The sequence below is a fragment of the Carcharhinus amblyrhynchos genome, chromosome 5 (genome assembly GCF_965287045.1).
Source record: "Carcharhinus amblyrhynchos chromosome 5, sCarAmb.v2.hapA, whole genome shotgun sequence".
NCBI lineage: Eukaryota > Metazoa > Chordata > Chondrichthyes > Carcharhiniformes > Carcharhinidae > Carcharhinus > Carcharhinus amblyrhynchos.
The window spans coordinates 57,591,260-57,735,438 of NC_137328.1; positions in this window are offsets into that span (position 1 = coordinate 57,591,260).

Here is a 144,179-nt window from a genome sequence, read left to right on the forward strand (position 1 = left end):
GTGAGATCTGCTGCCTAAAATGTCCTCTGAGTTATTACGTTGCCCCTTGTAGATGGTCCTTAGTCCACTAGTGGTGGAGAGAGTGAATGTTTAAGGTGCTGAATGGGATGCCAAGCAAGTAGGCTCTTCTGTCCTGAATGGTGTTGGTGTTCCTGAATATTGTTGGAGCTGCACTCATTCCTGCAAGAGGAAGGTAATTCCATTAGAGACCTAATTTTGTGTCATGTAGGCAGAGGAAAGGCTTTGGGGAGTGAGGAAGTCAGCAAATTACAATAGAATTCCTAGCTTCTGACCTGGTCTTGTGGCCAAGGTATTTGTGGCTTGTTTCTGGACAATGCCTAAGATGTTGATAGTCGGGGATGTGATAATAGTAATACTATGGTATGTCAAGGGGTGATGTTTTGACACTCTTTTTGGAGATGACCATTGTTTAGTATTTATGTGGCATGAATATCACATGCCACACTTCATCCCAAATTCTTGCTGTATGGAGCACAAATTGCTTCATTATCTGAGGAGTTGTAAAACCATCAGTGTGCATACACACTGCTTATGATGGAGGGGAGATCATTGATGAAGCTAGTGAAGCTGGTTGGGGCCTTGGACATGACCCTGAGGAACTCTTGCATCCATGTCTTAGGGTGGAGGTGATTGACATCCCACAGGTACAGCCATCTTCTTTTGTATTGGTTATAACTTCAACCCTAGGAGAGGTATTGCCTTGATTTCCATTGAAGTAATTTTAGAACATAGAACAGTACAGCACAGTACAGTCCTTCAGCCCTTGATGTTGTGCTGAGCTATGTCTGAATCCAAGATCAAACTATCCCACTCCCTATCATTCTGGTATACTCCATGTGCCTATCCAATAACCGTTTGAAAGTTAGGCTTTTTGATATCATACTTATACAAATGTCACCTTGATTTCCAAGTTTGCTGTGTTACAACAGCGGCTATGCTTCATTGACTGTGAAGTGCTATGGACTACTTAGTGGTTGTGAAAAGCACAATATAAATTCAAGTCTTTTTGTTTGCTTTTTTTGAGGTCAGTCCAGACGCACTCACCTCACCAATTAAGTCTAGTTCTTTTTTTCATGTTTGCATCAAGGCTGTATGTGCTCTGGAGCTAAGTGGTCTTGACAGAACCCAAACTTGGCATAGTTATTTTTGAGTAAATTTCTTGATAGCAGTATTGATGGCTCTCTTCATCATTTTGCTGATGATTGAGAGTAATAGTTTGCTGCATTGAATTTGTCCTACCTTTTGTGAACAGGATTTAACTCGGCAAATTTTCCATGTTGTCATTGGTGAAGGCAGCATGCACTCAGTGGACTGTTACACCTGATGCTCCACGTCAGTGACCAGTCTTTCCATGGATGTAAATACCGTTAGGTCTGCAATGTCATGGTACTCATATCTGAGACAGGCTACTCAAATGTCTCACTAAGCATGCGCAGTAAGTCACACATTCTTTGCTGCTGCTCCAGGACTGTTCTCTTCATCGATAACCAGGCAGGCAGAGATCTGAGCATTCTGCACACTCCATCAGTGTCTCTACATTCCTGTTCCTGTCTCCATCTCCTGCTCTTCATCAGTTCTGATGTGAAACACCACGTGACAGCCCAGCAAATGTGTGTATTTGAACTGGTGGGTAATTTGCATGACTGGTGCATCTCTGAGTAAGTGTCCTCCTTCTGCAGGATGGGGCTTTGAGAAATGAATTGGAACTGTCAAAGTAAAAAGGTGATACGTCATTATTGTGCACACGATCATATTTCACTGTTTGCTGATACCATGCCATTGTGAGTGAGTGCTGTTTGCCTTGTGTGATATATAATTCTATCACCAGAGTGTTGGGAGGCCTCCAACTCTCCATCTTCAATGGTCAGGTGTGCTGAGATTCAGTTTACCTTCAGTGTCTTCTCTCTAGCTGTCAGTATGGAGATGCTTAAGGGGGACACCTCTTGTCCTCTGTCTTCCTCTGTTCTCTTCTGCAAGGAGAGAAGGAAGAACTAACAAATTAATGTAACAGGATGTGTTGAATGGATGGATGGACAACATTTGGTGGGAGATCACTAACATTTCAGAGGTATGATATTCCATGAAGCACGAGTTGAGTGTCAGTGGTTGATGGTTAAATGAGAACGTGAGGAGGCGTCCAGACAGAGAAAAATGAGTGTACCTGCAAGGTAAGCTGGTATAAGCAGTGATGTGCAGGAGTAGGCTTGGGAAAGCAGAGTGAGGGTGTTTGAGGGAAGCACTCATAAGGATATAGTTGAATATGTCACATCCACACCTTCCCTGATCCTGAGTTAAAAAACCTCTTCTGGCACTGTATCCAGGAGCAGGGTGTCGCAATCATACTGCTGACCTCTTGAGCAATTTCCAGCCATGCTTTGCTGTTCTCTTTGGCAGGCTTCTTCCTTTCCTTGGCAGGGAAAGAATCTTAGTTTTGCATATGCTCATTAATATTAACAGTGATTGGTATAACTTTCTCTAAAAGCAATATCACTGTATGAAAGCTGCATTCAAATAAAAAGGTGTAGTTTCCTTTGTGGCGGAATTAGCTGTGTGCTTCCAGCTTCATGGAGAATTGATCCATTATCTAATCGTACCTTAGAGCATTGTGCAATCCTATTGTGATGTTACTGCATTTACTAGTTATCCAGGATTCCAAATCAAATGAAAATGCTGGAAACACTCACTAACTCAGGCACCATCTGTGGGGAGAATTAGTGGTGGCAAGTTTTTAACAGTAGAAGACACATGGTTTTGAGTTTGTTCAAATCAGTAAAAATGTTAGCCAATTCCAACAAGCTGATGTCTGGGTCAATTTGGATGTGTGTAAAACTTCCTCTCGAGAGGCAAGTCCTTGCTGATGCTAGTTATAAGAACCACTTTTGATAAGATTTTGACCAGCATTTAAATTCCAAATCATAGCATTGTTTTGTCAACTTCCTGAAATTCCTCACTGAAATGAAGTGAGAAGATTGTATAACAATTCCTGGGCTAATTAAAACACCCAATTAACTACTCTGTACTCAAAGTTTTTTTTAACCCTCCCTGAGAAAGGGTTTGTTATTGGTATATTATTTTGAAAGGCTAATTTGTGGATTTTGGATGAATTGAGATTCACGGGTCAGAAAGGTAGTGTCACAGCTTAGATTGGACATCAGACGAGGAACAGGATCAATTGCATCACTGATGGTCACTAGGGAAGGGAACAGCAGCTGAGTGCTGTAAGTCAAAGATCCACATAACACTGTAGAGCGAAAGTCTAGGTTTCCTTTATTTCTCAGATGAACTTTCAGGGGCAGAATTTGTCATTTCAGAGGTGGCAGATATCTGTAACATTGTAGAAGAATACCTGTTCTCTGATGGACTTGACTAAGTGTTACCCACATTTGCAACCACAGCTCCTCGTCTCCTTTACCTTTGGATCCATCCAAGACACTACTGGAGATGTGGCCAGGAATTCCCAGCTGATTGCACATGGATGCCTACATTGATAGCTTGTTTGTCAAGGCTGGCAATAGTGTCAACTTTATCTCTGGTGGCATAAGTTGGAATGTATGAGTGTTTATGTTTGTGCTTCTGACTAGTTCCGTTTAGGTACAGGACATTAGAAAATGCACACACATGGCAATTGGTGCTATCCAGGTTAACCAGCATATTCATCAACCCACAAGGAATTCCATTCTGTCATTGTTCCTGGTGAATCAATAGAATCACACCTGGAGTGTAACACCCTATCCTCACATTAATGTCAAAGTAGAAAGACTGTTGGGGTCTCATCAGGTTTTCCAACAGGTTTTGGGGTTTGAGCACCACAATAAGAAAAGATTCCTGGAGGTATGTGCCAGATTCCTGGAGACCTACCATAATAATAATTTCACTCTGTGACAGTTCCCTGACATTTTTTGGACCTATGAGCAGACTTAACTGGTAATTGCTAGCAGACAAAAGATTCTAAATTCAAACCTATATTAAAAAGAGGAAAATATTGTGAATGCTGGAAATCTGAAATAAAAACAAAATGCTGGAAAAAGGCCAACAGATCTGGCAGCATCTGTGGAGAAAGAAACTGAGGTAATGTATAAGTCCATATGAATCTTGTTCGGTCTTTTCTTCCAGCCGCTTCAAACCTGCCTGATTATACGCCTGAGGAAACCAACCAATGACAAAGCTCAATAGGTTTCCAACAACATTCATATTGTTAAGGTACCAGATCAGAAACCCCAAAACATGTTGGAAAACCTGACGAGACCCCAACAGTCTTTCTACTTTGACATTAATGTGAGGATAAGGTGTTACACTCCAGGTGTGATTCTATTGATTCACTAGGAAGCTTTAATCAAAACAAACTTTATTTAATAATACAGTTCAACAACAATGAAGCTTAACTTCTACCAATTCAAATACTTAAACATGACACAATTCTTAGCTGTTAATCTATCTCTGTTAGTTCCAATTCAAGCAATATTTCTCTTATAGACTTAAACTCCTCTTCAAAACCAGTTTGCGACACATAGGCTTATGTGCTGGTACTTGGGCTACCGGTCCTTGAGCCTTCAGAACACCTCTGGAGAGAGAGAGACTATTTCTCCTTGAAAGTCCCAAACAGTAGCCTCCAGACAAGGAAAGAGAGAAACACCTCTTGCTTCTTTTAGATCCCAGCAGAAACTATTTCCCTGTAAGCCTAGCTTCTCCCCAATCAATCTGTCAATCAATCTAATCTAAACCCTACTCTGAAACCCAAGGGGGAAAAAACAAATAAACAAAAATGCATTTACTCAGATTAAAACAAACACATCACTCACTAAAATCAATCATAAACCTGCATTCTCAATATGGGACCTATCTGGTGCAGATAGTTGACACTATGTAAAACAGAACTGAATTTTAAACATATCCCACTCGAGAAACATAATACGAATAGATTTCTTGAAGGCACAGTATCATCACAACATGACCACTAGATGTACCATTGAGCAAATGATCAGCATGCTTAAGAAGTGTTTCAAGTGCCTGGATAGATCTAAATGTGGCATTCAGTATTTCAATGTGTGCAGCCGGCCAGAATCTGAGAATAAATTGTGGTTTTCTGCACACACTGTGTAGCAGTGAGGAGCTACAGGAGGAACAAGCCGCTGGGCACCTTTGTGGATTATTCCAGTGAAGAGGTAAAGGAAGAAGATAGTTTCCCCGATACAACACCAGCCACTTACTTATTGCTCAGGATGTTAGTGATTCCATTATAGCTGTAAGTAGTGTTAGCCACCATATAACTTGACAGCTACACACTCATCCAAATGTAAGAATTGGGAGCAAGAATGCTCGCTCTGCCTTTGAGGCTTCTCTGCCATTCCATAAGATCATGGCTGATCTGATTGTAAGCTTAATTCTGTATTTCTGCCTCCCCTTGTTAACCTTCCACCCCCTTGCTTATCAAGAATCTATCTAGCTCTATCTTTAAAATAGTCAAAGCTTCCACTGCCTTTTGAGGAAGATATTTCCAAAGACTCACAACCCTCTGGAAAAATGATTCTCCTCATCTGTCTTAAATGGGTGACACTTTATTTTAAAATAGTGGCCCTTGTTTCAAGATTTTCCCACGAGAGGAAATATCCATTCCACATCCACCCTTTCAAGTCCACTCAAATCCTGAAGGGTCTCGCTAGGGTGGATGTGGGGAGGACATTTCCCCTTGTGGGAGAATTAGAGTGAGATACCATTTTTATGTTCCCTTTCGCTATCATCTCTCTCCTAGACCAGTCACATTTCATTCCTGTCAATCTGATTGATCTGCATCAAACTGCTGTCTGTGAGGTTAAGTTATCAGGCATGCTACTTAAGATGCCAGAGTTATTAGGATCCAGAGTGTGCATGGTTGTGATCAAGACCTATATTGACTCATTTGAAGACATGATTAATGTTCCATAGAGTCAGTCACTCTCTCCATGGGAGAAAAGAGTACTGCTCGCCCTGTGACATCAATTCATTCATGCTTATGTTGCCCTCTGCCATATATTCTGCAATTTGGACAATGCACGTGCAAGGCCTGATAGGAGTTTGCAGAATTTCTGCACCACTTAATAATCTTCACTGATGCCCACAGGGAGAACAATCAGTGTTCAGACAAACAGAACTGGGAAGTGGCTGTAATCTCTGTTACTGACATCACTGTCTACTTCTGCTGACTTGCGAACAGTGAATCATCAGATGGAAACACAACTAACTGCCTGACTGGATCTGCCAAAGTGCGAGTATCTGTGCTGGTCCATGTTAGTGATGAGTCCTGTAATAGTGCGTCCTCGGAAAGAATCAGCTCCTCTGAGGATTCATTGTCAGATAGGTTCACTCACTGCTTTGATACGTGTGTCAGCTTTGGTGGAGAGAAATGGTTTGAATTACGACTAATGGCAAGGTAAGAATGTTGCAATTTAGGACTATGAAAATATCATATTTCACTTGTTGCTGCAATCAAGGCAACATGACTGAGTGTTGTATGATGTGTGGGGAACTGCTAGTTGATTCTGTCACCAGGTGGCGGGGTGGGCCCAATCTCATTATACTTGATGGTGAAAGCACCAAAATGCAACTGATCTCCAGCCCTATTCCTTTTCTGCTGTTCTCAATTGAGAAATCTGTTGGGGGCCAATTCTGGCTCTCTCCCTTTTCTCAGTGCTATATGTTCTCTTCTGTAACAGGGGAAATAGCAGATCCATATGTGACTGTAATGGTCTACATTCCCCTGAAACAAACAGTACATTTGGCTAACAGGGAGGAGTGTCAAATTGCACAAGCATCAAGATAAATGGCAGTGGTGGCGATGTGAGGATGTGCATGGAAAGAGAATGATGGGTGGGCTTGCTAGATTAGCGACTTTGAAGAGTAATGTGAAGGAGTACACTCCACAAGGCAGAGGGAGTAAAGTGAATGATGTGCGCCATTGGATATAAGTGAATCTGCGACTATACTTACCTTTCTTGGCCTAGTTTCTTCACCCAATCCAGGAGCATGGGAGGCTGACCTTACCAATGTCCTCCACAGCTACCTCTGCATCACCAGGCTTCTTTTTCCCATTGCTGGAGAAGGGCACTTCCCTCCCACTCCTCACTGCACACAGCAGTGCATCAAACGATGTGCTGTTAAAGCTTGGTACAGCCGTGACTGTCCTGATCGTATCACAACAATTCTCTTTCAGTTTTTTAACATCATCAAATTTCATCCTGGGATTGACGTTTTAAATGTCACTAGTGCAATTGTCATATTCGTCTGTACCACAAATGCTGCCATCTATTCAATAACAAACCTGAAAGTATAATGGCAGTGAAGTGACCATGTTGAATTTGAACAAATTGAATTGGTGTGAAATTGAATGTTGTTGAATTTGCTCCTATTTTTGTGTTCATGTTACTAGTTTTCCTTTGAAATCCTCATTTGTTACAGTAGGTAAATAATATGTACAATACAACTTGTACACATTTAAGTAATTTTGTGAGACCCCTTTTCAGATTGGAAATAGAGCAATGCAACAATAGATAAAATGATAGCGTGCAATCTACACTGGTGTGCACTGCTTCACCCTTAGAGTGGAGCCATATAAAATTCAAATGTGTGAATGCCCATCAAGGTGAAGCCAGGCCACCCAGCTTCAATAATGTAGCATTACCTGGGTGTATGGACAATCTTAGTGTGTCTGTAAAGAGGAAACGTGAGGCCAATCAGCACAGTGACACCCAAATCTATTTGACAGTTTATCTTGACAGTGATTTGTTCTTACAATAGCATTTTTCTGCAGCTGTAACCTAATGTTACTCTGTACGGTAACTGAAACCATGCCCAGAAGGCTGCATCTTCTGTTCACATGTATGATGCTTCAATGACAAGCGTGCACTTAAAGTTACTGAGGTATGACTGAAGGTTCATTTGATATCCAGTAGTGTCTAGCAGCACCTCGGAGGACATGAGCCACAGCATGAGTGCTGTTCCTCACCTCCTGTGTGAAGAAACAACAATGCGTTTCATTAAAGCATTCTTATGTGAAGCGTCCTTTAGCATTATGAAGGTATTAATGGCATTGTGTTTGAAACTGCCATGTGGAGTATGACAGGAACTGCAAGGTCTAGTGAGGACAGATGACAAGATAAGTAAATATTTGAATGGTTTTGTTTTCCTGCAGGTCGTCTGAGGGGCTAGATTTCAAACTAGGAAAACTAAAACCTGGGAGGAGACCTTCAAATCAGCTCTTGGGATGAGCCATTTTAAAACTGAATTCAAGTCAGTGGGAAGATAGCCTTGTGTCAGTAAAATGAGCAACCCTAGACTACCCATTCCAAAATATTAAATTATTTCGGTGCAAAATAATTAAAGGCAGGGAAAAAATTTGCCCATTTAGGCCCTGATTTTACCGGTATGGCCGCCCAAAGTAAGAATGCACTCAAGGCCAATGGGGAATGCTGTTCTGTGAGCTTTGTCTGCCCTGATTACAGAGTGACTGTGCCAGTAAATTCAAGGCCTTAGTCTCTCAGGAGAGGCAGTGGCATAATGGTAATGTCACTGGTTTAGAAATCCAGAGGCTCAGGATAATACTCTGGCGATTCGTGTTTGAATCCCGCCATAGCAGATTGTGAAATTTGAATTCAATAAAAGTCTAGGATTAAAAGTAGAATGATGACCAGAAAACTATCGTCAATTGTCGTAAAAACCCATCTAATTCACCAATGTCCTTTTCAGGGAAGGAAATCTGCCGTCCTTACCTGGTCTGGTCTACCTGTGACTCTAGATCCACAGAAATGTGGTTAGTTCTCAAATACCCTCAGGCCACTCAGATGAAGGGCAGTTAGGAATGTGCAATAAATGTTTGCCTAGCCAGCAATGATCACATCCCATGTATGGGGAAAAAAAATTAATGTCTGAAAACAATTAAATCAGTGCAACGTTCTTTAAAAAACTTAATTTCCACAGATTAAACCAAGGAAGATTTTGTGTAATGATCAAGTGAAATTTCCCTTCTGGTTTCACATTCTGAATTTTCTTTCTTTAAAATATCTGCCACAAATATCCTTAAAGGGGTTCTTAACAGATCTCAATAATTCAGAATATAATGAAATGTTCGGAATGAGAATAAGAATATGACATATTAGCTCAGATATTGCTGTTCCCCTTACACTTTCTACTGATTACTGATCTGCAGTAGCAGCTGGCTACGCTGAAAATGTAGCACTTGCTTAGGACTGCTGCAAAGTTTCCACAGTGGAACATTAGGTTGCAGTCCCAATGCACACGGTTTGTATGACAGGGCAATCATCCTGGCACTGTGGGCACTTGAGAATGAAGCAACCCATTGACGTGCTAACCTAGTCACTTATTTGACCTGTTCAACTCTTCAAACCGAGCAACATTATTGAAAGACTGCAGTTTGAATGCAGGAGTGAATTTAAAAGTGAGTTGATTCAAATTTTTCCTGCCTTGGTTTTGGATTTTTGTGCACAATTGGAAGATCATTCAGAGCACTGCCAACTCTATGGCTGAACAGACACAAGCCACAAAGAGCGGGAGAGGGTTGTTTATGATGTTGGATCATTCACATGGCATACAGTCCAAGTTCCATCAGGCAGACATAGTGACCTAGTAATGGCAGTAGAAATGTAATAAAGGAACTGAAGTTTAACAGTGTGTACAGTGTAGTGCCATTTTCTTCAGAAAGAAAGACTAGTGACATCTGTATGGTTTTGTTAATATAATCAAGGTCAGGGTGGCCTTCATTTATCATTCATCAGCTCTTTCTAAACTAACTTCTATGCTGGCAATTTTCAATCCATGCTCATGTCAAAGAGATTACTTTTAATTGATCAGCAACCTAAGAAGGCAACATATTTTTTGAGAGCTGCTGACTTCTCCACAAGGTCATTTACATAGGATTACATGGGATATACATCATACAGACCATTTGGTCCAGTCAGTCCATGCTAGTACTAATGCTCCACTTGAGCCTCCTCCCATTTTTTTCTCTTTTAAATCTATCATTGTAACCCTGATATTCCCTCCTCCCTCGTATGCTTGTCTCATGCCAATAAATGCATCCGTATTATTCACTTCAACCTTACTAAGGCCCCATTAGCATTCAGACTTCTATGCACAAATTCTGCCTTGTATGATCCAAAAAGGATTAAGGATATTGTATGCGAATTGCAGAATGGAATCTATTCAGGGTTGCTTGTGCTGCCTTCAGTATGAGAATACCATCTGCATCAGCCTCATTTTAAAGAGTCTATTGTGGTCAGCTGTAACTCAGGATATTAATGCACCAATCATATTCAGAACAAAACGCAGTTAAAGTTTAACGTTTTTTAGTTTATTTATTAGTATCACAAGTAGGCTTACATTAACACTGCAATGAATTTACAGTGAAAATCCCCTAGTCGCCACACTCTGGACCCTGTTTGGGTACACGGAGGAAGACTTTAATATGGCCAAAGCACATAACCAGCATACATTTTGGATTGTGGGAGGAAACAGGAGAAAACCCAAGCAGACATGAGGAGAATGTGCAGACTCCACACAGAACCTGGCTGACTGGCAGCAGTGCAAGTTTTTTTTTGCGCAGCGCATCACCATTTTAAAGTGCCAAGTGCAGCAGCAGTTAGGTTGACATAATTAACCTCTGCATCTGTGGCAAAGCAAAAAAACATTAGCTGGAGCCCATTCCTGGCTGTTACCTTGTGAGCCCTGTCTTTGTTGCCCATTATGAATTCACATGATTCTAACTGTAAGGGGCCTATATTTGTGTTCACCAGTCCTTTTCTCTTCACATATTTACAGAAGCTTTTGCAGTCAGTTTTTACGTTTTCTGCGTACCTACACTCATTCTATTTTCCCCTTCCGAATCAAACCCTTTGAGCTCCTCTGCTGGATTATAAATTTCTTCTAGTCCTCAGGTTTGCTGCTTTTTTGGGCCAATTTATATGACTCCTCTTTGGCTTTAACACTATCCCTGATTTCCCTTGTGAGCCCCCTTCCCCGTTTTACTCTGATGCCAGTTGTTGAAGTTCATCCATGTGTTCTTTAAATGTCTGCCATCGCCTATCCACTGTCAACTCCTCAAGCATCCTTTGCCAGTTTATCCTAACCAATGCACGTTTTATATCATTAAAGTTAGCTTTCCTTAAGTTCAGGACCCTAGTCTCAGACATAACTGTGTCATTCTCCATCCTACCATATGGTCATTCTTCCACGAAGGATCTTGCACCACAAGGTTGCTGATCAATCCTCTTTCAGTACACAATACCCAGTCTAGGATGGCCTGCTCTCTCATTGGTTCGTTAACATATTGATTGAGAAAACCATCCCTTAGATTCCAAAAAATCCTCCTCCATCACATTGCTACCAGTTTGTCAGCCCAATCAACGTGCAGATTGAAATCACCCATGTAAGCTTACTGCACGAATTTCTAATTTTCTGCTTGATTCCATCGTCAACTTCACTACTACTATTGGTGCTCTGAACATAACTCCCGTTAACGGTTTTTGTCCTTTGGTATTCCGCAGCTCTCCCCTTATAGATTCCACATTGTACAGCCTAATCTCCTTCCTTACTATTTCATTAATTTCCTCTTTAACCAGCAATGCTACTCCACCCCCCTTTCCTTTCCGTACATCCTTCCTGAATGTTGGATACTCCTAGATGTTGGGTTCCCATCCCTGGTCACCCTGGAGCCAAATCTCCACAAGTCCAATTACATTATATCCTGAATTAACTGCGCAGACATCCAGCTTATTACAAATGCTCCTTACATTGAGACACGGGGCCTTCAGGCTTGTTCTTTTTTGGTATTTATTGTCCTCTTAGAATGATGTTGTAATGTGGCCCTTTTTGATTTTTGTTTTCGGTTTCTTTGGCTTCCATTTTTACTCCTTACTGCCTTTTGTTTCAGTCCCCACTTTATTTCTCTCTGATTTCCTGCATCAGTTCCCATTCCCCCCGTCATATTAAATCCTTCACAATAGCATTAGTAAACACTCCTGCTTGGTCATTGGTTCTAGTCCTGCCCTAGTGCAGACCATCTAATTTGTACTGGTCCCACCTCCCCTGGAGCCAATTCCAATGTCCCAGGAATTTGAATCCCACCATCCCTCAAGCCACATATTCATATTAGCTACCTGACATTCCCACTCTGACTAGCACGTGGCACTGGTAGCCATCCTGAGGTTACTACCTTTTGAGGTCCTACTTTTTAGTTTCACTCCTTACTCCCTAAATTCAGTTTGTAGCACCTTATCCCATTTTCTACCTTCATTGTTGGTGCCTATATGCACCACGACAATTGGAAGGAAAATGTGAAAGACAACAGCTTATGTCTGCTCCTCTATTCTGCACCCCAGCGAAATTCCTCTCACTAGTTTCTTACACATCCCCATGTGACTGTTATTCTATATTGGTGTCCTGTATTAGAAAACGCTGATGAATGTCGATGATCTTTTCCACCCCTGTAGGTATCTATGCAAAGACAGTTTTTCCATCATACATCCTTTTTTAAACACCTTTTAATTAAAGTAATTAGTCAAAACATTACTGTTGGCAACATAAGCAAAACAACATTTCACATAATCACAGGAGATTGCTACCTTAATGGAGCCATTGATTCATTTGAGAAATGAATTAAAGCCTCAATTAAAACAATAGATAGAGGGATGTCACACAAACACAGTGAGTATTTGCTACTAGTATCACAACATTTTATAAGATGAAAGGGGAAAAGGCAAATGAATGGCACCAAGCCAAGATGCTCATTTGGAGAGCCAGTGCAGATATGATGGGCCAAATGTCCTCCTCCTCTGATATAATATTTCATTTACAAATTCAACAGAACGTTAGCTTTATATATTACCTGTTCTGTAAAGAGCGCAGTGTTTTTTTAATTATGCTTGCTATACCAGCTGAGAATAATATTTTCAGCCTTCCTGCTCTTGGTGTTGTGCATTATCTGCTGCCTTCCATGTGGGAACACTAATTCACCTTGTGTCAACAGTTATAGGTTTTTATGCACTATGCACCTTTTGTGCTCATTTGAAAGTCCTTTCAAGATTGAAGCTGAATATTCACATCTACGAAAATAAATTACCAGGGATGCACAAACAGGAAAGAACACTAAGAAATGTGCGATGAATTATCCTATGAGTCAGTGTTCATTCATCCTTAGAGAACTACATCAGGTCTCCACATTCAAGGTCAAACATTTATTGTTCCCATTTCAGCTGAATAGGCCCAGATAATTATTAGCTCAATGCAACATCATCCAGTATGTGGGAAGGGAAACATTTTGGAAGATCAATTTGTATGCAAAAGAGAGTGAAAATGGAAAGAGAAAATAAAATGCAGTATGAGTTCAAATTAACTCTAATTAATTTGGCTAAATATTGAATTCTAGTACGGGGGGTTTTGCTTCCAGCTACAGATTATTCCTTATGCAAAGGGTGAGGCAAATTTCAGACCTACGGTAATAGTATTTTTCACCATCCTAATTTTCATTAGCTGCAGTGGAAAGTGATGCTGAGGGCAAGGAAAGGGAGAAATGTGTGTTCGTTGACCTTGTCAGGAGAGGACAGATCAGCATTTATAACACTGGAATTTTTGATCCCGTTCCAAAAATTGGAATTTATATTGTGATTTTTACCTATGCTTCGCAAGATATTACCAAATGAGATTTGACTCTGAGCCATATATGGAGTTATTGGGATAGGAGATAAAAAACTTGGTCAAAAGAATCTTAAAAGAGAGAGAGAGTTGCGGCAAAGTGGAAAAGTTTGGAGTGGGGCCGATGGGAATTTCAATGCTTGGTGGGCACCAGTGTTGGGGAAAGGAAATTGTGGATACACAAAAGGCCAAAATTGATGTGGTGCAGAGATGTTGGAGGGCTGTAGGACTGGAGGAGGATACAGAAAAGAAAAGGGCAGGGCCATGGAGGAATTGAAATCAATGAGGACTTTAAAAGCTGGCCATTCCCAGACTGTGAAACAATGAAGGTGGGTAAGTGAGGGATGAATGGTGATCAGGGACTTGCTGTGAGTAAGGATATAGGCAACAGAGCTTTGAATGAACAAGAAAAATTGATAAATAAAGTTCAGAAAGTCCAGAGTGAACAGTTAGTTTAACCTATGAAGCTGCCTCAAAAAAATATAAAAACAATTTAAACAAAGTAATGAGATTCCTCACTGCATCACTCTACAGCAACCCTGCATCAGGGGAGTCCAAGTATATCTTTGGCCTATATTCAAAATAATTTTGGCTGTCTAGTAAGGAATCAAGTCTGCAAGAATATAGGGGAAATTAGAAAGTTGGTGAAGAAATAAATGTTCTGCAGCATTCATTTTAAAATATTTTTCATGAGATGCAGTGTGACTAGCGATCTAACATTTGTTTCTCATTCCTAATTGCCCTTGAGAAGGTGGCGGTGAGTCCCCTCCTTGAACTGTTGCAGTCCGTTAGTGTAGGTACACTCAATGCTGAAGGGCGTTCCCGATTTTCAACCCACCACAGTGAAGGAAAGGTAATGTAGTTCCAATTCAGGATGGTAATATGGCTTGAAGGGGAATGGTGTTCCCATATGTCTGCTGTCCTTGTCCTTCTAGATCCTAGAGGTCATGGACTTGGAAGATGCTGTTGAAAGAGCCGTGGTGAGGTGCTTTAATGCATCTTGTATATAGTGCAACACAGTTGTCACTGTGTGGGATGGTGGAGGGAATGAATTTTTGTTTTGGTGGATGGAGTGCCAATCATGATTGTTGTCTCAGGTATTATCCACTTAATTTTATCCTATAAGCCTTTGCATAGTTTAAAATTATTTCCCTTTTCATTCAGTAGCCATCCTTGGGTGGTCTTGCTCAAATAATATAAACACATAAATTATGGAAAACAAAGGAACCTTGAGCCAATCTAGTAAATACAGTCGTGGTAAACATTGTTAAATTCCAAACATTTGCCTACCTATATGTTGATGTCAAGGAATCTCTTACACATGCAGGTGATAAGTTTTTCCAAAGGTCGCCTGTATGTTGATCTGTATATCAGCATTCGTATGGCTATGAGGAATTTCTGCTACCTTGATAGTATTTAATCATCGTCTCTGGGAAAAGTGGATGTAGCATTAATAATATACGGTGAAAGCTTCAGTCAGCTCTTGTATCAATGATGTTTTGCTCTGAGCAATGCCAGTAAAATCTCTACCAGTAACATGGAAATGCCCAATGGCAACATTTTCAAAGAAGCTGTGGCTTTTACACGCAGTAGAGTTCCCAGACACAGAATACAATTCATACCTCAGTTTTATAGATTTCTATGAAAGTTGGTCCAGTATTGTGTTTTGTAATGTTCAGATATCTGAGAGATACAAGTTGAGCTTTCTAGGAGAGAACACCAATAGGAGTGTGACTTATGCTTGAGTCTGTGCCAGGCATAATTTTGGAATGGCAACCTACCAGAGGCTGGATTGATCTGAAGATTAATATCAGCTGTATTTCTTTTATTTCTTTGTCATAATGATGAAGCTACTTTGTAACACTTACTGATCCCTCTGGGATCAATTACCATTTGATTATTTAACTGTTATTGCTCTCATTTGGTCCCAAAAAGCAATCAGCCTTCTTGGGAGTTTTTCATTCCCTTCAACAAGAAACCCAAGAGCAGCTGCAAGAGATCTAGTTTACACAGCATTAAACATGAATTTCAAAATATTACTGTTAAAGAATGAAGAAAACATGTACAACATGCTAAGCCAAAAGACATCAATGTCAAAGCAATAACTTGATAATTTTAAAAAGGAGTAATTAATAAAAAATGACCATTAAGAGGTACCAAGCAGCATTCGTGCCAATGAAACTCTTTTTGCCTTTTTATTTAAGAAACAGATCTAGAGTGAGATGGACTGGACCCCAAGTCTTGGTCACAGGGAAGGAGAGGGGACAGGAGCCGAGTTAAGTTTAACTAACACTGATCTGATGTTTGCAGCTGGACACAATGTCAGTTGGCCATGATGGAATCAGATGAGAGTGGGGATTTGTGTCTGTGTGTGTGAATGAGTGTAAGCATGTGTGTCCAGAACTTCAAGTTCTTAGGTGTCCAGATCACCAACAACCTGTCTTGGCCCACCCAATGCTGATCCCAAGAAAGCCCACCAGCACCTCTACTTTCTCAGAAGACTAAGGAAATTTAGCATGTGAGCTACGACTCTCACCAACTTTTACAGATCCATCATTGAAAGCATTCTTTCTGATTGGTACGGCTCCTGCTCTGCCCAAGACCACAAGGAACTACAAAAGGTTGTGAATGTTGCCCAATCCATCATGCAAACCAGCATCCCGTCCATTGACTCTGTCTATACTTCCAGCTGTCTTGGCTAAACAGCCAGTATAATCAAGGACCCCATGCACTCCGGTCATTCTCTCTTCCACCTTCTTCCGTCAAGAAAAAGATACAAAAGTCTAAGGTCACATACCAACCAACTCAAGAACAGCTTCTTCCCTGCTGCTGTCAGACTTTTGAATGGACTTACCTTGCATTAAGTTGATCTTTCTCTACATCCTATCCATGACAGTAACACTACATTCTGCACTCTCTTATTTCCTTCTCCATGAATGTATGCTTTGCCTGTATAGCATGCAAGAAACAATACGTTTCACAGTATGCAGTGAATGTAATTAATGTGACAATAATAAATCAAATAAGTTCAGTTCACTCCCAGTCCTGGAGTTCTCACACATTCTTATTCACCAATTCGCTCTTGTCAGTCTTTCACTCTGTCATTCTCTTGCTCTATCACTCTCAATCTCATTCTCCATTTCACTCTCCATCTCACCCTCTCTCTGTCACTTTCTCACACTCATACACATGTGCACACTTGCACTCACCATCAAAGAACCTGAACCACCAGTGGAGGAGATAAAGTAGGAACTAGTATTGGTTGTGAAAGTTGCTAAGGACCCTGTGGTAAAATCTCTATTCCCGCTCCCTCATTGTGTAGCATCTGTTGATGCTGAGGGTTACAGATGTTCTTCTGGGCTTTAGAAACAAGTTGGATTATGCCCACCTGTGGCATTATCTCCACCACTGGAATTCCACCTCATTTTGTTAAAACCCTAACATCATATCCCAGACCAGAGACAGAACAAGAAAGTTAGATTCTAACCCCAAGACCCCATGATTAGCAGATTCGGGAATGGCAGATTGTGCTACCACAAGGCCCCAGGCAGGGTCACACTGAAAATGAACCAGGGATTCTAAAAAAAATCCAATAATCAGACGGTCAGTTATTGATCAGGGACCTACCTCGGGATATGAATGAGATGGAGCTATGATGTGGAGATGCCAGCTGTGGACTGGGGTAGGTACAGTAAGAAGTTTCACAACATTAACACAAAGTCTAACAGGTTTATTTGGTAGCACAAGCTTTCGGAGTGCTGTCCCTACATCAGGCGTGTGGAGGATTGGGTTCACAAACAGGGCATATATAGACTCGACTCAATTTACAAGCTAATGGTTGGGATGTGAGTCTTAACAGGTAATCAAGTCTTTACAGATGCAGACGATGTGAGTGGAGAGAGTGAGTACAGGTTGAAGAGATGTGAGTTGTTGTAGACAATGCGAGTGGAGAGAGGGTTATGAATAATGGAGCCGAAAGAGTTTTTCACCTGATGTGAGGTGATGAAAGGAACTTTGTGCTGACAAAGGGGTTAGCTGGACCAGAGAGGTGAGACACTAGGCACTTTACTTCTCACTTTGTACCCTGGCAGCCTCCTGTCAGCCCTGTTGGACAAGGTGTAAAGGTTACGGAAGCAACATTCAACAATGCTAAGTTACAAATAAAAGTCCATGAGGTTAGCAGGGAGGGACTAGGGAATCTGACATGTCCTATTACTCTACTAATGACAAATGTTGGTCAGAAGAAGAGCGGTTGTTGGTCGATTAGTTCACCAATCAGGATGTGCCCACATGCCAGATTGGCTGCTTTGGACACTGACCATTCAGATTAACAGGCTACTTACCCAAAAAGCCTGGACCCCTGGTCTGTTAACTCCTTCTCCTGGGTTTTGGTGATGTCCACACTTTGTGAAATAATAAACTAAAAAGCACCAATTTAAGGTGATTGGCAACACAAGGAAAAACTTCTTAACATAGCAAGTGGTTAGGATTTAGACTGCTCTGCCTGAGAATTTTGTGGAGGCAAATTTAATCATGAGTTTCGAAAGGGAATTAGATAAGCCACTGACTAAAAAAGTTGAAGGGCTACACGGAAACCAAAATTGGTCTTTTCAAGTGGTCTCTCACACTGTAACCATTTTATAATTTAGATTTGCAGTTCATGTCGGCCTAAAGAGGCTTGAGATGATCAGATGTGATGTTCTAGGATAGGTAGTAAGTTGAATGATTCATAATTTGTATGAAAGCCGGGGGCTAATGAGCAAAGGTGGTGGTGATGAAGGGTGATTATTAAACAGATGTAAAAACCTCACTGATCAGTTGAATTGTGATGCCCTTTGCAACCATGAGTGAAAAGTAGCTCTCCGAGTGATGGTTTCCCTGGTGATCCTCCCTGTGCTCTTCCATCATTAAAACAGATAGCCCGCCTGCCTAGGATTCTCCTTATCCAGATCCTTTTTGGATGTTAAAGTTAAGTTGGGGACATAAAGTTATGCAGATATACATTCTAGAGTGCATTGGTTGCCCAAGACAACCAAAATGTCTCTGTGGTACTCTCATTCATAAAACTGATGGAGGCATTTCACTCTTTATTAGCATCATTGTTGTCCAGGCAACTCTTGATAGGAAATTATTCCTGACTGAGAATTCATCCCTGATCCCTTGAAACATAGAAAATAAGGGCAGGAAGAGACCATTTGGCCCTTCAAACCTGTTCGGTCATTCATTATGACCATGACTGACCATCCAACTCAGTAGCTTGATCCTGTCTTCCAGCCCCGTATCCTTTGATTCTATTTGCTTCAAATGCTATATCTAACTCGTCCTTGAAAACATACAATGCTTAGCCTCAACCTACTTTCCGTGATAGCAAATTCCACAGACTGACTGCTCTCTGGGTCAAGAAATTTCTCCTCACCTCTGTCCTAAACCATCCACCCTATATCCTCAGACTGTGACCCCTGGTTCTGGACACTCCAGTCATTGGGAAACATTCTTCTTGCACCTGTTGGTAAGTTCATTTCAAGCCACAACTTTGCGAGAAATGGTGAGTAAATTCTAAGATTTATTCTTTACTTCCAGCATCTTTCGTTTTGTCTTTCTGATCTCCGGAATTTTTTTTTTACCTGCATTGTTTCTTGGGTCTGTTGATACCTTTCACATGAATAAGCAAATCTGTATCCCCAAAACTGTTCCATTGAAAGTAATGTAACTGTAGAGAATAGAAATCTTGCATAGTGTTGAAGGAAACACTTTTTTTCTTGTGTGTGAAAGCCTGATGACATAACTGTTGATTTCTGATCAATGCTTGGAGTGGGCATGCTGGAAAATATTTCACCAAACACTTGTGTAAAGGATTTATTGATGGTGTTTTCTGATACTTCTAGTCCTCATGAGGATTAGCCCTTCTCCAGTTAATTGCACTCACTGCTCATGGTTGTAAGCTTTGATGGGTGAACAAAATCAAGTATTTGTAATAAGTGTAGTGGGACCTGCTTATTATCTGAACACTTGTATTGTAATACTGCTCATTACCCAACCTTTCAGACCTTCATACCATTTTTGTTTATTTCTATATACTTCAGGCAATTTCATCACATTTGAGAGAATTCGCCATTGTCTTTAGGTTCTGGGTTATAGCAGCACAATGGAGATGATTCTCCCAGTCCACTGCACTGCTCTAGCCTCCGTGCATCTTTGGGGCCAGGATTTCTGGTGTTATCAGCTCCACGCCAAAAATCAGTGCAGAGCTGATTTAAATATTAAAATTCTGATTTTAATATCATTAGTGGGCCCGGGACTGAAGTCTCCGGGCAAGCTAGCCTCAACTATCCCCCTCTTCCCCACTTCTCTGCCAGGAGTGGTTCACTGCAGCAGGGTTTACAACAGCTCCCCACTAATGAAGTGAAGGGAGGCCACGGAAGTCCTCCCAGGAGGTTGGGTGTAAGAGGGGGTGCTCTCGGGCATTACCAGTCTAGCCTAGACCCCTGGTACTGCCCAACAGGCAAAGTGCTAATGCCCATGAGGCACCTTGGCACTATCTGCCGGGCAGTGCCAAGGGGCCAAAGGGGGCAGTGCCTACTGGGGAGCGGGGGGGAGGTTGGGGCTGGCTCCACCATTAGATGAGATCATGGCAGATCTAATATAATCCTCAATTTCACTTTCCTGCCTTCTCCTATGATTCTTGTTTCCTTTACTGTTGAAAAATTTGTCTATCTCAGCCTTGAACATACTTAGTGAACAAGACCCTGCTGGAAAGAATCCCATAGATTCACTACCATCCGAGAGACAAATGCCTTCTCATCTCTGCTGTAAGTGGGTGAGTCCTTACTCTGAGATCATGGGCAGAATTTTACTGCCGCTTTACGCCCGTTTTGCAGTGGGAAATGCTGTAAAATTGGGCAAAAGCGACTTGCATGAGTGGCGCCGGTTTTCTTGACCTGCACGATTTTAAGACCAGTTTCTGGCACGGTCAGTCTCTCTGGAAATGGGTGAAAGGCTGATTAATTTATTTAAATTTATTAAATAGGGCTTTGAATGTGATTGACTGCCAGGCTTGCTAATCATCCAGACTCGCTTGCCGTTATGACCTCGCTGGAAGAGGTTCTGTCCGGTGACGAAAATGCCTTCTCTCTACGAATAGGAAACCGTTGTGTTGGCCTCATCAGTGGAACCAGCAGTGCCACCGTGGCAACTGTATAATGCTCACTGGGCAGTGCCAGAGTGGGGCCATTGGGGACAGGACCTGTGGAGGGGTCAGCGTTAGTGGGCAAGTTAAGCCCCACCCAATGCTTTCTGTAGCGAGAAACATTTTAAAGACAGAGTGCATGAGATTAGGTCTGAAAACATGCTCAAAAAATGGATTGTTTCACGCCTACCCGATACTTAGAAAATAATTTTGTAAAATTCTACCCTGTGCCTTCTGATCCTAAGCTCTCCCACAAGAGGAAACAATCTCTTAGTATCTACACTATTAAGTCCCCTGAGAATCCTATCTGTTTCATTAAGATTGCCTGTCTTTCTTCTAAACACCAATGAATGAAGGCCCAATTTACTTAACCTCTCCTCCATACCCAGGATTAACCTGGTGAACCTTCTCAGGGCTGCCTCCAATGCCAAAATATCTTTCCTTTGATAAGAGGACCAAAATGTTCACTGTTTTCCAGGTGCAGTCTAACTAGTGCCTTGTATAGTATTAGTAAGACTTCCCTACTTTTATATTCCATTCCCTTTGAAATAAAGACCAACATTTCATTTGTCTTCCTAATTATCTGCTGAACTTGCATGCTAGATTTTCATCAGTTACGAACAAAGACCCCCAAATCCCTCTGTGCTGCTGTTTTCTGCAGTCTTTCTCAATTTAAATAATACTCGGCTCCTTCATTCTTCCTACCAAAATGCATAATTTCACATTTTCCTCTTTATGTACCATTTTGCTCTCTCACCTACCCTGCCTATATCCCTCTGTAGATTCTTTGGCTGGGATTTTACGACCTTGCTTGGATGAGGCTGGTAAAAATCCCACCCGAGGTGGGATTCCATTCTGTGAGCCTTTGTGATTCTGGTGTGGGCGTGCCGATAAAATTCTGGCCTTTGTGTCATCCTCATCATTTGCCTTCCCCCCCTATTTTTGCGTCATTCACAAACTTGGCAATAGTACATTCATTTCCCTCATTTAAGTCATTAATATATTGTAAATAATTGTGACTCCGGCATAGATCCCGAAAGCACTGCACTAGTCACAGGTTGCCACTCTGAAAATGCATCTCTTGTTCTGACTCTCAGCCTTCTATCAGTTAGCCAATCCTTAGCTCATTATGTGACCAGAGCAAGTTTGAGAGGGAGAGACTCGTGCTGAGGGTAAGGCAGCTAGTGTTTGCTTATTTATTTATTTATCCATTAAGTTTAAGTTTTTTCGCAGTCTTTTTTCCGTTCAAAAGTTTTTTTTTACTGGGAAAACTGTGGAGGTGCCTGATGCCAACTAGTGGTGAATGGGAACTATAAAGAGCAGGCCATTCTATACAACGGGCAGCGTTGAGAGCAGGCACGGAGTGAGAGGGAGCAGAGTGAAGGCTGAAGGGCTTTGGCTCAACCGGCTTCGGCATAAACAGGCAGAGGCAGGGTAGGTTCTGTTCTTTGTTCTTCCAATAATTTGAAGAAAGGGGTAAATGAGGATCCCCACGTTCATTGTTGTTGGTGGGTGACAGGGGCAGTCCAGCTTCAACACTCTTATCCTAGGGGAGAGTGGTGAGGTCAACACCTTGCACCCAGCCCAAGCCTACCCAACACCAGGCCAGGGTGTCAGTGCCAGTGGGCCGGGGACAGTGCACCAGGTGATGTGGCCTGAAGTATGCCTAAGCCGGGGGAGGCCGGGTGTGGGTCTGAAGAGGGAGTGAATCTGAGTGGGTTTTTGGGGAGAAAGGTGGCTGAGTGGAGAATCTGAGATGCTAGGGGGCTGAGGGGTACCCCTGACTGTGTTGTGTCAGGTCACACGTACCTGTGTGGTGCGGGGGATGGGCGGGATACCTGTTATATGTGGGTGGGGGGAGGATTCCCCTCTTTGGTGAGGCGTTGGTGGTCTCCCCTTGTCGGTGGGGTTGGGGAGTCAGTCTCTGAGCGCGGTTAGCAACGTGCCCTTTAAAAATGGTGGTTTGGCCTCTGGAGAGTGGGTCTGGCTGGCAGGTTGCTCAAAATGATCTTACTGGCATCTTTCAGCGAGGTGAATCCCACCTGACAGACGCTTCCGGGGCAGTGGAAACACTCCTATTTTCCCGCTAGTGTGGGCACTTAGCCTCAAAATGGGAGAATAGGACTCCTGATGGGAGGCTTATGTCCTAACCCAATAATATGGAGTTGTCTTTTATTTTGCAAGATTGCAGCCAATCACCGTGAATTACAGTTTATAAGGTGTTCAGGTGTAATCTCCACGTCTGTCCAGATAGGAAGCACATGGCAACCTCGGACCATCTGCTGCTGTGTTCTCTTAGCCGTCTAATATCCCTCCTGAGAAACTTCACATTCTGGTCACAGAGCAGGATGGCAGGGGCTTACTAACACAAGCAGTGTTCATCGAGCATTAGGCGATGGTCTGAGTTCAGAAGAGGCAATATGTTTTCTTCTGTGCAGATGGAAAACCCTCAATGCTGGAGAGAAAGCCACAGAATTCCACAGTGTGCTCTCTTTGATTCAATAATTAATTTATCACACGTTTTTGTGCCATTTATGGTATTCAAAAAAATCTATTAATTTATAATTATTCCCAACATGTCAGTTGATGCTAATTTTTCCCACGTTGCAGGAAGAAAAATTAATAAAGTGCTTCTTTTCACATGCATGCCATAAGGTTAATCAACTGTTTCTATTGGGTTAGATTGAATTGCATAAGCTAAATGCAATGTGACCAGTTGAGAAGGAGGAATGAATGCCACCTTCTTCTGCAATAGCATGGTTAGCAAATTCTGTGATAAAATTCCCCAAATTGTATCTTAATTACTTCGACAGCTGGGTACTTTACATAACAAGGTAACGTTGCCAAGTTTCAAGTTTTTTTAAACCATGCTGTACATTTATATGCATGAAAGACATTTTTTTTTCTCTCTCCTTTGCTCCTTCATCACTTGATTGCAAATCATTATTCATTGCTGCCCAAATTTATGGAAGGACATTGCTCCCTGAGGTGTCATATCCTTTCAGGTCTGTAACCAAACATGACTGATGGTTCCAGTATAACAGTTGCTTATTATGGCGTTCACTGAGCTATGATTGCTTCAATACTTTATGTTGGCAGATGTGGTTTTCTCAGAACAACATGTCTGAGACACAGGTCATTGATCAAAACCCTCAGGCTGTTTCATTATTTGCAAATTATTGCTTAATTGCTAAAAGCCAGGGGCCAGCAGAATGTATATTTCCCTATGACTGGGAGAGGACCAACCAGTGGATCTTATAAATCTGAAAAGACAGAAAAAGGTTCTGTACAAAAACACGGGATAAAATGTTTTTACAGAACCTGTGTTAGATGAATTGTAACTGCCAGCAAGGTTATGACTAAACAGCTGGCGGATCACCTCTTGGGCTTTAGTTCAAGGTTAAAGGAAAGGGTGCTAGGACTCAGGTCCAAAACCTCATGGTAGATTGCAAGTAGATTATGATATAGTTATCCTCATGATGCCACACCTTCCATCCAAACAGCACCTGTCATATAATGAAGCATCCCATTTCTTAGACTAGAGAATATTGCAAAGAGGTAAAACCAAAAGTGAAATGAAATTTTGAAGCTAATGCAGTGAGAGGCAGAGAGTCAGGATAACTCCATTATGACAGGGTGCATCCTTCTGCTTAAATGAATATGGGCCACAGAGTTCCTGATCAACTGGAGCCTGTGCAGCATTGGGGAGGATAACACTGGAGAAATCGAGTTTGGCTATAATGGAAATGTATTATTGAGAGAGGTGTTAAGAGTGGCTGAATATATTGAAGGGCAAGAAATATCAAAGAGAAATAGCATAGCACAGTGATATTATAAGACATAAAAGGACAAGTGCTGGAAATACCCAGCAGGTCAGGCAGCATCTGCAGGGAGTAATAGAATTAACATTTCAGGTCAATGATCTTTCACCAGAGCCTAGTTCTGATGAAAGAGTCATAACCTGAAAGATTAACTTTGTTTTTCACAGATATTCCCTGACCTGCTGAGCATTTTTGCCTGGGATAGAAACTGCTCAGAAACATCTTGAATATAGAGTGCTAGGCAAGGTTGAAATAGGGTACTGATGAGAGAGAAGGTTGAAATCACCAAGGATGAGGACATGTTAAATGCAGAGCCTAACTGAAGACAGAAAGGACCATATTTTGGTGTGCAAGTGACTGGGAGACGAGACGGGCACCAATGTTTGTGTTTGGAAGATGGCAAACAATGAGGACTCTAATAGATTAGTGTTATGGAACAGAACCCAATATGTATTTGTTTTTTAAAAAAACGTATCCTTATTGCTATTTCTTGTTTTAAACTGGACTTTTCTGGTTTTGGGGCGAGCGCAGCCAGAAAATCCCACCTATTATGTCTGAGGAACTACTAACAGCCCATCTGGAACTGCACAGAGCAACTTCAAAGAGAGCTACACGAATGTCATTTGCTTTTGATACGCCAAGCTTCTTAGTGGAGCTGATGAGTCTACGGAGACTATGGCCAGATTTTTTTCCCCATTAATAGCCGGTGTGAATAGTGACAGGAGCACAAAATATTGCAATGCCCAAAGTGTGAATTATGTCGGTGGGCTTTCCCATTGCGATTGTCTCCACCCTACCACTGATGTAACAGGAACCCCAGTGAACAATAGTGAGCCACCTCCATTGTTGGAGAACATTCAGTGGGGGAGGGAGAAGCAGAAAATCTCACCCATTGTCGATTGTTTGTGTACTTATCCAAAAAGGTCAAACTCCAATCCCTGAGTGACACTTAACAAAGATAACTGCAGAGGAACCAGTTAATTATAAGTCGGTGTGAACACCAACCATCCTGATTCTGTAGCATGTCTTCTAACTTTGAATCATTTATGTGGGCAATGTGACTATTGATCGGATAGGCATATGATTGAAACTGACTTCAGATAGCACATATTGTTAACTTTGAGAACCAGGGAGACAAGCTAATCTGGAAGTGATTGGCCCTGTGTGGGCCTCTCCCTCTACCACACCTATTTTTCCAAGCTCGAGCGCAGTCTGCTTTTTGACTATCCACATGCCCCAAGCAGAGAATTTTAAAGAATTTGACCAGCACATGTTATTTCCAGCAGAACAGATAAGTCACCCATCTACATCTTTCTTTAATCAGGCTAAGTACAATAAATGCAATCCTTTTTCTTCCTTTTAAAAAAAAGTCAAGGACCTTTGTCTGTGCTATTTACAGTCACAGCACATAAACAGTTTAATATTCACTCAATTAACAAGAATATCCTTGCACAACTAAACAGTTGTGGTCAAATGAGGAGAGTTGAAGTGAGGGGAGCCATTCCACCTCAGTTTATCCGATTGTAACAATTTAAGTTGTTGTTTCTCAATTTTTCTTTTACATTGGAGAATGGACAGCCATCTGATATCACCAAAATTTAAATGATGCCCGCTTCTGTGAACCAACTGACTAATAGAAAACAGATCTGAAAGACCTGATTATCTTGATGCTTCAAATGTGGGACAGAATTCTCCCATTTAGGAGCGCCTGGAGTGAATATTTTCTGCTGAGAGGTTGATGGGAAACCACGTTCTTTTTCCTGCCCCAAAATTGCAATTATACACCCAGAGATTTAATGCTATATTCCGTAGTAGGGTGGGCATGATACAGTGTGTTGCACCATCAGATCTGGGTGCCATATTTAATAGGTGCCCAACATCACTGAAAGAAGGAATGACTGTTTTCACTGTGTAATATTGTGTGTATATTATAAATATATGCATGAAGAGTTCCTCCAGTCAGTATTTCTAGTGAAATTCTAAACATTTTCAAGAAAAATATATTTGTAATTTCTCCAGAACGAGAAATCAGAGGAAATCACCCTGACCGTATTTCTTAATTTATTAATTTATCTCCTCTGTAACTAAGTTGTTGAAATCTAGTTATGCCAACAATACAAAACTGGTTAAACCTTCTCCATATTCAATATAGGCTCAAACCTTATTCTGCCAAATATACACAAACCTTACTGAACAATGAGAGGTTGCTTACTCTGAGTAGCTGGACTCCAATGGGATTGTATAAGTCCTCTGGGTCCCTGATCCACAACACTTGCTGACTCAGTGCCTGCATGTGATTGCAGTGTAAAATACAGATCAGTTCGACTGAAGGGGTTGTGTATGCAATGGAATTCCATCTGAATAAACCCATTCCAAATTGAAGTCTGTCCCCGATGCAGGAACTAAGTCACTTGTGAACATTTGTGTGGATCAGTGAGTAGCCTTGCATCAATATCAGGGCAAACTGAAAAGCTGTGCTACCCTTGCTGGCTCAGCGGCATGTAAAAGATTTAAGTTGCTCTTGGAGAAAATAGTAATGAGAAAAAGACTTGCATATTAGAACCCAAAATCAATTTGATCTGTTGAAATATAAGTCCCAAAAAACTCCTAGCCATATTGGGGCTAAATACATGTATTATATCCCTTTGTTATTTTAACGTAACCACTTCATTTTAAATAGATTTATGCCTGCAGTTCCAAAAAACCTTTCCAAACTACATTTGACCTGGGAAGTTGAGTTTTCCAGATTAGGTTGATACACACTGCCTTCTAAAAAAAAAATCACAGGCGTCACACTATCATTGGATCGAAAACCATAGAACCCTGCAGTGCAGAAGGAAGCCATTTGGCCCATTGAGTCTGCATTGACCACAATCCAACCCAGACCCTATGCTCATGTATTAACCCTATCTAGTCCTCCTGACACTAAGGGGCAATTTAGCATAGCCAATCAACCTAACTTGCGTATCTTTGGACCATGGGAGGAAACTGGAGCACCCAGAGGAGAGCCACGTAAAGCACAGGGAGGACATGCAAATTCTACACAGGCAGTCACCCAAGGTTGGAATTGAACCCGGGTCCCTGGCACTGTGAGGTAGCAGTGCTAACCATTGTGCCACTGTACTGATCATTGGTAGATAATTCAGAAATCTGATCGCTGTTAAAAGATGTTACTTCCTAGCTTCTTCTATTATTCATTGAACAGGTAGTTTATATACTCTGATCCTTGATTTTCACCCTTGACTGATAAGAGGTTCATGCGTTCATCTCCAGAATCCTGAGCAGAATCTGAGGTCAACATTTCAGTGCAGTACTGAGGGAATGCTATTCTGTTGGAGGCCCTAGTTTTAGACGAGATGCTAGACATCCCCGTACTTTCAGAGAAGTGGGAAAGATCCAGTGCGCCATTCAAAGAAAAACAGTTGTGATTCCGCGCCTGTGAATTTCCTTGGAGTTGCTTCCAATCTGTCACTAAGTTCTTTGTGCTGAGGCATATAAATAATATGCCTCTGTTCTTTATCATTGCCACTGCATTTCCAGTGAAGTTGCAGTGTAGAATCATTTCTGAGAAGATTCCTGGACCTAATGGGCTAACTTTATCCCTCATCCAAAATCATTTTTAAAAATTATTTGTTTTGCATACTGGTCCTGGTTTAGTGGCTGCTATTTTGTTGTAATTACAATAGTGACTACAATACAAACATGATCATAGAACCCTACAGAACCGTACAGTGCAGTAGGAGGCCATTTGGCCCATTGAGTCTGCACCGACCACAGTCCCACCCAATCCCTGTTCCTATAACCCCACACGTTTATTCTGCTAATCCCCCTGACACTAAGGTCAATTTAGCATGGCCAGTCAACCTATCCTGTGCATCTTTGGACTGTGGGAGGAAACCAGAGCACCCAGAAGAAACCCATGCAGACACAGAGAGAATGTGCAAATTCCACACTGACAGTGATCCAAGCTGGGAATTGAACCCAGATCCCTGGCACTGTGAGGCAGCAGTGCTAGCTACTGTGTCACCCCCTAATTCATGGCTATGGAATGCTTTGCGATTCTGAGACTGAGAAGTTCTGCATGTCTGAAACATTTGCTTTTACTGTAACCAGATTTTATTTTAAAATCAAATCCAGCAGCATGGGTCAGTGGGATAATTCCACAATGGCTCAGTATCAAAGCTAATTTGCACTTTGGAAGCCTGACAGTCTCTCTGATGGATACTGCTGAGAAGTTACTTTTTAAACAGATTAGCCACTTGAAACCTCACTCGTGACACAGTGCATTTTCATGTGTTGTCTCACACCTATGTAATATAATCCATATCTCATAAAACCCTCTTGAGAGAGCTCAGTACAATGAATGTGAAATTATTTTAGATACTACAATCGGAATTTCAATCTTTTTCCTTTTAACCAGGAAGACGTAAGTCCTATATTGATATATCAGGTCTGACACCTTTTAGGAACCCCTGTTGTGTATTAATTGAAGGTAGATGGAAGTAAATGTGATTTGGTAATTTAGCTTAGAGAGGAAATAATTAAATGTAGTGGCCCGTAATGACTGCTTGAACATTCATTTAAAGGGTTGCTGACCCATATGCTCGAGTAATCACGGCATGCCAAGACAACACTGACAAGCCACCCCAGAAATGAATAACAATATAGAACATTAAAAATAACCTGAGCTGTTACTGTTCTTTCAGTGGTTGTATTGGTAGATTGGTTATTTATTGTGTGTGAGCTATTTATCAAACCCACAAATAATGTCAATGTAATTGAAGGAGGTACACTGCCTGTAAACGCGGACAGAACTTTGTGCGATGTGGGCATCTAAGAAAAGATGACCTTTGTTCTTCCAAGCTGTCAGATCCTTTCTCCAGTAAATGAACACTTGATCGGTAAAGAGTCAGGTGATTTCTAAAGCTCAGCTTGATATTACTTTGTGATTCCTGACACTCTGAACTCCTGATCTCAGCCACGCTGCTATGGGAAACTGCAGAGTGCAGGCCCAGCACAATCTCATATGGTGAAAATAAACATGATGTGGCCACCCACACTGTACCTTCTAATGACTTGACAGGATGGATACTGAGAGAATGTTTCCTCTTCTGAGACAGACTAAAGCTAGAGGATACAGTTAGGGTCATAGAGGTTTACAGCATGGGAACAGGCCCTGTGGCCCAACTTGTCCATGCCGCCATTTTTTTAACGACTAAGCTAGTCCCAATTGCCCGCGTTTGGTCCATATCCTTCTATACCTATCTTACCCATGTAACTGTCTAAGTGCTTTTTAAAAGACAAAATTGCACCTGCTTCTACTACTACCTCTGGCAACTTGTTCCAGACATTCATCACCCTCTGTGAAAAAATTTCCCCCCTGGACCCTTTTGTATCTCTCCCCTCTCACCTTAAATTTATGCCCTTTAGTTTTAGACTCCTCTACCTTTGGGACTATTTAGCTGATTTATGCCCCTCATTATTTTATAGATCTCCATAAGATCACTTTTAAGCCCCCTACGCTCCAAAGAAAAGTCCCAGTCTGTCCAGTTTCTCCTTGTAACTCAAACCATCAAGTCCTGGTAACATCCTAGTAAATCTTTTCTGCATTCTTTCTAATTTAATAATATCCTTTCTATAATAGGGTGACCAGAATTGTACACAGTATTCCAAGATGTCCCAACTCTTGTATTCAATGTTCTGACCAATGAAACCAAGGATGCCAAATGCCTTCTTCACACCCTCTCCACCTGTGACTCTACTTTCAATGTGCTATGAACTTGTGCCCCTAGATCTCTTTATTCTGTTACTCTCCCCAATGTCCTGCCATTAACTGAATAAGTCCTGCCGTAGTTTGATCTACCAAAATGCATCACTTTGCATTTATCTGAATTAAACTCCATCTGCCATTCGTCAGCCCACCTGCCCAATTGATCAACATCCTGTTACAATCCAAGATAACCTTCTTCACTGTCCACTATGCTACCAATCTTGTTGTGATCTGCAAACTTACTAACAATACCTACTAAATTCTCATCCAAATCATTAATATACGTGACAAATAACAGTGGACCCAGCACCTATCCCTGAGGCACACTGCTGGCCACAGACCTTCAATTTGAGAAAAAACCTCTACAACCACCTTCTGTTTTCTGTCATCAAGCCAATTTTGTATCCATTAGACTACGTCACCCTGGATTCCATGAGATTTTATCTTATGCAACAACCTACCATATGGTACCTTGTCAAAGGCCTTGCTAAAGTCCATGTAGACAACATCAACTGCACTCCCCTCTTGGTTACCCCTTCAAAAAAACTTAATCAAATTTGTGAGACTTGATTTCCACTCACAAAGCCATGTTGACTGTTCCTGATCAGTCCTTGCCTCTCTAAATGCTTGTAGATCCTGTCTCTCAAAATACCTTATAACAACTTACCCACTACAGATGTGAGACTCAATGGCCTATAGTTCCCAGGCTTTTCCCTGCAGTCCTTTTTGAACAAAGGCACAACAGTTTCCACCCTCCAATCTTCAGGCACCTCACCTGTGGCTATCCATGATTCAAATATTTCTGCTAGGGGACCCACAATTTCCTCCCTAGCTTCCCACAATATCCTAGGATACACTTCATCAGATCCCAGGGATCTATCTACCTTGATGCGCTTCAAGACTTCCAGCACTGCTTTCTCTGTAATACGTACACTCCTCAAGACATCATTATTTATTTCCCCAAGTTCCCCAATATCCATGCCCTTAGGTAATTGTCACTGATGAGGATAGCTGGGGAATTCACTCAGTTTGGCAACAACAGGATAGCAGCATGATGGGCTCATTCAGATTTAACAGACACAATACAATAAATGGTATGCACCTAACATTACAAGTTTCTACTATTAACCCCTTCATTGGCCCCTATTAAAAGTTGCAATAAAAGCAGATATGGGGAGCTCTCTATGCCATATCCAGCATTGTCACTTGAGAAGGCTATCAGGGTGTTATGAGGCTACTTTTGCAGCATTCATGAATCAGAAGGGGCTTTCAGGTGTCTTCTAGGGCCTGAATCTTCTGCAATTGTAGCTTGATGTGTCCTGCACAACCTTGTTACCCAAAGAGTTCTGGACGTAGAAATTCCCAGCAGTGAAAACTGATGAAAAATATTCATTTAGGATCTCGCCCATCTCTTGTGGATCCACACATAGATGACTTTGTTGATCCTTCGAGGCCCTACTCTCTCCCTTGTTACTCTTTTGCCTGTTATGCAGTTATAGTAAAATAAGACATCACCCATTTAAGATGGAGATAAGGAGATTTATTTCCTCTGAGTGTCATTAATCTGTTGGAATTCTCTTCCATGGAGAGCAGCAGAGGGACGGTCATTGAATATTTTTACGACCGAGATAGATTCCAAAATAAAAACAGGAAGTGCTGAAAAAGCTCAGCTTTGGAACTGTTCCAAAAAAGAATCACATTGGACTTGAAAGGTTAACTCTCTCCACAGATGCTGCTTGAACAGTTGAGCATTTGCAGTACTTTCTGGTTTATTTCAGATCTCCGACATCTACAGTATGTTACTTTTATTTCAGATAGATCTTTGATTGACAAGGAAGACAAAAAGTATAGGGGGTAGAGAAGAAACTAGAGTTGAGGCACATTCAGATTAGTCATGATCTTATCAAGTGACAGAGCAGGCTTGAGGGGCCGAATGCCTACTCCTGCTCCTAATTTGTCTGTTTATATGTACCAACCGAGTGACCTGAGTGGATGCTTGCGGACAGGTATCTAGCCTGTCCCAAGTCTCAGAATTTGTGCCAACATCACCATTGTACTTGCCGTGAACATGAGTGCAAAAAACACGACAAGAGATATTTACATCCCCACTCGCGTTAAGAAGGTCTGAGAACAAGTAACAGGTTTGGAATTCCCAGGAAGAATTCCCTTGTTTAAAATGTTAAAGGAGGTGGAGTACAGGGTGGAAAAGGAATACTGGAGGGAGAGGGGGTAGAAGAATAAAGAACCTCTTGAGGAAGTTGCCCCGACAACATATTTCATCCTTGCCCAGACTATCCCATAAAGAGCAATACTGATTGTGTGTGTGAAGGTCTCACAGAAGACCTGTTTCAAGAAAAACACAATAGGTGAGGACCGAGCTTAATTTTTATACTCAACGTAAGCAGCCTTGGAGGAGCCGGTGTAATATTGACCAAGTTATCATTGGCTGTGCATTCCTTAGGTAATTGTCACTGATGAGGATAGCTGGGGAATTCGCTCAGTTTGGCAACAACAGGATAGCAGCATGATGGGCTCATTCAGATTTAACAGACACAATACAATAAATGGTATGCACCTAACGTTACAAGTTTCTACTATTAACCCCTTCATTGGCCCCTATTAAAAATTGCAATAAAAGCAGATATGGGGAGCTCTCTATGCCATATCCAGCATTGTCACTGAGAAGGCTATCAGGGTGTTATGAGGCTACTTTTGCAGCATTCATGAATCAGAAGGGACGTTTAGGTTTCTTCTAGGGCTTGAATCTTCTACAATTGTAGCTTGATGTGTCCTGCACAGCTTTGTTACCCAAAGAGTTCTGGACATAGAAATTCCCTGCAAGATGACCCCACGTGCTTTAGAGGCAGAGCAACATGAAATGAATTATCAGGACAGTAACTTGGATCAGCATTTGAAAGAGAAATAAAGCTTACTTTCATCAGGAACAACAATACCAATTTGGAAATGCATATTTTATAGAACAGTAACAAATTGGGACATGATTAAGAAGGGCAGAAAGGAGAGAAGAGTTGATGTCAGAGGGTTAAGCTTATGGGATGGTTTTCCCTGGGTACATTAACACTAACAAGCCTGAAATGACCGAGACAGGATCTTAAGCTGTTGGTTTAGCCTGTGTTTCATGGACGAGGAAATCTTTGGAAAGGAGTTGAAACTTATGCAAAAATTGGCCACCCTGAGGATCATTAAAGGCTGATTGTGACTTAAATTGCCTGCTAGCCTTCATTAAGGAGATTGCAAAGTGTTTTTGATGGGAAGTGCTCCTAACAGCAACTAGCTGATTGGGAGTAAACATGTAATTGCAGAAGATTTCAAACATTACTTAAGATGTATCAGCTTTCCCTGTTCATTCAGGCTGGGTGTTTGAATATGTTTGAAACATACTGAAAGACTTCCTGGGACAATTAGTCATGACTTCACTAACTTCCTAGTAACATCAGTTTGAAAATTCTCTGGGAATTTCACCTCGAAAAGAGTGCTCTGTCTTGTTTTACACTTCCTAGAAGTTCCCAGAAGAATGGAGGACTTGGGCATTGGAATCTAGCTGTCGACTCTCCTTGGTCTGTAGGAAACATGGGGATGTGACGGGAGACCAGGCAGAATCTCATTGTAGGAGAGAGGAATAGGAGGCCAAAGTGGACTCTTTATCTCCTTGTAATTAGAGTAGATTCCTCCTGTCCTGAATCTGCTCCATCAGCCTCTCCAATGTCACATCGGGGATCCTGGTCATCCCCTTACTTGGTCTCTTAGTCATCCTTTTGCACTGTCTCCAGACCCTCCACTTCCTTTCTAAGGCATTGTGCCCACAATGGGAGACAATACCCCAGCTGAGGCTGAACAAGAAATTTGAATGCTTGAATACTAAATCTGCAAAAGCCCCTATTTCAGTACTTCAAGGAGAGTTCAAATTATGGTAATCTGCAATTATGACCAAAACACTTTAAACAAGTATTGTCTTATTAACACCTGAGTTAGCATCTATTTTCACCCTTCCACCAAAAGGCTCCTCACGGTTAGGATTTAATGTTGAGGTGGTGGCTGTGCCCACTAGCTAACAAGTTGGGGGTGAACATATCTCCGCCAGCTCAGGAAGTCACACTTGATCTGGAAATTATTTGCTGAATCAAAAGGCTGACAGTTCTTCAGCCCCAGCAGCAACCAGGAGCATTGGCCACTGATCGGCCTTCAGCAGCAGTGGAGGCCAGGAATAAAGGTACGAAGGAGGGCTTGGTGAGGCCAGTCAGGCAGGCCCAAAGATGAAGGGATTGAGAATCCAAGGAGATTCTTCAAACAGCCTTTCTACTGGTGGCATCTTTTGTCAGACACACATTTCCTGAATAAGCGGACCCCCAGCCCTCACTACCAAAGCTGCAGTCTGATAAAACACTAATGATGGTGCAAAGAGGTTTTTAATTGACTAGTCATATTAGCTTGTCAACTGGCCCAAGAGTGGGCGGGCTTCCTCCTCCATGTTACTGGTAGAATACGAGTGAAGGCGGGTAGGCCACAGGGACAACACCATTTCCATTGCACCTGATTTTACACCCTCACCTGCCAGCCTGTTGCTGAAGGTGTGTGTGTGGGGATGGTTGATAGTGGTGTAAAATTCTGGGCTATGTATCAGTCCGATTGGCAGCAGGTCAGAAACTTGGACTATGTTATCCTACATATTGTAGTCATTTGTTGGAAAACTGCATGCAGCAGACACTCAAATTTCTGATATGTGCTGCTATGAGCAAAACATTTTCCCTTACAATGTGGACTCTGAAAATTATCTCTCAAGGGTTCAGTCTAATAACTACTTTCACAGAGAAGTGTCATAGAGGATACTGAGAGAAGCTGTTCCCATGATTTGAACTGAACTATTTTAGTTTAACTGTTTTAGAGGTAATTGGGAGAGTGCTTATTTAATGGATGAAGGTGTTTTCAGCACTGAGTTCCAATCTATGAGATGTGCTTTTAATGCACAGATAGATAAAAGGCCATTTCAATCATAGCTGGTGCTTAAATGCGAGCATGATTATCCAGAAAAAATAGTCTCATCTTTAGCTATGACTGGCCAGAAGTATAATTATAAAATAATTTGCACTTTTTATTCATATCACTAGGAAGTGGTGCCTGATCAGTGCTGTTCTAGTGAAAGTATATTACACTCAGATTTTCTATTAGTGCAACTGGATACCTCTCGCATCAGATTGATTTTCTTGGTGGTTTGGCTAATCTTGTCAGCTTGGATCTTGTTTGTCTCCCTTGTGGGGACCATGAATTGGATCCAATTGGATTTTGAATTTGGTTTTTGGAGCCAGAGAGGACTGGATTTGGGTTTGCCTGGTCCATTCTAAGCATTGACTTTGTAGCTTTAAAAATGGAATAAAACATTTAAAAAGAGATTGATTTCCTCTGAAGCGGGCACTGAGAAACTCTTTTGAAGAATTTGAAATTTTGAAAGGTGATTTAGTACACTTTTTGGTTTTGGGAAATTGGCCCTCCATCGGGTTATGATATTGTGAGGTTTCTGAGAGTTTGTCTTGCTCCACCACAGTTACCATGCTGGAAGTCCTGTGGAAATCCCATTTATGTTTGTAGATGAAGTTCCTGCCCAACATTTCCTGAAACTATATTGTTTAGCGAGGGAAGTTCAACTCCTTCATGTCAGTTTGAAATATAATCATCAAAACTCCAGAGCATAGGAAACTGCATCAGTAAAAACACTGGCGGCAATTCTCTCAGGCCACTGCGCTGCTCTAGCAGTGGGCCGGGAGATATACGTGGAGCTGTGTAGCCAGCTTCCTGCTGGGCACCATGGCCGCTGGATTGCCGGTGTTGTCAGCTCCATGCCAGAAATCAGCAAGGAGCTGATTTGAATATTGTAATTCTGATTTAAATATCATTGGTGGGCCTGGGACTAAAGTTTTGAGGCCAGCTGGCGACCCCCTCCCTGCCGCCCCACCCCCCAGCTAGGAGTGCTTCACTTCAAAGGAGTTTACAACAGCTCCCCATTAACAGGGAGTTGGTGGCCTAACCCCATTGGAGTGAAGGGAGGCCATGGGGGCCCCCACCAGGACCCAGGAGGCCTGGGATTGGGGGAGGGGGGGTGCCACCAGGGCACTGCCAGCTTGGCTCACTGGCACTGCCCAAGGGGCAAAATAGCAATGTCTAGGCACTTGGCATTGGGCAGTACCAAGGGGACAGGACAAGAGGGGGGCAGGGCCCATTGAAGATGGGGCTATGGAGGGCAATTGGTAGGGGTGGTGGTGCCACTCTGCAGTCAGGATCAGTGACAGAGGGAGGGTGGATAGCGATTGGGGCTGGCCATTGGTGCAGGGAGGGGTGATGGTCGGCACTGCGGAGAGGGCAGTAGGGGGGAAATCGAGGTGGTCCAGTGGGGGAAGTGTCAGGGCTGGCATGGAACCTGCTAGACACCAATGATCAGGTTGTGTGGGAGCAGTAGGGGGCTGCTGTGCTGGCCAGCATGCACCGATCTTGGTGCTGACAGATCAGTGCGTACACAGTGGCCCGCTCAGCATTATGCTGCCAGCCTCTCCAGTGGGAATATGCCCCCCTCCCTGATTTTTAATGAGATTCATGCTGGGGCACTCTGTGATGCACAAAGTCTGGGAGATGCATTTTGAAAATCCTGCTTGTAAAAAACCAGGGAGATTTATTCCAGTTTTTAATGTTTAAATGCCTACCATGCCTTTTGCCAGTGCATGGAGGGATTCCCTTAATGGGCTGCTTCACGCTTTCCACTACTGTGTCCTCGCCCGTCATCTGGACACGCCTTGGTATACCTTGTTGTCATTTGGTGAGAGAGGTCCTCAGTGGAGATCTCTCTTTGGAGCAATTCTCCCCCACCACATTGCAAACCTGGGCTGGAAGGTAGTGTACACTGCAGTACTATACAACCGAAAATTGCACTGGTTCACAAGCTCCCAAGAAACCCACCCATTTTGCGGTCTTCTGGAGTTCACTTGACCATGTCTGTGTTAATTATCTTAGGCTGCACTCCCTTTTTGTTATCTGAAAAACCTTTTATTATTGTTTTGTTTTCATTTCATCCCCACATTCCTGATCTACGAGCACCAGGTGCAGAGTGAGGTGGGGCAAGAGGAGGACCTCCTCATGAACCTGCCCCTGGGCCTGGTCAAACTTCCCATAAACAAGTCCAAGCAGCAGGTGACCATGAGGGTCGTCTGACCTGACTGTTTGTCCCTCCACCGTGACTACATTCATGGCTGGGTGTCCCTGGAGAGGGAGCATGTGGCATCCTTGGGTGCCATTGAGGCATTCCATCCCCATTGGGCCCTGCAGGAGCTGGGGTGTATTATCAAGCCTTTTAATCACATTTGGGCTTGATGTTTTAAATTTCCTTTACGCTTTGTTTTTTGTTTTGGACAGTTCCCTACCCCCTTCTCCTTTAAGGGGCTGCCCCTTTTACTTTATCCCTCAGGTCAGTTGGTTTAGTTGATTTACCAAAAAGATTGGCAGGGCTAGTGTCTGTATACATGGCAGTAATTTTACTTTGTATTTTTGAATAAACTATATTCCTTTCCGGTTGGGATTCCTTGGTCATTCCAAAGTCTCACTTGGTTTGGGATTGGGGCCATAAAATGTCAAATGGGAGCCCAATGTGTTTTTGACATACTCGTGAATGGAGTGTCTCTTATGCAGGCTCTGTCCACTGGTACCTGTTGATTATTAGCTGCAGTCCTCAGAGGCACTGATCTCACACATTTCAACCTCCATGGTGCATCACTATCTGTACCTATTCCTTGAAGTCATCTCCTCCTCCCTAACTAGACTGGATTGGTTGGGTTCTGCAGTGGAACCATTGAATCTGCCCTTAGATTGCCTGTTGCTTACACAATCTAAGGGGGTGATTCTCCCACAAAATGGTGTAAGTCACAATTGTTTCCTTCAGTGGGAGTTCAGATGTGAATCTCCCACACTCTGTGCAATGTAGAGGTCACAATCGTGAATATCATTAAAAGCTCCGAGATGGGGCCTATTCATGCTGGAGTCTGACTGTTCTGAGCCCCTGTGCGTGTGCAGTGACCTCAAACTATCAGTCTCCCGTTTGCTGCCCAGACCGATTGCTGGCATATTGGTCGCCAGCTCACGACCCTCACTGTGCTTCCCCTCCAGCCCTCCCACCCCTTGGACCGATTGTGGCACCCACGACCATTCCTGGGCCAGCCCTGACCCCCTTCCATTCTGGAGCACCTCAATCTCCAGCCCCCTTCTCCCCCCTCCCCCCATGGGTGGCAGAACCCTCAGCCTGCCCTGATCACTGGCCTCCCTGCAGTCCTGACCAACCCTGTCTGCAGATTAGCAGCGGGATTTCTACCCCCACTGATTGCCCTGTAGGCATCATCCCCTTGGCCCTGCTCTATGACCGGTGGGCAGTGCCAAATTTGACACTGTCAGAGTGCCTATGCTCAGGGGCACCACCCCCTCGCTGCCTTACCCCATGGGGGCCTCAATTGCCCTCCCTTCACTCCAGCGGGATCTCCTGCTAGTTCCCCGAAAGTAGGGAGCTAGTCTAAACCCCGCCGGAGTAAAATTGTACTGGTAGGGTGGGAGCATTCAGTCCCATGCGCGACGATAATTACATTCAAATCACATTACAAATAGATTAAAATTACCTATGTGGTGTTCCCGTCGGTTTCTTGCGTGGTCTCAACTGTGCCAGATATCCGGTGGTGGGAGATGCGAGCGCATCAGGAACACATGCGCAAATCCCGCAAATTGGTGCACGTGCAAATCTCCTGGCTTGACCCGCCAAAAAATTAATGTGTCGGAATGGGAGAATCGCCCCCTACATCTTTTGACCCATTCTACACATGGAATCTCCTACCACATTGCAAACTAAGTGAAGGAGAAGCTCAATGTTGTTGTGGCAGGAATGTTGTCAAGTCCCCTTTAAAGAGCAGAGGTGCTCTAAATCTGCACCATGAAACATCGGATGAAGAACACAGGACTTGGGAGTAGGAATAGGCCATGCAGCCCTTTGATCCTTGTCTTCAATTCCACAAGATTATTGTTGATCTGGTTGTGATCTGAACTCCATTTTGCCATCTGCTATTACCCTCATGAAAGCAATTATTTTAAAGTTTTCTTAGTTTTAGATAGTACACACAAGACACTGACAGAGCTAACAGTAAAGAGTTAAATGATTCGTAAAACAAGAAAATAGCTTACACATATGTTAATGCAGTGAGAGAATTAAACAAGTAACTATGATTTTAAAACATATATGATGATACTTTAAATGCATTTTAAGTACTGTGTGAATCATTGTTCGTTTTGGCCAAAGCAAGCTATCGAAAGGCATAATGGGAAAGGTGGATAGTTTGGAGCCAAAGGCCTGGGATCCCTTTAATTAGCAGAATTCATATCAGAATGTTTCTGGAGAGGGAACACACATTGCAATAATAATGAATAGTTTCAGTCACTGTCCAGACACAGATTAGATATGCTCCTGGCTGCAGGAACACATGTCTATTCAGCTTGGCAGAGAGCTTGTGAGAATATCCACCTTGACCTTTACAATAAGATCTAGCGTAACCTGGCAACAGGGAAGTCGCTTCAGCAAGAAGGGAGTTAACATCCAGTTTGAATGGATGGATGAGATACCATTATGCTGGAAGGTACAATGCCGTTGGCTGAGATACTTGTCAGAGATTTGTATTGATATGAGTACACTAAATGAAATTAATTTTAAACTAATGAAGGATGGGAAATCTGATTACAAAAAAAGCATAACTGTTCTGGGTCTGGGTATTCTGTATCTGTGACCATCGAGATAATTTCTCCCATTGATCACTGGTGCTTGATAATTTTTTATCTATTGTACTGTGACATTGATTTCTTGAGTCTAATTGCCACCTCATCAAAAACCCCGCTAACATCTTGATTACCCATGTCTATCAAAAATCTGACTCATTCTTCCTTGAATAATTCAATGACACAGCTTCCAATGCTTTCTAGGGAAGAAAATTCCACATACTAGCGACCCTTGAGTGAAAGAAACTTCTCCCACATTTCCATCTTAATGGCAGCCTTTTTATTCTTAAAATGTGTCCCCTAGTTCTAGTGTTTCCCACAAGTGGAAACAGCCTCCATGTATCAGTCCTATCAAATCCCCTCAGGAATGTGTATGTATCAATAAGATCACCTCTCGTTCTTCCAAATTGCAATGGGTATAGGCCCAATTACCTTAATCAGATGAGTCCCTGGTCCCAGGAAACAGCTGGGTGAACCTTCTCTCATGGCATCTTACACAATTATATACTTTCACTAATAAGAAAACTGAACACAGTATTCCAGATGTGGACTAACCAAGGTTCCGTATGGTGGCAGTAAAACTTCCCTACTTTTATATTCTATTCCCTTTGCACTATGTGCCAACATTCTATTAATATTCTGGACAGACCAGGCAAGATCTGGGGACCTGGGTTCAAATGCCACCATAACGGATGGTGATGCTTGAATTTAATAGCAAAAATCTGGAATGAAATGTCTAAATAACCATGAAACCATTGTCGATTGTCATAAAAACACAACTTGTTCACTAATGTCCTTAAGAGAAGGAAATCTGCCATCCTTATCTGGCCTGACCCACATGTGACTCAAATGGTAATAATTTTATCTCTGAATCAGAGGTTCTGGGTTCAAAACCCACACCAGAAATTCAAGCACAGTATATGGCTGACACGTCAGTGTAGCTGACACATCAGTGTAGTACTGAGGCTGCTGTTTGTGGGAGCTTGCTGTGTGCAAATTGGCTGTCATGTATATTGTATAATGATGATGACAACATTTGAATGGCATTCTTTTGAGTGGGATATGCTTTGTGAAGTCCTGAGGCTGCAAAAAAGCACTTTAGGAATACAAGCCTTGCTTTTTTAAAGGTATTATAGGAATGCAAGTCGCTGCTTTTAGTTACAGGGGCTCTGCCTCTATTTCAGCTCAGATCAGTTGTCTCAGCAGAGGCAAAACACCCTACCTGAGAAATTGCTGACCTGTGGCTCAAGCCAAAGTAGGAAAAGCTTATGCCAGCTGAGTCACTGTGAAACTATTAACTCGGCACTCATCGACAAATGCCAAAACGTCTTTGATGCCACAATACTCATTGACAAAGCAGCAACTGTGTGGCAGTAATATTGATTTTCTACATTATTGGCAGACAAGTTGAACCACTGACAACCACTGAGAGAAATGAGCACTAATACAACACATTATTCAGAAGAGTTTTTTGCAACAAATGCCATGGTGTAATTCCAGTTTATCTAATATCCTGCAATGCTCTTGTTTATCTCAAATAATTCTACACGCCGTAGTCATTTCAGCAAAAGGTTACTTTCCTTGTTTTCCATTGTGGTGAGCTTGACTGTGATCAGTCTGAACAGGCAATAGTTGGGAGTTCTGTTTATTTGCTCTGTGCACCTGAGACACTTTCCTTTCCCCCATCATGTTCCTGCCAATTCTCGGAAGTCACCCATGCACGCGGCCCAGATCCTATCGTACTGTAATGAATTTTCCTGTCTGCTGATGTTTCATGGGTTGTTGAGTTGATGAATTTCACAGGAATAAAATGGCACCTGCTGACATGGAGTTTCTGATTTGATTGGTTCAGACAGAATCTGTGTTAAGAGCCAACTGTCTATGGTGACAGATGCAGGGAGGACACCAGTTTGTTATGTTTCAGGAAATCATTTTTTCCTGCAAGTCCACGTTGTTGGTGCTCAGCCTTTTGTTTAGCAGGACATAATCCTCTTTCACCTTGTTGAAGACCAGTTTGACAATGTATTTTGCTCACTCAAGTTGCAAAGCCCAGAATAATGGCTTACTAGAAGTGCTGTTTGGCTGGAGTGTCACAGGGATGGCATTTTGTGACTTCTTACTTTTTTAAGTTTGATAACCCATTACTTCAAAAATAATTGCAGTTCACTTGTAAATTATACATTAATATGAGCATATTTTTGTTTTCATAAATGGCTATTTGATTATCGTCCTGGGGAAATAAACAACAATCTAATTCTTTTACAAAGTATATTTTAACGAGCTTTGTGCTTACGATTTAGAAAATCTGTTACTTTTTAAAAAACATCTATTATTTCCCTTCCATTAGAGTTCCAACAGCTGCAGACTGGCAGATTCTGGGATTGTTCTGTGCCTTCTGTCACTGCTGCTCTGGGATCAGCTGACAGGAGGAGTGGGATAAGCCTGCCAGCTTTTTCCTCTCCCTGAAGATGAAACTGCATGTCCGCCGCAAAGTATTCCATCTAGCAACCAGCTGAATGCCAGTGATAATCATACAATGACTCATTAAGGAGAATTGAGTCTGAATGCCAACTGGGACTGGCAGTCAGACTTCCAAACTCTGCCAATTATAGGGCGCCAGTGTCAGCTTCCTCTCCCAATTACTATCTCTGGGCATCCATTGCCTATCGACTTTTTCCAGTTCTTAATATTCCTTTAATTGCATACAAATGAGGCTTGTTACCTAATTCTGTGCTTGTAATTGACAAGGTTTATTACGTACAAAGTAGTGATTGACAATTTGGGCAAATGTTCCTGGAATGTTTTGTATGTTTTTTCTCTTTAGAAACAGAAGTGAGTTTATCCAATATATCATGGTTAGAAATAGGAATGGGAAAACGCCAGTCAACTGTTGGAATACCCCGGTTACTTTTGGGCGGTAGGTTAGCACTGCTCCCTCACAACACCAGGGACCTGGGTTTGATTCTGGCCTTCTGACTGTGTGGAGTTTGCATATTCTCCTCATGTCTGCGTGGGTTTCCTCCAGGTGCTCTGCTTCCTCCCACAGTCCAAATCTGTGTAGGTTAGATGGATTGGTCATGGCAAATGTGCAGGGTTATGGGGATAGGGTGGGAGAGTGGGCCTGGGTAACATGCTCTTTCGGAGAGTCAGTGCAGGCTTAATAACATAAGAAATAGGAGCAGGAGTAGGCCAACTAGCCCTTCGAGCCTGCCCCGCCATTCAATAAGATCATGGCTGATCTGTTGTGGCTCAGTTCCACCTTCCCGCCCTCTCCCCATAACCCTTAATCCCCTCTCTTATCAAAAACCCATCAACCCACGTCTTAAAAATATTTAGCGAGGTAGCCTCCACCACTTCAACGGGCAGAGAATTCCAGAGATTCACCACCCTTTGAGTGAAGAAGTTCCTCCTCAACTCCGTTCTAAACCGCCCCCCCTTTATCTTGAGGCTGTGCCCCCTAGTCCTACTATCCTTTCTGAGCGGGAAGAGTCTCTCCACCTCTATCCTATCCATCCCATTCATCATCTTATACGTCTCAATGAGATCTCCCCTCATTCTTCTAAACTCTAACGAGTACAAGCCTAATTTATTCAGCCTCTCCTCTTAGCTCAACCCCCTCAACTCCGGCATCAGCCTAGTAAACCTCCTCTGCACTCCCTCCAAGGCCAAAACATCCTTGCGTAAGTACGGCGCCCAAAACTGCACACAGTACTCCAGCTGCGGCCTCACCAATGCCCTATACAGCCGCAGCAAGACCTCCCTACTTTTATATTCAATCCCCCTCGCTATGAAGGCCAGCATCCCATTAGCCTTCCTGACCACCTGCTGCACCTGCAAGCTGGGTTTTTGCGACTCATGCACAAGGACCCCGAGGTCCCTCTGCGCCGTCGCCTGCTGCAGTTTTTCTCCACGTAAGTAATAATCCTTCCTACCATTATTCCTACCAAAGTGGACCACCTCACACTTGCCAACATTAAATTCCATTTGCCATTGGTCCCCTTCTGCACTGTAGGGATTCTATGATTCTATTCAGCATCCCAGCCAATAAGCGCTGGAAGAAATTAGGAATAGATTAATGAATGATGTTAATTAATTTAATAATTGTGGCTTAATAATGGTGAAGCATGTGGTCTTTGCAGGGGAACATATGTAGTACAGATGTGGTATTCTACTAGAAAATGTACTTTGTGGGAGTGGAGGTAGGGTGGCGTTTACAGTGAACTGTCAGCAGTTGCTACCATTACTCTTCTGAAATAGGTCACAACTTCAAGATAACCAGGCATGCATAGATTAGCATGGAAATGCTGAATTGCCGTCTCTTACCTGCATGCTGTGCTGTGACTCAAATGTGGCTTAAAGATTTAATTCACTAAAGTCATTCCTTAAAATATTAAACAGTTGTCAGGGTTCATTGGCCTTTGGGATGTTCCATGAACTATGCTTTCATGTTCTGTAGAAGGGTCATTTAGATCTAAAACATTAATTCTGTTTCTCTCCACAGATGCTGCCAGACCTGCTGAGTTTATCCAGCATTTTCTGTTTTCATGTCATGCTTTCGCTCGCTGCTGTCTTTAATTCTTTGTCTTCCCTGGCTGCAATATGGCCCGATACACTAGCTCTGCTTTTTCTTGGTATAGGTGTCATTGTACTTTTGCCATGGGACACTCTGAGACCTAGCACTCTCCATCATGCTGGTGAGACTGCTTGAGATCCAGCCTGTTGTGCCTATCTGCCACTACCACTATATTCAGTATCATCTGTAAGGTTCTCCTCTATTACGCACTCAGGCAAGGTAGGATTGGGGAGAAGAAGAATGAAAATGAAGAATGGAGGGTGAGAATAGAGTGATACAGCACAGAATGGAGCCATTTAGCCAATTGAGCCTGTGATGGCTCTTTGAAAGCACTATCCAAATAAATCCACTCCTCTCCCCTTTGCTCATAATCCTGCAGCTGTTTGCTCAAGTGTTTATGCAATTCTCTTTGAAAATTATTATTAAATCTGCTTCTAATTTTAAATGGAAATTAGCTATTGTTTATTATCCAAATACTGAATATTAGAACAATTGACTGGAAAAATTCTTTTGTCAAAGTTGGACAATTATATAATGTTCTTCTGGAGTCCTCCACTGGGGGTCCTCAGAGACATGTGACATGATATTCTTTTAAGATTTTGTGCCTAAAAGATGCATTGTTTAAACATTATAATGTGGTGCGCATGCAATCTGAATTTTGGATGATGCACTGTTAATGAGTTAGGTTAAATTGACTGGTATGATGCATTTCAGCTGAGCATTTTGAATGTTATGTTATAAAGAATATCCACACACTGGATAACAGAAACAAACTGATTCATTGATATGGCATTCTGCTGATATCCCTCTAACCTAAATGAACAAAAGTGCATTTATCTCATTGTTAAACAACCGACCGTTATAACAAGTATTATATAATGTACATATTTTTAGCTTGACAATTTGAATTATGAAAGTGCATTTCATCAGCACTACTCAGCATTATACATGTTCCTGAAATTTGTCTTTATGGTGCTAGGTTTCGCGCATTGCAATTTATCTATTACATATTAAAAATCCTACATCTGCTCACATTTCCTGACTGCATCATTTGATTTCCTGTTTTCACATTTTTGTCACACATTCCGTGCCAGCGTTTTCCATTATAAATGCCGACATCCACATTTATAATGGAAACTGCTTATATAAACATGTAACACTGATTGCATAATGGCAAGTGACAGCCACCATGGCTGTTCAGCCATTCTTCGCTAACTTAGCTGCTAACAGGGGATATTTAGTTGAACTTCCAGAAGGCCAGCATTAACCTGCCATTAAAGTTGTTAACCTTTTCAATTTTTTATGTCTCTGTTTAGATTTTAGTCAAACATAGTTCGTAATAACTTACTCTGTAACTCAGCTTTTAAGAAAAGAACATTAAACAATTGTCGCGTTTCATTGGCCTTCAGCTTATTCCACTCTGTGCTTTCACTCTCCACTGTCTTTAATTCCTTGCCTCCCTGAACATGGCTGCAATAGGACCCAAGACGTTAGTTCTGCTCTTTTCTTGGCAACAGGCGTCATTGTATTTTTGCCATGAGATGCTCTGAGACTTACCACTTTCCATCAAGCTGGTCAAGCTGCTTAGAGCTAGCCAGTTTGTCTATCTACCACTACTGTTATACTTACTGTCGTCTGTAAGGTTCTCCCCCACTGAGCACTCAGAGAAGGAAGGTTTGAGCAAGGGGCGAAGAAGATTGGGGAGGAGAGGAGGTGGGAGAGTGAGGATGGGGAAGAGGAAGACATGTTTCGGACTGAAGGAAGGAAAAAGAGAAGAAGGAAGAGGTATGACAGTAAAGTGAAAAGGGAAGGGGATGAGGAAAGGAATGAAAGAAAGGGAGTAAAGAAAAAGAAGTGGAGAGGAAGAATTGGAGGGAGGGAACGATTGAAGAGAGCAAGGAAGATGATGAAGAGCAGAAGGCAGGAGGATAATGGGACAGAAAGTTTGTCATGATGTGGATATGCCGGTGTTGGACTGGGGTAAACACAATAAAAAGTCTGACAACACCAGGTTTAAGTCCAACCGATTTATTTGCTAGTGCACTCACTCTGAGTGTACTATCAAATAAATCAGTTGGACTTAAACCTGGTGTTGTCAGACTTTTTACAGAAAGTTAGTCAGAGGATGGGGATGTTAAATTGACAAAAGACGAATGAGAGGAGGAAGGATAGGGAGGTGGGGGTTGGGGGGTGGGGGTGGTGAAATTAGCAATGAAAAGAAGAGGAAGCTACAGTGTGGAAAGGCCGTTTACATTGTAAACCTGGACATAGGAATTTATGAGGCGAGGTTACAACCCAAACAGTGCCAGTGAAATTGGTCCCCACCCCTCTTGTGGGTATTAAATATTTCTTATTTTGTTATTATCATTTTGTGAACCTCAATAATGACAGCGGATATTTTAAAATATTTTTTATTAATAATTGATAGGACAGAGATCAGAAGAATGTTGTTAAATATACCTGAATGATAACTATATATATTTTTGGTACATACCATTAGTTTGTTGGAAAGCTCATGCCTGAGGAAGCTGAGAGTGGTGATTACTTTATGCAAATTGGCTCCAAATTCTTGTTTTGCTCCAGAGGATTGCTGTCCCTCAGTTACCATTTGTCTAAAATCGAGCTGTTCGGGAGACAAACAGTAATTAAAGCTGTCATTCCCTGAAATAGTGCTAACGTTTCCAGATCTTATTACAAATGTACACGGGTTGTCTTTAATTTTCAAGTTTTTACCATTTAATAAATGCTTATCATTTGTGATGTGTTCTGATGAATCGAAAACAGTTTAGATTTCTCTCAGTAGGCTGCCTCCAATTACCTTCATTACTGCCACTGTCCTTTTCATTACCTTAATTACAAATAATTGAACATATTCGGAATAATGAGGAGACAGGCAAAGGATGGTTTAATAGGAGATTACAAGACATCTTTCTCAGTTTCTAAATCAGGTAGGCAAGTAGAAAAATGGCCTGCTTAATATGTAACTGCAGCTGCTGAAAGCACAGCTCATTTATGCTCATCATTTTTAAGTACAAATGAAAGCCTAATACTGTGACCCATAGATATAATTAGCATATCATTTTCTAAACAGTCTAAAAACTACTCATAATCTGACCTCATTAGCTTTTGTGCCAAAATGTTCTGTCATGCTGCTATTACTTGCCATTATTAAAATATTGTAGTAACTGACAGGGACAGAGTTACACTCAGTTCCACAAAGTGATAGGGCAAGGGCCTATTTTCACTCTACCTGTCTGCTAAAGAGAGAGATTTTGGATTCTGCTCAAAAAACCCTAAGTGTCCAACGGGCGGCAGGATGGGAGATTTCACAGAGTGCCTCTGGGGGATTCACACCAGTAAATAGGAGGAGTGGGGGGGAGAGGGGCCTCATCCCATTGGAGAGGCTGGCAGCATAGTGCTCAGCGAGCCGTGGTAGGGAGATTGGCACATGGGCACTGACCACCCCACACCACCGCCACCCACCCCCCATCACTGGCCTCCAAATGGTTGACCTTCTGAAATCTTCCCAGACTGACACTGCCCAAGGGGCACTCTCTCTTGCCCCTGATCACGCCTCGGAAGAGGCTCAGCAGCCAGTGTCCTCACCGGCGGGGTGAGCATGCCGGTTCCCCGTTGGTGGGAAGCAGTTGTAAACCCCAGTGAGGGGAACTTTCCCGATCAGGGTGAGGATGGGGTCGGGGTAGAGAAATTTCAAAATGCTAATCAGCTATGCACCGATTTCCAGCACGGCACTGATTATGTGGAGAAAAAAAGCCTGGGAGACTTGTGATTGGCCAGACACCAGTCGCATGTCCTGCTAAAGGCCCCCAGTTGATGCCTCTGGCCTATTGTGCTATTCGAGTAGCGCAGTAGGCTGGGAGAATCCCGGCCACGGTGAGTGCGCAAAATAAAAGTGAAAAGGTTGAAAGGGTCTCCAGCTAACCTGTTCATTTTGCCTTTGTTTGTGGGAAAGCAGGAAAAATAGTATGATGGCACAGTGGCACTGTTGCCTTGTAGCACCAGAGACCTAGTTTTGAATCTGGCCTTGGGTGACTCTGTGGAATTTGTATGTTCTCCCCATTGTCTGCATGTGTTTCTTGGTGCTCTGGTTTCATCCCACAGTCCAAAGATGTGCAGATTAGTTGGATTGGTAATGCTAAATTCCCTTTAGTATCAAAAGATATGTAGGTCAGGGGGATTCAAGGGGTAAATAAGTGGAGTTATGGGGATAGGGCTTGAGTAAGATTCTCTGTTAGAGAGTTAGTGCAGATTCAATGTGTCGAGTGGCCTCCTTCTGCACTGTAGGGATTCGATGATTGGCATATGAGGAGGTAAATCCCATTACTACATGTAACATACCAATGCTTACATAACATGGTAAAACTGAACATAATTCTAAAAATGAGTAAGTTAGGAGCAAGAAAAGTAAGTTATTAAAACAAGGTACCAATGGATACAAACATCTGGTGTTTGGTTTGTTACTAATTTGATATTTAGGATTATATATTGGGCTATATTGGAAACAGTCAAAGGAAAATATTCAAAATGCGATTGCTATTTATAATTATATATAATTGCTTTTTTTTTGGTGAATTGAAAATTTTCAGATTTAAGATAGGGACCACGATTTTTCCAGCCCACTGGTTGAGTAGTGTAGTGGGCCAGGAAATGTCAGCGGATGGCAAAAATGTGAATTGAGACTGGTCAGATGCCAATCTTTCTCCTTTTCCTGGGCTATATTTTTCAACATATTCAGTCTCGCGCTGGGGGACAGCGCAAGGCTGATTACAATATGCAAATTGTAATTTGCATCTATTTAGTGAGCCCAGGACACAATCGTCAGGCTCACCAATGTTTCTGACCCCACCGGTGAGGATCACTTATAAGTCCCAGCAATGGGACCAGGCATGATGATCTTGTTGGTGGGACTGGAGGCCATTGAGGCCAGCAGGGGAGGTTGGGGGCACAGGGTTGCCCTTTGGGCAGCACCAGCCTGGTATTGCCAGCCAGGGGCACAGCCAGACAAGGCAGAGGAGGGGAGAGAAGAGTGGTGATCTCTGCATGGGGGTGGGGGGGCTAGTGGTGGGGCCAAGCTTGGAGGCCAGGCTTGCCATCAGAAGGCAGGCAATCAAGGGATAGGTGGGGGCCAGTGATTGGGGGCAAGTAGGGGGTTGGGGTCAGCGATCATGAGGCCAGCGACGTAGGCACATGCGCACTGGCCTCCTCAGCAGTCTGATGCCGACCTCTTGGGCAGTATTACCCCCCTGCACTGCACTCCCCTTTCCCAGTGTAAATTTCCTGATGGCCTCAAAGTGTCGGAACTTCATTAAGCTAAGCTTCACCCAAGAATTGGGCTGGAAAATCTCCATTTAGCCATTTAAAAAGTGTTGCATCCCAATGGGGCTGAGACCATGCCACTTTACCATGATGTATACATATTTTTATAAATTCAGAACTTCAAGGCAGAATATCATTATTCATTCTTCCTTAGTTAAGTTCTGATAATTCAGTAAGGTGGCGCATTACGTATTTTGCGATAGTATCTGATTATTAGTAGTGTAACAAAACTGTATGAATCTGATCTTTGGCACTTGTTTCAAGGGAGGTAGAGGCACATGCCCGATCTAGTCTATGTATCCTATTAAGCTTCTCTAATTTTACTGGTGACAATAGTGTGGACTGTGACATTGAGGAGAAATTAATGGAATGCCTAAATGGACTTAACGTATGAACTTGTACACTGTTGGCCATGTTTAATGAATGGCAGGAACATTTTATATTGATTGTGTGAGTTATGGTGAAATAAATGGAGAGTTTTAATTGGGTTCTTGACGCATTAATCTGTTGCTTTTCTGCTAATACCAGTGTCAGGATTAAAGGGCTTTATGCAATGATAAATTATTGGGCTGAATTTATAGACTTTAGCAACATCAGGAATGGAGACGGACAAAGCATGAAAATGATGAGGACAGCCAATGTGCCAGCTTCCAAACTGTTTCCAACGTTACCCATTTTTGGGTTCCATCTGGGAAGATAGCATACTCCCTCAAGGCAAGCATGTAATTAGGCTCATTAGGAGCCTTGTTGAATAGGAATTAAGGAAGCAGTCTGGAATTACCAGGCAAGCCTCTAATTTCCTGACATGACACAGGCAAAAGGCAGCATGGTAGCACAGTGGTTAGCACTGCTGCCTCACAGCACCCGGGACCTGGGTTCGATTTCGGCCTTAGGTGACTGTGTGGAGTTTGCACATCCTCCTTATGACAGCGTGAGTTTCCTTTGGGTGCTCCAGTTTCCTCCCACAGTTCAAAGATTTGCAGGTTAGGTGGATTGACCATGATAAATTGGCCCTTGGTGTTTCAGGATGTGTAGGTTAGAGGGAATGAGCAGGGTAAATATGTGGGGTTATGGGGATCAGGCGGGGGGGGGGGTGGTAGGCCTGGATAATATGCCCTGTCAAAGAATAGGTGCATATCTGATGGGCTGAATGGCCTCCTTCCACACTGAAGGGATTCCTATGATTCTATAAAAACAACTGCTTATCATTGGGCACCCAGCAGCAGGAGGTGATGTAATTGTATTGTCACTGCACTAGTAATCTGGGGACCTAGATTCGGATAATAGTGAAATTTGAATTCAAGAAAAATCTGGAATTAAAAATCTAATGATGACCATGAAACAATCATCTATTGTCATAAAAACCCATCTGGTTCAGTAATGCCCTTCAGAAAAGGAAATCTGCCGTACCTATCTGGTATGGCCTACCGGAAGATTGGAAAACGGCTAATGTTACGCCGTTGTTTAAGAAGGGTGCCAGGCAAAAGGCGGGGAATTATAGGCCGGTTAGTTTAACGTCTGTGGTAGGTAAAATGTTAGAATCCGTCATTAAGGAGGAAATTGCGAGGCATCTTGAAGGGAATTGCTTGATAGGGCGGACGCAACACGGTTTCATTAAAGGGAAGTCGTGTCTGACAAATTTACTGGAGTTCTATGAGGATGTGTCTAGGGCAGTGGATAGAGGAGAGCTGGTGGATGTGGTCTTTCTGGATTTTCAGAAGGCGTTTGACAAGGTACCTCACAAGAGGTTATTGCAGAAGGTCAGGGGACATGGAGTTGGGGGTAGGGTGTTAGCGTGGATAGAGGATTGGTTGTCAAATAGGAGGCAGAGAGTGGGGGTCAATGGGTGCTATTCGGATTGGCGGTTGGTGACTAGTGGGGTGCCCCAGGGGTCGGTGCTGGGGCCTCAGCTATTTACCATTTATATAGATGATCTGGAGGAGGGAACTGAGTGCAGGGTGTCGAAATTTGCTGATGACACCAAGATTGGGGGAAAGGCAAATTGTGCGGAGGGTGTGGAGAGTCTGCAGAAGGATCTAGATAGGCTGGGCGAATGGGCCAGGAAATGGCAAATGGAATTTAATGTTGGCAAGTGTGAGGTGGTCCACTTTGGTAGGAAGAATGGTAGGAAGGACTATTACTTACGTGGCGAAAAACTGCAGCAGGCGACGGTGCAGAGGGACCTCGGGGTCCTTGTGCATGAGTCGCAAAAACCCAGCTTACAGGTGCAGCAGGTGGTCAGGAAGGCGAATGGGATGCTGGCCTTCATAGCGAGGGGGATTGAATATAAAAGTAGGGAGGTCTTGCTGCAGCTGTATAGGGCATTGGTGAGGCCGCAGCTGGAGTACTGTGTGCAGTTTTGGGCGCCGCACCTGCGCAAGGATATTTTGGCCCTGGAGGGAGTGCAGAGGAGGTTTACTAGGCTGATGCCGGAGTTGAGGGGATTGAGCTATGAGGAGAGGCTGAATAAACTAGGCTTGTACTCGTTAGAGTTTAGAAGAATGAGGGGAGATCTCATTGAGACGTATAAGATGATGAATGGGATGGATAGGATAGAGGTGGAGAGACTCTTCCCGCTCAAAAAAGACAGTAGGACTAGGGGGCACAGCCTCAAGATAAAGGGGAGGCGGTTTAGAACGGAGTTGAGGAGGAACTTCTTCACTCAAAGGGTGGTGAATCTCTGGAATTCTCTGCCCATTGAAGTGGTGGAGGCTGCCTCGCTAAATATTTTTAAGAAGCGGGTTGATGGGTTCTTGATAAGAGAGGGGATTAAGGGTTATGGGGAGAGGGCGGGAAGGTGGAACTGAGCCACAACAGATCAGCCATGATCTTATTGAATGGCAGGGCAGGCTCGAAGGGCTAGTTGGCCTACTCCTGCTCCTATTTCTTATGTTCTTATGTTCTTACATGTGACTCCTGGAATTCCCTTCCTAACAGCATTTGGACTGCAGTGATTCAAAAGGGCAGCTCACCACCACCCTCTCAAAGGCAACTAGGGATGGGCAATAAATGTTGGCCAGCCAGCGATGCCCATGTCCCATGAATGGATTAAAACATAAGACCCATAGCAATGTTTTTGACTCTTAAATACCCTCTGAACTGGCTCAGCAAACCAGTCACTTCAAGGGCAATTAGAAATGGCAATAAATGCTAGCCCAGGCAATAAATGCTGACCCAGCAAACAAAGCCCAGATCCTCTGAATGAATGAACAAAATACAAGCTGGGATGGCAGTGCTCCCAGCAGGCCTTCAGACCCTCTCTCTCTGCCTAAAAGGGAATGAAGCCAAAGGCCAGCCTGTAGAGTGGTAGACTGAATGCTTTTCAATTTAATTTTTACTAAAGTGGCTGAGGTCATTTTCTAGTTGCAGCTTCCTCTCTAGTTGTTTATATTGCACTGTAACTGGGTCTTCTCTGGGAGGCCTCTGGCCCTCCAACTTCAGGAGCCTGAATGTCACCCTTAATTGGCAGGCAGGCTCCTGGTAGCACAGTGGTTAGCACTGCTGCCCCATCGTGCTAGGGACCCAGGTTCAATTCTGGCCTCTGGTGACTGTCAGTGTGAACTTTGTATGTTCTCCCTTGTCTGCGTGGGTTTCCTCTGGATATTCCAGTTTCTTCCCACAAAGATGTGCGGGTTAGGCTGGCCATGTTAGATGGACCTTTAATGTCTGGGGGATTAGTGGGGTGAATGTGCGCAGTTACAGGGATAGGGCCTGGGTGAGATTATTGTTGGTGCAGCTTCGATAGCTGAATGGCCTTCTGCACTATAGGGATTCTATGATTCTAATTGGACAGGGAACTGTCTTTCTGTCAATTAAGAACCCACCCAAGTGAATCAGTGTCCCATTGGAGGTGATTTAAAGAGGCAGAAGTAGTCCTGACTTCCACCTGTGTGGGAAGAATTCAGGCCGTTGTATGTAACTGCTGATTTTTAAGCAATTTATTGGTCAACTGCCTCATACTATTTACGGCAAAAATAAACGCTATCCCTCCTGAATTGAATGAGGCAATATTCCCTGCTAATGACAATTTTATTCTTCTGCTGCTTTTAGCAGTCTCTGCATGCAGCTAATTGCAGGAGCTAATGTTAAGAAGCTATGCTGTGTGGGGGCATCCTTTCTGTATTGATGATAGAAATGGAACAAATCACTGACAATGAAGATGAGACATCTGAAAGTAGCACATCTAACCAAGTGGTCAAACTTCACTTACATGGGATGTCGAGGTTGTTCTCCTCACCTCAGCAAAAGAAATAAAAAGTTCATCCATAACATCAAACATTTATCTGTTTCTTCCGGAGCCTTTGTACTTTGCAGTAAACAAGACTAGCAAAAGGTGTAAAAGAAAATTGATTTTTGCTTCTGAATATATTAGCATTGTTAATAATGAACGACTGCAGGGTAAATTTGAAATGTGAACATTTCACTTTGGGTCAGGTTCAAAGCTGGTGAGCTCAATGACATACATTGGTAGAGGAGTTTCAGCCTAGGTATGGAGGCCTTTACTGGATATATTGCAATGACACAGGGAGAGAGGGCAGCCTAGGTGTCCATAGGAGAGACACAACTCAATATGTAATGCCTCATGTAGTGAGATTATTCCAGTGGAATCTGTTCCTTGTTGATAATGGTGAGGCAGTGCATGATGGGGCTCAAGTTGCAATGCTTTATGACCTGCAGGGGTAGTTAATGATGTGTTATGTATGACTGATGATACTGAAAGGAATCACTCTTGTCCATGTATACACCATATGGACCGTCTTGGCTCTTGGGAGTCAGCAATTTTTGTTTGTTTAACTTTTGGATAGCTGGAGGGGGAGATTTTCTTCAGGCACTATATCTGACAAAGTCATAATTCATTTCCTTAGTCACAGTTTTATAATTTTGTAAAATGGTTTGCAGGAAATTCCTCCCAAATGCTTTGCTATAGAAGGAAAGGAGGCCAATGCTGGTTCAATGCAAGACACCAAAGGGTCTTCAGCAGCACTTTGCATTGTCGAGAATGAGAAACTGCTGTGGACAGCAACCTGTAAATTAACCTTTAGATTAAAACAAAGATCTGTAGCCCTACCGAATTTAGTCAATATTGTTGGTGGACAATCAGGCAATTAACAGAAGAGGAAAGTTCCATATACATCTCTTTCCCCAATAATAGTGGGGCCCAGCACATGGCTGAGAGAGAGGCTAAAGTGTTTGCAAAAATGCTGGGTGGAAATTCCTACTTGATCATTGTTACCTTCACAGATAACAATGTGTAGCCAGTTGGGTTCACTCCACATGATTTAAGAAAAAGCTGGCTGCAACACTGATGTTCTGTACACTAGAGCTAGTCACTTCTTAGACAAGTTGCCCAAATATGGTCCATAGACAGAGAGCAGAATATATCTATCCCAGTCAATTATTATCTATTGGCCTTCCTCTAATCATCAGTAAAGGGAAAGAAGGAGTCATTAACAGTGAATTCTTCACAAGACAGCTATTCATTAATAAGCCGTTCACTGACATCGATTTCAGCTTCTACCAGGACCACTCCAGATTGCATCATAGTCTTGATCTAGATAATGATATAAACGTGAATGCTTGAGGAAAGATGAGATTAGCGCATCTCAGAATGGTTGCAATGCTAAACAGAGCAAGTTCCATGCAGTCCTAACACAACTGATGTCAATGTGTGTAAGGACTACTTGGAGTAGAAATAATCATTGATAGGGAAATGATATCATCACATGGTAGAAAGGAACAAATTTAAGGGAGCACTAGCTGATAAGGCTAGAGGTTACAAAAATATTAAAGAAAATGCATGATGAATTAGCAGTACAAAAAGAAGTAAGATATGCATGAATTGGTAGTTATTGCTGAGATATGGCTACAGGATGATATAGATTGGGATCTGAATATTCAAGAATACATGGCATTTAGATAGGAAAAGGTGAAGGGGTAGCTCTGTTAACTAAGAGTGACATTGATACAATAGAGAGTGATTATCTTCATTCTAGAGATCAATATATAGAATTAGACTTGAAATATGAGAAATAGTAAAGGCAAGTTGTCACTTGTGGAAGTGGTTTATGGGCACCTAGCATCAAACACATTGTAGGGCAGGCTTTACACAATAAATAAGGGAGGTTGTGAGGAAACTGTGGGGATAATCATTAGTGATTTAAATCTACATATAGATTGGATAAAACAGATGAGCAAAGTTAGCCAGGATGATGCATTTATAGGGTGTTTTCAATACAGTTTCTCAGTGCAGCAAATAATCACCAGAATTGCATTTTCGCATCAATGAGAGACCAGGCTGAATTATCTCTGATAGTTTATAGAATCCCTACGGTGCAGAAGGAGGCTATTCAGCCCACCGAGTCTGAACTGACTCATGTCCAGGCTTGCCCCGTAACCCCATTTAATTATCCCACTAACCTATATATCTTGGGACACTTAAGGGGCAATTTAGCATGGTCAATCCACCTAATGGGCACATCTTTGGAGTGTGGGAGGAAATCAGAGCATCCTGATGAAACCCACTCCGACACATAGAAAGAGTTCCATACAGACAGTCACCCAAGGCCAGAACTGAACTTGGGTCCCTAGCATTCTGAAGCAGCAGTGCTGGTAATGTACAATGAGATGGGATTAATTCATGACCTCATAGAGCAGGCACTCGTAGGTAGCAGTGATTAGTAACATGATTAAATTTCACATTAATTTGTGGGAGAGAACAGGGATCTAAGACAAGCATTTTAAATTTAAATAAGGGCAAATACGAAGGCATGAAGACAGGTCTGGGGAAGGTGAATAGGGAATTTAGGTTAAGGGATAGGTCAGTCAAGATGCAGTGACACACATTGAAGGAAATATTTCAGAATACTTAGAAAAATGCATTCCAGTGAGAGCGACTGTAAGGAGAGGATGCACCATCTGTGCCTAATTAAGGAAGTTAAAGATAGCATCAAATTGAAAGAAAAAATATATAATTTCCAAAAGATGAGTGGCAGGTCAGAAGATTGGACAGAATATAAAGAACGTAAAAAATGACTGAAAGATTAAAAGGGAGGGAGAAATTAGAATATGAAAGAAAGCTAGCTAGAAATATAAAAAAACAAATAGTAAGAGTTTCTACAGGTGTTTTAAAAGGAAACGAGTAAATAAATTGAGCATTGTTTCTCTAAGGAATGAGTCTGGGGAATTAATAATGCAAAATACGGGAATAGCAGATGAATTGAACAGATATTTTGCATCTGTCTTCAAAATAGAGGATATAAATCACATCCCAGAAGTAATTGTGAATCAGGAGGTGAAGCAGGGGTTGGGGGGGCGGGGCGGGGAGTGGAATCTTAAAATACAATCAGCAGAGAAAATGTACTTGAAAATGATTCAAACTAAAATCTGATAAGTCCCTAGGTCCTGATGGACATCATTCTGTGTATGAAAGGATGTGACTGTTGAGATTGTGGATGTATTGATCTTAATTTTCCAAAACTTCCTCAGATTCTTGAAAGGCCCCATCAGATTGAAAAATAGTGGAAGTGATTGCTCTGTTCAAGAAAGGAGGAAGATAGGAAGCAGGAAACTACAGGACACTTAGCTTAACATCTGTCAGAGGGAAAATGCTGGAATCCATTGTTAAGGAGGGCACTTGGAAAATCTAAATGTAATTAGGCAGAAGCAATGTGAAAGGAGAATTATGTTTGACTAATTTTTGGAGTTAATTGAGCAAGTAACAAATATGAAGGGGGACCTGTGGACATGCTGTATTTAGGTTTCCAGAAGGCATTTGTCAAGATGCCACATTGAACGTTACTATGCAACATAAGAGCAAATGGTGTAGGGAGTAACATATTAGCATGTATAGAGGTTGATTAGCGAATAGGAAATGGAGATTAGGTATAAACGGATTACTTTTGAGTTGAACTCCTCTGCTCACTGCTCTGAACATTGGGAAAATGGAGGCTCTGTCAGAGAGGAGAACCTTAGAAAAGACCTTCAATCACAGTCAAAGAGTTGCACAGAGTTAAGCCAATTACATGTCATCTCTCCTCATTGTCAACAAGGGCATTTTTGGAGGATGTTTTAGGTGGGGCTCTGTGTACGCTGGTCCCTCTGTTTACGCATATCACAGGTTCATGATGGGGTGGGTTGTGTGGGTTCAAGAGAATTGCACATTCCATTCAAAAAGGAGCAAGAACATAAGAAGACGTGGGATTAAACAGTCCAAGATGTAATTGATTGGCAACAAGGAACTGCCTTTCCAGTAGGTGCAAATCTTGGGCAACATGGATGCAGGAATCAGAAATGTAGGTAGGAAGCAAGATAAAGGGATAACTTCAGCAGGGGGGCTGCTGTCATCACAGAAGCTACTTGGACTGTCAGTGTAATGCGGCAAAAGGTTGTGCTTGATCAGACAGATGTGTGCATTTGTGCTCTTGTAAAGGGTCATCCGAGTGTTTGGGGCAGCTGTCGCCATGATGAAATGAAGGCAGTGTGAATCTACATTACTGCAACAACATTCACGCTGCTTAATTGAAAGCAAGTGTAATAATATTTGCATCAGAGACACCCAAGTAACCCACAAAGTGACACTACCAATGATAACATGTACTCCCAGCCATCTTTAGGAGGTGTTTGTCCTGTGGCTGAAGGTGAGCTGGAGGCAGACTGCTAACTAATGCCTCTCTGGGACTGAGATAATCATGACAGTCTGCCTTTCTGTGAATGTGCCAAGGGGTTCTGGTATGATGTGTGACTCTACAGATGTTTCACTGGTTGAAGAGGTCATGGAAGCAGATGACGATGACAGACACCGTAAGCGCTACCTCCATTATCACCACCTGTCATCATCTCAGCCATTGAATGAAATCCTCACTGGAGGGAACCACCAGTTGGGCCACAGCTGGAATCCACACCTCCCTCACCGGTTAATCCTTTGGGACATGCCCTCCATGCAGAGCTCTGCACTTTTCCTATATCCATTCTGAGTGGTGCTGCTTAAGGCTATTCATGAGGTACTGAGCACTGAGACATTGTGGAGCACATGGGATGAATAGACTCCTCTATTCTCATTCTAAACTCTGTAGAGCCTCAAATATTTTGACAAGTGGGCATATATCTGATACTGGTTTTCCAGTTAGAGCAGCCTGTTTCGTAGTTCTCTTGTCTGTGTCTCCACCCTGCCCACACAGCTGTGCCATCCTCCTTCCTGTAGTCTTCTGCTCCAATGTGGCATATACTATATCGTCTGAGCTATAATGTCTAATAGTATGCAAGGCCCCACCGATATGGAAGTATTCCCACTGGTGAAGGGTGCGCAAGGAAGACGCTAAGGTGTCTTCCTCCTCTGATTTGTTGGTGTTGTAAGGGCACCTGCACCTCTGTGGCTTGCCCTCTGGGAGGCAGAAGAGAAGATGAGAGTTTGGAACTGTCATAGATGCCAAATCTATTAAAAAGAGTGAAATGGCATAAAAGACTGATCTGCAAGGTGAGATCGCAGGGAATTGGGGGTAGCCTACTGGATTGGATTGAGGATTGGCTAACTGACAGAAAGCAGAGGTTCTTTTCTGGTTGATGAACTGTAACTAGTAGGGTGCTGCATGAGTCAGCCTTCGGATCTCAACTGTTTGCAATCTATATAAATGATCAGCAAGCAGGGACAGAGTGTAACAAAGCAAAATTTGTGGATGATATTAACACAGGTGGGAAAGCAGGCAGTGAAGAGGATCTAAAGATTTTACAGATGGATATAGGTAGGCTAGCAGAATGGGCCAAAATTTGGCAGATGGAGCTTAATGTGGATAAGTGTGAGGTCTTCCATTTTGGCAGAAAAAATAGAAAGGCAAATTATTAGTTAAATGGAAAGCAGATTCAAAATGCATCCGGGTAGGGGGTTCTGGGTGTCTATGTTCATGAAAGTCGGTATGTAGGTATGGTATATAACTAAAAAAAACAAATGGGATGTTGGCATTTATTGCAAAGGGACTGGAGTATATAAGTAGAGAAGTATTGTTGCAATTCGCATGTTTCTATGACAGCTCATTCAACAGGCTGATATATGGAGAGCATTGCCATAGTCCCACAAACTTGAAAATTAATGTGTTTTCACTTGGTCTATGGTGGATGCCCATTTCTCCATCCCTTGTGGCATGTCATTTTGACCACATCAAGGGCCAGCTCCTCAAAATATGTTAACAATATGAGCTGGGGCACCCTATTGTTCAGGCAGCTCCTCTTGTTCTCATCGGGTGTTCCAACTCCTGCTGGGCCTGCACTGTGAATAAAGGTGCCGTTTGGACAATTTCTCTCTCCCTCACACTTGTAGCTTTTTGTTCATCGACATTACTGCAGTTTGGACTCCAGCCTCTTGTCCAGCAGCATTAGATTTCTGAATTTTGCTTATGGATCACCAATGCTCCAGAGCACCCATCTCTCCCATGGTCAAGAGAATTTTATGCTCCCTTAGGACCCTCCTCTCTGGTGACAAGACATTAGTAAGGCCACACTTAGAATACTGTGTACAGATCTGGTCACCCTAATATAGAAAGGATATTATTAAACTAGAAAGAATGCAAAGAAGACTTACTAGGATGCTACTGGGACTTGATGGTTTGAGTTATAAGGAGAGGCTGAATAGACTGGGACTTTTTTCTCTGGAGCATAGGAGGCTTAGGGATGATCTTATAGAGGTCTGTAAAATAATGAGGTGCATAGATCAACTAGATAGTCAAATATCTTTTCCCAAAGGTAGGGGAGTCTAAAACTAGAGGGCATAGGTTTAAGGTGAGAGGGGAGAAATACAAAAGTGTCCAGAGGGGCAATTTTTTCACACAGAGGGTGGTGAGTGTCTGGGACAAGCTGCCAGAGGTAGTAATCAAGATGGGTACAATTTCGTCTTTTGAAAAGCATTTAGGCAGTTAAACGGATAAGATGGGTATAGAGGGATATGGGCCAAATGCTGGCAATTGGGACTAGCTTCGGGGTTAAAGAGAGGGGCGGCATGGACAAATTGAGCTGAAGGGCCTGTTCCCATGCCGTAAACCTCCATGACTCTATGACTGGAAAACATTGTTGCGACAGGAGAAAAATGGGGAGCCATCCTGACTTGGCTTCCTGCTATTTTACAAATACAGCCTACCCAACACCCCCACTCCGTTTTTTTCCTATGCGGTCAGTAAAACCCAGCCCACAAGTTCAAATTCTACCACAGCAGCTGTGGAATTTAAATTCACCGAATTAACCACATTTGAAATAAAAGGTGCTATGAACATTGATGATTATGAAACTACCATATTGTCATAAAAATCCATCTGGTTCACAAGCATCCTTTAGGCGGGCAAATCTGTTCTCCTAATTCCTAACCCTGTCTGACCAGACTTTGTGACACCAGACCCACAGTAATTGAGTCACTCTTAACTGCACTCTGAAATGGACTAACAAGCCATTCAATTTCTGATTAGAATAAAACAGGATTGACAACCTGCCATTGACCTAGACACCGGATGTGGATGTGACAAAGACACATTCAACCTAGTCAACCATGCTAAATCCCCAACTAAAATCCAAAGATTAGTGGCAAAATTGGAAAGGTTGTCCCACAGAGCAGTCAGGTAATGGCCTGATGTAGTCATACTTTTCAACTAAGGTCTCTGACACTTCCGTTACTATTTTTGGGTATTTCTTGTACCACTGCAAGACAGACCAACCTGAGGTGGAGACTGATTGGTACACAGTCAAGAGGGAGTGAATCTAGGAATCCTTAACATTGCCTCTGGACCCCATGAAATCTCATGGCATCAGCTCACAGGCTAGTAAGACTATTGATTTACCATCTACTACCTTCCCTTAGCTGATGATTCAACACTCCTCAATGTTAAACCCCATTTGGAAAAAACAGTGATTAGCAAGGGCACAGAATGTAGGGGACTTCAATGTCAAACATCATTACTGTTCCAGCTAATTGAGACCTGAAAGACAAAACTGCCAGATGAGAACAAACCTGAGTGAAAAATGTCTTTGACTTCACCTTTATATCTGCTGCAGATGCATCTACCCGAGATAGTATAGACAGAAGTGATCACCACACAGTCTTTGTCGAGACGAAGTTCTTCACACTGAGGATACCATCCATTCTGTTATGTGGTAAAAGCATTGTGCTAATTGGGTTTGATTCAGAACAAATCCAGCAGTTCAAAACTGGACAACTGTGAGATGCTGTATATCTTAAGATCTTAGCCTGACATATCTCCGTGCTACTGTTAAGCTAGGGAAATAACCCTGGTTCAATAATGATTGTAGAAGTACTACATATAACGAGAAACCAACCATGTGAAGCTGCAACACAGGCCTAATGCATACTAAGTAGCAAAAGTAGCATGCAATAGACAGAACAAAGCAATGATACAATCAACAGATCCGATCAAAGTTTTGCACATCAAAAACTGTATGATGATGGATAATTAAACAACCAATGGAAGGTGACTCCATGAACATCCCCATCCTCAATGACTATGGAGCACAGCATTTGAAAGTAAAAGGGAAGGCTAAAATGTTCACAAACATCTTTGGCTGAAAGTGTCATGCAAATGAATGATCCTTCTCAGCTTTCTCCTGAGATCCCCAGCATCACAGATACTAATCTTGATCCAATTTGATTCACTCCAGATGATGTCAAGGAATGACTGAATGAGTTAGATAGGGCAAATTATATGGGCAATGACAATATCCCAGTTGTACTGAAGATGTGAGCTTCACAACTGGCCACACTTCTATCAAGCTGTGGAAGTTGGTTGTGGTTGTTGGAGACCAATTGCCTCAGCCCCAAGGACACCATTGCAGGAGTTCCTCAGGGTAGTGTATTATACCACTGGCTAGTGCCTAGACCATTTCCAACTTCTTCATTAAGTACTTTCCCTCCATCATAAGGTCAGAAGTCAAAACATTCACTGATGATTGATCAATATAAAATATGAAGAACATTTGATTGCCAATGACAAAAGAGGGTTTTTTTTAAATAGTATTGTATACATGTCCCTTCCTCATTCATTGAAAAATGATAATTATAGATTTCCAAATTCTGGAAAATGTACCAGACAAGAAACAAAATGTTATTTTCATTACTTGGTCAATAATCAAATGATGTGAGTTGGCAGTAAGTTGTAGACCTCTCTTTTGATCTTCATTCCATTGATTTTTAATGCACTGAAATGCCCACAATTCCATTGTATAACAGGCAAGTAATTTGTTCTGAAAGATTACTGCATGTGAAAACAAAAAAGACCCCATCAATGTGTCAAATTTAAAACTTTGAAGGTTAGAGGGGTGAGAGGGGCCACCCATTTAGAAAATAAACCTTATACTCTTCACAATTAGACTGTTTTAGGCTTTGCTGAAATGCTTTTCCCACTGGCAAAGCAAATGAAAAAATGTACTTATAGACTATAGCCTCATGCTCCACTGTCTTCCAGTACAGTTACTTGTTAACACGTGCCAAATGCTTACATCACAACCTTTCTTGAAGCTTGTCAGCATTTGCTTATTTTTCAGTTTGTATGTAAGGTTTTCCTATGTTTAGAATTTGTAGTAAAATTTTAATCACAAGTCTAAAGAACAAGTATACATAACTTCAGTACAGATAGTTAACAGAGGAAGCCTTGGAAAATTAAACTTGTTTGACAGAAAACCTTCAGTAGCTAGTCCGCTGTCACAAAAAATAGCAAGTATATCTGGAAAGGTGATTTTAAAATATTTTACTGTGTGCTTTGGATGGTTCATAAATTATGGAGCTTTCCTTTATCCCTAGATAATTTCATGCTTAATGTGATACGCGAGGCTGTGATTTGAAACCAGTAAAAGAAAAGTAATATACTAACCAGATCAGATTTTGAGTCTGACAATCTGTTCACTTTGCTCACTCACATGTAAGGGTCTGGGGGTCAATAGTTTAAATGTAGTCCTGAACAAAATGTGTGCAGATGGTTTGGAAAACATGCCCTTCTATATTTTAATATTGCATAAAATGCACTGAAACTGGAGCTTTGTATGTGTCACAGGACATGCATTTCTTTATTGATCAGCCCCATTGTCTGTGTTTGATTCACTGGCCTAATAGGACTAGGTGATGACATATAAGCAAAGATGTATAGAAAATAATTGAGAATTTGGGATTTGGGAGATTCACATTAAAATTGATAAAACTGCCTGTGACTAACTCGGAGTCATAGGGATCCTGAATAGTTCTAGCAAGAAGGTGCACTGCAGCACCTGTTATTGGACTGTAAAGAACAAAGGGCCAGCCATAAGTACAAGATAGTCACTCTGATAGGAAACAGAAACCTCTTTACCCTGAGAGCAGTTAGATTGTGGGATTCACTGACGCAAGCAGTTTTTGAGGGAAATGGCATAAAGAAGAAACTAGACAAGCATATGAGGGAGAAAGGAATAGAAGGATATGCTGATAGGGTTAGATGAAAAGAAGACCTGTGCTGAGACAAATAAACTAATTTCTATATATAATTCAGGCATTCTGGAAACAAGTAATCTGGTTTATATGAAGTTTTGTAAGATTGCGATTGTACACGTCTCCTCCTGGCCTACCATGTATTTGTGCAGCTGAACTATTTGGCGCTGATTGGTAGTTTGGATGAGCATTCTTGACTTCCACATGTTGTAGATGTAAAGTGCTCTGTGCCACTGGGAGTATGAGACTGGATCGGAGAGGTAATATTGTGAGAAGCTGAACTTTGAGGCATGATCTACAGCCCACTGGGGGGAATAAAACAAGTTTAGAAACTAATACTCCAGTTTTAAACGTAGAGTATAATGTTTAAGTAGATCTTCTGGGAAGAAGGAGTAGATCCAGATTATTCTCAAGGCATAGGAATGACAAGTGGATTGGTCCAACAGATGTATTCTCTTAGGAAATCTTATAGGTCTGAAAGAGCCAGCTGAGCAACTTTAATCTCAGCTCTGCAGTACCTCTATAAATTTGAATCAATCTTTACTATTCCTAGAATGGTGATATTTATCAGACAAAATTAATTGTATGGTATAACTTATCATAGAATCATAACATCCTATGGTACTGCTAGCGTTTGACGTGCTGGTTAGATGCAATAGCCATACTAAATTCTCCCTCTCTGTACCCGAACAGGCACCGGAGTGTGGCGACTAGGAAACTTCATTGCAGTGTTATTGTAAGCCTGCTTGTGACACTAGTAAATAAAATTAAACATTACTGACGGTTATGCACTTGTACTTTATCCTCAATCATAACTGTCCATAATTAAAAAGCAAGAAATCAAATTCTGTTTATATATAAGATCTTAAAAATGAATTCCTCAATAGTTAAGGTATGTCACCCAACATATATTGGGACCTGCACAAAATTCTATTAAAACGCTAAAGAATTGTTTACTCTTCAGGCCAAAGATCTGTGAGGTGAAGGAATAGGGCTCATTCTGGTCAGGATAACATACCTGATATTACAGATAAATTAATAATAAATTAAGGACTGGGATTCACTAAATTTAACATACGCAAGAAAATGAAAGGAGTAAGGTTAAAGGCATGAACCACTGACAAATTTTCAGGATCCGATTGTTCCCACCCTAAAGTTTTAAAGGAAGTAGATGAGGAAATTGCAGGTGGTTCAGCCATAATCTTTCAAAGTTCTCTCAATTCAACAATTGTCATTTCAGATTTGAAAATTGCAAATGAAAATCTATTAATTAGAGACGGTTAGAGAGAGAAATCAAAAAAACTACAGACCTGTTAGTCTAAAGTATGTTGTGGGGAAGTAATTAGAATCTATAGGGACAGAGTGGCTGATCACTTAGAGAAATATGAGTCAACTACAGAGAATCAACATTGATTTAAAGTGTCATCATGTCCAATGAGTCTAATTGAATTTTTTGAGCAAGTAACTAAAGCAGTAGACTAGGAAATGTCAATGATGTAGTTTATGTGAATTTCCAGGAAGCATTTGGAAAAATTCCATGTAAGAGACTGCTTTGTGAAGCTGAAGCTTACAGAATGAATGTGGAAATTATTGATCTGATTAGGAGATTGGTTAGATGCTGAAGATATAGAATAAAGGCAATAGAAATGTACTCAAATTAGAAGGAAATTTCTAATGGTGCCATAAAGGACCTGTGCTGGGGCATCAACTATTCACTATATTTATTCATGACATAGATAACAAAATAGACAGCTATATATTCAAGTTTGCTGAACTTCCATCAATCTGTAGCCTGAGCTCCTGTGCTGTGGCTACTGTGGCATTTTTCATTGCAATCATGGAAGAACTGTCTGTGGGCTGCACGGGTAGCTGCCAGCCTCTAGAGGACTTTGCACTCATCAGCAAATCTCTCCAGTTTGGGTAAAAGCAAAATACTGCAGATGCTGGAAAACTGAAATTGCAGGATAAACTCAATAGATCTGGCAGCATCTGTGGAGAGAAACAGAGTTAATGCTTCAAATCTAAATTGTCATTCTACAGTTGATACTCTAAAGCACTTTAATGTGAATGAAACTTACAATAAGGCGAGATATGACACTGAAATAGCAAATAATATCTAAATTTATTTGAATGAAAAAGGTGTACTTATCAAATACACAAGCTATTCTCACAACCTCACCATCATTCCAGGTAGAAGTGTGTCTTCCTCAGATTCTGGAACTGAGACCGTTTTCCCAAAATCTTTCAGGAAGCACTCAATACCTCCATGTCTATTGTTCAACTTGCAAGCAACAAGACAGTTCTTGAGATTCACTTTTAACCCTTAAGTTAGAAATACCTCATCTCAAATCAGGCCTGTTGTAATTAGCCAGTTGCTTGTTTGTTATTTGTTGCTGAGTTAATTTTATTTGGTCAACGTTTGTATTGGCTGTAGTAATTAGGAATTTTTAAAAATTAGTTATTTATTTTTACATCCTGCTGTCAGTATAGGGTTCTCATTCCATTCAGTGTATAGCAGGTCAATGGGCATGGAATTGGCATAACATGTATAGGGGCTATGAGGGGCCATAGGGGTTGATGGGGGGCATACCTTGGCATGAGGGGCAATGGAGTGGGTTAGATAGAGATTTGAGGCAGCAGAGATGCGGCATGGGAAGTGCATGAGGAGCAAGGGCTAGAAGGCTCTTCTGTTTTTATTTTGTCTGGAATGAAGTCCCACAGAACTGAGGCATGCCTTTGAAGCTGCTATCCTTGGCACCAGGCTGCCTCTGAACTTTATCCTGGGTTGGTCTGTAGTCCAACTACATCCTGACTCCAGCCCGCACCCACCCTCCTACAAGGAAAATCCCGTTGCTGTGGGAACTTTCTCCCAAGACTGGAAGTCTCCAGGCTGCTGCTTGAGGATGAAAATCCAGGCCTAGAACCTTAATAATTATTTGATTAATTATTTATTCTTCAATTACACATTGAAACTCACCATAATCATCTCTTTCTGATTCGTTACCAATTATACAGTAATTTTGGATTTGTACGTGTGATTATAAAGTATAGAATACAAAATCATTCTTTAACCCACTGTTAATACAAAATGGCATTTTGACTTTGCCAGCTTACTCCAGTGAATATAACGCTGAAACTCCCTAGAAATAGTCAAATTAGATTAAAATCTACTGTCCAGATCTACTTGCAAGTCACATTCTTGAAACATCAGCTACCCTAATAGATGGGATTGATTGAACAGGCCAGGGCATCATTGAGGAGCATAACGCTTCATGTGAAGGAGGAGGCAGCACCAGAGATCAGGAGCATGCCAGCAAGCCAGGCTGTGGATGATGGTCTGCGTGCCGGTCTCCTCTGCTGCTTCTCTTTGCTCTTCCTCTTCCTCTCCGTCTTCCTCCTCCTCCTCCGAGAAAGAGCAGTCTTCTAGGTCTTGCTCCACAACCAGCTCCAGTACTGTTTGTATAGTCATGTAGTGCTAAGCGCAGTAGACAACCACAGTACAAGACACCCTAGATGACTGGTGTTAGAGGGTGCCATGTGACCAGTCAAGGCATTAGAACAACATCTTCAGGATGGCAGTGATCTGTTCAGTGTTTGGAGGTACTAGGAGATGTTTTGTTTGTAGCACTTTCCTGTGTCTATGTCCAGGTACTGGACAGGCATTGGGAATCACCTCTCCAGTGCCCCTGGCAGCCACCTGTGGAATCTGAATATTGGCCCGAAAATGTACAGCACCTGGGACTCCCCAAGGATGAAGGAATCATGATGAATCTGCCCAGGAGCTAAGCACAGACATACGGGATATGTGTCCTGTGGTCACAGACAGCTGAACATGGAGAGAGGAGAAACCTTCTGTACTGAGGAATCTGGCATATCTGCCGGTGATTAACAGTTACATGGGTACACAGCAGGTGATGGGGGAGCAGCATTCTGAAAGCTTGTTATTTCAAATAAACCTGTTGGACCATCACCCGGCGTTGTGTGACATCTCGCGTTGAGGACAAGAGTACAAATATCCAACTACGCAGTTGTTATCGAAGGAGCCTTCTACGGATCTGATGCTCTGTCATTTGCAGGTAGCTGACTCCTGGGCGATGCACCTGGTGTTTGGGTAGCGCTTCCTTCCCCTTGCAGCCCCTCATTGCATCTCTAGTCTTCTGCTGACAAGGAGGATACAGCTGCTGGAGCTCCCCTCTCTAATCTGATAGAATCAGAGAATCCCTATAGTGCAGAAAAATGCCATTCATCCCATTGAGTCTACACTGACTCTCTGACCTGGCATCTGACTCAGGTTATATCCCTGTAACTCCTTATATTTACCCTGCTAATCCCTCTAACATACACATCTTTGGACACTAAGGGGCAATTTAGCATGGTCAATTCATCTAACCCGCACATCGTTGGACTGTGGGAGGAAACTGGAGATCCCAGAGGAAACCCATGGAGACGTGGGGAGAATGAGCAAACTCCACACAGGCAGTCACCCAAGGCTGGAATTGAACTCCGGTCCCAGTTGCTGTGGGAAGGCAATGTTAACCACCCTGCCGCCTTATCTGTCAACGTCAGAGTCGCCTGCTCCGATCTCTAATAAAAACAGAAGATGCTGGAAAGATTTAGAAGGACTGGCACATTTGTCTAGAGAGGAACAGAGTTGATATTTTGAATCTGTATGGTTCTCCTTCATCTCTACTCCCTTAGCTATCTGTCAGACTGAATCAGGATAGAGGTGAGTATGTGTAGACGCCCCCCTCCACCTCTGGTCTGATAAAATGCTCCCCTGCCACCAAACTCGCCACAAAGGAGACACAAGATACTGCCTGATATATCAAATTTGCTATTTTATCGCTTTTACGACAATGGTTGCATATGTATAGCACATTTTTACCAAAGAAATATCCCCAAGATGCTTCACAGGAACATTTGACAGGAGGCAAAAAAGGGAATATTAGAGAAGAAAAACGTTATGTTTTAAATGAGCCTCTTAAAAGAGAGAGGAAGCTGATGAAGCAGTGGGGTTTAGGAGAGGAATTTCAGACTTTAGAACTTAGGCTGATGAAAGCATACCCACTAATGGTGGAGCAATTAAAATTGACTGTGTGTAAGGGCCAGAAGTGAAGGAGTACAGACACCTCAGTGAGTTGTTAAGGTGAGAGAATACAGAGACAGGGACCAGTGAGGCTATATGTTCATTTGTGCATGTGTTAAAATATTCAATTTTTCTTTCACTATTTATTCTTTCCCTGTGCTTATCTAGTAAACTGTGGGCATTGGGAATCAGGAGGTCACTGGTCAGCCCAATGTACTACAAGTATTAAGGTTGCTTGCCCAAGAATCTCTGGGGTCAATTTCTATTGCCGTAGACAATTTTTACACACAACGGAGATATTGTGCAATGCTGTCACTCTACGGGGAATTTGACATAATAGAATCTTTGCTTGCATAAGTTCATGAGGCCCCTGTCTGATTTAGGCAGTGATCTCACCTGCTTGCAGTACTCTGCTGGTTAAAGTTGGGAAAGGATGACATTATGAAGGGGAAAGTAATCCCTTAATTTTAACTGTCCACATTCTTGTTTGTGTCTGTGGGGTGGGTAAAGTTAAAGTTGACCCCATTATTTCTTTTGGAAAATATAACCTTTTGCAGGAGAAGGCAGCATCATTTGCAGAGATATGACAATGAGGATTAAAATGTCTTTTTATACAGGTTAGTGTGCCTTAAAGCCATAGCCAAAATCAGCAAACGAGCAGCAGGATCAGACATCGTAACGTTAAAATTTTCCTCTGGTTTTGTGTCCAGGGAAGCTCTCATAACATTCCAGTTGGATCCATGCGCCAACCTTACATTCAAAATTACAGCAGATTTTACGACTCCTGGTTTGGATATGTGCAATAAGCAAGACTGGTCTAAGAACTTTCGCATTTAGCTTGAAAATGTTGGCGTCTATTGAGTTAGCTTTGCAACTTGAACAAATTGATTTAATTAAGAACATTATTTAATTCATGGAACCTGAATTAATGCAGAATGTTATGATGGAAGATAATCTGGAATCATGAGCTTTTCCAAATATGTAGAATTTGATAGAACAAAATTGAAGCCAAGCTTTGTTTTGTCTTGGCTTGGAGAAGAATTAACATATTTGTTTGTAATGGTAAAAGAGAAGGTTGGAGCTTAGCCAATGTTTCATCATGTCATTGAGCTGGAGCAGAGCATCAGAATTTTATTAAGAAGGCTGAAATTGAAACATAGAAATGAGAAGCAGGAATTGGCCATTCAGCCCTTCGAGTCTGCTCCACCATTCATTTTGATCATGGTTGATCATCAAATTCAATATCCTGATACCCCCCCTTCCCCCCTCCAATACCCCTTGATCCCTTTAGCCCCAAGATTTGTATTTAATTTCTTCCTGAAATCGAACAACATTTTGGCCTCAACTACATTCTGTGGTAGTGAATTCCACACATTCACCGCCCTCTGGGTGAAGAAATTTCTCCTCGCCTCAGTTCCAAAAGGTTACCCCTTATCCTCAAACTATGACCCCTAGTTCTGGACTCCTCCATCATTGAGAACATTCTTTCTGAATGTACTTTGTTTAACTCTGCTAGAATTTTATAAATTTCTATGAGATCCCCCTCACTCTTCCAAACACCAGTAAATATAATCCTGACCGATTTAATCTCTCCTCATGTAGCGAACCTGCTACTCTACTCCCACTATAGCAAGGACATCCTTCCTCACATAAGGACACCAAAACTGCACACAATACTCCAGATGTGGTCTTACCAACACCCTATACAATTGCAGCAAAATAGCCCTCAACCTATACTCAAATCCTCTAGCAATGAAGGCCAACATACCATTGACTTCTTTACTGCCTGCTCTACCTATGCGTTTACTTTCAGTGACTGATGCATGAGGACTCCAAGGTCTCATTGAGTATCCACCTCTCTCAATTTACACCCATTCAAGTAATAATCTGTCTTCCTATTATTGCTATCAAAGTAGATAAACTCACGTTTATCCACATTATACTGCATTTTCCATGTAGATGCCCACACAGCCTGTCAAAAGCACACTGAAGCATTTCTGCATCCTCCTCACAGCTCACGCTCCCACCCAACTTTACATCATCTGTAAATTTGGAGATAATACATTCAGTTCCCCCTTCCAAATCGCCAATATATAATGTGAGCAGTTAGAGTCCTAGCACAGATCCTTGTGGAACCCCACTCATCATTGACTGCCAATCAGAAAAAGATACATTTATGTCAACTCTTTGCTTCCTAGCTACTAACCAGCTTTCTAGCCATCTCATGACATCACCTGCAGTCCCATGTGCTTTATCTTTACATAGAAATCCGTTATGTGAGGCTTTGTTGAAAGCCTTCTGAAAGTCTAAATAAACCATATCCACTGGTTCTCCTCAGTCAACTCTACTAATTACATCCTCAAAAAATTCCAGTAGATTCATCAAGCATGATTTCCCTTTTGTAAATCCATGCTGACTTTGTCTGATTATACTACTGCTATCCAAATGCCTAGTTATGAAATCCTTGATAATAGACTCTAGCAACTTCTCCAATACCGACATTAGACTCGCTCATCTGTAGTTCCCTGTTTTCTCTCTACCTCCCCTTTTGAACAGCAGGCTTACATTAGCCAGCCTCCAATCTGTAGGAACTATTCCAGAGTCCAAAGAATTTTGGAAAACAACCACCAATAGATCTACTATTTCCAGGGCCTCTTCATTAAGTACCATGGGATGAAAATTATCAGGACCTGGAGATTTATCGACCTTCAATCCCATTGATTTCCCCAGAACAATTTCTCTACTAATGCTGATTTCCTTCAGCTCCTCACTAAAACACGTTTCTCTCAGCACTTCTGGTAAATTATTCATGTTTTTCTTTGTGAAAACTGAAGCAAAGTACAAATTTAATCCCTCAGCCATTTCTTTATTCTCCATTATAAATTCTCCCGCTTCTGAGTGTAAGGGGCCTACATTCATTTTTTATTAATCTTTTTTCCCTTCACATATCTATAGAAACCTTTACGGTCAGTTTTTATGCTCCCTACTAGCTTACTTTCATACTCTATTTTTCCCTTCTTAATCAATCCCTCGGTCCTCCTTTGTTGAATTTTAAACTGCTCCCAATCCTCATGCCTATTGCTTTTTTTTGCCAAATTATATGTTTCTTCCTTGAATCTGATACTACCCCTAATTTCCCTTGTAAGCCATGGTTAGGCCATAATCCCTTACCATTCTTGCACCAAATAGGAATAAACAACTTCTCAAGTTCACCTATTCATTCTTTAAATGCCTGCCATTGTTTGTCCACTGTCTTTCCTTTCAGTAATGTTTCCCAGTCCATTATGGCCAATTCATGCCTCATACCTTCATAGTTACCTTTACTGGGATTCAGGAAGCTGGTCTCAGAATCAACTACATTACTATCCACCTTGACAGAGAATTCTACCATATTATGATCACTCATCCCCAAGGGGTGTCTCATAATTAGATTGCCAACTAATCCTTTCTCACTGCACAACACTCAGTCCAAGATGGCTTGCTCCCTTGTTAGTTCCTCAATGTATTGCTCCAGAAAAAAGTTCTCGTATGCATTCTAGAAATTCTTCCTCTATTGTAATATGACTAATTTGACTCTGATTTGACTTGGGTTTAGCTAAGATTCAAAGGCAGGCTCTTCATTCATTTCTATTCAAAGTAAATCCATTACAGTAGCTATTTCTGTTGCAATGCAGTAAAATGGATTCAAAACATGTGCGTGTTATTAATGTCATATTATTGGCTGAAAACATGGTTATTATGATGGAGTTCAGAGGAGTCTGTGACCCATTTGGCCAATCAGGCTGCAGAATGTGGATCCTGAGCTGAGTGTGGGTTTTCCTTGCCAGTTATGAGTCTGGAATCATGGGACAGGATTTTACAGTTTTGCTTGTCCCGAAACCATAAAATTGTACCAGAGGTCAACGGACCTTGCCATGCTTCGCCCCCTCGTCCATCGTGATTCCTGTAGTGGGTGAGCTGGTAAAATTCCGGCCAAGGAGCGTGGTAATCTTTACATCGCTCTTTGTATATAGTAATTTATCTTAAACTGTTCATTCATTAATGTACTTGGTGGTTGCTATCTTTACAAATACTACAGTTATTTTACTGCAGTGTTTATAAATACCTTACTTTACATAGACCACCACTGAACCAGTTGGGTGACAGAACTGGCTGCAACTCTGTTCCGAATAATTGTCCTTGAATTCTGGCTACATGTAAGGTAGAATTCTTTCATTTTGAGACAGTGTGGTGTGGGCGGCTCTGGCAGTGCCTGAATGGCAGGATCCCAAACCAGATTCTACACTTGGAACCTCATTAATTATGCACAGTTGCATTCTCCTCCAAATCTGGCAGGCTAGCAGCTGATCCGTCTGCCCACCATTGACTGGCAGGTTCAAAGATCCTTGTGGCATATTTAAATACCATCTTAAATCACAGTAGGCCAATTGAGTCCTCACTAGAATTTGTCTTGAGATGATTGATTTTATCCCCCTTCTCTGCCCCTTTCTGGAATGTTCTCTGTTTTTCAGCCAATAGAGTGATAACGTAGGGGGTTACAGTAACCAATGAGGTTCTCCTAATTGTACATATGGTTAATAGCAGGGAGTCTGGCTGAGGTTAGGGAATACACAATCATGTCTTCTTCTATTCCTGTCGCTGAGTACATCCTAATGGGTTTTGAGCCATAACAACACTTCCGTTGTTAGGTTTGAACTCATCTATTCAATACGTAAAAAATCTGAGTTCTGGTTTTGGGTCACAGTGACTTCCCATTGTTAAGTTCAAGTACCTCTTCAATGTGCGAGACAGCTCTGGTATGGGTTGGCTTTTAACTTGCGGTAACCTTGCCCACATTGCTTGAAAAAGCAGTTTAGCCGTATTAACTTAAAGTCTCCAATTTCATGTTGGGCCTCATCACTCAGGTCGTTGTCCATTTGACCACACTCTTGTTGACACTGGTCTGATGTGAATGTTATTAGCCACTTATCAGCCCTAAGTTGAATGTTGTCCAGGTTTTGCTGCTTATGATTGCTCCGGTTTCTGAGTACTTATGAATGGTGCTGCACATTGTGTAATCATAAGAACATAAGAACATAAGAACATAAGAAATAGGAGCAGGAGTAGGCCATCTAGCCCTTCGAGCCTGCCCCGCCATTCAATAAGATCATGGCTGATCTGTCGCTGCTCAGTTCCACTTTCCCGCCCTCTCCCCATAACCCTTAATCCCCTCTCTTATCAAGAACCCATCAACCCGCTTCTTAAAAATATTTAGCGAGGCAGCCTCCACCACTTCAACGGGCAGAGAATTCCAGAGATTCACCACCCTTTGAGTGAAGAAGTTCCTCCTCAACTCCGTTCTAAACCGCCTCCCCTTTATCTTGAGGCTGTGCCCCCTAGTCCTACTGTCTTTTTTGAGCGGGAAGAGTCTCTCCACCTCTATCCTATCCATCCCATTCATCATCTTATACGTCTCAATGAGATCTCCCCTCATTCTTCTAAACTCTAACGAGTACAAGCCTAGTTTATTCAGCCTCTCCTCATAGCTCAATCCCCTCAACTCCGGTATCAGCCTAGTAAACCTCCTCTGCACTCCCTCCAGGGCCAAAATATCCTTGCGCAGGTGCGGCGCCCAAAACTGCACACAGTACTCCAGCTGTGGCCTCACCAATGCCCTATACAGCTGCAGCAAGACCTCCCTACTTTTATATTCAATCCCCCTCGCTATGAAGGCCAGCATCCCATTCGCCTTCCTGACCACCTGCTGCACCTGCAAGCTGGGTTTTTGCGACTCATGCACAAGGACCCCGAGGTCCCTCTGCACCGTCACCTGCTGCAGTTTTTCGCCACGTAAGTAATAATCCTTCCTACCATTATTCCTACCAAAGTGGACCACCTCACACTTGCCAACATTAAATTCCATTTGCCATTTCCTGGCCCATTCGCCCAGCCTATCTAGATCCTTCTGCAGACTCTCCACACCCTCCGCACAATTTGCCTTTCCCCCAATCTTGGTGTCATCAGCAAATTTCGACACCCTGCACTCGGTTCCCTCCTCCAGATCATCTATGTAAATGGTAAATAGCTGAGGCCCCAGCACCGACCCCTGGGGCACCCCACTAGTCACCAACCGCCAATCCGAATAGCACCCATTGACCCCCACTCTCTGCCTCCTATTTGACAACCAATCCTCTATCCACGCTAACACCCTACCCCAACTCCATGTCCCCTGACCTTCTGCAATAACCTCTTGTGAGGTACCTTGTCAAACGCCTTCTGAAAATCCAGAAAGACCACATCCACCGGCTCTCCTCTATCCACTGCCCTAGACACATCCTCATAGAACTCCAGTAAATTTGTCAGACACGACTTCCCTTTAATGAAACTGTGTTGCGTCCGCCCTATCAAGCAATTCCCTTCAAGATGCCTCGCAATTTCCTGCTTAATGACGGATTCTAACATTCCCATTTGGAAACATCGGACCAGATTTTCCGGCTACGCTCGCTCCAAAACTGAAAAATCCAGGCCCCAAGATCAGGCGGGGAATGGATCATGCAGGCATGATCTGTCCCCCATCTGTGATGGTTCCCATCGTGGGCGGGACAGGAAAACTCCCCCCATTGAATCCATAGAATCCTTACAATGCAGAAAGAGACCATTCAGCCTATTGCATCTGCACCAACTCCCCAAAAGCAACAAAAATGCATTCTAGCCCCCCACGGAGGTTATGATTGTCCATGTGCTGTCTGATAGCACTGCCTGTTTCAGCCTCCATCACTTTGCTGCTGGTTGAAAGTAGACTGATGGGAGCTGATGGGGGGATTAGATTCATGCTGCTTTTTGTGAACAGCTGTCAGTTATATCAATTAGATTTTAGAATGAAATGCAAGAGTCTGATTTGACTTTCTAGGGTATGTTTAACAGTCAACACTGAACATATTAATGTGGTTGCAGCTGCACAGGAGCTGTTTTCAGCTTCAAAAAAACATCTGACAAAACATACTTGTTTTCAGGGACAGATGAGAGATCACATTAACATCTTAAAAGTTCCAAGGAAATACTTTGCATCCAATCTCACCATCATGAGCATGCAGCCCTTGACACCAGGTGTACTGCAACAGGAGTGGAGGAGAATGAAAAAGAGCAGCAAGAGGAAGAAAGGAGGAGGCAACAATATATCTCTTTCTAGCTGGGTTCTATATGATCCACTCATCTGACTGGCATCAATAAAAGCAAAACCAATTCCCCATTCCTCTTGGCCACAAAGTTAAAACAAAAACAACCACAAAACAAGTTTTCCAAAGCAATCAAACCATCCATTCATTCCATATAAAATGTAAGCAGTCATTCTGGTGCATTCCCTTCGTGCATGCCTTACATGTACCTATGCCTGTTTTACTGCTCCTGTGCTACCCTTGAGGCTGCAGCATGGCTGAGGTGGGAGCTAGCCTGTTTTCAGTGGGGGACACTGCAGATGGCCTTGCAGGAAGACCATGATTAGCTCTGGTCTGAGAAGACCGGATTTCTGACTGTATTGCTTGAGCGTTGGTGGCAGCGGTCTGGACTGGCTGACTGACAAGCAACAATAAGGGCACTGGTTCAATGGAAGTGATGGGATCACAAAGGCTAATAACCTGTGATAGGACATCAAAGTCATGCTGCATGGAACCATTGTCATTCCCATTGGGAAATGCCTTAGGGGACAGATTAATAAACTCCTCTTTCCCCCAGAGGGGACATCTAGCCATTCAGTGATAGCCTGGAGGAGATGCATAAGGAGTCAACGTTAAACCACAAGGACGTACATGAGTCTCTGCCATTGTTAATGTTTAAATCATTTGGTTTCCTTTCCTCAAGCTCTTGCAGTGTGTGAAGATTTGTTCGCAATGATTTGTGGTTTCGAGTGCTTCAGGAGCACTGGAGCTAACAGCATTGCAGGAGCCGCTCTGCCTGCAGTTAAACTTCAATGCCTGTTCCTGGACCGCACAGTCTCCTTCTCCTCCAGCTCTTTCCATGTGCTCAAACTCACAGCAGCTGTTTCTGCCCTTGCGCTTACCTCTGTTGCCAACTTCCAGAATGCTCTGGGCTGTCCATTCACCAGGAATTCCACCAATCAGCCATTAATTAGCTGGCTGGCGCATAATTGCTGCGGAATCATGGGACAGGTGGGAGCTGGCAAACCATATGCTTCCAACCATGTCACCTTGCATGACTTCACCTCCCCCTCATATACATATCATTGCCTCAAGCCTCACACACACACAGCTATTTGTCGGCTACTAAATTATGGTAGGCACATTGTCCAGTATAGCAGCAAGAGTCAGCTCAGCTTGTTCCTATTCAAATTCAGACTGCTGAAATCATGGCATGGTGTCAGGACTCAAATTCAGGAGCTTTTGAGATTCACAACACTCCATCGAAATGCCCTCGGGCAGATCACTGGATTGCTAAGATGCTGACCTGGGAATTTGCAATGGCTTCATGGTGCACAAATCTGCTGCCTTCTCAGGATGACAGAATTTGTCTTCCCACCACTGCCACTCCACTTGTTTCCTTGCTGTTGCTTATCAACCAGCCCAGATTGTTGCTGACCGTGGAAGAAGTGCAAACTAAAGTTAGGCTTTCTGGGCCCGGAATTCATCAAGGTCTTCATCTTCCAAAGTCAATCTCCTCAAATGAAAATCAGCAATCTTCTCCCAGACATGCTGTAGTCACTGAAGGTAACACTGCATAGGAACACACTGATAAACAAAGACGTATACAGGACCAGATATAAGGGAATGCACAGGAGTGATTAATTTAGTTTGTATGAATTATTGTTTTGTTGTTTGATGTTTTGTTGCTGTGGAATGGTTATTTTGTAGTGTTACTTACGTCAAGAACGTGACCAAGTAAATACTGTGATGGTTTGTAACTGAGTGATGGTGAAATGCGGGACTATTGTGACTGGAGGTTTGGTGTTGTGTTCATGGACAAGTTATCTGGAATGTGGGTGTCAGCTGACTTCTCCCTTCCTCTTCCTGCTCCTCCTGAGCTGATTATTCAATATGTGGTAGCAAGAGTTAAGATGTCATGATGGCCAGATTGTGGAGGATGTTGAAGATCACAACAAATCAGGACATTCATTCCGTTCAGTAATGGACGGCTCTGCGAGTGATTGGGGCAATAGAACCTTTGCACAAGCACCACTGCTATCTGCTGGATGATATTTCTAATGGTTGCATGGACTCTCATTATATGTGTGCTGACCACGTGATTCGGGTGCAAAGCAGGATCATCCAGATGTAGAATGGATAGCCCTTATCACCCAACAGCCACCCTAAAGTTCAATATTGTGATTTAATGATTGCTGACACAGTGGATTACTGCAGAATGAATACAGCATGACTGCTTGCCAATCTATCCATAACTGAATCTCTCATCCCTGCAACAAGTCTTGTAAATCTTTACTGCACCCCATCTAAAGCCTTCACATCCAAAATTGTTGGAAATCTCCAATTGAGGCTGAACCAATATTTTATAAATGTTCACCATAAACTTCCTTTGTACTCCATGCCTCTGCTTACCCAGGATCCGATATGCCTGTTTAATAGTTTTCTCAACCTATATACTGTCGGGTCTCTCTGTTCTTGCGCTGCCTTTAGACTTGCACCCTTTATTTCACATTGCTTCTCCTCATTTTTCCTATCAAAATATATCACTTCCCACTCTCTGAGAAATGTCTGCCATGTGTTTGCTCTAGAAGTCTATCAATATTCTCCTCGCAATTCACTATGCTTCCAAATTTTGTCATAATTTGAAATTATGCCCTGCTTGTAAAGTCTAGATGACTAATGTATATCAGAAAAACTAGTGCTTCTAATACTGATCTGTGGAAAACCTACTGTCTACCTTCCTCCAGTCCAAAAAAAAGTACCACTCTTTTGTTTCCTGTCACTTAGCCAACTTCCAACCCATGAGTTTCAACTTTGCTGGCAAGTCTCCAATGTAGCACTTTATCAAACATCCCCTGGAAGTCATTATGCACCACAACAACCATATTACTATCAACCCTCTGTACTACCTCAGCAAAAAGTCAATTAAGTTAGCTAAACATAATTTGCCTTCAACAGAACTGTGCTGGCTTCCTTTAAATATGATGTGGAGATGCCCTAGTTGAACCAGACTGGATGGATGCAGTAAGAAGTCTCACAGCACCGGTTTAAAGTCCAACAGGTGTATTTGGAATCACAGCTTTTGGACTGCTGCTCTTTATCAGGTGAATGGAGACAGGTTCACAAACATGGCATATATAGGCAAAGACACAATTACAAGATAATTACAGATTGGAATGTGAAGAATGGTTGGAATGTGAATCTTTACAGGTAATCAAGTCTTTACATGTGGCCTCAACCAGGATCTTGGGTTCATGTCACGCTACATGTAACCCCAACTATACTGCCTGGATTTGCAAAATTTTACACACTGCCCTGCCTTGAGACAATTCACACTTCTTTAACCTTTGACAATCTCTTTCTCCACACACATTGCTCGTACCTGCAAAGATTTGATTATCTGTAAAGATTCACATTCCAACCATTCTTCACATTCCAATCTGTAATTATCTTGCAATTGTGGCTTCGTCTATACATGCCATGCTTGTGAACCTACCTCCATCCACCTGATGAAGAAGCAGCACTCCAAAATCTTGTGATTCCAAATAAACTGTTGGACTTGAACCTGGTGTTGTGAGGCTTCTTATTGTTTCCTTAAGTAGTCCACACTTATCCAATTGACTGCTAATATTGTCCCAGATTATCATTGTGAAAAAGCTTTTCCAACACCAAGTGGTCTGTAATTGCTGGGCTTATCCTTAAAATAGTGTCTTATCATTTAGAGGTTTATTTACCACAGTCCTCAAATCCCTTCCCTCTTTAACAGACTTTAATTCTGTATAAGGATGGTATAGGCTTGGTAGTTGTCCTACCCATAAATCAAAAATCTGACCTCCAATCTCATAGGATTCGATGTTATGATATAATTTTTTTGCAGATCTTTGTCAAAGAAGTGTCCCAAGCGTTTTACCATGTTTTTGAAGCAGTTCTGATGTCACTATTTATTTTCATGTGAAAAGAGAAATGTACTGGAAATTTTGTCTCAGATGGCGCTCTCAGTTAGAGTCATAGAGCCATAGAGGTTCACAGCATGGAAACAGGCCCTTTGGCCCAACTTGTCCATACTGCCACTTTTTTTTTAAACCCCTAAGCTAATCCCAATTGCCCACATTTCTCTATACCCATCTTATCCATGTAACTATCTAAATGCTTTTTAAAAGACAAAATTGTATCTGCCTCTATTACTACCTCTGGCAGCTTGTTCCAAACACTCACCACCCTCTGTGTGAAAAAATTGCCTCCCTGGATGCTTTTGTATCTCTCCCCTCTCACCCTAAACCTATACCCTCTAGTTTAGATTCTTTGGAAAAATATATTGACTATTTACCTTATCTATGCCCGTCATTATTTTATAGACCTCTATAAGATCACCCTCAGCCTCCTACACTTCAGAGAGAAAAGTCCCAGTCTATCCAGCATCTCTTTATGCTTACTGTTGTGATGCTTAATTTAAATTCCAAAAGATGGATTGATCACTTCTTGTGAAAAGCTATTAATGACCTCAGGTGAAGTGAATTTGAGCATTCTCAGTCTGATTCTTTACAGACACAAGTGCGTGAAACAAATCTATCGATAATTTATCAACTCGAGCTCTAAGTCTTGAAAATATACAAATGCCAATGCTAACTGAGAGAGTGATTGAAATGATTGCATTGTCAGCGTTATGCATGTTAGTATTAGGTACACAGGGATAGAAGTCGACCTTCAGCCCCTTGAGCCTGTTCCACCATTCAATTAGCTCATACCTGATCTTCATCTTAACTTCATCTACCCATCTTGGTTCTGTAGCCCTTAAATAGTCTTGCCTAACACATTAATTTCAGTTTTGCTATTTTCAATTGACCTATCCCCAACAGCTTTCTGAAAGAGACATTTCCAAACTTTCACAATCCTTTGATGAAGAAGCTTTTCCAAATATCACCCTTGAACAGCTTAATTCTAATCTTAGCATTATGACCCCCTTCTACACACTCCCACCAGAAAAAAGTAGTTTCTCTTAATCTACACTATCAACTATTTTAATCTTCTTAAACATCTCAATTATATGTTTATTTTCCATTAGGGGCTAAGGATTAAATTATGAGGACATATAGCATAGACTAATCTACGAATAAAAGCAAAATACTGCTGAAAATTGAAACAAAACAGAAATTGCTGAAAAATCCCAGCAAGTCTGACAGCACCTATGGCGAAAGATTGCAAAGAATAGCTGTATCAGAATTGAAGGACAGGATTTTCCATCTACGTTTGCCCAAAGTCCAGAAAATCCTACCCGAGATCAAAGGACTTTTGTATGTTCCATGTCACGCCTGCTACGATTCCCATGGTGGGTGGGATGGGACAATTCTGCTCAAAATATTAATTCTATTTCTCTCTCTACAGATGTGGCCAAACTTGTTGAGTCTTCCCTGCACTTTTTGTTTGTAAATCAGTCTGGTGAATCTGTGCTGCACTCCTTCAAAGGTCTGAATATTACATGGAAGGTGGGCAGAAAGTGGTGACTGGTCATCCTCACAGCAGCCATAATGCACTGTGGGTAGGCTAACAAGGGCTGAGTGAGAATTCAGCCCCTCACTGGGGAGTTGCTGGCTGATTAGATTGGTCGGCAGTTCCATCGATCCTGGCAATGCCAAGAGTGCATTTATGGCAGCTGCTGGGACTGCAAGAGGAGAAGGAAGAAGGTCCATAGATTCCAGGAACAGTTATTACGTGGTGTTGGACAGGGAGTGTTTGGGCAAGTCAAGGGGATGGGTGGGGGTGAGTTTAAGGGCAGTGAGTGGGTAGGGAGAAAAGAAAGGGTTCTATCTTAGACGCTGCACCCCCTACTTGCCAAAGGCCAGCCCCCAAGGATAGAACCCCCCATTCTGTTGTGCCCTTTGGGAAGATTGTTTTAAAAATTGAGCTGCCCGCTCCCAATTGGCAATCCACACCAAATATTTTATGGTGTGGGCAGTGTATTATTGTGTTGAATTGGCTTGGTAACAAGCCCTATAGAGCCTGAATGAGCTATTTAAATATGGCAAGCAGGCTGCTGATTTCTGTATCGGCCCATGTCCCCAGAAATGGGGTGAGCTCAGGAGTGGATGGGAAACTGGTTGGTGGGCACCCATCCTATTTTACATGCCTTCCCCCTCTCCCACCACGCTGAAAACATGCCCCATAGGGGAACGTGAAATGCATCTCAATACACTCTTTTTAAGGGGCAGTGTACAGAATCCAAAGCATTAGTCCAGGTGAAGTCTGACTCGAGATCTCCACAGCTGTAACATAACTTTCACCCTTTGTGTTACTGATCTTGAGATAGAGGCTAACATGTAAAACATTATAAATTATGCTACAGCTTTCCATTAACAGTTAGTGATTTCTATATTTAGATTTCTAAATTCCTCTCTGTTCATCTATCTCCTGCATTTAAGGAAATGCTCAGATCTATCTATCTAAGATCCAGAATGGACCCACATTCAACTCCATTTTTCAGAGTTTTATTTGCATCTGGCGTTGTTTTAAGCATTTTATGTAGAACTTAGTTGGAGTCCTTATATATATCCACTATATTTATAGTTATCTTCTAAAAACAATCAACTTAGTTCATTAAACATGATGTACTTTTTAACCGATCGATTTCAGCTCTCTCTGATTCATTGATATTTGTCCAAGTGCACAGTCACTTATCCTTGATGAAGTCACTCTGCTCTTTACATTATCGTTTAGGTCCATAAAGTAGTCTGATATTGGTTCAAATAGGATTGAAATTGTTCTTGTTCCTTCTGTGTTCATCATTGAAACTTCAACAGCTGCCATCCTGGCTCTTGCAAGCCCAAGTCAGTACCAACGTAGCAAGAATAAAATCCTGTGCACCAGCAATTCTGTTTTTCAATTAAGATGTGTGAAACAGGAATTTCACCCCATATGTAAGTCTTCAATAGTCACAGACTTTAGCTGAGCAAACCAGTGCTTATGAGCATTAGAACAGCCACAGTTTATTATTACTGTGAGCAGTTATTTCAGAGAAACTCCTGAAAGAAAAATTGTAAGTTAATAAATATGCTTGCTAAATTTATTACATTGTGGATGATTGGAGACTTATTTTCAAAGTGTGATCCGTTGAATTGGAAGTTTGGTGATAATACCTTTTGGTAGTAATGGGCCTTATCCTGATGTACAGGCCCACATTCATATTTGCAAATCTTGGATGTGTGCAGTCATGAGGTTAAAGTTTCAAATTGACCTCTCACTAAATTATTTTACTGAGGAGAATTTAGTGATGAGGCTGACTAAGTATGTGTAATTCTAAAATAGTGTTGCAATGAGTTAGTTTAGCAAACTTGCCATTCGGTCAGTGAAAGCATGAGTTTCCAGGACCACTCACTTCAAAGCACTGTTGAGGTACAAGCAGCATTTAGAGTGCAAGTTGCCTTTTCTTGCATACTTATTTACAACTTATGTCCCACTTTTTCCCTTCTGAAGCCTTTGATTCCCTCACTTGACCAGCTTCCACATCATGGCAGGCAATTATACTTAATAATGAGCTTTGGGAAAAGGTCACTGTGAGTATTGTTAATTTTATCAAATATATGGACATCATTGTAAAAATATCAACCTCTGATATTTCTGATCACATGAGGTTGGAAAGTTTTGAGTGTTTTTTTTCGCAAATGGTGAACTCCTTCCTGTCCTGAGACAATGTGTTGGCTGTTTCAAAGTCCACCACATGTTCAAAAAACCTGAAACAATTAAATCTTTCCTTTGATCTCCGAGCACCGGATAACAAACTTTGAAGTTCTAAAGTCGCTAGAAATTTATAACCTAATGCAGAGAGATCCTATTGCCTGAGAAAAACTGTACTAAAGAACTTCTTATACTTTTCTTTTAAATGGACACAATTTTGTAACAATGCTAAGCACAGATGTTTGAAATGAACTGGTTTGTTGCTTCACTTAAGACTGACATTCTTGACAGATGAATATTAATTTGGATTAATCTGAGCTTTTGATAGGTATTTGGATCCCTTCAACAAGTAACAACAACACAATTTGTAATTCTATACACCCTTTAACTCAAAACATCCTGAGACACTTTACAAGAATCATCAAGCAAAGTTTGATGTCGTGTTACATAAAGAGATAGCCTAATACTTCAGAAGCCCAAAAGCTTGGTCAAAAAGATAAATTTTACGGAATGTCTTGAGGGGGAAAGAAAGGTAGAGAAGTAGAAAGATTTACAAAAGAATTCCAGAGCTTATGGCCTTGTCAGCTGAAAATTTGCTAGTAGTGGAGTGATTAATATTATGAATGCTCATAAAACCTAAACTGGTGGAGAGCAACAACAGGAGCAATAATGCAATAATAATGGAGATCACAGAAGTAAGGAGTGGTGAGGCCAAGGATGCATTTGAAAACAAGGATGAGAATTTTAAAATTGGAGCATTGCTTAAAAGGGAATCAATGTAGTGAACACAAGGAAGGTGGGTGAATGAGATGTGGTCCAAGTTGGGACAGGGGCAGCAAAGTCTTGGAGGGCCTCAAGTTTGTGAAGGGTAGCTTTAGGGAGGTTGGCTGAGAGTGCATTTCAATAATAAAGTCTTGAAATAACAAAGGCATGGAGGAGAATTTCAGCAGCAGATGAATTGAGGCAGGGACAGTCAGACAATGATAAGGGGGGAAATATGTGACAGTGACAATATGGATTAAGAAGGTCAATTGAGTGGGTAGAAGGTAACTGGGTGAGTAGGGGAGTGAGGTGGTTAAGTGGATAGTTGGATAGGTGGATACTTGGGTATGTTTGGTTGCGGGGGGTTAGTTAGATCAGTGGGAGTTAGTTGGGTTAGGGGATTAATTGGGCTGAATTGAGGGATTAGTCACAGGGGTAGCTGAGGGGTCAGTGTCAGTAATTTACATGGAGTTGTGGGGGGAGGGGTGATTGGGGAGCTGTTGTAGAGTTACCCAGATGTTAGACTAAATTTTAATCTGTCTAACATTTCCTGGATAATTTCTCTCAAGTCTCTGACATTAATTCAGGGTCAGAGACATTTGCAGAGCATCCAGGGGAGCAAGGGAATTATCAATTGGAAGTTTAAACTTTCCAGATACTTTCTATGTGGGTCCACATGTCAGGATTTCCACAGGACCCCTGACTTGTGTCTCAGTCATACTCTAGTCTTTGAGGATCCACCTAAAGCCAGGTGATAGGTGTCAAACCAAATTAAACAACAAGACACTTGCCAGAACTTTACCACCCTGTCTGCGACGGGAATTAGAGCAGGTGAGGGGTGGAACATGGAAAGGTGCATTGACCTCACAATTTCGGCACGAGCACAGCTAGGCAGGAAGAAAATCTGGGAATCTCCTTCCCCAACCCCTTAGGCAATTGAAATTAGTCTAAGAGACGAAATGTTGTGCTGTAAATACATGAGAATTGCTGTTAAGAAGCAATTGAACATGAAACTTCACAGTCCTGAACGATACACTATTGCACAATTAGGCTGAAACTGACTACTTACTGCATACACACTTCTGAGGTATCACTACAGTTGACAATGACTCTTGATGAGTCTCAAATCCAGTTGCCTCTGTGGGTGATGCCTTTAAACACATGTGCTGTCATCCCTTTAAACATGGCAATTCCTCCCACCAGACACTTGTGATGGGCCAACTCCCATTCCTGCTGGTCTTTTGTTGTGCGTGAGCAGTAAAATCTGCTTTCACGCCCTCTCGAGTGGCCGCCTCCTGATTTGGGTGCTGGTGTTGAGATTTCCTCTCTCTTGTCATTTTCAGCCCCCTCAACCCAGGAGCTGAGCAACATTGAAGTGGAAGCTAAGTACACTTGAGGAGCTCCTGATGGAAAGCAGAGATTCAGCTGTTCATCTCACTAAATATTTACTTATTCAACATGATTGCATTTGTGCTTTGGTGACTGTCAGCACTTTGATTTGTAAATGTAAATAAAAAAAGCAGCAAAAACTGACAGCCATTACAGGTGAAAATTAATAAAACCTGATGTACATTCTCAGCTACATATTGACAACAAAACAAATGAGTGCATTTGATGTGCAGGAAACAAGACTTGTACAGAGATTGGCACCAACCTAATTACCTATGTGAAAAGGCTTCTTCATGTTAGGAACTGAATGTACATTATTTATTCCTCAGACTGCATTTACGTTCAATATTCATGCAGATTCCTTTTGACAGAACATCCATTGACACCGTTAATCCAATAAAGATAAAATATAGCTGAAGGAAAACACCAGTCTGTTTCAGCTTTATGGTAATTACGCATGTCTATTTCACCTAGGCTCTTTCAGTAAATGTATTTTCCATCAGATATGATTGCACTCTTCTTTGAAGCGCTCCATCCTCCCAAGTAGATTTAATGTGACATTCAGGCATTTTTTTAGTCCCTTGGCCTCAGCAGCAGTTGAGAGAGGCACAACAAGCCATCACAGATTTATCCTCAAAGGCCGACACTGTCTGTTTGATGTATTGCGACTTAAAAAGTCATTGCTCGCAAAGCATGTGTTTTCTACCCATCTCGCACATCAACCTTTTATCAGCTCATCTGTATGCACCCAGCACACCTGCTAACAGCTCAGAGGACAGAATGCTGTATCTCCTCATGGAAAACATATTACCAGCTATTGATTTATTTCCCTCTGTCATTTCATATTGTTTGGACGTACAGATGTTGAGGCAGCTTTTTGTACCAGATAAACTAATAGTGATGCAACTGTAGCACTAAATTCAAGTGCTTTTTTTTAAGTAGGAATCTCAAAGTACATGGCAAGAAGACAAATGCTGAAGCTTCATTTGAGGGGAAACACTTCCTACATTGCAAACTTTTTTAGTGAGATAACTGAAAGCACAAAATCTGCAGAGAACGACAAGAGAAAATGGTAAGGGTTGTGAACCAGTAGGGATTCATTTAACTCTGTGCCAGCTGAATGTTCACAGCATTTGCCAGTGTAGGGCCCTGTTCAACTTCACCAAAGACATGGCAGGAATTGCAGCCACTTGGAACATTCAGACTTGATATTGCTGAAGATTATAGGGTGCAATGTGATTTGCCCTTTTTCCTTCGGCATCTGAGTCTGACTCAAACACAGCTTGTTAGGGCAAAAACCTCTTCTTGACAAGAGTGCAAAAGGATCAATCCCGGAACTCACTTTGCTCATTTTACCAGTCACTTAGCTCTCCATATGATTGCTGCAAGTGTTTCTTGGCTGCTTTTCCTGCACTGGACAGAATGTTGTGCGTTCAATTACTTTGGTTACCTGAACTGTCATAGCCTCATTTTTCATGCTAACAAACATGGTAAATGGCATAATGCAAGATTCATAATTTAAGTTTCCAAAATCACAATGATGGCAGGAAACATTATCCAGTATATGAGCATTAGAAATGTCAATGTGATGTGCATAATTCACTGACTATTGTTTCAAATGATTACAAAGCTGAATGCAGTGTGAGCATTTTGATATGCACTAACAGTGGGTGAGTTGGAATATTCCTCCCATAGATTCTCTGCAAAGCCCATTCCCATTGATGTCTAATACTTTATTTTTAAAGGGATGATGTCCATTTATAAGAGATTGATCAATTATTAAATTGACCCCCTTTGGTTGAACACATCATAGATTTATATTTCTAGAAGATGAGAAGTAGATTTGAGTTTTTATCACATTAACATGGCTACCCCCAATTCTCTCCTCCATTAATTTTTAATCCCAGTAATATATTCTCTTAGCTTTCACATCAATTCTTTCATACATACCAGGAAAGGATGAACAGACTGGATCTTGATTCTCTTGAAAATAGACTGAGAGGTGACCTAAAAAGTATTTCAAATTATTAGAAGTTTTGATAGATTGGAGAAATGTTCCCACTTGTAGGGTAGAGCATGACAAGAGGTCACCTGTATAAGAAATCCAATAAATAATTCAGAAAAAGCTTCTTCATTTGAAGAGTTGTGAGAATGTAGAACTCCCTACCACAGGGAATGGTCGAAGCAAATCATACAGATGCATATAAGAGAAAGATAGAAACACATATGAGGGAGAAGGAATGGAAGACAACAATGATAAATTTAGGTGAGGAAGGGTGGGAGGAGAATTGAGTGGATCATTAATACTAGCATGGACTGGTTGGGCCGAATGACCTGTTTCTGTCTGCTATTGAATGTATTCATTTGTGGGACATAGGCATTGCTGGCTGGCCAGCATTTATTGCCCATTCCTAGTTGCTCTTGTTCAGAGGGCAATTGAGAGTCAACCACATTGCTGTGGCTCTGGAGTCACATGTCAGCCAGACCAGATAAGGACAGCAGATTTCCTTTCCTAAAGGACATTAATGAACCACCTGTGTTTTTCTGACAATCAACAATGGTTTCATGGGCATCGGTAGATTTTTAATTCCAGAATTTTTTTACTGAATTCAAATTCCACCATCTGCTGTGGTGGCATTCAAACTCAGGCCCCCAAAACATTAGCTAACTTTCTGGATTAATATCCCAGAGATAATACCATTAGGTCATTGCCTGTAGTATCTCTAAAGCCAAAATTATACACAATTAATTTTGAACTAGTCCATTGCATCTATATTTATTGCTCTAAATTGGACTGTGACTCCAGTCTAGTGCTTAGGGAGTACTGTTTTGTCAGGGATCTGTCTTTCAGGTGAGACATTAAACTGAGGTTCTGTGTGCTCTCCCAGGTGGACATTAAAGTTCACATGGTGCTATTTCAAAGAACAACGGCGGGAACTTTCCCAGGTGTCCTGGTCAATATTTATTTCTTAACCAAAAACAGATGATCTAATCATAATCTCTTCTATTTACTGTGAGCAAATGGTTAGCACTTTGGGTGCTCCAGTTTCCTCCCACAATCCAAAGATGTACTGGTTGGGTGCATTGCCAAGCTACATTCTCCCTCAGTATAGCCGAACAGGCGTCAGATTGTGGCGACTAGGGGATTTTCACAGTAATTTCATTGCAGTTTTGATGCAAGTCTATTTATGATGCCAATAAATAAACTTTAAACATTTCTTCCATGACATTAGTGACTATACTTCAAAACTACATGATTGTTGGTAAAATGCTGTGCGATACAGATCAGTTGGAAACTTGGGCGGAAAGATGGCAGATGGAGTTTAATCCGGACAAATGTGAGGTAATGCATTTTGGAAGGTCTAATACAGATAGGAAATGTACAGTAAATGGCAGAGCCCTTAAGAGTATTGATATGCAAAGGGATCTGGGTGTGCAGGTACACAGGTCATTGAAAGTGGCAATGCAGGTGTAGAAGATAGTCAAGGAGCATATCGCATGCTTGCCTTCATCGGCCGTGGTCGTGAGTTTAAAAATTGGCAAGTGATGTTGAAGCTTTATAGAACCTTAGTGAGGCCGCACTTGGAATATAGTGTTCAATTCTGGTTGCCACACTACCAGAAGGATGTGGATCCTTTGGAGAGGGCACAGAAAAGATTTACCAGGATGTTGCCTGGTATGGAGGACATTAGCTATGAGTAGAAGCTGGAGATACTTGGTTTGTTCTCACTGGAGTGATGGAGGTTGAGGGGAGACCTGATGGAAGTCTACAAGATTATGAGAGGCATGGACAGAGTGGATAGTCAGAAGCTTTTTCCCAGGGTGGAAGAGTCAATTCCTAGGGGGCGTAAGTTCAAGGTGTATTAGGCAAGTTTTAAAAGAGATGTACAAGGCAGATTTTTACACAGAGTGGTGGGTGCCTGGAACCCGTTGCCAGGGGAGGTAGTGGAAGTGGATACTGTAGTGACTTTTAAGGGGCATCTTGACAAATGCATGAATGAGATGGCAATAGAGGGATATGATCCCCGAAAGCGTAGGGAGTTTTAGTTAAGTCAGGCAGCCTAGTCGGTGCAGGCTTGGCGGCTTAATGAACTGTTCCTGTGCTGTAATTTTCTTTGTTTTTTGTTATCCTGAGATCATAAAAGGCACAATGGCTGGCATTTTACTGCCACGCCCACCCCAGAATTGGAATGGAATTCTCTGTTGGCTTCGGACGGGATTTTATGAGCCTTGCCCGAGCAGGGTCATAAAATACCAACGTATATCACCACATGTCTTCCTTTTCTTTTCTCATTCTACGTATCAACAATCCTATAGATGGTGATATTTTCTCACATTTTTCCACTGCATGTATATTTTCACATCATCCAGAATTTATCCTGTTTCATGCTCCATTTTAATAACAAAAAACTAACTTCTGATTTTTAAAATCATATTCCCTTGACAATGTCTTCTTTGAAGTGGAGGACCTCATGTATAATTACAGTATTAAATTTGCAATTTGTGTGTGTATGGACTGTAAAATAATGCATTTAATTAAAAATGACTCACTGTATTTCTTAAACCCACTTGAAAAAGCACACTTTTATAGAAGTGAATGGGTGAAATTTAGGCATACATATCTACTTAATAGATGCATTTACAAACCAAGTATATAATTCATATGTCAGACTTAAAAAAAATCATCTTGGGATATGAGCATTGCTGGCAAAACTAATGTTTATGGCCCACCCTTAATTGCCCTTACCTCTGTAACCCCTGTAGTGTAGGTATGCCCACAATATATTTTTCTGGGTAGTCTGATGCAACTAAATGGTTTGTTAGGCCATTTCAGATAGCAGTTAAGAGTCAAATACATTGCTATGGATCTAGATTCATGTACAGTCCAGAGTGGATAAGGCTGACATATTTTCGCCTCTGAAGGCAATTAGTGAACCAGATGGGTTTTAATGTAGAATATTGTTGAAACTTAACAAATAGGCATTTTAATGGAGTATACACTAAATAAACCAGAAAGAAAATATTACTTCCTCTTAATGATGTTTCAGTTTTTCAAGTCATCCAAGTTATCCTTTTCCTTACTTGTGTAGCATTGGCTATAAATGTGTATTTAATCTTTCCTCATGTTAATTATGATTAGAATTAAAAAAAAATACAGTGAAAGTTATGTAATCACTCCTCACTTGGTTGTTTATTACTTTGCTGTAAAAATGCTTGTGATTTTAAAAGTCAACTAATGCATTTTGTCAAAATCATTGTTAGAAGAAAAAGAGAAATAGCAAGACAACCTCCAAAGTTATGTTCACAATACTGAGAAATTGAACCTCAGATCTCCAGATCTGTGGTTCAAGACTGTATCTATTATTCATGTGCTGCTGAATAATTGTCACATTTTATCACCATTATGAAGAATTCATTCTCATGACATCTGGTTTTCCACAAAATTAGCATTAATATGTGAATGATTAGGGGTTAACACATTACGGAAACATAGCAGTTTGTTCATTTGTTATTATTCTCACATTTCGTGATATCACAACGGCTGAATCAAGTTGTCATCTCAAGACTGCCTGCTTATAATCCTAAACTGTTTTATTTCATAATTACTACATTGATGTGAAATTCTATAAACTATTTTGTGAGGCATATGTTACATTGATAGTGAAGGTATGTTGCAGATTGCACACTGATTAATCGTTTAATAGATCTGTTAAAAATTACTGCTGTTTTTGAGATATCTATAGTGCAAAAGGACATATTCACTGAGTGTTATGAAATCCATTCATTGTGTCTTTGTGTACTATGTACGCTTACAGTCTGTCAACCAACGAGTGTTCCAGGTGAGGCACGAAGAGAAGGGATAGCAACAGAACCTAGTTAGGTCAAATAAAAAGAAAAGAGCAGAGAAACAGATTCCAAGTTAGAGAAAGGGCTGTGGGGAGGAAACTTTAAGTAAAGGAGGCCATTTGTGTAGATGTACTCCTGTGAAGCAGTGGTGTTCTGCTTGACGTGGCGGAAGATCTGAAATTATGCTTGTAAATTGATGCTTGAAGGTGAGGTTGGAACCCTGTGGTCAGAATGTTATCACCATTCATGCCAGCAGGATTTTTCCTTCCCACTGTAGTGAGTAGAGATTTGGCTGGGTTCCAAATTCTCCAACCTTGCTGGGAGCATGGCATGAATGGCCAATAAGATCGTCCCCTCCTGAGGTGGGCCATCATTGAAGTCATCTGACTTGGAGCAACTTTTGGAAAGCATTCCAAGGTGAGGTCTTCGAAGTTTGGAAACACTCACAAGAAAGATAATGTTTCACAGTGGTTAGTTGGTTTATGAAGTGACAAACATCTGGGGCATTTTTCAGAAATCCATGGAATTAGGTTTTGTGTTTGGCATTTATTCTGTACTGTGCTGCGTTTGACTACAGTTTGCCTGTTAATTCATACATACCTCATACTTATCCTGAACATTGCAGTGTTAGATAATTATTGTTAACGTATTACCTTTCTAAACTTGTACAATAAAGTTTATTTTTGTTTGTTCAATTTCCATGGAATTTTGTGGCTTTATTCACTCACTAAGCATCTTGAATCTCAAAGTTTGTCTGCTTTAAGCAAAACGTCATTGATCCCTAACCAGATCTTCCCCACAAACTGGGGTCTTGTCAAGGATCATAACATGTGTGAGGCTAATCTAGACCAGAGTTTATAGCTTCAGATGATTAAGCAGGTTAAACTACTGCTTTTCACCCCTGCAGTTACTGACCTTACTGGAACCCAGGGAGAGACAATGTCAGCTGATGCCTAGTGTCAGTTAAGAATGGAAATGAATGGAAGTCTAATCTAGCATCATTTATGAATTATCTACTCAAAAGCACTCTAGCCAAATTCAACCAATAACAATCTAAGGATACTAGGATGTTTTTTTTTCATCATTTAATCAACAGAAATTGTTTAGTGTAAGAATGAAGGGGTCAATTGTAATCCAGAGGGGATTTCAAGTGATTAGAAGCCAATAAACGTGAAACACTCTGGCAGGTGTAATAAGTCAAATAACCTCTCTGTAGGAGCAGGCTATTTGAACTTCTGGGCCTATTTGAATTTGGCTATTAGCATTTCAACTCGATTGTACTGGGAACAGGTGGTTTATCCTCTCCACATATTCCTCCAGAATATTTGTTCACTTGTGAGATCTTCAAATGTCGAGTTCCTAAACCTTCATGAGGAGAGTCAGTGAGAATGGTTGGCTCATGGTGTGACAAACGGCAGGTTGTTTCGAAATCCATGGAATCTGATTTGGTAGCATTTATCATTTACTTTGGAATGTGGTGTGCCTGACCACAGTTCACCAATTTGTTCTCATATATCAATAATTACCCTGAATATTGGATACCTAAAAGATACAGTAAATTGTTTTACCTTTCTGAATTTGTATGTCTCTTAAAAGATATTGCTGGGGTAAAGGAATAATATGATTTGAATCATTTTTCATCCTGGTCTTGAGGTTGTTCCAACATTTTTGTCTGGTGTGATACTGTTCATTTTTTATACTTGTTTTATTATTTGTGCTAAAAGCTCACCAGAATCCTGTAAATTTATTCAGTAACACACCTCCATGGTTTTGGTGAAAAAAATCCAGCCAAGTCTTACTCTGGGATCTGACTTGTCCAGTGGTAACATCAGCTGGGTTTAGAAATCCTTGAATTTAACTGGGGTCAGTGAATCTTTAAAATAAAGAAATTGAAATGAAAAAGCTTGAACTGGCAAAAAAGGAGAAATAAAATAATTAAATAAATAGAAATATGAAAACTTTAGCTTAAATTTTGAAGAGAGAGAGAATTCGAGCAGCATGGCCTGGCTAGAGAAAAGTTTAGAATAAAGAAATAAAGGATGGTAGTTTAGAGGATGTAGCAGGGGGTACAGAAACCCATGCTTTTTGAGAGACTATTAAAACAAAGAAGATTAGTTTAAATTAAGGACCACAGTTGCCTTATATCTATACCAAAGATTCACAATGTGCCTCACTTATAAGAACATAAGAAATAGGAGCAGGAGTAGGCCATCAAGCCCTTCGAGCCTGCCCCGCCATTCAATAAGATCATGGCTGATCTGTCGCTGCTCAGTTCCACTTTCCCGCCCTCTCCCCATAACCCTTAATCCCCTCTCTTATCAAAAACCCATCAACCCGCGTCCTAAAAATATTTAGCGAGGCAGCCTCCACCACTTCAACGGGCAGAGAATTCCAGAGATTCACCACCCTTTGAGTGAAGAAGTTCCTCCTCAACTCCGTTCTAAACCGCCCCCCTTTTATCTTGAGGCTGTGCCCCCTAGTCCTACTGTCTTTTTTGAGCGGGAAGAGCCTTTCCACCTCTATCCTATCCATCCCATTCATCATCTTATACGTCTCAATGAGATCTCCCCTCATTCTTCTAAACTCTAACGAGTACAAGCCCAGTTTATTCAGTCTCTCCTCATAGCTCAACCCCCTCAACTCCGGTATCAGCCTAGTAAACCTCCTCTGCACTCCCTCCAAGGCCAAAATATCTTTGCGCAGGTGCGGCGCCCAAAACTGCACACAGTACTCCAGCTGCGGCCTCACCAATGCCCTATACAGCTGCAGCAAGACCTCCCTACTTTTATATTCAATCCCCCTCGCTATGAAGGCCAGCATCCCATTCGCCTTCCTGACCACCTGCTGCACCTGCAAGCTGGGTTTTTGCGACTCATGCACAAGGGCCCCGAGGTCCCTCTGCACCGTCGCCTGCTGCAGTTTTTCGCCCCGTAAGTAATAGTCCTTCCTACCATTCTTCCTACCAAAGTGGACCACCTCACACTTGCCAACATTAAATTCCATTTGCCATTTTCTGGCCCATTCGCCTAGCCTATCTAGATCCTTCTGTAGACTCTCCACACCCTCCGCACAATTTGCCATTCCCCCAATCTTGGTGTCATCAGCAAATTTCGACACCCTACACTCGGTTCCCTCCTCCAGATCATCTATATAAATGGTAAAAAGCTGAGGCCCCAGCAAGGCATTGTCTGTATAAGCAAATATATAATCACTTTTTAACAAGTACTGTAGATTTAAACTGTATTTTTGTATTTCATTCTAAGCTTTGGCTAACAAGCAATTTGCCCCTTGCCATAATGGGAAATAAGCTTAATTAGAAAGACAACATTCTTTTGGAACAATGAAGCATGGGGCATATATCCTATTTATCAGTAGCATGCTAGGCAGATACAAGTTACTAATGTTCTTGAAATGAATACAAGGATCAGCTTCAAGCTGTAATGAATAGCTGCAATTCAGCCTCTAATGATAAAGGGATAGAAAACAGACCAGAGAAGATAATCCCAGGGATGCAGGTGTTAGGGGTGACCCTTGAACCTACTGGATTTGCACTGATCAGGTTACTAGGCAAGGGGGGGTGGGGTAGGACCTTTAGATTTGGTTGACCAATGAATTCCTACTTCTGCCCGAAGGTAGAATGCTATTGGCCAAAGTAAATAAAGTGTGTGAATGTAATTGGACCGTCCAGTTTGGGTGACAGGTGGGGCGGGAGGATTAAATCTTCAGAAATGTATATCTGTGGTGCTTATGTGATATAACGTCAGAGAGACGCTAGACTCCTCTGACCATCTCTCTCCCAATGTGTGTTGGTCAAATAAAGAACATCTTTAACTCCATACTGTCTTTCACAAGTCTTTGTGTTTGCTGAGACCGGCTGAATACAAGACCACCCAGCGGGATGCCTCAAGAAAATCCCCTTACAGAGGATATTCTGATTCCACTGAAGATTTTGATGATACAAGTATATGAACAAGGAGCAGGAGCAGGAGTAGGCCATTCAACCCTTCCAGTTTGCTCCGCCATTTAATAGGATCATTGCTGATCTGATAGTAATCCTCGGATGGTGATGGCTAACATGAGTGGACGTAGCTTTAAATTGAGGGGTGATAAATATAGGATGGATGTCAGAGGTAGGCTCTTTACTCAGAGGGTAGTAAGGGCATGGAATGCCCTGCCTTCAGCAGTTGTGGACTCGCCAACTTTAAGGGCATTCAAATGATCATTGGATGGGCATACGGATAACACTGGAATAATTTAGGTTTGAGGGTCATTAGATTGGTTCCACTGGTCAGCACAACATCGACGGCCGAAGGGCCTGTACTGCGCTGTAATGTTCTATGTTTTATGTATTGCGCCTACCCCAATAACCTGTCACCCCTTGCTTACCAAGAACCTATCTATCTTTGCCTTAAGAATATTCAAGGACTGTGTATCCACTATCTTCTCAAGGAGGAAAAAAAAGTTTCAAAGACTTTAATGTTACAGAATATCATGACAGGTACAGCTATAAATGGATATGCTAGTCTGTCAGAAGAGCAATCAGTAAACAATGAAGCAGGCAAAAGGACAATGCTGAAAGCTCATGAGCTTGTCCCTGTAGCTTATCAATTAAAGTTTAGGACTACAAGGAAAAGGCTGAGTTATTTATTTGTAAAATTTGCTCAGGAGAGAAAACTGCTCTGGAATCAATGGTATTGATCACGAAAATAAGAGAAAGATTTTGAGAATGTGAGGGAAATCATGATAATGGAAGAATTCTGAAATAGCATTCCAGTAACCATTCAGATATATCTGATTGCTATCAAATAGCAAAGATCTGAGAAGTGGCAAATTGGTTGATACCTATGATGTCTCACATGGACAGTTGTAAGTTGTGAAATGGTCGTATGGGAATTCCAGGGAAACTGGAGGAACAGGAAAGTGTATTGCTTTATAGAGAATGTATAGAAGAAGTTCTAGTCAAGAAAATTATAGTGTCGAGAATAAAAGGTGTAATTAGAGGAGAAATGAGTTGTTAAAAAACAATGACGCCATTTTGACCTTTTGGTCTCAAATGAGAATTTACTGTTTGAGTTGGGGAACTGAGTTTGATGTTGGATTTACACCTACAGCTAATGAAACAACACTGATTGGACTGTGGACTTAAACGAGAGATTCTTTGTGAAGTTAAAGATCAAGGATGGGATTCTCCCAAAAAAAATCTAAGTGTTAAATTTGTGTAAAAACTGGAATAAATCACGCTTTTTTTTATCAGCGGGATTTTCAAAATGGATCTCCCACACTCTGTGCTCTGCAGAGAGCACTACTATGAATCACATGAAAAACCTGGACAAAGGCCTATTCCCGCTGGAGAGAGTGGCAACATAGCACTGAGCGGGCCACTGCGCACGTGCCGATTTGGCACATGCACTAGTCCTGCACTGCCCGCCTCTCAATTGCTGGCCAGCCCCATGACCCCTGCATTGCTGGCCTTGCAACCCCCCCAATCCCCACGGCCCGATCGCTGGCCAGCACAGCAACCCTCCATTGCTGGCCATGCAACTACCAAGCCTCGATCATTGGCTTGCAAATGTGACTGGGCCATCCTTGAACACCAGCACCGCCCCCTCCCCACCCCTTGCTGGCCCGGCCCAGCTCGATCTCCTGCCCCTCCTCCTCCTCCCCACAGTCCTAATCCCACCCCTCCCTTCCAGGCAGGCCGACCCCGTCCCTCCCACCCCGATGGCCAGCCCTGATTACTACTTCCCTCCCTCTGTCACTGATCCCAAAGTACAGAATGGCAGTGACACTTCCCCACCCCTGCTGATCACCCATCTCTACTAGCCCTGCCCTCATGGCACTGCCTGATGCCCTGGGGCAGTGCCACGCTGGCACTGTCAAGGGGACAATGCTCATTCCTTCCCAACCTCCTGGGCAGCCTTGATGGACCCCCTTCACTCCAATCAGTTTGAGCTGCCAGATCCCCACTAGTGGGGAGTTGCTGTAAACCCCGCTGGAAGATTTCAGTCCTGGGATTTCAATATACATTTGCAAACAGTATCCAGCTCCGTGCAGATTTCTAGCATGGAGCTGACGGTGCTGGAAATCCTGCGCCCAGAGACATGGCGCCTAGTGGGAAGCCTGCTGAACAGCCTCCACTTGAGTGTCTTGGCCTATTGTACTGGGCTGGAAGAATCGCCTCCCTCCCAGGAATAAGAGAAAATAGAAACATTAGCATTGAGTTATGATAATTCAATGATGTTTAAATTCTGCTAATTCTACTTGTTGTATATATATTGATTTTTACTTTGGTTAAACCTTTACAGCTCAAAACAGGCCATTTATCTTCTTCTGCCATTGGATACCATTCAGTCTTCTCTCTTTTTGAGACCTCTCCCTGCCCCCCAGCCTCACCCAGAGATGCAAGGCTATAAAGATCACCAGTCTCAGCATCATCAGTCTCTGAGCCCAAACCTTGAACCCTTCCCTAACCACCCCAACTCCCTCCTTTACTGTGGCCTGAAAGAAAGTGGCCCCACTTCACAGTCCGGCATGAGCCAGGAGGTCAGTCAGTTGCCATCAGAAAGTCAGGAGTTAGACTGAGGAGTATCATAGCTTTCCTCACAGTAAGTCATCACCATGCTCCTCCCTTGAGAAGAGACCATGTGCGCTGCCAACCCAGGCCCATCACACTGGTGTGATGTTAAGTTGATCTTTGGAGAGGATGAGGTGGGTGGGGGGCGGGGAGCATTCAGTAGTTACGGGGAAGAAGGAAAAGGTTGAAGGGAAGGGGTGGCCAGGTTTGCAGGATGGGGGAACAGGGGCAAGGGAAGGGAGGAAGGACACGTCAGCCAACGTAGGGTTTGAGGGTAAGGGGTTGGGGGGGGGTAGGGAGTGGCAATAGGATATGTTGAGCTGTTGGACAAACAGCCTCCTAGTTGGTGAATCTGGAGACAATAAAGACTTTCCTGGTCCCTCTAGCTCTATCAGATTCCTACTGCTGCCTGTCTTCCATCTTCTGAGTGCTCCTCTGGTTCTTTCTCTTCCTCGTCCTAGTCTGCCTCCTCCTTGTCATGTATGTTCTTCCTCCTTCTCATCATGTAATTGCTGTGCTAAGTTGATCTGCTCCAAAGTTGTCAATCAAAGCAGTTCCAAGTGTTTTCAGAACTGCCGTAGCTTACCAGACAAAGCAAGAGGATCTCGCTAGTGAAACTGCTCCTGTCTGCTAACACCTGGGGCTTCTGAAATCAACCAAGGGCAATCCCTACTGGAGAATGGAGTGCTACTGTGTTTTTGAGGGCTTCCAGCTATTCAAATGGCATGGATTTTAATGAGGCCGGGCCACTTCAAAGATTTTACAGAACACAGATTTTATCAGAGAGCCGTTTGAAATCACCATCCTGAGAGTGATTTGCAGAGCAACAAGGAGAAGTCTAGCCATAGGTGCTCCATTCCATTCCATTTCTCTCCCCCATTCCCCGGCAGCAGAGGAGCACATGGGCACAGTTGTAGGCAATCCTTACCTCCTCCAGCGGTAAGAGTCCACCAGGTCACTGGCTTTCAAAACAGGACTAATTGGTAGCTATGCGACTTCTCACTTGGGGGCAGGGTAGTGGGGTGTTGCCGGGAGCATCTCAGGATACCATTAGATTAGGCTTCAGCCTGCTAATTGGATTCAAATATACTGAAATCAGTTCTAATCAGGTTCTCGCCCACTCAGGACAAGAACTTGATCTGGCCACACACAGCAGGCCGGGTGACTCATAACAGGTTTGACATGCGGTTAGAATCCCGATTTGGCCCTCATGCCTGATTCAATGGGCATTGGGAATCCCAGCTGGGACTAGCGACCCCCAAAAATTGCCCCATTATTTTGTACTAGAGGTTTTTAATCTTTCTGATTCAGCTGTAAACCAATACTCTGGCAATCTTCCCCTCTTCACATTTGGATGCATATTAGTCACTCTGTGATACAAATGACTTTCACTTAGATTTCCCAAATTTAATGCAGAAGAAAGTAAAGTTTCTTTTTCTCTTTACTGTTAATGGAAACATGTCTTCAATAAGCCCTTTAAGTTTGCTATGGAAAGCATGTGCCTTTGATAGAAGCCAATTTAAATTGATCTTCCTCACTCTCTTAGAGATTGTTCTGTTCCATTGTTTTGATGAATACCAGATGAATAAAACTGAACCAAGGAAGTTTTTTTCCCTTTTACTCAAGTAATTTTTACTCAAGTAATTCTGCACATATTCTTTTTCATCATGTTGGCGCTTGAAAAAACGTCCATTCTTTTACAATTTCATCCAAATATTTGTTTACTCCAATTTTCCAATCTTTTTACTGGAGCAGAACTTTATGCTCTCCCCACGGCGGGTTCTGAGGTGAAGTGGGGGTGGGTGATGGAGAGCGTAAAATTGAATGGACAGGATTCCCCCTGGGATCCCTCCCTGACCCACATACAATTTTACACTTGCGGAGGGGGGGCAGGGGGGTTGTGTGCTAGAACCTCAGACGGAAAGCCTGCCCATTCACCTATTAAGGCCTCAAGTAGACACTTCATGGCCACTTAAGTGCCTTATCCCACACACCTTCAATTTTTCAGCTGGTGGGAGTAGATGTGGCTAAGGTGAGAAAGTGACATTTAAACTTTTCCCCATTTTTGCAGGACATGGGGTGTGTGCGTCTCACTATGAATGTCCCCTCAGATTTGGGATGCTCTCTTGCTCCAATGTGGGATGTTGGAGCTCTGCCACCCCACAGCCTAGTCCACCAATGCCACAATTGCCATGTCCTGACTCCACTGGATATCCCCTTCAACCCTACCCCCAGTGGACTTACCTTTTCAAGGAGCCCAGGACTTAGTTCCAGTTAGAACCCTGGTCGGATGGAAGTATGTTTGGCCGATCTGATCGGCCAACCGTTCTCCCAAGCAGGACTTCCTTCCGAGAGCCCGCCCATTGCCAATCAATGCTCAACTGAGCTTTAAATGGCAGTGATGAGAGGTCACACACAACAGCAGGTTATAGTCCAACAAGTTTATTTGAAATTGCAACTTATGGAGTGCTGCTCCTTCGTCATCTGAATGAATGGGCAGCATTCCGAAAGCTTGTGATTTCAGATAAACCTGTTGGACTATAACCTGGTGTTGTGTGACCTCACACCTTGTTCACCCCAGTCTAACACCAGCATCGTCATGTTAAATGGCAGTGGGCGATCAAGAGTTGCCAGCCGCGCATTAGGCGCTGGTCACTCACCATCCTTAAAATCTTATCTCAAGTTTCATTCAGCTTGGTAATGGTGAGTCCAGTTCCTTTGTGTCAGTGTCATCTATAGAATCTTTTTACAAGCATAACAACTCCATGTGAACATTCAGTCCATTTTGGAACCTTTCCTCCATGGTCATGGGCTGTTCCTTACATGTTTTCAATTCACTCGTTATTTCCTCAATCCATTTCTTAAAATTTTCCTCATCTGCTTCAAAGTCTGGCTCTGCTCTCCCATACTGCACATCTCTTCCTTTCCAGATTGTATTGGAGTTCAAGGATTTCATTGCTCTTTCCACAATGAAGTTTTTCATTAGTCTTGGTTTCAAATTCTACATTCAACTAACCCTTCCAATTCATCAGCGTATTCTTTTCGTGTTCAAGGTGTTTCTTATGATACTTAATAGAGACTTCTGATGCTTGAAACTTGTTGAATTTTAATAAAAGATCTCTCTTTGTCGAATTTGATTCTACAAGTTTATTATTTGTACATTTCAAGTCCTCTTTTGAGTGTTCTTTTCCATGTGACTAAACCTCAAATGTTCCTACTGGTTCTTTTTTTTAATTAGCAAATTGTGTGTGATTCACTGTCAGTTTTTCCTTAGCAGGGCCTAGTTTCTCCCATAGCCTTTGATGTTCCTGCATTTCTGATACCAACCTTTCTTGTTCCTGGACTAGTTGTTGTTTTGATTGATCCTTGGTTAATCATTTCAAATCACTCAGGGACAAGCCTTCCCTCTCCGGAAAAATCATAGCAATTGACAAAACCACTCTGCTTTCAATAAGTGCAGCAAACGTAACCATGAAAATCTTATTAGCCTTAACCCAACAAATCCTAGTACTTGTAACTGTTTGTGGATTCAGATTCTCGTAAGAGCTTCCAATTTATGTTATGATCCTGGACCAGCCCCCAAATGTTTGGTACAATCTCACTGGGGACAAGTAACTTCTGTTTAAAGTAGATAAAGTTTGAAATCACAGGGATTTACTAAGAGAATAAAGCCGCAAGATTCCATGCTTTTGAATAAACAAAATAAGCTTTACCATACACAATCAGAAAAGTAAAGCAATTTATAATATCTATTTTATATGCTAACATTCTGAATTAACATGAGGTGCATGTGAAATAATAGGAAATATGTTGTCAACACATTACCTTCCTGGAAGCCTTGGATGAACCTATATCTGAGATCACCATTGCAGATGTCAGAGTAGCTTTCTTGAAGGTTAATCCACGGAAAGCGACTGGCGTGGATGGGGGTAGCTGGACGAGCACTCAGATCCTGCGCAGATCAGCTGGCGGGGATATTCACAGACATCTTCAATGTCTCTTTACAACAATCTGAGGTTCCTATCTGCTTCAAGAAGATGACCATCATCCCAGTACCAAAGAAAAGCAAGCTGTGTGTCTTAATGACTTTCGTCTGGTGGCTCTGATATCCATCATTATGAAGTGCTTTGAATGGTTCGTCATGGTATGAATCAATTCTAGCCTCCTAGATGCCTGGATCCACTGCAATTTACCTATGGCTGCAACAGATCCACACCAGATGCCATCTCCCTGCTCCTGCATTCAACACTGGAACACCTAGATAACAAAAACACCTACGTCAGACTCTTATTTATTGACTACAACTCAGTCTTCAACACTATTATTCCCATGGAACTCACCCCCAAACTCCATGGCCTGGGCCTCAGCTCCTCCCTCTGCGACCAGATCCTGAACTTCTTAACCCACAGACCACAATCAGTAAGGATAGGCAATAACATCTCCTCCATGATCATCCTCAACACCAGTGCCCCACAAGGCTGTGTTCTCAGCCCCCTACTGTATTCCTTATACTCCTTTGACTGTGTGGTCAAATTCCCCTCCAGCACGATTTTCAAGTTTGTTGACGGCACCACTGTATGGGTCGGATCTCAAACAATGATGAGACAGTGTACTTGAATGAGATAGAGAACCTGGTGAACTGGTGCAGTGACAATAATCTCTTCCTCAATGTCAACAAAATGAAGGAGATTGTCATTGACTTCAGGAAACATAGAGGAGAATATGTCCCTGGAGTTGAAATAGAGTTTCATGTTTCTAGGTGTCCAGATCACCTGTCCTGGTCCCCCCCCATTCCATCACTATAGTTAGGAAAGTCCACCAATGTGCCTACTTACTCAGAAGACTAAGAAAATTTGGCGTGTCAGCTATGACTCTCATCAACCTAAACAAATGCACCATAGAAAACAGTTTTTCTGGTTGTATCACAGCTCGGTATGGCTCCTTCTCTGCCCAAGACTGTAAGAAACTACTAAAACTCGTAAATGTAGCACAATCCATCACGCAAACCAGCCTCCTATCCATCAACTTCCTGCTGCCTCAGCAAAGCAGCCAGCATAATTAAGGACCCCATGCACCCGGGACATTCTCTCTTCCACCTTCTTCAATCGGGAAAAAGGTACAAAAGTCTGAAATCATGTACCAACTGACTCAAGAACAGCTTCTTCCCTGCTGCCATCAGACTTTTGAATGGGCCTTCCTTGCATTAAGTTGATCTTTCTCTACACCCTCGCTATGAATGTAACACTACATTCTGCACTCTCTTGTTTCCTTTTCTATGAATGGTATGTTTTGTACAGCGCACAAGAAACAATACTTTTAACTGTATGCTTATATACGTGACAATAATGAATCGAATCAAATCAAATCAAATACTACCCAGGATGTGGCAGATGTGACCAAGCAGATCCCATGGATTTTCAGCAACCTATCCAGGACTCAGTATTTACTTATGAATTACACAATTTCATTATAATTCTGCCTCCCTTATGAAGGACTGCAAGTCTCCCCTTATTCCTTTTGCATACTTAGTTCAGAGTTCCCTCCAAAAGTCATACTAACTTGGACTGCCTCAATTTCCCAGGGTTTTGGTTTCATTTCCTGAGATTACATTGCCTTGGATTCCTGAACATGACCTCCACCGCCAACTCACAAACACAACTTCATCTCTCCATCCACACCAAGCGCAATGCTGCTGCTTGCATTTTGGACTGCAAAATGGAGTCACCAGCATTGTGTTACTCTTTAAGCTCTCCTGGGTTTCTCCTGAGCTCTCACTACTTGTAGCCTGTTAACATCAGCATCTTTACTGATGGAGACTCTTTGCTCCTCGTGCCAGTTGTTCCTACCGGTGGTCTTCTCCTGCTACTGGCTCTTTGATGCTCTTTCTCTTTACCTTGTTCCATCTCTGGGTTCACACTTTTGGATCCTTCCCCTGTGCCTTGTCCCAAGATTTCTCTGTGTTATGGTGTCATACCCTAGGTCCCATGATTACATTTACACACCAATTTTTCCTATACAGATACACTGGCCACTTGTCTCTGATCCAAAGATTTCACAATGCTGAACTGCACGTGTGTAACAGACTCTCAATTTGCACATGTGTGGGAACTCCCAGGGTATGGTGGAGCTTGTAGTTCCAGAACTCCATGCAGATGTCAAGTAAACTCCTAACTACCCAAACAGCACTTATGACAAGTTAAATAACTATTTTTTTTTGCTGATTTGTTAGCAGGTTTCACAGATTAGTTAGCTAATATTCATGGAATAGAATAATAAAATCCCTACAGAAGGATACCATTCAGCCCATTAAGTCTGCACCAACTGCAATACCACCCAGGCCCTATCCCCATAACCCCATGTATTTCCCCTAGCTGGTCCCCCTGACACTAAGGTTTAGTATGGCCAATCCACCTGATCCACACATCTTTGGACTGTGGGAAGAAACCGGAACACCCGGAAGAAACCCATGCAGACACGGGAAGAACATACAGTTTCAGTACAGACAGTGACCCAAGCCAGGAATTGAGCCCGCTCCCTGGCGCTGAGAGACCTCAGTGTTAACCACTATGCCATCGTGCCACCCATATTGCGTTGCATTGTAAAATCCAATGAAACAATTAAAAAATCTGATGCTAATAAAACTAATTCTAACAAATTTGTATACAAAAGATCATCATATATTTCGGGTTATCATAATTTCAGAAGGGAAATGTACACCATTAAATGTTACGACTAAACAGAGACAAATATTATTTCAAGAAAAGCACATAGCTACCAGAAAGCAGAATCATTTTCTCCACATATGTTTCCAATAGTTTTTCTCTGGTGCAAGTGGCAGATGACTCCCACATGTTCCAAATTTAAAATGTCTTTAAACAATTTATCCAGCAAACAAAAATGACAGTCTGTCAAGAAACATCTTTAAATGGTAAATTAAAATATCAGTAATGGATGCAACTATAGCTTACGTTACAAATAATACATTTCTTCACTGGAGAGGATTATTAGCCACATATTTGAATACATGTTACTCTCTAGCAAGCATTTGTATGTGACGAATCACTCTGAACACATTTCTTTTGAAATCCTTGAAGAATAACATTAGGAGAAAAAACATGAAATTTTAAATCTTTCCAGTTCAAAGGAAATCATCATATCAGCTGCTTCAGGGCCTCCATGCAATATAACATCTATTCTGAGCATTCGACCTAGATGCAAATAAGTTAATGCCTGACTTATCCCATCTGCTTGTGACATCTCGCACACCTATCCTGTGTGATTTGTGGAAATTCTTGATTTCCTACCTGATGCCTTGTAACATGCTTGTTGCCAACTGAATATACTCCAGTGGAAGATCAAGTGTTGGGTGTTAACTCATCATAACTATTGAAATTGCTTCTCTAACTTCATTTACACTTATGTAGAGAGTAATAGATAGCAGAGAAGCAGTTACACAGCATTACTTTGATCAAGAGTTTAGACATTTGCCATGTGGCTAACACTCAAGTATTTTACAAATGCTATCTAAATTATTTTAGAAGATTGTAGGTGTAAATTCACCCACTTCATATGTGTATAATGCAATTTTTCAAAAGATTGAATGAAATTCATTTTTCTAATCTATTTTTGACCTGTGTTTTCATAATGTACTCTAGGTTTAAGAAGTAATCTAAAATGAGCAGTAAACTGACAACTGATTGCATTATGAGGGTAATTTAATTGAGAGTTCAGTTTAAATTGTCTGCGATGTGACTGACACTCAAACATCCTATGAATGCCATCTGAACCACTTGAATAGGTATCATGTACATGCTTATTCTATATATTCCTCGGCCTTTTTGCAGATACCATCAATAGCTTATCTATATTTCATTTATACACATGTAACATTGATATATGACAGTTTAATTAACAACATGTATGATGCACCTAGGTCACATAACAAAATATCCAGGGCAACAATTAGAATTTGCTACGACGGCACTTCCTATTGATAGGAAATCTCTCATTCTACAGGAACTTTGTGCCAACTGGAATAGATTTCCTCTACATAGTTTCTATTATGGTATAAGTTGGTATCAAGTATTTGTGACAGTGTATATGTTGCATATTATCCTGATAATTGCAAATTAAGGAGAAACAAAGGAAACCGATAAAAAAACAGGAAAAGAAAACACGAAAACTGTAGCAATCCAAGAAAAAAGAGTCAAAGTTTAGCAGAAACTACTGAAGAATTATGATTTTATTTGATTTATTATTGTCACATATATTAGTATACAGTAAAAAGTACTGTTTCTTGCACACTATACAGACAAAGCATACCATTCATAGAGAAGGAAAGAAGAGTGTGCAGAATGTTGTGTTACAGCCATAGTTAGGGTGTAGAGAAAGATCAATTCAATATGAGGTAGGTGCATTCAGAAGGCTGATGGCAGCAGGGAAGAAGCTGTTCTTGAGTCGGTTGGTACGTGACCTCAAACTCTTGTATCTTTTTCCTGACAAAAGGAGGTGGAAGAGAGTATGTCCGGGGTGCATGACATCCTTGATTACGCTGGCTGTTTTTCTGAGGCAGTGGCAAGTGTAGACAGAGTCAATGGATGGAAGGATGGTTTGCACGATGGACTGGGCTCTGATCATGACCCTTTGTAGTTTCTTGTGGTCTTGGACAGAACAGAACCATACCAAGTTGTGGTACAACTAGAAAGAATGACAGCTGATGGAAGATATCAATATTATAATAACCCATAAACTTTGACAATAACTGTACATATGTATCTGAGAACATATCAAGTATATTATTTCTATGCGAGGAGAGATAGCTACATGTAAACATATGAGACCTGATCATGACATAGGAGAAGGACACAGGCAAAATCCAGCAACAAAGAATATTTCATTCAATCAATCTCTCAGGAATTCAATTAAATATAAATGAGTTTTTTGTTAAATTAGCAGGTTAGTGCTAATGCAAAATTCTGATTTGGTGATATTATGCCATTGTAGTCAAAATTCTTCACTGGTATTTAGGGGAAATTCAACATAAAATATATTTTTCTTTGACCAGAAATGTGGAAATATAAAGCAAAAGAGGGACAAATAATTGCAGCACTAAAGTATAGCTCCCTTTATATGAGGTGCATGATTTATGTGCCAATTTATGTCTACATTTCAAGACATGATTCACACATGCATTTACAGTGTTAAAACCTGCGAATAGTGACAAGAAGCTATGCTGTAAATGGTAGCATTGATTTTAATGCTGGACATTTATTGGATTCACATTTTATGTTTAATGTTGGAGTTGTACATAGTTCTTTCTGAGTGAAAATTGGACGCTATAAATGTTGGTGCTGAGAGTGAAATTTTGCTGTAATGCAACCTAATGTTTACGACAACTACATTTTCAGAAGTCAAACCAAAGCTGCATTATATCTTAGATTTTGAGCACAATGGTGAAAGAGAGAATTTTGTGCTTTTTCTGTTTATTGCCATTTATATGATCAATTTTCAAAAGTCTTGGGAATACAACAATGTTCTTCCCCTCTCATAACTAAATATTAAAAACTTTAACACAATTTGGGATTGGAAGGTACAGGATCTTGACACTGTACTTCTAACTCTTGGGCTTGAGTCTGAATACTAGGCTGATGGGATGAAAGTGATCATTGATTGTTTTTTTCAAATTGTTATTCCACCCAAAAAAACAAATTCAAATTGAATCCAATTCATGGTCCCCACAAGAGAGACAAACAAGATCCAAGCTGAGGCATTGCACCACAGCTTGGGCTCGATCTCTTGCTTCACCTTAGCCAAAAGGCCAAAATGGCTTTTAAAATTGTATCAGGCAATGCCTCAGTTAAACCTCATTGGCAATCCTGATCATTGACTCTACTTGAGCGTGGGAGATCAATCTGCCTGATCGGTGACTGTCCTGATGAAAAATAAGTTGCAGCTTTGTGTCCATTGGACAATGGACCACAGCAGAGAATGACCAATGATCAAGCACAAACTGCAATCCAACAGTGAACCTTATGTGAAGGTCTTTAAGAAAAATGGAAAAAGTTCACGTTTTAGCACTGGGTTTTCTTTTTATTTATGACACATTGGGGGCTATTTTACCATTTTGGTTCAAAACGCTGAATTTGGGCACAATTCAGATCCAACTTGGAAACCTGTTCTCCGGCGCTCCCATACGCACTTAGCCTGAAAAAAATCATGGGTCTGAATTGTGCCCGAAATGCATGTGCAGTGAGAAAGAACTTCGAAAAATGTTCCCCTATCATATCACTCCCGGGTCCGCAAAAAGCGGATAAAGCGGCCGGGGAACAAAAGGCTGGAGCAATGACCCCCACGGATATCACCCCACCACACAACATAATTGTCCCCCTTATCAACCCACCCCCTGCCACCCAGACCAATTGCAACCTCCTGCCCCTTTTACCACCCCCACTGATCGCTTGCAGAATGACAGCAGACTCCCTCGTCCTTCTGCCGCCCCACCCCCCCAGAGATCCATCTGGCCTCCCTCCTCTCGCTCTCTCCCCCAACAGAGAACCATCTGGTGTCCCTCCTCCCTCTGCCTAGCCCCCCACCAGAGAGCGATTTGTTTGCCTCCATCCCCATGCCCCCCACCAGAGAACTACTGGGGCCTCCCTCTCCCTCACCCTTCCCCTAGAGAGTGATCTGGTCCTCCCTCTTTCACCTTCCTCACCCCTGCCCCCAACCAGAGAACGTTCTGGCCCTCCATCCCCCCTCCCCCACCAGAGATCCATCTGGCCCTCCCCAGAGCGCCCGAAATAAACCTTTGCCGAACATATCTGTTTCACGGTGAATCTGGATGGGTGAATGCAATGGCGAAGGGGGAAATGTAGGTAAGATTGGGCGTCCAGCTCATTAAGTCAATTTAAATGCATGCAAATGTATTTAAATTGACGTTGCACCCGTTTTGGGTATGGTTCCGATCACAGCCGTTTTTGGGCTTTGGTGAAGTGGGAATCTGCGCGGGCGCAGGTGCGGATCGCGCTATTTGCCTCACGCCCCATTTTACCAAGTTTTGTGCCTAAAAACGAGTGCAACTCAAATGTAAAATTGGGCCCATTGCTTCCTGAAGATAAATCTGATGTTGTGGATTTGCTGCCCAATCTAAACACTTGCACAACTTATTGACTGTAATCTGACAACTGTTATGGAAACCATCTAAATTACATATCCATAGATTTCAGTGGAAAGGTAAACTAGTCATTTTTATTGTGGGCACCCAATCAATGTCAGCTTTACACTTGGTAAGGAGAACCTTATTGCTTTGCACTTTAGGCCTGGACTGCAGTTTGGTGTTAGAAATATGCAGATCAGATGGAAAATTTGAATTCACTTTGATTAACTTTTACATAAAATGCATAAAGTGAAATGGGAAATGATAGAAAGGTTGCTGGAGAATGTGTTGAATGTTGTCACTGGCAAGCTTTGACTGTTTTAATTCCTATTAAATTGAATATTAAAGTTATATAATTTAACCATTTTCAATTAACAGTGAAAGCTGATTGATTTTTCCTCATTATCAATCCAATGAAATGATCTTCCTGAATCTTTGTAGCAAGAGATTAAATGCAAAATTTATTGGGGTGTAATATGACTGAAACACACAGAATTTCCAGATTAGTCCATCTATTACTTTGCTGAATTGACAGGAGCGCTGAGAGATTTGGCAAATGAGATTGTGATGAATTTTGCAAAGTCTAGCAAGGTAACTAGTTGAAAGAAAATGGTAAAGATGTACAGGGTAGTTTATGTTATCATTTAACTAGACTTCAAATAAAGAAAACATCATACAGGAGTCTTCTAAATATTTTGCACTTTTTTTCAGTAAAATAGTTCATTGTCATATGAGAAATTGATACATTTTTTTCAAGTAAAGAACCATGAGCTATTATGTACAATCTTGTTTTTAAAGAATGTTTCTTGGCACATGGCAAAAAGCTGCAAGACACAACTCAGTAAGCATGAAGGCAATGGTTACCAGCAATAAACCAAAATGGGTAGCAATAAAACTGGTGGTTCTTAACTTCCAACAGAAATCTCTCGAGAAATGAAAGAGTTTGTCTATATATTGTTAAGCACTAACATGGTTCTAATAAAGCCTCAGGAACTCAAGATGAAAATGTCATACTGGCCATTTATTTTCATATAATATAGTAGATGGAATTTGCTGATAGCTAAGGGAGCAGGGAATGCGGTGGTGTGTGTGGGTTAACTGTATGTGAAGTCCTCAATGTCAGAAGTAAGTGTTAAATTGCCTCAATAGTGGGGAGGAAATGCCGACTCTGGTATTCAATGGTTTGTTTGATCTGCATTTGATCATATTAGTTGGTTCTCTGAACTATGTAACTTTACCTGATTGCTTAAGCCTGTGGGTGGAATTAGAGAATTAATTAAGCAGAGAAGCTTTCAGAGAAAAATCTGGGCTTTTGGCTGCTACCATGGATAGTATTTTCCATCCCTGGAGAATAAGTTAGGTGGCAGGAGTGAAAATGAGAATGTCTTCTACTTGGTGGTGGAACAGCTGACCATGCATTATTGTATGTTGTTCAATGAAATAAATATGCATGCACAAGAAGCTCAGTGAATCCTGCACTGGGAGTGGGCAAGAAGTTGCCATCCCTGCCATTACCTCTGGGGCTGATGGTCCTGGTCCCATATTTAAAGGATATCAGAACAGTCGTTCAGGAGCTTTGGGATTGTGAATTCCTTGTGATGTCCCAGAACAGACAACATTTGCCCCCATTGTTCAGCAATACCTTCTTTTGGATCCTCCTCCAGGACATTCAGGAAAGGCGCAAAGTCCTGTTTAAAGTATAGTTTATTTATTAGTCACAAGTAGGCGTACATTAATACTGCACTGAAATTACTGTGAAAGTCCTCTAGTCACCACACTCGAATGCCTGTTTGGGTACACTGAGGGAGAATTTAGCTTGGCCAATGCACCTAACCTGCACATATTTGGACTGTGGGAGGAAAGTGGAGCACCTGGATGAAATTCAAAAAGAGACAGGGAGAACATGCAGACTTCTCACAGAAAGTGATCCAAGCCAAGAATCGAACCCAGGTCCCTGGCGTTGAGGCAGCAGTATTAACCATTGTACCATGTTGCCACCTGACTCCAGGAAATAAACAAATCTAGTTGTTTTGAAACTGAAGGGGTGATTGAACAAAGAAATCTTAAGGCTTGAATAATTAGGATGGTAAAGAATTGATCTGTTTCAGTCAAGATAACGTATTGAAGTAAAAGTAATGTAACTCGTCCATTATTTCCAATGTCATCAATTGCTCAAACAGTTGAGTTAAATGAATCTGCTCTGTGCACATGATTGGAACCATACTTCATCCAGTGGTCTGCTTTTGGAGAGACCTAAGGAATAAACATGCAAATGGTGATATGTGGTAAAGGTGAAAAGGATGTCCACTGTTATTCCCAGTTGTCCAAATAGATAACATTCAGCATGAGCCAACTTCCATCAAATTGAGGTGTTTGGGCTAATTGTTGAAGCAACTGTTGCCTCTGATATTGAGAAAGTATCTACATTATTCCTGAAGCCAGAAGACCAAGGGGAATGGCAAAGTTTCCATCTTCACTTCATACTCACATCTACCGTGTGACTAAAATTAATGAAGGAAGTTACCTTAATTGTCAGCTGGCTTAATTTAACATTCGAGCTCACCAATTTACTTTAAATTACATCATTTGCACCATCTAGAAAAATCCAAGCTGGATTTTCATAAACAAAAAAGCATTTTATTTCTGAAGAAAGTTATCATGCAGTGCTCAATAGTTTGACATAGAACAGTCAAGGAGAAAACATCCCTGACTGCATTTGTAATTATAATAGAAGATTGTTAATGGGAATGTTTCCATTAAATGAGCATCTGTTCAGACAATGACTCATTTCTCACTCATGCACAAGTATATGGTAAATGGAAAAAAAATGGGAGTAGTGAACATTTAGCTCAGTGCAGGGTGTCACCACCATGACAAAGTTCAGTAACATAGGAACAGGAGAAGGGCACTGAGCCCCTCAAGTTTTTGTGTTTAGTTTGATCATGCCTGATTTGTATCTTAACAACTTTCACAAATCTTGGTTTTGTAGTGCTTAATACTCTTTCCTTCTGTAGGAAAGGCTGAGATTTTAACAAAAGAGGCAGGTTTCAACTTGCCTCCAGGGTGTAAAACTGCTTTTGTAGATAGGCTGCATTGCACATCACATCAGCCAATGGAACTGAAAATCAGGCTGTTTCGACAACAGTGGGCCAATCCATAACATTACCTTCGTGCCCAGACAGAAAACTGAAAACTGACACCATGGTTTACCAGCAGAACAGTACAGTTTCTGTTACCAAGAAGCCTTAGCTTCTCATAGTCAATGTCTTTCCATGCAGGTTAGGCAGCTCAGGCTGCAATACAAATATGGACTGAAAAATGACTATTAGTGTAACAGCATCTAACTTTAAGCTATTAAATGTTGAAATATTTATACCACTGTGAAAATCTATAAGGTGAACTCAAAACAAGGAAATTACTCCATAGCTGGTGTCAATTTATTGAGGGAAATATGGGACACAAAGCTATATTTTTCAGATAAAATGGAAAGACTTAGAAAAAGATGTAACAAAAGGGTGTATTTTACCAATTCACGCACCTGGAAAGCGAAAATCTGGATCGATTGCCCACATTGCAAATATAGTTCTGGATATCTGACAACTAATGTGTTTTTTTTTGAAAACAAATGTTTACACTTTGAGTTTTTCCTTTTCAGTTTAAGAATGTGGATCAAAACTTGTTGATCTAGAAAATAGATTGCAGCTAACTGAGGAATAATCCCACTGCACAAGCATATAATGAGGCCTTCGGCAGGATCAGAACAAATTGGACCTCTGACCTCATTAACATAGTGCAGGCTCCATATTGTGGTGCTGGGGATAACTTGCTGGCTGGAAGTGATTGGGATATTAGTTTGGCCAGCTGGTTTGCCAAAGAAGGTGCTCAACTGAGCCCAGGAATGAGGCAATCAGGACAAGGCAAATGGGAGGTGGCATTGGCCCACTTCACCTGGTTCCACATTCAGGCAAAGAGAACTTGCACTTTGGGTAGCAGCCTCTATTAACAAATGGAATTTACCTGAAAGTGATGCACTAGACACTCAGTGTATATTCTAAGCATCCTAAGCACCTGACCCGCGAGTGTATCAAATTCATAAATAAAGATAACCAAAAACAAATGAAAAACAATCCTGCAGTCAATAAATCTATCAGAGGACAGGCTGAGTGTGCAGTCTTTGGCAACTAACTCCTTTCAGAAATGGCTGTTCAGATGCCTGGCAACAGGAGTTTTTCACTTTTGCTCGAAAATTCATTGATAGCATTCATCTTCTGCCTGCAGTTCAAAGACCACCCAGTATTTTGTGGGTGGCCAGGATGCTATTAGTTAGCATTCTGCTGGGCTGACCATCATTAAGCACTATCTTGTCTGACAAATTAAATAATGGCCATGACTACCAGATGTCCACTTTAAATTAATCACCAATGAGCAGTGAGTGGAATGTGTGCCAGATTACTAAATAAGCATGGGAATATTAAAATATTAATGATGAAATAATACTTTTATTCACCGTAAAGGAATAAGCTTTTTTGTGCTGAGCTATTAGTTACAGGTCAATTTTGTTTATTATAATTCTTTCATGATGATAGTACTGGTGTTCATCTTGTTCAAAAGTAGATTATAGACTGTGCTGAAGAACGCTATAACATAATATACCCTTCAGCACTGAACTACCATCAAATTAGTGAGACTTTTGTACTCACTTGTGCTTCAGTTTCTTCATTTACACTTGATATAATTGAAAAAGATCAATGTAAAGTCACTGGAATTAAACAATTAACAAGAGTGTTCCTGCAACAATACAGCTTATCTCTAACATTGTGTCGCTCTTCATGAGTCACTTTTATATTATGCTTCTTTTGTCAATTTTCCATTTTTGCTGGAAGACAAAACAGAAGCAATTGTCTATTTTTGATCAAAACTACTGGCCCAAGTGTGGAAATGAAAACAAATGCATTTGAAAATCCCACTCAGTACAGAACACTTCATTTTATTTATATGTCCCTTTGTATTCGAAATAAGTCCTCAGGCTACATTGTTAAAAATGAACAAATGCAGAAGTCCCAGGTGCACAGTGTGCTTGTATTGTTCTTTTTCAGCTAATAACAACATCAATTTTGAAGCACTTAAGAGGCATTTTCTGTATCTTAAATCAAACAGGACAAGCATCATTTCATTGCAACTTGATGTTTGATTTCTAATGTGTAGAGAACACACAGAGGCACCCATGTATACCACCCACACACACTCTCACACACCACACACACACACACACACCATCCTCGCACCCACACACACTCACTCACACTCACATGGTTGAGCATATGCAGCCCTGTTCTCAAATGTGCAAACATTAATGGAGTTTCCACCAGATTCATGTGGGTGCCTGCGCTGCTTAGCAGAACACCTTAGCAGATATGGCACTCGGGCAGTAAGTTCACTACAGTGATTTGAGCTCACTATTAGCCATTATTATTGACCAGGCCATATTAAAAATTAGCCTTCAACACATCTCCCTTGCAAACACCACCACCCCTCTGTACCGCTGTTCACCCCCCACTTCCCCAAAAGCAACAGCAAATAATTGCTAGACAACGAGCCTGCAGGGAGAGGCACAACACTTTAAACCTCATATTTCATGAATAATGTTGAGAATCTTCAGGGTTGAATTAGGAGCCTGTGCAATCAGTGCTTATTGAGTCAGAAATTTTACATTAGTGTATTCATCAGAGTGAATCCAGAATGGTAAAGGCAGTCATCCTGAGGTAAACACACCTGCTCCATCACTGAAATACACAGCACCCAGCCACCAATTTGTCATGTGGATCTCTGTGACTCTGTCTCTGCTCATTTGGTGCAAGGCTGCACACAGCAGAGTGGTTAGACGTGAGCTTTTCTGACAGATACGACAGCCCTTGCTGAATTATTCATTAGCGTGTTAATGGCAGGTGATGAGATCTTTTCACGCTACATCCCACTCAGTAGGTGTTTATTACCCTGTTCAACAGCAGCCTGCTATTACTGTAGGGGAAAATAACTGTCTACACAGGCTTGACAGGTAATGGGGATGGTACTTTAAAGACTCCCGTTGCCTGCGAGGTCGCCTGAAGGTTATTTTGAACAAATTATTTTTTCATTCCTTGCTGATTGAGTAGATAGCCTTAATGAACTGCCAACAACCAATCACAAGGCTGTTTAATAGGAGCCTGTTTATTAACAGACATATTCTTGCATTGTATGGTACGGCAAACGCAGATACAAGTAAAAACTGTTACAGATTGCAATAATGAATTGGTGGTGGCTCTGATGACTAAGATTCAGTCATCCTAAAAGTACTGGCTCAAGAAATTAAATATTGTCTTGAGTAAACAGAAATGTATGAGCTAGTTATGCTGCAAAGTTGTTGGCAAGTTCATGTTTTACCTGCCTCTTAGGAGGTGATCCCTGACATCTTCACTTTGTTGGATATTCGCTATCATTTTCCAGGTAACTAAAGGGTAATATTCTTGCATTCAAATATTTGTCAAATCGCTTTGAATCACACTGTAATCCACTGTGCTGTTTTTATTAACATGTCATCTCCTACAGAGTACCTTTTATAATTGCAGATTGAAATGAAGCTGTTATATGGAAAACAGCTTGGGAAGAAGTTCTCACTGCATATGTTGCAAGATAAACTAATCACTAACAGTATTTTTTATGACAGCTCTTATGTGACATGGACTGTTCCCATGTGCTGCTGCAAAATTCCCAAATCAGCTGATCCAAACAGTTCATTAACTCAGATCACAGGCAGGTCCAGGGAAGTTCTTATATCGCTCTGGGCTAGATGCTTTTCCAGATTTTCAGCTCAGATTGTGAGTTTGGCTGCGAGTCTCCTGAGTCAGAATGAGGTGCCCACACCAGGAAAATGGGAGGGTTTCCCGGTGGCACTGGCAGTGTCTGTCAGGTGGGATTCACCCACCTGGTGAGCAATCTGCTGGTCAACCCAGCTGTTCAGAAATTGGGACACTGTTTTTAAAGGGCACTTTCTGCATCCAGAGACAGGTCCCCCTTGCCCACCACCACCCCCTTCCTCCCAGCCAAAAAAACAGAAGTGGTGATTCCCCTGCTGACCAGGGGAGCACTACCAGCCCCTCACCAAGGATGGAGGTTCCACCCATCTACAACTAATGGGTCACTGACCCACACTGCACAGGCATGAGAGTTATCCAACACCCTCAATCAGCCCCCCACTCATCCGATTCAGGCCCCCTCTTCCCTCAGGCCCTCCCATTCAGTCCTCCTTCCCACTCATGCCCCCCCACTCATCCTCCTCCTGCCTCATTAAACGGTTCAGCTTCATTTTTTGCAGACCATGTATTCCCTTTGAGGAAACCACAGCTGTCAATCAGGATTAGAGACTTTGTAATCATTGCAGTTAGGGATAATGGAGGCACTTGAGATGCATTCAAACGTGAAGGGAAATGCAAATAGACACAGGGCTGAGTAGAAACCCATTAAGTTGTCAGTGGATGCCTATTTTAAAGCACTGCACTTTGAAATTGACAGCGATCAAAGGTTTTCAATGCAATACTGAGGGTTTCAAAGGTTTGAGCTTGCTTGGAAGGCTCAGGACTTCAAACCAACACTGTGTGAATACGTTGGGGCTGAGTGTACAGTTGTGGAGAATGGACTGTCTGGGAGTGGATAAGAGGGAACATGTGAGGTGGGAGAGAAACAACATGCAAGGGAAAATGACATAGGACTGGAGGCATGAACAAGGAGTATAACATGGAAGAGAGGTAAATTGGGCAGGAGAGAGTTGGCATGTGGTAGGGGGTGACCTTTTGAGGAATGGAATGGCAGGAAATAGCATTGGGGAACATGACATGGGGAAGGTATGGAAGGGGAGGAAAGCAAGGGAATTATGGAATTGCAGAGGTGGATGGTGTAGGAAGAAGCGGTTGGATGGGGGTTGGAATAGGGATGATGTGCAAAGCATGGAATAGCATGACATGGTGATTGAAATAAGTACTGTGGCAATAAGCACAATCATCAAATGTTTTGCGGGTTGGAAGGAAAGGGAAGCCCAAAACAAAGTTACCCTGACTGGAGAGATTGAGGAGAGAGGGCTGTTGGCATTGATGTTATAAATGGTATTGGGGGATGGCATGTGGAAGATGGACTGGAGGGTGATGGATGGTAGGGTGTTATGGGATTGTGGGAGGGAGGGACATCTTATCAGGGGGTGGGGTGGATGGCATGGGTGTGTGGGATGGCATAATGGGAGCAACATGGAGGGCGACAGCCTGGAGATGAGGTACAAAATGGGATGGTGGAGAAGGCACAGAGTTCAGGGGACACAGCATGGTCATAGGATTGGTCTTCCCAGTTTCACATTACAACTCACTTGAGATCAAAGAACAAAGAACAATACAGCACAGGAACAGGCCCTTCGGACCTCCAAGCCTGCACCGATCATGCGTTCCTAACTGGACCATCTGTTTCTATCTCTCTATTCCCAGTCTGTTCATGTGGCTATTTAGATAAGTCTTAAATGATCCTAGCATGTCTGCCTCAACCACCTTGCTTGGTAGTGCATTCTAGGCCCCCACCATCCTCTGTAAAAAAAAAAATATCCCCTGCATATCTGTATTGAACCTTGCCCCCACCCCCCTTACCTTGAACTTGTGACTCCTTGTGTTTGCCATTTCTGACCTGGGAAAAAGCTTCCAACTGTTCACCCTATCTATGCCCTTCATAATTTTATATGAGGTTGCCCCATATAAAGTCGCCCCTCAAACTCTGTCTTTCAAGGGAGAACAACCCTAACTTACTCAATGTCACCTCATAGCTAAATGATTGGTATTCCAGATGACCAATTCTATTCCACCCTGTGAGCTGCATATGAGTTTATCTGAGGGCTTGACTGGCAATTGCAGTACGTCAGTATTATTTTAATTAGACCACTAAACAAATTTGCCACATGCAATGTGCCTTGCAATTGTAACCTGAACCATTTCAGGCGTTTTGCAATTTCCAGTTCAGAGTATTAAAAGGGAGCAATGTAGGGTCGGTAGAATATTGTTTGTGGACAGATAACATACAATCATATATCTTCTCAACATGTGCAAGTGATTTAGATTTAGACATGGATGCAAAATTTAACTTTGCAGATGACACAAACGTACAGAGCTTTGTGAACTACATAGTCAAATATTAATAACTTCAGGAAGGTATAGTCATGTTAGCAGATAGGGCAGATAGAGAATAGAAGATATTTAATGTTGGTATATATGTGCAGTGATACAATTTAGGAGGAAATAGATGAAGAGAACACATACACTAAATAGGAAAACTTCCAAAGAATTAATGAGCAGGGAAATAGTTGTTCAGATGCAGATGTCTTTAAAATAGGAACATAAGGAAATCAGAGAATAAAAATACTTTTTATTATCAGGAGCAGAGAGTACACAGAGGCTGGAATTTTCCAGCAGTTCAAACCCCGCTGCCGCTGAAAGTGACAGCGGAGAATTTGGCACTCAGCCAAATCTCCAGTCACTGCAGCGGGACCAGAAAATCCCACTGGCATGAGCGGCCAGAAAATTCCACTCAGAGCCTCTGTGCAAATTCCCTCAACTCTACGGCTGTAGGAGGTTGCAGGATGTATGAGAGATGAGCCCATACTGTGAATGAGGATTTTGCAAATGGTAGACATTAGAGATGGGGTCTGAAAGGAAGTTGGCAAGGAAGAAAACGATAGAAAAGGAAAGAATAGTTCACCAAGTTTTGGACATGCATCGTGATTAGCTGTTAATATTTTGTTGTTGTTATTGACATCACTGTCTCAGAAATCCTACCAATTCTTAATTTTAAAAAAACTACTTGTCTTTTTTTTTGATGAAAGGAGTAAAGCTGGATTCCCTGCCTCTGGTATTTTCTAATGAAAACAGAACATAAGAAATAGGAGCAGGAGTAGGCCATCTAGCCCTTCGAGCCTGCCCCGCCATTCAATAAGATCATGGCTGATCTGTTGTGGCTCAGTTCCACTTTCCCGCCCTCTCCCCATAACCCTTAATCCCCTCTCTTATCAAGAACCCATCAACCCCTTCTTAAAAATATTTAGCGAGGCAGCCTCCACCACTTCAACGGGCAGAGAATTCCAGAGATTCACCACCCTTTGAGTGAAGAAGTTCCTCCTCAACTCCGTTCTAAACCGCCTCCCCTTTATCTTGAGGCTGTGCCCCCTAGTCCTACTGTCTTTTTTGAGCGGGAAGAGTCTGAAAATGCTGGAAAACCTCAGCAGGCCTGGCAGGACCTATGGAAAGAGAAAAAAATAGCAATTTGAGTCGGTATGATTCTTCTACAGATGTACATATTGTTAGTTTCTTTTTCTGTGTGATGAAATGCTAAAACCAAACTGCTTAAGAGATTAACATTTGGTATTGCATCCAAATTAATATCTATTCATTTATTGAACTTACAGTAAGTACCAAAGCAAAGCTGGATGGATGTGGTAGGTGAAGCCTTCAATCATTGTAATGGTGAATGAATGGGCAATTATTTGGAGCAGGTAATGAGCTGATATGACCTCGAGCAGGATTTTATTATTGTGTTGTATAAATGACTGCTGTGCTAGCAAACGGCCGTAAGTTGGTCCTGTAAAAATTAATGATCTTTCACAGGTAATATTATTATATGTTTACTTGACCATATATTTATTACTCTGCTGATGATTCTACTTTCCTCAGTTTCCTTTCAACTCAAATCCTTAGACCTCACTTTTGGTATTCTCATAGGTCAAAAGCTGAATCATCACACTGTGATCTCCTCTGTGATATATAATGGAACAACAAAAATCTTAGCTTTGTCAATTCATTGAAATAATAGTATCTTTATGTTCACCAACTGCTATCATCCTGCATATTTCATCCTGTACCTATCCACCATATTGGTTTCCCTACCTTCTCTGACTTTCAGTAAGATTCCCACATAATCTCCATCACTAAATTTGCTTCCAAGAAGGGAAAATTGTGATCAAAACTTGGTAGGAAAGGTCAGAGTATAAAAACCTAAGTGTGCACCAGTGGATGAGGCTAGAGATTACAAAAATAGAAGGTACAACTAAAAGCAATGGGGCGATTCTCTCAAAAAAATTCAAAGTGCCAAATTCGTATGAAAATTGAAGTAACTTCTGCTGATTTTTTTTTTAGTGTGTTTTTCAGAAGGAATCTCTGATACTCTGAGCACTGCAGAGTGCCCTAGCAGGATTCACTCTGAAAATCAGGGAACAGGGCCTATTCCCGCTGGACATGCTGGCAGCATAGCACTGAGTAGGCCACTGTGCACGTGCTGAGCTGTCAGAGTGGAGATCAGTGCATGTGCAGTGGCTCCCCACTGCCGGTTTCCTGATTGCTGACAAGCCCCATGACCCTGCATCGCTGCTTCTCTAATGCCCCGATTGCTGGCCTCCTAGACCTCTCTGGAGGACCCAATGTCTACTCTCTAAACCCCCCCCTCCCCCCACCATTGGCAACCCTAGCCTCCAAAACACTGGCAGTCCCAACATAGCCCCACTCCCCCGGCAGCCCCAGGTCCTCCCTTCCCCACCCGATGGCCAGCTCTAATCACCTCTTCTCCTCCCCCTTCCCTCCCTTTACCTGCGATCCCAAATGCAGAGTGGCAGTGGGATACCCTCACCGATTGCACCCCGAATAGGCCCTGTATCCTTCTGATCTCAACCCCTTGGCAGTGTTCAATGCCCAGTGGGCAGTGCCATTGTGTCCCTGGGGCATTCCCAATTTGCCCCTTGGGTAGTGCTGGGGCCAGACTGGCACTTGCCCAGAGGGCACCCCTTCTTATCCCTGACCTGAGGGGTGGCCTGTGTTCATTCCAGCAGGGTTGGGCTTCCAGCTGCCCATTCATGGGAAGCAATTGTAAACCCCGCTGGATTGAAACACTCTCAGCAATGGAGAAGGAGGAAGTGGGGGGGGGGGGGAGCGGGTAACACTTGTGGATGTGGAGTCTCCTGTCCTGGGCCTGCTAATTGGATGGAAATTGAAATTTAATTATTTAAATCAGCGTGGACTTGGAGCCGGAGTTATGTGGACTCGATGGCACCCAGCGGGGAGCCCACTAAATGGCCTCCATGATGTCTCCTGGACCATTGTGCTGCTAGAGCAGTGCAGCAGGCTGGGAGAATCACCCCCTATATCTGAATACATGCAGCATTCATAATGAAACCAATAGGTTGACAGCACAAGTGGAAATAAATATGTGTGATCTGATAGACATTATAGAGACATGGTTGCACGATAACAAAGACTGGGTCCTGAATATTCAAAGGTACATGACATTTAGGAAGGACAGGAAACCAGAAAAAGGTTGAGTGGTGGCTTTGTTAATTAAAAATGACATTGATATAATAGAGAGAACTGATCTTAATTCTGCAAGTCAAGACGTACAAACAGTTTGGGCAGAGATGAGAAATAGTAAATGTAAGAAGTCATTTAAGAACATAAGAACATAAGAAATAGGAGCAGGAGTAGGCCATCTAGCCCTTCGAGCCTGCCCCGCCATTCAATAAGATCATGGCTGATCTGTTGTGGCTCAGTTCCACTTTCCCGCCCTCTCCCCATAACCCTTAATCCCCTCGCTTATCAAAAACCCATCAACCCGCTTCTTAAAAATATTTAGCGAGGCAGCCTCCAACACTTCAACGGGCAGAGAATTCCAGAGATTCACCACCCTTTGAGTGAAGAAGTTCCTCCTCAACTCCGTTCTAAACCACCCCCCCTTTATCTTGAGGCTGTGCCCCCTAGTCCTACTGTCTTTTTTGAGCGGGAACAGCCTCTCCACCTCTATCCTATCCATCCCATTCATCATCTTATACGTCTCAATGAGATCTCCCCTCATTCTTCTAAACTCCAACGAGTACAAGCCTAGTTTATTCAGCCTCTCCTCATAGCTCAACCCCCTCAACTCCGGCATCAGCCTAGTAAACCTCCTCTGCACTCCCTCCAAGGCCAAAATATCTTTGCGCAGGTGCGGCGCCCAAAACTGCACACAGTACTCCAGCTGCGGCCTCACCAATGCCCTATACAGCCGCAGCAAGACCTCCCTACTTTTATATTCAATCCCCCTCGCTATGAAGGCCAGCATCCCATTCGCCTTCCTGACCACCTGCTGCACCTGCAAGCTGGGTTTTTGCGACTCATGCACAAGGACCCCGAGGTCCCTCTGCACCGTCGTCTGCTGCAGTTTTTCGCCACGTAAGTAATAGTCCTTCCTACCATTCTTCCTACCAAAGTGGACCACCTCACACTTGCCAACATTAAATTCCATTTGCCATTTCCTGGCCCATTCGCCCAGCCTATCTAGATCCTTCTGCAGACTCTCCACACCCTCCGCACAATTTGCCATTCCCCCAATCTTGGTGTCATCAGCAAATTTCGACACCCTACACTCGGTTCCCTCCTCCAGATCATCTATATAAATGGTAAAAAGCTGAGGCCCCAGCACCGACCCCTGGGGCACTCCACTAGTCACCATCCGCCAATCCAAATAGCACCCGTTGACCCCCACTCTCTGCCTCCTATTTGACAACCAATCCTCTATCCACGCTAACACCCTACCCCCAACTCCATGTCCTTCGACCTTCTGCAATAACCTCTTGTGAGGTACTTTGTCAAACGCCTTCTGAAAATCTAGAAAGACCACATCCACCGGCTCTCCTCTATCCACCGCCCTAGACACATCCTCATAGAACTCCAGTAAATTTGTCAGACACGACTTCCCTTTAATGAAACCATGCTGCGTCCGCTCTATCAAGCAATTGCCTTCAAGATGCCTCGCAATTTCCTCCTTAATGACGGATTCTAACATTTTACCTACCACAGACGTTAAACTAACCGGCCTATAATTCCCCACCTTTTGCCTGGCACCCTTCTTAAACAACGGCATAACATTAGCCATTTTCCAATCTTCCGGCACTTCCCTGGAATCCAGCGACGTCTGGAAAATAACCACCAAGGCATCCACTATCACCTCCGCCATTTCTTTCAGAACCCTCGGATGCATTCCATCCGGTCCTGGGGACTTGTCCACAATCAGCCCCTCCAGTCTGTCGAGCACCGCCTCTCTAGTAACAGTAATGTCATTAAGACCCTCCAGTCCTACCACCTTTCCATCTCTTACACCCGGCAAATTATTCACGTCCTCCTCCGTGAAGACAGAAACAAAAAAGTTATTCAATACCTGAGCCATATCCCCATCCCCTACCACTAGGTCCCCTTTCTCATCCTCTAAAGGACCAACGTTCACCCGAGCCAGCCTCTTCCTTTTTATATATTTATAAAAACTCTTGCTATCCTTTTTTATATTAAGCGCTAGCCCAGCTTCATAGTTTCTCCTACCCTTCTTTATCAACTTCTTTGTCAATCTTTGTTGACATTTAAACCTCTCCCAATCTTCTTCTCGTCCACTACTCTTAGCTACTCTAAATTCCTCCGCATTTAATTTAACACTTTCCTTCACCTCCTTCGTTATCCACGGCTTATTACCTCTCCTCCTACTGTCCTTTTTGACCATCGGAATAAATTTCCGCTGAGCACCAAGAAAGATCTCCTTAAAGATCCTCCACTGCTCCTCAGCAGACTCTCCCTCCAACGCGCTCCCCCAGTCAACATTCGCCAATTCTTCTCTCATCCTACCGTACTCCCCTCTATTCAAACAAAGTACGCGTGTCCGGGAACCCACTTTCTCCTCCTCCATCTGCACCAGAAACTCCACCATACAATGATCACTCTCCCCAAGAGAATCCTTCACCGCAAGGTCCCTAATTCTACCCGCCTCATTACATAGCACGAGATCCAAGATAGCTCTCTCCCTCGTCAGCTCCAACACGCACTGTTTCAGGAAACTATCCCGGCAGAATTCCAAGAACTCCTCCTCGAGCCCACCGCGTCCAACATGGGCCGACCAATCAATATGCAGATTGAAATCCCCCATAACTACGGCCGTCCCATTCCTGCACGCCGCACTTATTTGCACATTAACAGCCCGCCCCACCTCCAGATCATTATTCGGGGGCTTATAGACGACACCCACCAGCGTCTTCCTCCCTTTGCTGTTCCTAATCTCCACCCACAACGATTCCACTTTCTGCTCCTTGGCTCCAATATCATCCCTTGCTACCACCTTGATGCTATCCTTAATCAGCAGAGCTACGCCCCCCCCCCCCCTTTTCCCTCCTGCCTATCCTTCCTAAACACTTGATAGCCCTGTACATTCAGCTCCCAGTCCCTGTCACCTTGCAGCCACGTCTCTGTAATGGCCACCAGATCGTATCCATTTGTGTCGATCTGCGCCACCAGCTCATCCACTTTATTCCGAATGCTTCGTGCATTCAGATAAAGCGCTTTCATCCCAGCCTTCACCTGGACCCTATTTGCCGTAACGCCACCAACCATACTCACGCCCCCTACTCCCTCTATTATTTATGACCCATAGGCCCTCTAATAATAACCACACTGTAGGATAGGGTACATAGGAAGGAATGGTGGGGTCTTGTGAGAAAGACACGGTGATAATATGGGTGATTTTAATCTAATATAGATTGAATTATTCAGATTAGCAGAAGTAGCCTGGACAATCAGTTCTTAGAGCATTTTCAAAATGGTTTCTTAGAGTAGCTTGCTTCAACACCAACGACACAGCAGGCTATTCTAAATTCTGCACTGTACAATGAGATAGAATTAATCCATGGCTTCAGTGCAGGTGCCCCTAGGTAGCAATGATCATAACATAATTGAATTTCACACTCAATATGAGGGAGAGAGGAGTGGATCTAAGACTAGTGTTTTAAACTTAAATAAGGGCACTTATGAGTACATAAAGACAGAGCTGGCAAAAGTGAACTGAGAAGTTAGGTTAAGGGATAAGTCAGTAGAGATGCAGTGGTAGACATTTTAGGGGATATTTCAGAATTCCCAGCAAATGTATGTTCCAGTGAGAAAGAAATACTCTAAGAGGAGGACGCAACATCTGTAGTTAATTAAGGAAGTTAAAGATAGTATCAAATTGAAAGAAGAAGGCTATAATTCCAGAAAGATTAGTAGCAGGTTAAAACATTGGATTAAATATAAAGAACAAAAAATGTTTAAAAAATTAATAAAGAAGAGGAGATTAAGGAATGACATGTCAGAAACGCCTGGCCACCTAATCTCATTTACCAGCACTTGGCTCATAGCCTTCAAAGTTATGATGTGTCAAGAGCTCATACAGATACTTTTTAAAGGACGTAAGGCAACCCCTCTATCACCCTCCCACCCTCAACATTCCAGACTGTCCCACATGCTTTTTTCACCATGTTTCTAACATGACCTTTTATCTTTCCGATATCTATGGACAAACACGCTCTTTGTTCCTTAGAACTTCCGAGTGTCATCTGGTCCATTGAATACTTTCTTGTCAAATTACTCCTTCCTAAGTGTATCACCTCACACTTTTCAGGATTAAATTGCATCTGCCATTTATCTGCCCATTTGACCGTTCCGTCAATATCTTCTTGTAGAGCAAGTCATTCAGCCTCACTGTTAACCTATTAACTGGTCATTTTTAAAGACCAGCAAAGGGTTTTTGTGACTCTCAGGCATAGTGCTGAAATGGGAAATTCTGCAGCTAGTCATCAAAGTAGCCATGGTTTAGATTTTTCAGCACTGAACACAAGCACTATTGTATTAGGATCTTGCTAAAACCGACAAGTGTTGGTAAACCTTTTGTATTCAAATGAACAGTTTCTTAAAACTAATTCTATGCTTCAAAACTTTTTATCCATGGACCAAAACTCACTTGTCCAGATAGGTTTGGATTTATCCAAGGCCCAGATCAATTACATAATTTGGGGCTTTGGAGAAAAAGATTCTTTAGATACATGATTGCTTCAGGTCTGGATAAAAAGATCGAAGCTCAACAAGTAAATACATTGCTTTATTCAGTAAGCCCAATAACTGTTGACATTATTGCTAGTCAACAAATGATCTGACAAATTAAAAGAAGTACTAAAATGAATCAATGTTTATTTTAACCTATGATGTAACAAAATTATTCAGAAGGGCTGAATTTTAGCAGTCCTGCAGCCCAGAGAACCTGTCAACTCGTTCATTAATGATCTGTACAGGATGGCTGAAGACTGTGAATACAGAGACCTAAATTTGAACTAATCAGTGATAGAATAATTGCCATGGTGGATGATGCTGCAAATGAAAGCTACCTAGATTGTTGGCATTCTGAACTCCATGTGCAGCAAGGCCCATTTTAAGAGAGGAAAGTAAAATGCGGTACAAAGGAAACCCCACAATCCAGTTAGTTAAACAGCACAGAAATGAGGACACTCAGGGCAAAGGGAAGCAATACCCTAATCAGCCAGTAAAATGACCATGTAAGCTCAGTGGAGAATAGCACCTCTACAGGTAAGCTCAATGCCCTGCAGTTTCAACCCAATATTTTCAATGTAACAGAAATTGACACTTTGGCAAACTGTACAAACCTTTGGCAGTAAACATCAAGCACATCACTCTATGGGCCTAGAGGAAAGGACTCCCAGTCACAGGCATGATTCTGGTGGAAAAGAAATTTTTGAGCTCATGTACATCATGAGTAACCAGTCTTTTTTTCTCTTTTAACAGAGATGCCTGGTAACCTTGAATCTATTTAAAACAGTGGAAGGTGTCAAGACAATCATTGTCATAAATTAAATAGAACTACAAGTTCCCAAGAACTCAAACAAGAAAGAATATCCAGACTGAAATTTGTTTAGAATTGTCTTCTTTATTTGCAGAGCGTGTTTGTCCATTTTCATCAGAGGTGCTGAAAAGCCCTGTTTTGTCAGACTAGCCAACCACTTAGAGAGTTGCCACGACACCTCCAGCAGAGGATAGATAAGAGAACAAACAACAACCAGAAGAGCCTCAATCTCTGGCTCTGATGACTGTTGATGAGGTTAATGCTGCAACAATAGAGCAAACACTGCAACTCCCAGCCAGCAAGACAGTGCCAGGTTGCTGCTGAGACCAATTAGCAGCCATCCATTGGCAACAGCACACCGCACAGTCAAACACAAAGGTGATTTGGTTTGATTTATTATTGTCACATGTATTAACGTACAATGAAAAGTATTGTTTGTTGTGCACTACACAGACAAAACATACCATCATAGAGAAGAAAACAAGTGATTGCAGAATGTAGTGTTACAGTCATAGCTAGGATGTACAGGAAGATCAATTTAATGCAAGGTAGGTCCATTCAAAAGCCTGATGGCAGCAGGGAAGAAGCTATTCTTGAGTCGGTTGGTACATGACCTCAGACTTTTGTATCTTTTTCCCAAAGGAAGAAGGTGAAAGAGAGAATATCTGGGGTGCGTGGGGTCGTTAATTACGCTGGCTGCTTTGCTGAGGCAGCACGAAGTAGACAGAGTCAATAGATGGGAAGCTGGTTTACGTGATGGATTGGGCTACATTCATGACCTTTTGTAATTCCTTGCGGTCTTGGGCAGAGCAGGAGCTATACCAGTTACAACCAGAAAGAATGATTTCTGTGGTGCACCTGTAAAAATTAGTTATCGCCGTAGCTGACATGCCAAATATCCTTAGTCTGAGAAAGTAGAGGTGTTAATGAGCTTTTTTAACTAAAGTGTTGGCTTAGGTGGACCAGGACAGTTTGTTAGTGATCTGGACACCTAAAAACTTGAAGCTCTCAACCCTTTCTATTTATTCCCATTGATGAAGACAGGAACATGTTCTCCTTTACGCTTCCTGAAGTCAATGACAATCTCCTTCATTTTATTGACATTGAGGGGGAGATTATTGTTGTTGCACCAGTTCACCAGATTCTTTATCCCATTCCTATCTCGTCATTGTTTGAGATCTGACCCACTACGATGGTGTCGTCAGCGGTGCAGAGGGACCTCGGGGTCCTTGTGCATGAATCGCAAAAACCCAGCTTGCAGGTGCAGCAGGTGGTCAGGAAGGCGAATGGGATGCTGGCCTTCATAGCGAGGGGGATTGAATATAAAAGTAGGGAGGTCTTGCTGCAGCTGTATAGGGCATTGGTGAGGCCGCAGCTGGAGTACTGTGTGCAGTTTTGGGCGCCGCACCTGCGCAAGGGTATTTTGGCCCTGGAGGGAGTGCAGAGGAGGTTTACTAGGTTGATACCGGAGTTGAGGGGATTGAGCTATGAGGAGAGGCTGAATAAACTAGGCTTGTACTCGTTAGAGTTTAGAAGAATGAGGGGAGATCTCATTGAGACGTATAAGATGATGAATGGGATGGATAGGATAGAGGTGGAGAGACTCTTCCCGCTCAAAAAAGACAGTAGGACTAGGGGGCACAGCCTCAAGATAAAGGGGAGGCGGTTTAGAACGGAGTTGAGGAGGAACTTCTTCACTCAAAGGGTGGTGAATCTCTGGAATTCTCTGCCCGTTGAAGTGGTGGAGGCTGCCTCGCTAAATATTTTTAAGAAGCGGGTTGATGGGTTTTTGATAAGAGAAGGGATTAAGGGTTATGGGGAGAGGGCGGGAAAGTGGAACTGAGCCACGACAGATCAGCCATGATCTTATTGAATGGCGGGGCAGGCTCGAAGGGCTAGATGGCCTACTCCTGCTCCTATTTCTTATGTTCTTATGTTCTTATGTTCTTATTTGGCCACGCAAAGCTGACGAAACAACTACATCCTCACCTTGAGAGTAGAAGGTGGCCTTAACCTTCCCTATTTTTGTCATTTGCACAGGTGCATCATCGGCTGCTGCTGCCACGAGCTCCTAAAAGTCTCACACTAACTTCTAACTAAGAGAAAGCTTCAAAAGATGCAGCATCACAAACTTGCTCTGTACCCAGCATCAGCACAGATACTAGCACCCTGGTGGGGTTTGTGCCTCAGAAGTAAGGGAAGCACAAATTGGTAAGGGTATTCCCCGTTCACACATGCAGCTACCGGAGACTGAGGTGCAGAATGCTTCTAGATGTCAGAGGGGTGCTGAAGGAAAAGCAAATGCTGAGTCCCAGTTGGATAATGAGCCTCTGGAGATGTCCATTAATAGGCAGGTACTGAACTTTCAATGTGAGGTTTGTGGAGATATTGCAGAGACACTGGGAGGTTCTAGCATGGACTTCAAAGCCCATCTAGGCCAGGAGCACTGTGATTACCTACTCTACAGAATGGCTGGCTTCTTTCATTGATGGACTGGTAACTGTCTTGGAGTGCCAAACCCTGTAGATTACAGAAGTAATCCTGAGTATGTGTTTAACCTCTGCTCCATCACCTTGACTCTGAACTCAGGGGCATAGAACCAGGTTGAGGAGGAAGCTTGAATCACATCCAGCTCCTGGACCCTCTAAGGAAATCAGGGAGGGTTTCAAGTGGAGGGTAAGCAGCAGCTGCACCATCAAGGGACATCTCTCAGGGTATTTCTGATGGTGGCAGCCACTACTGGCATTGATGCCTTCACTCACTATATCAGCAGATGGGCCTCCTGTCACTGTGTTGGAGATATCCATCATGCTGGGAAACTCACACTCCCAGCCTACAGATGCACCATGGAAAACAACCTTTCTGGTTGTATCACAGCTTGGTATGGCTCCCGCTCTGACCAAGCTGGAGAGAAACTACAAAGGATTGTGAACATAACCCAATCCATCACACAAACCAGCCTCCCATCCATTGACTCTGTCTACACTTCCTGCTGCCTTGGGAAAGCAGCCAGCATAAGGAAGGACCCCACTCACCTTGACATACTCTCTCCCATCTTTTCCCATCAGGAAAAAGATACAAAAGTCTGAGAACACGTATCAAACAACTTGAGACAGCTTCTTTACTGCTGCCATCAGACTTTTGAATGGTCCTATTACATATTAAACTGACCTTTTTCTTCATCTTATCAGTAACTGCAACACTACATTCTGCACAGTATTCTTTCCTTCTCCCCTGTGTATTCTGTGAGCTGTATGTTTTGTCTGTATAGCAAGCAAGAAGCAATACTGTTCACTGTGTCCTAATACATGCAACAATAATAATTCAATCAATCAACCTGAGGGTGGCCAATAATATTATTGCAAACAAGGAGACATAAGGGTCAGCAGCTTGTCTCTGCTGCAGTGAAGGAAGAGCACTACCCCACAGCACCCAAAAATGAATTAAAAACCCAGTGTTCATGCTTTGGTGCACACAGGTGGCTTTAACATTTGTATTATTTGCAAATGTTGCTGTGTTTCTGTGTACATAAATGATGTTTTGTTTGAACATTCTCAAAAAGATCACTGTCTATTTACTGTGTGTAATAATGCATTAAGATGGATCCCATTAATGTCTTATTTCATTGTGTACTCATGTGCACTCAGATGAGTGACCTGGTTTGGATGTTTGTGATTGTCAGAGACGATGAATTGATTTTCCTGTGAAGGAGGCAGAAGGAAACGTTGGACAAGTTACTGAGATGTTTTGTGGACTGAGCTGTTTGGATTTTGCAGGATTAATGATAGCTTGTCTTACACCCTTCCAGACACCCCCTAGCAGGGGATCCACATCTGACTGTGACAGCTCCCCCACCTCTTTTCTCCACCTCTTCATTAGAAGGATTGATTATCCCTGTGGCTCATTATCCAAGAAGGGGTTCTCCTCTCTGCAGTGCTCAGTTGTGGAGTGTGTAACAAATGACCACAATGAATGACACTCTTAAAGGTGCTTAGTGGACAGATTTGCCAGATTGGTCAAGGCATCCAAATATCATTTGGAGTAAATCATTGGTCTGCTTACAAATGGTCCTGATTATGCCGTGCTTCTCATTGTATCAGTGCTCATGTTCAGTCCTGGGGCCATGGGCTGGGATCATAGGCCATTTCTTCAAAGGTGACTTTCTGTAACTCAGCAGCCATCCTCCCAATGCATCAGATCCACAAAACGTGCCTGATACCTGACAGTGTCTGAGGATATACAAATCATGACTGCTCCTCAGGTACCGTGCACACATCTTCTGTCCTTGATGGCAACATGGATATAATCAATGGTGCTTTGCACCCTTGGGAAACCTGCTGATATCCATGGGATTAAAACAATCCTATTTTTGGATCAGTAAGTCCAGTCCTTGGTCCCTTGTGTTGGTTTCTAGAAACGAAAGCACAGTGCAGTTCCCTCCCATTACATTCATTGCACCAGTCATCACTCTTTCCAACATGGGAACTGTGAGATGTTGATGTCTACTGCTTAAACCTGAAATGATTCTGATGCTAAGAAGCTCATTGACATTGTCAAGTTCTCAGCCACTAGCAGAGCCATTCTCACCCTGCTCTGATATTCCAATTCTGCCAGCAATAGATATCAGAATTCAGTCTACATTCCCTCCCTGTCACCCTGCAGGTCGGGGCTGGATGGATGGAGACTAGAACAGCCGTGAATGGCAACACATGGTCAAATAGTGAAGTGAAAACACTGCCACACCACTTGGTACAGACTTCACCAACTTTAAATGATGGTACGAAGAATCAAGAACTTCTATTTGATGATTAACCATATCAAGATAAATGGCAGAAAAGGCTCGAAGGGCCAAATAGCCTAATCCTACTTCTAGTTTCTATGTTCCTATTACCAACTCAGCAGAAGCAAGTTGAAATCAAACAACTAATCTGACAATAGCTGGTAATCCTCTAAGTAAGCACAAATGTAGGGAGGGCAATCTTCCTGCTACTGAGCATATGTTCAGCTGAGCAAGGTTTAGAGAAGACATGAACTGGAACACTGAGGTTGGAAATGGCAGCACTTGAGTCCACTCGGGAATATACACCAGATTCAGTCCACTCGGGAATATACACCAGATTCAGCCATAGTCTGTTACACTCAGAGTGCTGGTGTATATGTTACTGAGCACACTGAGTGACAACGGGTGTGTTCACACCAGAAGTGTGCAGGTCTCACTCAGACATCATTATAAAGATTAAACAATACACTTTGAATGGAAAAATACAAGTTCTGTGGAGGTGATTTTTTCAATTTTGTTTTCTCCTCAGCACTGTCCTATGAGTTGAAACCACCTTTAGGAACAAAAATAGAAATTAAAAAGACAAATTATCAAATTTCTTCACTAGTTTATTCACTGCACTTTTCTTTTCTAATTCAAATAGAGGTAATTTAAATGACTCTCTACCATCACTCCCAAAGACCTTCCTAAATCTCCCGCTGCCAGTTCAACTCCACTTATAATGATAGCACCCCTTTGAGTACATGTGCAAAATTGACATTTGTAAGTGTAAGGTTTTATTTGCTATAAATTTACCAATCACAAAGTTGATTTAAAACCTTCTGTAACCCCTTTGCTCCCTTTGAGTTTAGTGATGTTAACACTTTGGATAAACTTACATTATTTAAATATCTTGGTCATTAATGGAGATTATAAATGATAGAGGCTCAAACACTGACCCTGTAGAATTCTACTCATGAGTTATCTCCTTCCTAGTTTTGAATAATGTCTTGTTCAGTCATATCCTGGATCCATATAGCTTTGAAGTTAATTAAACTTAATTACAGCCTTTTCCTGTGCTGCAATTTTCTTTGTTCTTAATTAGAAGTTTTTCACATAAGATAGACAAACACTTCCAGAAAGACCCGATAAAGTACAAGGAAGAAGCTTCATTATTCCTTGAATGATCCTGAAGATGTCAAAGGAGTTTTGCCTGGTTGGATCATCTTTCAGATCTGAGCTGTTGTAGTTTCAAAAATGAAATACACCTCCAACTAATACAATAATTTATGTTAATGGGTCTAATGTTTCAGAATCAGATTCTTGCTTTGTTGATAATATTTTGAGGATTCATTGCATAATGCAATTGACAAGCTATATAGATGCATTAGCTTTACGAATATCAGATCTGTGACTCATTTCTGTGACAATCTAGAACACTGACAGACCCCTGATTGGTCCTTTATCCTTTTCAGGGATGCGTGAACGGTTCCCACCAGACCTGCCCTCTTCTTTAAGGAATGGCTTTTTATCTGATCCCTTTGATGATTTTCCCAATTTTAAATGAGAAGATATAGTACTTTAACTACAACAGAGATCACTGCTTCCGTCCCTAGCTTGATATTACATCAAAACAAACTTGAAGAGGATATTTGTTGTAATCCAAAAATAGACCAAAGAAAAGGAAGTATCAGCTACTTGATGAAAGAAGGTTTGAATTAAATACTGGGCGCCGTACTTGCTTCACAACAGCTCAGGTTAAGATGATGTCATTCTCATATTGAAGCAATGTCTTGTTATTGTTGCCTCTATAGTCTACAGATCAAAGAACTTAGCTCTATTCAGTACATGTGAAACCTTTTAATAAAAATACTTTTTTTCTTTTAGTGTTACCAATTTCTTTGTCATTTGATAGTATAGAACTTGAGAATTGTTGAAAAAGAGATTTTCTTGTTGAAGTTTTTCCTCTGGCGCTCATCAGGACATGCACAAAAATACAATGCCATGAAAATCAACAAACATATATGCTGCGTACTGATTGGTTGGCAAGTGGACTCAGCTAGAAGCATTGCCATGGAGAATGCATCAGCTGACTCTGACTGACAACTAACTGCCAAGCCTCATTGGAAATTTAGGCCAGGCAGCTTGATTTAGGAAAGACATATTCTGATGAAAAATAACTTCAACATTTGTTGTGACCAACCAACTAGGCTAGAGGGAAGTCAGTTCACTCCTCCTCACCTGATTGTAATAATACTTTGACAGCTTGACAGTTCTACGAGCCTTACTTGTTCTTCAAAAACATTTAAGTATACCCTTAAAAACTGATACTCTCACACTCCAGGATAGGACATTGGTATGGTGAAAATATGGTCAGTTTGAACGCAGCACTGAGTTTGATAGGTTTTGCTGAGTTTCGGTTTCCCACGTGTGAGTGATATCCTACACCATCCTCCTGCTCTACTCTACCCTGCCAAAAACGGATTTGTCATAAATGGGGACAGGACTTCTGTATTTGGGTCCTGTCTGTCATTTTGGAAAAGCCATGGAATCTCCATGTCTCAGAAGAAATCCAGGCCTTTGTATTTACTTCCAGAACTGCCCTTTTAATACCATGGGCCAATAATCAGTTCCATCATTATTCACTGATGTGGCGATGTGTGATACATGACAGTTGTATAAATCAGTAAAATAATTTTGGAATTTTTGTTTTCCTGTTAGAGTTTGTGCCATTGTAATATCAAGTGACATGAAAATCAATGTTGATCTTTGGGCTGATGCGTTCTTTTATGAGAGTTGTGGACCTCACAGAATCTTTGCAGTGTGGAAGGAGGCCAAATAGAAATCAAATTTTCTTTTGATAACCCCAATCAAACCTGCCTCCACCATTTTCTCAGGAAGTCAGTTCCAGATTCTAACCACCCTCTGAGTGAAAACATTTTTCCTCACATCACTTTAATGTACTCCTTTTGCCAATTAGTTTGAATCAGTGTGTTTGAATTTTTGATGCTCTCTTGAGTGGGAACATTTTTCACTCTACCTTGTTCAGACCCCTCAGGATCTTGAGTACCTCTCTCAAGTATCCTCTCAGCCTTCATTTTTCCAAGGAAAACAATCCCAAACTTGCCAATCAATCCTCATAGTTGCAGGTCTTTATTGCTGGAATCATTCTTGTGAACCTCCTTTTTATTCTCTTCAATGTCTTCACTTCCTTCCACAAGTACGGTGCCCAGAACTGAATGCAGTACTCCAGGTGAAGTCTAACTAATATATTTTCCAAGTTCAACATGACCTCCTTAACCTTGTACTCAATGCCTTCTTAATAAAGCCTATGATACAACATGCTTTTTTAACTGCTCTTAACATGTCCTGCCATTTTCAATGACTTATGTACATAAATACCGAGGTCCCTCTCTTCTTGCATCTCCTTTACAGTTTCTCCCTTTATTTTATGCCATCTCTTCATATTCCTTCTGCCAAAATGGATCATCTCATACTTCTCTGCACTGAACTTTATTTGCCACTTGTCTGCTCCACTCTACCAACATTTTCTGTGTCCTTTTGCAGTTCTATACTATCCTCATTGTAGTTGACAATGTTTACAATCTTCTTCTTATGTAATAATTTTGAAACCATGCCCTAAACTCCACAATTTATGCCATTAATATGTATCAAGAAGAGCCAGGGTCCTGAAACTGACCTCTGGGGAACTCTGCTACAAACCTTCCTCTAATCTGAAAAATAACTGTTTATCACTATTCACTATTTTCTGTTACTCAGCTAATTTCACATCCAGCCACCTACTTTCTTTTTCCATGAGCTAGAATCTTTTTCACAAGTCGGTTGTGTGGTATTTTATCAAATGTGTTTTGAAAATCCACATATACAACATCAACAGTGTTACCCTTATTAACCTTCTCTATCACTTCCTCAAAAACCTCCAGGAAGTTAGTTAGACATTACTATGCCTTAATGAGTCCATATTGACTTTCCTTAATTATCCTTCACTTGTCTTAGTGACTATTGATTTTATCCCAAACTATAGTTTCCCGAGCTTCCAACCATTGAAGCGCATCTTTTTTGAACCAGAGTGGAGCTATGACTGGGATGGGGGGGATCAAGGATGGAGCTTTCTGAAGTGGGAGGGAGGGGGATTTCTGCCGGGGGCGGGTATGGAAATCTGCTGGGGGGTCAATCGGGGGTGGGGAAGGGAACTCTGCAGAAAGGATGGTGATCACGGAGGGAAGTAGGGAACTCTGCAGGGATGGTGATTGACAGATGGGGAGGAGACTCTGACGGGGGTGATCGGCAAGTGAGGGAGGGCAACTCTGCAGAAGGAGTGGCGATGGGGGAGGGGGGAATCTGTATGGGAGAGCTGATTAGTGGGAGGATAGCAGTGCCCGTGGAAGGGTGTGCTGATGTCCTTGGGGGGGTGGGGGTGGTGGTTAATGTCCATAATGAAGTCCTAATGTTGGTGGGGCACCCCAATATCTATGGGAGGAGGGGGTTCCTAGTGTTGGTTGGGCAATCACACCCATGGCAGGGGTCCTGATCTGTGGCAGAGGGAGGGGGGGGGTCTAGAAGTTTGTGTGTAGGCTGGGAAACATCAGGAGATCTCCCATTACTCTGGGAGATTGGGGCGCCTGTGCAATGGTGTCCCCTAGATCTGAGCAGTCAGGTTCCTAGGTGAGCTTAGGCTCCACCCCCCTTCCCCCCTGCCCCCATTGCTGGTGAAAATCACATCCTGGCACTTTTTTTTTGCACTAAATGCCATAAGATTTAATTTTCAAACTTGCCCAGAAATCGAATCTGAAACTCTTCCGTTTTCTCACTCGCCCTCCAAGGATTCTGCTTACCTTGATACTTCTCTCTGATGTATCCTCCTTATCAGTTAATGCTTCTCTACTTCCCACTGCCTGGTTTTCTCCTCTTACCTCTTAATTTCCCCACAGATTCCCAACCTCTGAAAACTAACCTAAACACTCCCCAACAGCACTAACATTTCTACAGATCATTTAGATTGGAAATATTAATTCCCTCCTAGTTGCTGCCAGTCCTGCTGAGTTTATCCAGCAATTTCTCTTTTTATTTCAGATTTCCAGTATCTGCAGTATTTTACCTGGGTGTAGGAATTCTTCATTTGATTGTTGTTGTCAACTTCTTCCCAGAAGAATGACTGCCATGAATCTCCAATTCTTTCTGTCCTGCATTGTCCTTACATATTCTGCATAAGTCAATTGAATAAAGTTTGTTATATAGAATCATAGAGTCCATATAGTACAGAAGGAGGCCATTCAGCTCATCAGATCTGCACCAACCACAATACCACCCAGGTCCTTTCCTTGTAACCCCATGTATTTACCCTACTAGTCCACTTGACGTTAAGTGGCAATTTAGCATGGCCAATCAATGTAACCTGCACATCTTTGGACTGTGGGAGATAACTGGAGCATCCAGAGGAAACCCACGGGGAGAACATACAAATTCTACGCAGGCAGTGACTCAAGACCAGGATTGAACCTTTGTTCTGGTGCTGTGAGGCAGCAGTGCTGACCATTGTGCCAGAGTGTTGCCCTATCATCAATTTTCTCCTCCCTCCTCCTATATTTTCCATCAGTATTCTTCTCCACTAACTGTCTCTCTCAATACCACCTCGCTAATAAATGCAATTGAAGTATTATATCTTTATCATTTTGATGTTATACATTATTTTTCTTGTTTCTCTAGCCATTTCAAGCAATTTCTCATTAGTCTTTCTGTCTAAGATTCTTCTTCTTATACCCACATCTCAAATGCATTCAGCTCATCAATAGTCTCTTTTTTTGCTGTCTGTGTCTCCAAGGCATGTAACATGGATGACAAATTTAGCACCCAAGCATTCTTTTCCTAATATTCAAGTTTAGTTTTTTATGTTCATGCGTCCTTTATTCTGACACTCCTGGTCTTGGCTATCTCAGTTCTCCTTTGGATTTAACAATCATATCTCCCTTTGTCTTTTGGCACCTAACTGCACATATACAGTTGTTGCTGCCTGATTTACTTTTTAATAACACTGGTGGCCTCATTGTTACTTTTACTGCAAAGCTCAGGCCTACATCTTTGCCACTTCTTATCTGCAATTGTTAGTGGATAAATCCTACAGTTTATAGCCTAAGGCTTGGTCTGAAAGAATATTTATCAACTACATTCCAGGGTCTCAGAAGTTACAAGGCTCTTGTGGATTTTCCAATTAAAAAAGTTTATATTTGACCTTTGGAGCTTGTTATATTACACCGAGGTTTACAGGGAATGAAGGCTCACTCTTGATAACTTTTGTCACTGAGCATAAGGAAATATCTGATTAATAACAAGAACATAACATGGATAGGGGATATATCATCAGTCTGAATTAGTTTCAAACCTATGATCCCTCAGTTAGAGAAAGGTTTTCTACTTGACTGTGCTCCCAAGTTCTCAATTTGAAAATAATCTACATGTGTGATTGCACAATAAGGATGTTAGATAATATCCTTAACATCCTTAAGGGGATTTTCACAGTAACTTCATTGCAGTGTTATTGTAAGCCTACTTGTGACGCTAATAAATAAACCTAAAACTTAAATTTAATCATGCTGCCACTACATTTTTAAAAAGAGTTATACTCTGATTTATAAAGGGAGAAATCATTGTGAAACATGTCAAGCAACTTTCATACACTTGCATGCAATAAATTATTCAGAGATGTGTTGCCTTTTGTATGTCGCTAAAAGCAAAAGCTGAAAAACATTAACAATAGACAAGCCATGAGATGTCAATTAATTAGTCTGCTTTTGATGGTGTTGTTTAAAGGAAGAATGTTGTCTGGGCAGAGGCACTGGTAGTGCTCAATGACCTTTGAGTAATAGCATGGAATCACTAAACAAAAACAGAAAATGCTGGAAAATCTTAGTAGGTCTGACAGCATCTGTGGGGAGAGAATAGAGCCAACATTTTGAGTTGGCTCTTTGTCAAAGCTCTGGTAAATTTCTGTTACCAGGTACAGAATAATTTATTTTTAGTTAAAATAGCCCGTTCCCAAATCCATAGCAAGCTAAAAGCATTGCCTGTCCCTTAATTGCTCATTAAATGACTTAAAGAAAGAAAAAACAATGTGAGGCCAAAATTCTTGCAATTCTGCTACCTTCTGCAATCCAGCTTTAAAGTGTAAGAGAGACAAATGCCTTTCTCAGTGCAAGGAAACTGTGCTCAATGGTGAATCAATCATATTATAAAAATTGATTGTTTCCCAAAAGGGAAAAGTGTTATTGAAGATCCAGTAGCTGGGGATAGTACATCATTGATCACTGTAAGAAATACTTCCTGAAACTGTTTTTAATCTTTTCACTGGGGCTTTACTGATTAGTCTATAGCCAGTCTTGAGTAATGACTCTAAGTTTTCTATTTTCTGAATCAATATAGCATTTACCTTTTGTTATAAATGTGCTTTATTATTTTTCTGACCTTATGTTACATCACTTCCAAATATACTCCCAATATTCTGTGTAGATCTAAAATGGTTAGTAATTTAGCAGCTTAGATGTTTCATTGTGAATCTGTAACTAGACATCTTAAAAATAACCTTTCATTAATTGTGTTATTATTTTAACTGCTTATAAAGCTCCATGAGTATCTGTTGAGATGCAAATGCACATAGCAAAATTAATTAGTGTAATTGTTTTTGATTCTTGTCAAGATTATCATATACTAATTCATGGGATCAGTCACACAAAACCATAGTAATGATATAAACACAGAACTTGGGAGCACTATTAATTTAAAAGTGGTCGTGTGCTAATATTTGATATGAAATTTTCTCACAGCATGTCGATTGAGGAACATCTGTTTTGAATAAAGTAGAAATTCTGATCAGTTGTTTGCGTCTGCTGGTGTTTTCTTAAATATGTTAAGAGAAAGGAGAATGATTAAAGGGAATGTGGGCCCAATCATGATAAATGCTTGAGGGATGATAATGGCCAAGGACAAAAGGACAGACCGATTGAATGAGCATTCTCCATTTGTTTTGAATTAGCTGTTATAAGGGAACCAAAAAGTTAGTCAAGAAGAGGAGCTTAATTGATCTAAGAGCACGATAATGGAGAAAATAGAATCATAGATTCCCGACAGAGCAGAAGACGATCATTTGGCCCATCAAGCCTGCACTGACAACAATCCCACCTAGACCCTTTCCCCGTAAGCTCACGTAATTACCTTGCTAGTCCTCCTGATACTAAGGGCAATTTATCATGTCCAATCAACCTAATCCGCACATCTTTGGAACTTATAAGCAATATACATAGAATGATGTATAATGGGACTTAAGATAAACAAAAGTTCAAGACCTTATGGATTTTATTCTAGAGTATTAAATGAAACAGAGGAAGACATTGCAGAAATGTCAGACATAATCCAGATTCAGACATTGGACTGAAAAATTATTGATGCTGTCATCCCCATCCCCTATGTAAGGAAGGAGAGAGAAGAAAAAGTAATTGAGCGATTAGATTTGTAAAGGATAGGTTCATGTTTAACATTTCGTGTTGAATTCTTTCAAGAAAGCCACACGTGTGTTGGACAGGGATATGTCTATGTATGTTGCTTTTGTGACTTTCTGAAGGCATTTGATAAGGTTCTGCATAAGTTATTATCATAAATGAGAGCACACAGAATTGGAGTTAGCCTTGAAACATGTGTTGGTAATTGGCTGGTGACAAGATTAAAAGGAGCATCCTCTGATTGGCAATGGGTGACAAGTATTTTCCTGGAACCTCAGCTTTTTAAGACACCTCTGATGGAATGGGGAGTTGAATAATTTAGTTTGCTCATGACATTAAGTTAGGAGGCACAGTGAGTCGTGTAGATGGAAGAAACAAGTTATAAAGTAACAGGGTGGAGAAAATCTCAGCAGACGGATGTCAATTTGGGGGTGTGTGAGGTCATATAAGTTGGATCCAAAAATGGCAAGCGAGCATATTTTGTTAATAGGGAGAGACTCGATACTGTGAGAGAACAAAGTGATTTAGATGATCATGTATAAAATCACAAAAGCTAGTGCAGAAGTACAAAAAGCAATCAAAAAGGTTAATGGAATGTTGACTTTTATCTCCAGTGATATAAATTCAAAAGTGAAGAAGTAATACTTCAGTTGTGCACAGTCTTGATCAGAGTCCCTGTGGATTTCTGTGTTCTGTTTTGGGCATCACACTTCAGCAAGAATGTATTGGTCTTGGAGGGGTACTGTGCTGATTCACCAGAATTATGCCAGGATAAAGGGGTTTCATTAAATTGCTTTGTACTCCCTTATGTTTAGAAGGCTGACAGATGATCTAATCTAATTGTTTGGTAAAGGGACTCGAGAGGTACAGGCAAACTGCTTCTTCTGGTAGGGGAATCCAAAATGGGGGGGTATCGTCTTAATGAAGTAGTCCATCAAGAGCTTGGCCATTTAGGAGTGAAATTGATTGTAAATTTTTCACAGACGGGGTAGGAGAACTCTGGAGTTCTCACCTACCCCACAACAAAAGTCTTTGGATTTAGGTGAAAAGAAGTTTAAGGATAAGATCAATGGAAATTCGATAAGAGCAAAGGGACATAGTGGGGAGCTTTAACCCCATAAAAACTGAATGGGTTTGTGTGCAGTGGGAGGATAAATTGTTAAAGGTCTGAATTCCAGACTCCAACCCATCTCTAATCCGTCAACCTTTGGTTTTAATGCAGGTGGGATACGAGGTAGGGAGCAATTGGTTAGATATCTACCAGGACATAGGTTGACAATTTAAATATTGAAAAGTGGCTCTGACTGTAGTCTGAAGATCTGGTACATAGAAGGTTAATGCAAGACGGAGTACAGTACCACCCACATAGCAATGATGTAAGAAGCACATGACCCAGACCCAGGGTCAGTGAGATGTTGAGCAGAGACGTGCATCTGTAAAATAAACCAAGGGTGGGATTTTCCAGCAATGCTAACCCCAAAATGAGAAAATCCTGCCTGAGGTCAAATGGGCCTTTGCATGGTCCTCCCCCCACCCGCTATAAGGCCCTTGGCAAGTGGGATGGGAAAGTTCCATACCAATGCTGGAATTCTACCACTACGCCTGCCACAGGAATTGGAGCAGGCGAGGGCGGACAATGGGAAGGTCTGTTGAAGTTGGGTGGGACTTTTCTGTCTCGGGTCAAGCAAGACCGTAAAATCCTTCCCCAGCTCTCTTATTTTACCTTATCTCAAGTTTGCTGTGAGGTTATTAATAAAGGATTGGATCCCTCTAAACAGAGGGGTTGGGAAAATGAAAAATTATCTTTCTGTTTATGGAAACGTAGCGAGAGGAGAAATCAGGGCTGTTTAGACTAATCCTCCTCCCGTCTGTAACAAGGTAGAGCTGGGTGTTGTCAGTGCACATCTGGAAATTGACGTGTATCTGAATGATGTTGCAGAGGGACAGCATGGAAATAAGAAATAGAAGGGAGTCAAGGATAAGTCCTGGGACACACACATACACACACACACACACACACACACACACATACACACACACACACACACACACACACACACACACACACAAACACACACACTAAAGATAATGGTATAAGAATGGGAAGAAAAGCCATTGCAACTGATGCTATGATTAGCTAGATAAGAATGGAACCAAGTAATGCAGTCCACACAGCTGGATGATGATGATGAGGTAGAGGACTAATATGACCTCGCCAACTGATACATGACATTTATGTTTCACTCAATGCAATTTTAAAGCTTTTAATTGGAGTACAAGTATAGTACAGAAGGAGTGTTGTATTGTCAGCAATATCGCCAGTCAAATAAGTAATGAGAACAAGGCTCTTTGATCGCTGTCCTTGTTCTACTCCTGCAGCGAAATCCCCATTATAATATTCAAAATCAACCAGGCATCCTCCCATTGTCTGAACAGCATTTGTCCACAACCAGCAATGGCATATCTGATTATTCATCTGACGGCATCATTCTCACTAATTATCAGGAACACAAACATGATTACACAATGATTCGTGTAATTGTGATTAGACAACAATTCCATTATCATTGTATCATTTAGGACAGAGAAAGCTGACCATGTGGACTTTGATCTTTCTTCATCGAGTAATTCCTAGATTCCTATGTACACTGGTCACAGAAATTACAGTTGAGTCTCAGTGTATACGTTGAAAAAGACCAAGATGCTTCCGTGGCAGTACGGAAGCAGAAATCTGTTAGCCAGGCAATTAGCTTGGTTGCATCCTTACCTGAAATGACAACTGAGTTAGACTTCATGGGGATTCTAAAGTGAAATTGTTGTCAATGGATTGTTAGCACTGACTTCAATGTGTCCAAAATATTTTGCAAACCCTGGTTGAACGTATGGAAGAGCCACTATCACATAATATTGACAGCCCAAAGCAAGTCTAATCACCCAGCAGGT